This window comes from Notechis scutatus, chromosome 2 (assembly GCF_049901735.1).
Source record: "Notechis scutatus isolate UNSWTSFEM ecotype Mainland chromosome 2, rNotScu1.2, whole genome shotgun sequence".
NCBI classification, from domain to species: domain Eukaryota; kingdom Metazoa; phylum Chordata; class Lepidosauria; order Squamata; family Elapidae; genus Notechis; species Notechis scutatus.
The window spans coordinates 65,340,873-65,485,051 of record NC_142010.1 but is presented as its reverse complement, the minus strand read 5'-3'; the positions used below and the strand labels follow the sequence as shown (position 1 = coordinate 65,485,051).

Genomic DNA, 144,179 nt, shown 5'->3' with positions numbered 1-144,179 from the left:
TTTAGCACCTGATTTTTCTTGATTTTTGTTTCATTTGTTTTATTGCTTCTGTTCTTATAATTGTTGTTAGTCACCCAGAGTTGTATGGCACAAGATGAGTGGCCATATAAATTAACAAAAAGGTTAAATAAGTTAAATCTTTAGCTTTATGCAATCTTGGATATACATGTTTGCTTTCCAAATTTGATGGACCAAAAGAAGTTCTTTATTCATAAATTTTAAAAATAATCCATGCAAAACTGAATTGAGCCTAATAATACAATATGTAAGGCAGACTTGTCTAATCCACCATTTTTGTGTGTCCAATTACACTTGACCAATAAAGAATTCTATTCTATTCTACATTATGCCATATTTTTCCCCTTTAAGACATCACAAGAATCTATGGAGACAATACCTTTATTTTGTAAACTTAGAGCTGACCCCTTAAAAATGTTGGCTTGATATTAATTTTGATTTATTTTTCATAACCAGCCCATCTGCTATTGTTCTAATATGACTTGGAAATAACCAGTTTTATTTTGTTAAATAACCAGTTTAGCTCTGGTGGAAATAAGATCTTTTACAGTAGGAGAGATTCTATTCTCTGAAACTGCACGCTGTATCTCATTTGGATTTACTTTGATACTTCTGGCTTACTAGAGCAGCTTACACTATCACCAGATATACTAATATGGTTGCATAGTCCAGTTCTCATTTCTGTTGCATATCAAGGTATATCACAAAGGCTGAGACTTTTTTACGTTAACTGCTAGATTCTATATTTCAAAAAAATAATGAACAACGACACTTGTTTCTTCTATATCTGTATCCGCTACGATCACTAATATGTATGATTAGAGATTCACAGTTTCTCTTTCTATAGAACTCTATTACGTTAGCCACATTTCCAAGTCTTGCCTTCTTTTATTCTTGCCTGGTGAAGTGTTCTCAACAACTAAAGCATGGAACTCTTTTGTGTAAACTTTCTTTCAGTCTGAGAATGCATTGCCTCAGTACAAATCTAAGATTTTCTTTTTCTTTCTCAGTGCAGGGTGATTTCATCTGTAGCTTTTGTACGCAGTAGTTAGCTCCTCTATCTCAGATCCACAGGGTGCTGTCCATGGTCCTGCTCTTTTTGCCAGGCTCTCTGTACTGTAATGGCAAAACTTCGCAGGGCTTCTCCTACAAGTCCCTTCCAGAACTGAGAAGAAGCTGAAATACATCTCAGAGCACATGAACTGGACAAGCCCCTGTGATCTGTCTCAGAGTTTCTAGAGTTGGGACAACTCACACCCTGGTCAGCACTTCTTTGCTCTCCTACCATTGGGTAGGAGATGTAGAAGCATAGTCAGCCACACCAAGAGGCTGAAGAACAGTTTCTCCCCTTGGGCTGGCAGACTCCTGAATGGAAAATAACTTCATGTCAACATAGTATGATAGACTTGCAGGGCCAGCACATTGTTCATAAAGTCCCATGGTGCAATAAGATTGGGACTGGATTAGGGACTTCTGTCTTCACTGTGAGTTGTGTTGGGTGCATGAAGGGAGGCTCAGCTAATCTCATTGTACACATGTTGTACTCTGACAGTAATTGTTAAATAGAGTGGCATCGGAGTTTGGCAATGGGGTTGGTATGGTGGCTTTCTCATTGTCTGTTGAAATTGATCTTAAATTATCTGCTTCGTTAACTCTAACATGGGTTTCAACCTAAGGATCTTTCTCTTTAGGCTTGAATATTTTGGCACTCCATTCTAAATTCCAAATGCTATGTGAATTGTGGAACCTGCCAGGTCCTGGCTATAGCACAATGCAAGCTGGGAGAGCGAAGAAATTGATGCTCACTTTATTTACCACAAACCAAGAACAAGTGCTGCTCCGCCATGTGCTTGTCTTAAAGCCACAGCTACTGATGGAGAAAAAATTAGCATTGAGTACCATTTCTTGTCAACTAATATCACCTAGATGCTGATTCACTAGTTCTAAGCTCAGGTTTTCTTCCTTCCAGTCAAACTGCATTTGTTTGCATAATTTTGCTTCAGAAGTGGCCAATTTTAAATTTATATTCATTGAAATAAAGGGAAAGATTAACTACTTCTCTGCTCTGAAAAGTGCTACGTATTAAAGAGGAAGAGATTCACAATGAGAGTTAGATTTACATCCATTGCAAAACAGTCTGAGGGATGGAAGGAGAACTATTTCTAAGACTCATACAGATGTCATTCTGTTCCTTGAAACTGTGATGTGCAAAGTTAGCAATTGCACTAGAAAGCAGATGACTCCTCCTTCATTTTGCACAAGACTATTGCACGCAGTTTGACACAGCCTGGCACCCATTTATTCCTTCTCTGCAGTATTAATTCTACTTGTTATTAGGTGGGGGAGGGTAAGGGAGTATAGCAGTACATATGCACTGCTAAAAATGCTATTCAGGGTTGAACGTGAAGTCAGAATTTGAACCTAGTTAAGCCACAAATAACAGTATCATTAAATTAATCGTCTTGGTAGAATTCATGCCCCTGTCCTGAATAATCCTTGCCTCACAACAGCTTAGAGAGCATCTTAAAGAGCTATCTAAATACCTATCATGATAATACGTTCTTCTAAAAAAAAACCTTTAATTGTCTCTCCCAAGCATGACATTTCTAGTGCTGAGGCAGTTAGTTTTATTTCAGCCAAATAGCTAGGAATTCAAATATAGGTCTCCACTAAATCAAGACTATGACTTCTTTGCTTTCTCTTTCTGCCCCCAATCATTGCCTTTTTGTTATTCCTAATAGTCTAGTCTAGACCTTAAATATAAAATGAAGAACATACAGTTTTACCTGCATGGCCAAATGGTTAGAACTCATCCAGGGCTTATTCTTTTTAACGTGTTCCACTTTAGTCTGACTACTTTTGATTCTCTTATTCTGTCCTGTCTCAGGTTTTTCCCAGAAACAGATTTCATCTTTTCTTTTCTGACTCATCGCCCTTCCCTCTTTGACCAGATAGATCCACTCACAGATTCACAGGTAGAAAGCGTCCACTTCACTTGCTTTGATACAATTCAGATCTGCCCACGAAACCATCAAAGGTGACATTCAAAAGTAACTTTGGAAAATGCTGCATCAAAAGAGGAATTAAATAGCTAGATTGAAATACCCAGTAATAAGTGTCGTCAGCTGGTCACACAGCATAGACTTCCAAAATCTAAATGTCTTCTCTAATGTGAATTTCTGGCAAAATGAAAATCTTGCATGCACTGGGCCACCAAATACCACAAGGAGTAGTGAAAGGATACAAAGAATGATGGACAGAAGGAGACCAAGAGTAAAGATTCTAAGAAGAAGACAAGGCTGTAGGCAGAAAGGCTTGTGATATAAAAAAAGAATTGAAAGAAAGATCTATGGTGAATTCCTGCTACATCAGTCTATATATCAAAAATAGAAAAAAGTAATTCAAATATCAGCACAGAATCTGTAGCTAAGCCATTGATTCTGTTCATTCTCGTTCCCCCCCTCTCGTTCCCTCCCTGCCTGCTGCCCCCCACCCCCCATTTTCATTGGGATTCATGAGCTCATGGTTTTTTTTTCTTGCAGTCAATCAAGCCTGGAACATTGGATTCCAAATCACAGTGTTGACCATTTGTATGGACCCAATTCTCTTGTTCCAGTTGTTGAAACAAAAGCTTGCTGGAATTCTTATGTATGAATTATTCTTCATCCAATTCCATGTAACTCAAAATTGCTAATGTACTTTGCTTGATTTTTCTTTTCTTTTCTTTTTTCCCCCTTCATTTCCTTTGTGTCATATCTGGTTAATTGTAAGCCAACAAATCAACTCTGTTTTGTTCCTATTTTGCATCTTATCCAGAAAAATGAAGTCATTTCATAATGATCTGAATTATAAGGGTAATAAGCTTTCCCCCGAGTATTACATTAAGAACTACAAAAATAATATTAAGGTTCTACTTAATCTTTTAATTATTAAAATATCTTACCTGGAGTCTTTCACTGAGCATTTCTACCCAGAAGTAAATCTCACTGAAGTAAACAGTGCTTAGTCCCAAATCAGGTTTTCAGTTTAAAGTCCAAAACACGTCTTTTCACACATATGAATGTTTTCAAAGCTTTTCATCTTGGGCTCTGCAGTTTCTGTTACATCAAACAAAACACACTTTTCGTATTTCTGATTAGACTGAAAACACGACAAATGGAAGTAATCACTGACCATCCTTCATTACTATTCCAAGCCCCCAATTAGAAGCCCGTATTTAAATTAACTCAAGATGGGGAGAAGCTCCATGAAATATGAATTCAGGTTGATTATATTCATCAAATGCTAAGAAGAAAATATATGATCCATTAACATAGTAGCCAAAGTACATCACCCCAAAGTTGAGTGTTATTCAAGCAGCAGCAGTTTCTTCTAATATATGGTTAAATATATTGAGCTAGTTTTAGTTTAAGATAGATAACTTTGAATATATAGCTACAATGTTATTAAACAATTACTACAGCTCCTTCTTAAGTAACTACTCCAGAGGGGGAAAAAGCATTCAGTACAGAAAGGAAACCTATTGGATTATCTATCATACGGACCTCCAAATAAAACCTTCTTCAAATGCTTCTGACAATTCAATCTGTTATGAAGTCAAGGATGAAATTTGGGGGGAGGGGGGAGAAAGGGAAGTAGTCCTAACTATTAATACAGCTACTTCTTCTCCTTCTATGTTGCACAGACATACAGCACTTTGCAATCAATAGAATCCAAGCACATGAAAAGTCATGGGAATTTACTCAACAGAACGGGTAAAACTATTCAATTTTCAGATTATAGTAGTCATTAAAACATTGGCTTCATTTTGCAGAGCATATCCATTTTTGCAAACATGCCCAGTTCATGCAACTCATTTACCTTTCAACTGATTATTGTTTGAATAAAGTCTATCTTGCATAACTTCATTACTGGATATGTGCCTATGCCTGTAGGACATTGAGACAGCATACATAGCTTTTTCTGCTCTGATTTTTCTCTGCAGTAGCAACATCCCTGTGAGGAAAGTTGGGCTGAGAAATAATAACTGTCTAAAGCCACTTAAGCAAGCTTCCAAGTTAAAATGGATCTCCCATTTCTATGCTAGTATCTTAAAAAACTATAATGCATTGGCTATCAGATAAGCTACAGATTGAAATGATAGAGACTGTGAATGCCATCTGCCCATGGACAAACACAGAAGCATCACCCAGGAAAAGTGTAGTTCCCTTCTCTGAAACAAGTAGCTAATAATTTCTGTATCACAGACTACCTCTAGTTAGTATTGTGGTATCCATCCCTAAGTACAAATAACAAAAACAAATTCTCAAGATTATAGGAAACCACCATCCCACCTTCAGAATAATGTAGTAATTAATTATTGGTGGGCTGTCATAGACATTTTTTAACCTGTCTGTATTCCTTTTTTCCCCTTCTCCTTAATGAACTAGAACTTGAACCCATTGCTCTTGAAGTGTTTGTTGTCTTGTTTATTCAGAAATATCACTTTGCTACTGATTGACCTGTTGTACAAGCCCTAATGCAATCTTCCCCAACTCGGTGCTCCCAGATGTATCAGTGCTGCTCCTATCACCTCCAACCAACATGGGGGAAACCATCCTGATGTTTTTGCTAAAACTCAGACTAATAATAAGGCTTCTTCATTTTCTTCTGCCTGCCACAAATATCAGCCCTGCTACCCTGCTACAGTGGACAACTACAATTGTAACATTGAATTATTCCTGGAATGTCAAGAATGTTGTGACTGTATCTGTGGGGTTTTCTGAAATGAGCTGTCTTTTAGAAATACCTAAAAATGTTGAAGTCTATTAAGAGTTAACAGCTTAAGTTAAAAAATGAGCTGCAAGCAGTTAACTCACTGAATTGCTGGCAGCGGATGTGAAACACTGCTGCATTTCTATTAACTCCAAACAGTATCTTTAAATCCAGAAAATGGTGCCCAGATTTTAAGTCAATATTAATTTTACACTTGGCACCACAGGAGTGTGAGAGCAGCTGAGTTCCAAAGGGTCAGTCTAATAAAGAGACAATGGGGGGTTGGGGGGGGGTTGTTTATCCAAGCATTGAAGATCTCATAAGTGAATAGGGGTGAATAAAATAATGGGAAATTCAGCTTTGCAATGAGAGGATTAATAGCCGGATAGAATCTTGAATGAGGTGTCTGATCTATACAGGAAGCAATAATTAAGGCGATGTTAGCAGATTTGACACAGAGTGGAATAGTTTTCATTACAGGATGGAAGATGTCGGAAAAGGATGTTTAAAGCTGGAAGGATGCATAGACAAGTGGTTTGAATTTATCTCCTCTGAAATTCTTCCCCAAATCAAAATGGAAAAAAGTACCTTGGTTATACCTCCTTCAAATGAGCCCTCTTGGAAGAAGAAAAGGGGAGAACAGGAGCTGAGAAAAGAGTCTGTTGAGCCTGGTCCAGCAGTACCACAGCTTGGTCCTGAGATCATAACAAAATCATTTTTCATAATTCCTGGCTCACCAACCCTGGATTCTGATCTCAAGGTAAAGATGGGTCTTTCATGGATATCTTGGAGATTCTCAGTCATCCAGGTCATGGCTGTCCTGACAGTTCAGTTCTTCAGTCAGAACTGACGAAACATCTTGGATGAGAAGCTAAAGGTCTTTAAGGAAGAACAAAGAAAGTCCAGTTGTGTTTTGAAAAAGCACCTTTTTTAAGGAAGCACTTGCATGGATGTTGAGGTCACTGTATGCAAAGTCAATGTTCTGACCCAGCCGGGTTCCCAAAGAGCAAACACAGACAAAGGCAGCAGCCCCCACCTTTTAAGGTTTAATAATGAATTCTGTTCTGAAGGCTGCTTTCCACTAATTAGCTCCAATAAGAAAGAGCCTTGCCAAGTTGTTTGTCAAGGCTGCCAAAAACCCAGAGATAAGAACTAATTTACAAAATTCTCCAAACACGAACTAAGATGTCCACCAGTTGAGCTTAAGAGCTTCTTTGCTTTCTGCAAAGAACATTTTTCCAAACCTGGCTTTTATCCTCTTGAGGGAGGGGCCATTACCCTGCAGCCTTACTCCCAAGTCACCTGTGCTGTTGTAATTGTTCTTTCCTCCGAGTAATCCTTCATGCACGTGCACTTGGCACAGGCTCCTCGGGAACCTCCTTGTCACTGCTGCCAGCCCTCACAATCTCTGAAGGCAGCAGTCCACTCCCTGATGGTCCTGGCCCCTCAATCAGAGTCATCGCTCTCCTCAGCCATCTGCACCTGCTGCCGGCTAACCACCACAGTCAAAGAGATTCAGACAAACAGCCTCTCAGGCAAATGCAGCAAACCACAATCAGGTAAAAAGATGGCATGCATGCAGTGATGTAGTGATACATCCCTGACCATTACATATTTACCTCCCAACATCTAACATAAGATTATGTGTCAAGACACAATGATGTACATGTTTCCGTTTGCCCCTTCCCTTTGCCCCTTCCCTTTGATGCTTATGTTTACAGTACATGCAAGAGCAGATCTCAGAAATAGTAGTATACTGGGAAGTAGGTTGCTCTTTTGAATAGCCCAGTTCCCACAGAAAGCTCTGATCAATACTAGTTGCTATGAATATCCTCAGTACCTTCCAATATTTAAATCTGCCTGAGAGCAGTCATGAAGAAGAAGAATTTCTATGGCAGCATATTAACAGAGGCATTTACATTATGAAGGGAGGATGTCAAAAATCAAGATGGTAGACATAACTCTGTGACAGAAGTCCCACTATTTTTTAATATGTGTAGAGTTTTATTACTTAGTTGCATCTGCCATCTTGCCCTGTGGATGGCCTGGCCTGGGAGTCTCCTTGAAAGCTGCTATAATCTTTTCCAACTCCCAGATTTTTTATTTATTTATTTATTTATTTATTTATTTATTTATTTATTTATTTATTTTTGTCAATTGCTTACAATATAATAGGTATAAGTAAAAACATAGTTATGAATACATATAAGAAAAAATAAATAAGATACATATAAGAAAAAATACATATAAGAAAAAATAAAAAAAAGAAAAGAAACAATAGGACAGGGACGGTAGGCACATTGGTGTGCTTATGCACGCCCCCTACAGACCTCTTAGGAAAGGGGTGACGTCAATAGCAGACAGTCTAAGATTAATGTTTTTGGGGTCTGGGGAAGAAACCACAGAGTCAGGTAGAGTATTCCAGACATTGACCACTCTGTTGCTGAAGTTGTATTTCCTGCAATTAAGTTTGGTGCGATTAACCTTGAGTTTGTATCTATTGTTTGCTCTTGTGTTGTTATGGTTGAAGCTGAAGTATTCATTGACAGGTAGGACATTGCAATGTATGATTTTATATACTATACGTAGATCGGACCGAAGGCGGCATAGGTCTTGAATTTCGAGTCTGGTGGCATAAGGTATTCTGCAACAAGTAGAGGAGTGGAGAACTCTTCTTGTGAAATATTTCTAGACTTTCTCAACTGTGTTAATATCAGGATTTTTTCCGGTTTGTCGGCTTTGTGAGCGGTAGGGATTCGCGAAGCTGCGCGATCCCTGCCGCGCTAGCCGTTTTTGGGGCTCCGATCCGAAAGGGTGCGGAGCAAGGCTGCCCTGCAGGGGCAGCTGAAGGTAGGGGATCCGGGAAAGGGTTTGGGGTGCTGCAGACCCCCTCCCTAGCCGGCAGAACCTCCTTTTACCAAGCAGTGCAGCGGCGGTCCGTAATGGCCGCCACAAAGAAGCCGGCAGCTGGGCAAGTATGCGCTGGAGGAAGAGGAGAAAGTTTTTAAAAGTGAAAGTCTTCTTGGTCGACCCAGGACTCTAAGATATATTTAATTTAATTCCTGAAAATGATGGTTTTTTGGATAATTTTTTCCACAAGAGAAAATAAGCGGCAATTCTGAGGTGCTGAAAGGAAAGTTTACTCTCCCCCCCGACGGAATTAATAAATGGATATTGAGAAACCTGTTTTTTTTTTTCAGGTAAAACTAGCTTTTTGGGATAAGTCGGAAGGGAGAGGACAAAAAATATATTTATCTGGTTGGATTTTGTTGGAGGAGATGCCTTAAGGATTTGAAAACAGAAATAAAATCTTAATAAGGCTTCAAAACACAGATTTGAATTTTCTTTTTTCCTTTGTCTGATACTACCCCTGGAAGAGAAAGGGGAATTTTGGCTTGGCTTGGATTGATTGAGGATTGTGGACTTTGGGGTTGTCTTATTTTTCTTTTGGAATATTTTGGTTGGTGTGAGAAGAAAGAGGGAAAAAGAAAAGAAAAGATCTATAATGGCTTTTTCTTTTGAGGAACTGAGGGATGAATATGAGCAAACAAAAGCAGCCTGTAAAGATGGTATGGAAAAAGCTTTTCTTTTTTTAGAAATGGTGTTGGTTAACTATGAACAGACAATACAGATGGAAGCTGAAGAACAACAAGAAGAAGATGAAGACGCCATCTTCAATGAATCCCAAAATTCATCTAAGAAAGAAGGAAGGAAGAAAGCGAGGAAAATGAAGGATTTAAGATCTAAAAAAACATTTAAGAAAGAGAAAAATATGATGCAAAATAAATACAATGATAGCAAACAAGAGAAAAAGGGAATACAACAGAGAAGGGATGCCGGCAAGACAGAGGTTAGAAGAAGGGGGGGTAGGAGGATTTGGTGGGGGAAGAAAGAAAGGGGAAAGGCGGAGAAAAGCCACAAAGTTTTAAAATTAGATGGGAAAAGAGGAATCTTTTTTAGGGATAATGGGTAAAGCATAATTTTTTTTAAAAAAGATTCTGCAAGGTACACAAGATGGTATTGTAACATTTGTATTAGAAATAGAGGCAATGAGAATGCTATAAGATTTATTATTTAGATTTATTATTTAATTACGTATTTAGGAGGATATTATGTATTTAAACATTTTTGATTTTTTACTCTGTTTTTATTGTTACTAAAAGTAAAAATTAGTAGATAGAATGTACCAAGCAGAATCAAATTGGGTATTAGGTGTTATTTTAAATGTTAATCTAATTAATTTAGGGAGAGGATAGAAAGGCATCATACTCTGATTAGTGATTTCAGGAGAAATTCTTTTTTTTTTTCATTATAAGGAATGAGATAGAGGGATAATAAAGGATGGGCAAAAGATACAAATATAATGATTTAAATTAAGATGGATTGAATAAGATAGAATTATGAAGAGTGAAATGTGTGGAGTTTATATAGAAGATACAGAATGGTAAATAAAATAAGTAATGATCTGTAAGTTGAGCATGAATATAATTAAAGCCCATATAAAGAGAGGTACCTGGGACCAAGTTACTTTACTAAAAGATTTTTTATATGTATGTTTGTGTCTGTTTATGTCTTTGAGAGTATTGGTGAAACCTTGTAGAAACATAGAAAGAGAGTGACGATAATCAAGTCAGAAAGAAATAGATGAAATAATATAGAAATGTATTGTATAAGATAAGATTTTATCTGACTTGTTAAATCTATAATGGAAAAAGGTTCAAATATGTAATGGTTGATGATGATTTGTTTGTTTTTTGAAATTAATAAAACTTGCTTAAAAAAAAAAAACTGTGTTAATATCAGATACGTAATGAGGGTTCCAGACTGATGAGCTGTATTTGAGTATTGGTCTAACAAATGTTTTGTATGCTCTCGTTACTAGTGTGATATTAGCAGAGAAAAAGCTATGTAAGATTAGGTTAACAACTCTTAACGCCTTTTTGGCTATGTAGTTACAGTGGGCTCTAGCACTTAGGTCATTTGAGATGACTACTCTGAGATCCTTGACAGAGTTTGGATCATCAACAAGGTCTTGACTATTCAGCCTGTATTTTATTTTCTGATTATTATTTTTTTGCCAATATGTAAGACAGAGCATTTATTTGTTGAGATTTGAAGTTGCCATTTGTTTGACCATTCTGATACAATGTTAGTAATGTAACCCTAATAGTTGGGTTGGAAAATATATAAACCAGGATAGACATTTTAATACTGTCTCTTTAAGGGAATGCTAAAATTGTAATTGGGTGTGGTTTCTCAAATGGCCATAAGATGAAGCCATAAGCCTGGGTTGTTTAGTCTTGTTCTGTTCTGGAGAGTGTTGCTGTTCCTATTGACTGTTGCTGATCATAGTTGGATTTGATGTAAGTCTGTTACTGAACTGTTTTTGATATTGAACTTTGTTATTGGATTATCCCTGGACTGAAAACTGACTGCTTTAACCGTGAATGACTTGGACTGTTTTGTTGAACTTTGCTTAACCGTTTTACTGGAAATAAAAACCTACAATTTACTATACAGTGTAGCTGTGTGTGTGTTATTCTTCACCACTCTCACTACATCTCCCTGTGTGCGCTCATTCTCCTAACGGGGAATTACTTCAATATACATAGTCAAGGTCTTTTTGAAGGATAGCAGTATTGTCTGTGGTATTGAATAGCTTTATATCATCAGCGAAAAGAATGCAGTTGCTCTTAATATGATCACAGAGGTCATTTATGTAGAGTATGAAGAGAGTTGGTCTTAGAACACTTCCCTGGGGGACACCACTGTTGACAGGTACAGAATTTGATAGCAGGCTCCCAATTTTGACCATTTGTTGTCTGTTTGACAGGAATGCTTCTATCTAGTTATGCAGGTGTCCAGAGATACCATAAGATTTTAGTTTTAGGAGTAGTTTGTCGTGCACCACTGAATCAAAGGGTTTACAGAAGTCTATGTAGATTGCGTCTATTGTTTTGCCCTGATCGAATTTTTCAGATTGAGTTGTGTAGTCCATATTTTTTCAGTGTAAGAGTTGCAGATTGCAGGATAGTTTTTTTCTGAAACAAATTGTTTATTAGAGAGTAGGTTGTTTGTTTCTAAGTGGAGGATGATGGATTGGTTAATAATTGATTCCATGACTTTACAGGTGATTCAGCATAAAGAGATTGGTCTGTAATTTTCAACTAGGCTGGGGTCTCCCTTTTTGAATATGGGGATGACCGTGGCTTGTGACCATAGTTTTGGCAAGGAGCTGGTCCTGAAAGATTTTTCAAAGATTATGCTTAGATTATGATTTCTCTTTTAACAAAATATTGTGAGTTTATAAGAAGACCAGAAGCCAAGTTATTTTCAATTTGTCTACTTTCGTGTGTGTGTGTGCCTTCCAGTCAGTGTTGCCTCATGGTGCCTGCCTGGAAAAATCAATACAATTTTCTTGCAAATTTTTAGAAGTGGTTTCCCATTGACTCCTTTCTAGAGGCTCTGTGTCGAAGTTGGAACTAGAACTCACAGTGTTCCAATTTCTAGGCTGATGCCCTAATGACCATTCTCTCTTTTTAATTTAGGATCAACCAACACTTGTGTACTTTAGTGCAGAGATTTCCTGATTTTTCTCTTTAACAGCATATCTACAATTTAATGCAGGGATTTCAAATTGGATTTCTTCAAGGGCCGGATCAGAACTGTAGTTTTCTGCAGGCTGGCTGGGGATGGGGGGAGGAGATGGGACAAAGGCCTCCTGCAGTACCCGACCGGCCAAAATGGATCTCTTCAAGGGCCAGATCAGCATTGTAGTTTTCTGCGGGCTGTCCAGGGAGGAGGAGATAGGACAAAGACCTCCCTGTAGCACCCTGCCAGCCAAAACATTTTGGCTGGCAGGGTGCTGCCGGCTGAAAATGGGGTCCGGGGGGGCATATGCACACACCCTCTGCACCCCATTTTTGCTAGTAGACAGAGGCACTGTGGGCCGGTCCTTTGCTATTTCCAGGCCAGCCCTGCAGGCCAGATTTAAGCACCCCACGGGTTGGATCTGGCCCATGGGCCTTGAGTTTAACACTCTTGATCTAAAAAAGAAGATTGCATTTTATTATTTATATAGCAGTCTCTCAAAACTTTATAAGCCTGGGAATTAACTATTACATGGCCCAGTCATGTGTCTTGATAGTAAGTGTAGGACAACTTTGTGGAGATTTATGATAGGTCCTGGTAATACTTTTTTACTGATAATAGACTTCGGTTATGTTATTGTCTGCTGATAAATAATTTCTATCACTTTTTTTAAAAAAAATCCTGCCTGGTAGATTTGATTATTTTACTTGCTCTTCTGTGTGAAACCTGTCTTAAGGATATAAGTTAAATATGCATGAATGTTTATTTGGTTAGCAATTGTGTGTCAAACCCAGATTCCTCAGTATTCTGTCATAGATCTGAAGCACTCCATGACAATTACTGATTCTTTAAACTGAAAAACTTTTAATAAGGAATCTCAAAATTGCTTTTTCAAATGTTTTGAAACCGGGTTTTTTGTTCCCTTGAGGAAAAAGACGTTTCGTCTCTCATCCAAGAAGCGTCATCAATTCTGATGAAGCTTCTTGAATGAGAAGCAAAACATCTTCTTCCTCAAGGAAAAAAACATAGTCTAGTGGTCATTTGAAAAAGCACTTTGAGGCAACCATCCATGACCTGGATGACTGAGAATCTCTACAGACATTCTGATAAGGAGCTATTTCTTCCTCTACGGCTGAAATTTTGATACCTTACCAAATTCTTATCCTATTTATAAAATGGCAATTATAACTGAATTGTTACTGAAAAAAAATCAAGAGAAAGGTTCTTCTGAAATGTAAAAGACATAAAGATAGCTGCAGTTGAACTCCTATGCATTATGTCTTCTACCACCAGTACTTCTCTGACCAAGTTTTGTGGAATACGTTCTATGCCACTTAGTTTACATTGCCCAAGTGAGCATTCAATTAGTTGGCTTTATCTTTAAGGTCTCTGAGTCCTGAGAAATGGCAGTTTCCAGATTGCCTCCTATCAAGTTTTATGTCCCATTTATTAAAATCATCATCAATGGCTTTTCCTTTTCCAGGTTCCAAAGCTCAGTGAGTGGCAGTTGGTGAGCGGATACTTTCAGATACAGTGTGCATTTCTTGAATGTATTTTCTGCTGTTTTTAGCTTCTCCCCAAACCTATTCCTCTTTTGTCATTTTAAAAACCCGGTAAAGATTTTCCTTCTTCCTGAAACTTGAATTTGGTTTTCATCTGTTCTGAGTTGTAGCTTTTGTAACTGTAATTTAATTATGATTATTTTATTCGAACAATGTATAATTCGTGCTTCAGACAGGGATATACAAGGTATAAATTGTGATAGATATTGGTTGCTTGGTTTGGGGGATTCATCTAGTAAAAAGACACCCATTCAGAGCAACACTCTGCCTGTCTCTCATTCTCTTTTCATATGATTGCCTCTGAAATAGCTATTTAAGGGTAATTTTATTTAATTGCAACTTTTTATGGCTCTTCTATATTTAACTGCAGTTGTTGCAATAATAACTTTGGCAATTTATTTTAAGACAGTAACCTCAACTTGCGTTTTATGATAACATCAGCACCCATGATTGTCAATTTAGAGCAAACAAAGGCTTCACGACATAGCTAACATTTATCTATCCATGCCTTTACTAAAGTTGCATTTTTCTCCATTTAGTCAATTGTGGGTTGCAGGCCTTGGGGGGAAAATATTCCTGCTCTCCCCCCACTTACCAGAACTCATTGCAAAAAAAGTGAAGGTAAGCTTCTCTCATGTATTTCCTTTGAAGCCAGTCAATCTAAGGAGTTTTCCATAATGCTGATGTCTATCAAACAGGAGATTACAGTCAAAACTTGTCAGGCAAGATCAGGATGCTAATGATAAAAATTTTAAGTTCTAGCCATATCCTCTGAGGTTGTGAGCAAAGACGTTTGGCTTGGTACCAGAAGAAAGTCTATTTCTTCCCTTTGGCAGAAATTCAACTATGGAAAAAAAAATGACAAGCAGGTGTTTTGACAAATATCCATCATCCATACTCTTTGAAATATAAGGGGGATTGGAAACATTACAGATTATAGATCCCATGAATTTTGTCCCTCTGTAACTTTTGTAAAATATATATGCTATAGAGCGCTGCATACCAGAACAACTAGACACAAGAACAGTTTTTCCCTGAAAGCCATCACTCTGCTAAACAAATAATTCCCTCAACACTGTTCAACTATTACAAAGTCTGCACTACTATTACTGTTAATCTTCTCATCACTCCTTATCACCCATCCCCTCCCACTTGTGACTGTATGACTGTAACTTTGTCACTTGTATCCTTATGATTTATATTGACTGTTTCCTAGTATGATTTGATTGCTGATTGTACCCTATGACTATCATTAAGTGTTGTACCTTATGATTCTTGACTAATGTATATTTTCTTTTATGTATACTGAGAGTATTTGCACCAAGACAAATTCCTTGTGTGTCCAACCACACTTGGCCAATAAAGAATTCTATTATATTATATAATATGCAGGATCTATGCTTAAGGTAAAAACCTGTCTGGTTTTTCTGCTGTGCCAGGAAATATCCAGGAAGATGAAATACATACTACCACATGAAATATACCTTTCCACCCAGTGAAAATATACTGGAAGAATATCTCGCATAAAACAGGTTGAAGACATGAGCAGAATATGGACAGTACAGGACAAGTCACGGATACATTGTGTATATACCTGCTGCATATCTGGCACCTGAATATTTAGCAATAGCACTTGGACTTCTATACTGCTTTACAGTGCTTTTACAGCCCTCTCTAAGCGGTTTACAGAGTCAGCATATTGCCCCCCAACAATCTGGGTCCTTATTTTAACCACCTTGGAAGGATGGAAGGCTGAGTCAACCTTGGGTCTGGTGGGATTTGAACTGCCAAATTGCAGGCAGCTGGTAGTCAGCAGAAGTAGCTTGCAGTACTGCACTCTAACCACTGCGCCACTGTGGCTCACATTTATTGCTCTTGATTTCAAAAGGAGGGAGAAATTAAAAAAATAATAGCTGTCAAATACTTTACCCATGCTATCCACAATTATTAGGACATGATGTAGCTCAACAGTCCCCAGAGTAACAAAACTTGGGTGATGTGTGTGTTACTAGGGCTCTCTCCGCCTTTAACTGTTATGATTGCATCAAGTCAACTTTCCTTTTACATTTGCTGGTCATAGCTTAAAGCTGTCCTCAACCATATTGCATCAATACTATTTTTCCCCCAACAGAAAAGAACTATGATTTTCCACACACAGGGTGTATTTCTTAAATACACACACACATACACACACACACACACACACACACACACACACACGTGCACTTTGGCTCTAATCTTTAGTATTGTTGGTCACACAGTGTAGTACTGAATCACTACAATCTAGAGCCCTTATGCTGCAGGCATTTACCAATAATTAAGTATTAATTAATTAATTATACCCCATTAGCTACAAAATCCCTCCCAATCTTGACAAGACATAGCAGCAGCTATTTTTAAGTATTTTTAAGTATTTTATTTTTGGTGAACAGTAATTAAGGAAATGTTATTAAGTAAAATGAATAACATACACCCATGATGTACATGTAATTTAATAAGGTTTTCTTACTAAAGTCAATCAAGCAACGAAAGATTGGTACAGGTGGTCCTCAACTTACAACAACAATTAGGATTGGAATCTTGGTTGTTGAGCGAAACTGTCAAAAAGTAAGATACCTACGTGATTTTTTCACTTAACAACTGCAAACTCGGCTCTCCTAGTTGCAGTCATTAAGCGATCTCCCAGATCACTAAGCAGACAGAGTGAAAGAACTTCCTGTCAAATTCAATTTCCCTCTAGAAGGGAAAGCAGATTGCTGGAATGGAGCTTGAATACTTTTAACATGTTAACAAAGAGCTATTTTTTTTCTTCTTTTGCATTTTCATATATTTTTGTTTACTTCATCTTTAATGATGTCACAAATATCCATCCTGAAGTTTCTGAGGCATTCAAACCCATTAAATATCTTTACTTTCAAGGCATAAACACATTGTTCAGATTGCATCTTGCTGGTGTGATTATTTTCTTTTTTTTTTTCAACAAAAAGACCATAAAGGAGTTTTCAATCATTAATATAATTATTGTCCTTTCTCTAATCAAAAAATCAATTCTGCCAACTCTGCTAATCTGATATCTTCATCAGCATTCTTCCACTCTCAGTATTTCAGAGTCTTCTCAGCTTTGTGAATATAATAATCTTACAACAGTTGTCCTATATAAAAACAGTCTTTCATAACTCTCTTCTAATGATCTATCAATTAGTCCCAACAAGAAGAGTTTCGGTGGTGGGGAAGGAACCTCAACAGTTGAACAGTAAAAATTGTTTTGGTGGATTTTCCTTCATTGACTACTTTCAAGTGGAGTCTAGATTGCCTCATGACCAGGATGCTTTAATTTGGATTCCAATTAAGAGCAGGGCATTGGACTGGTCTATGTTGCCCCTCCCGACTCTGTTTCAGTTACAGCTATCAGCAAATTTCCCCTGATCCATTTTATAAATTGCCCTTTCTTATAAATGAATTCTCCCCTCCCCCACCCAAAAAAAAAAAATTTAGGAAGAAGGCAATGGCCAATAGCTTCCATCTTATTGCTAAGAAAATCACATAAACATAACCACATAGTCATCAGAAATCAGACTTGATTCCAAAGAGATTTGACTTTGTGTCTCCCAGTCTACCTTGCCTTCCTTGGATCACATAAAAATGACCATCACTGAAATGCCTGCCTTCTCTTATCCATGCTCCACCATTACCTTCAGAGGTAATTGCATACATCATAGCAATTGCTTGATTTGGCCATTTAGCTATAGTGACATGATGCATTTGTGGTGAAGCTTTGAGTGATCTGTGCTTTTAATATTCTGGACAAAATTTTGCTGGCTAGGGCAGGCACAGGGGTTGCTTATGGACATGTATTTGTTCCTTGAATATCACCAACCTTTCCCTCTAGTTTTCAAAGTTTACTGATTTTTTTTAATCAGCTGCACTATTTAAATGCCCTAGCCAGCCCAGAAACTATAGAACTAAATAGACCACTAAATAAATGGATTACAAGTTTCTGCAGTTTTCATGAGTGGAATTTAGAAATGTTGCATTTACTCCATCTTTTTATATTTGTCCCAATTTTGTAAAAAAGGGTATGAAAAGATATTTCATGAATAATGGTGGTGGAAGTGCCCCACCATGTGGCTACTAGGAATACATAATCCAGTACTCAATTAATTCCCTAGCTATTTATTCCCAACTGGACGATATATAAAACTCCAAACTATGAGCTGCTCTGCCATTTTGCATCATTGCTTTCTTCTGCACGAAATGGCTATATCAAGGGGAAAAGTGGAAGAGAGAAAATTGTGTCTATCTGCATGATCTATTGAAGCTTACTATTTATTATTTTCTGGGCAAACAAATACCTTTATAGTCAGCTTCATATAAGGGTGTTTTGGTGTTTTTTGGCATTTGGCCTCCATAAACGACCACACTGAATCTGAAATAAAATACTCAAGATGTGAGTAAAGTGAAGACTTTCAGCTTTAATTCAAGGGGTTTGACAAAAGTGTGGCGTTAACCATTGAGGAATTACAACCCACACCATTTTTGGGGGCTGTAATTCCTCAAAGGTTGATGCCAGACTTTGGTTAAATTCCTTGAATTAAAGCTGGAAGACTTAGTTTTGCTCACATCTTGAATGTTTCCTTTTAAATTCAACGTGATGGGATAGAGAGGCCAAATGCCAAAAAATTTATCATTATCCCAATATATACGAACCTGACTAGTGGTGTAAACACTGTTTTACAAATCATATTGGTTTTATTTGGTACATAAAAGGCAATGTAACATAACCATAAAAGGGGTCATAGCTGTGGAGTGGTTTTTATTTTGTTGTCAGTTATTTTACAAAACTGAATATTTCTATAATGGAAAAGCTTACTCACCACAATTTAAAGAGGCAAATGGCACGACAGATATCTCAGAGTTCATGTTTGCTTGTTTGAATGTAGTTATATGCAGTGCAGATGGTAAGGGTAGAATTGCAGAAAACCCTTTTAAATGTAAATCACTTGCATTTTTAATTACCCAAAGAAAATGTATTACCGCTTTCCTGAAGATATTTTTAATTGTGTGCACTGTACAATAGCATGTTGGTAGATTTTATGTATAAATTTTGGAGTTACAGTTTAAGAAAAAAATGGTGTGGAATACAAAATAAATAATACTAAATTTAACCCCTTTTTTTGTTCTTTGGCAGAATTGCTACAAGTTTAAATGAATAAACTATCTAACTTATTTTATAGCACAGGTCAGGTTTAATCTTCCATCCGTGAATATTTATTCTTTCTCCCACTAAGCTGCAAGCATTTATTTGAAACAAAAAATCAATACATTGCAAACAATATAAAATTCTGAAAACATTTAGATTTCATTATTTCCTATTATTCAGATCGGCATTTGGTTATCCTCATGTAATTACTTTCTGCGTCGCGTGAGAAATATGTTCCTTCCCCTGTCCTTATCACTTTCTATAGAGGGATGCTCGAGAGCATCATATCATCATACTGCATTACTGTCTGGTTTGGAAGCATTACTGCTTTGGACAGGAAGGCAGTGTAGAGAGTGGTGAGAATGGCAGAAAGATTATTGGCAGTTCCCTTCCTTCTATCCAGATATACCATATAAAGTGATGCTTGGGCAAGGTCCACAGTATTGTCTGGAATGCTACACTTCCTTTTCATGACCTGTTTTTCCATGTTACCTTCTGGGAGGAGGATTTGTGGTATCTGAAGCAGAACATCTAGATGCAATCACATAAAGTAACCATAGAGTATCAACCTTGTGGACATTCAAGTTTCCTGTTTTTCAAAATGGACAGCGATTATATTTGTATGGGTGTGTGTGTGTGTGTGTGTGTGTGTGTGTAGCATGTGTATATGAATGTTATGCATGTGTATGGATAGATATTCATTTGTCTGAAATGGTATAGGGATTCCTGCCTAAGCAGGGGGCTGGACTAGAAGATCTCCAAGGCCCCTTCCAAATCTGTTATTCTATATATACTTTATATAGCATTTGTAAATGATGGTTTATGACATAATGCATTGAGCAAATGCCCCCACTTGTCATTCAGTCAATGAACAAGTCATGGCTCTATAGGGTGCAAGACCTTATCACCTTCCATTGAAATTTAACACCATTGTTTTTCCTCTACTCTAGTCCAAAGTGGTTTAGCTTCTTGAGGAAGGAACCCTAAACTCCTATCAAGTAGGCCCAAGGAGGCAAGCATAAGATAAGATGATGGAAAACCTGATGTACAAATGAAGAAAAAATGTGAACCTTAGAATAGAAAGTAGTAGTTGCTCCCCTGATGATTGCCACTTTCCGTAAAATTGCATTTCCTCCTCCAACAGATATAATGGATTCATGAAAAATAATTAAATTATAGTGCTAATTTCTCATCCTTCATCCAGTTAAGAGCAGATACAAATCGTGATGCAGTTGTTAAAGAGAAAAAAATCAGTTCTGCTTCTAGCTTCTTACACAGCTCATTAAAACATCTGAAACTTATTTTAAGATGAAGGGAACCCTAAATCCTTATTATAGTTATCTTATCTCTGAAAAATTTGCAACGTTTGTTTTCAGAATATTGATAAAAGAGGACAGCTCCACCACAGGTGGATCAGAAGATATATTTCTTTATCACATTATTAACAAAGGGAGCCAAGAAGAGAATACATCTTAGTCTCCAGGGTTTTGAATGCCAACAGACTTAATCCTAATTTATAGACATCCTGAACTAAATTGATCCACATGAACTTTTTCAAACATCCCAACCATGATTCAATAATATGATCTTGTAGATTCTACCTAAGTCTTGATTTGACAGAGTTTGGAGGGGGAAGAATACTTTTGATTAGAAGAGTTTAAGGAGGCCACTGGGTACTCATGTTTTACTTCAGGGCTTCCCATCAGGGTATGGCTGATTGGATAGGAGAAGAATACTAGGCTACTCAGGTCTTTGGTTAAATCAGTAGGGATGTTCTGAGATGTTTCCATTCATTTTACTTGGTGGATAATATATAGTTCCACGGCTCTGCAAAAATTGCTAACTGTAATATTTTCTCCTTCTACCCTATTAAATGCATGAAAAATAATAATGCCAATTGTTTTTTATTACTTACATTCTCTGCACTTTTCATTACCATTAAATAGAACTCGGGGTTTTGTTTTGCTTTTTTATGACCACGTATACTGCTTTGTGCTGGTCAAGCATCTCTTGACAGGATGACCTCAGACTATTTCTGCCTTTGAATATTACCATTTAACATTTGATACATTGTCCTAACTAAATAAACTGTATGAAACTCAAAAAGTACTTTACTATCTCTATCTTTCATCAACTGACTGAAATGAGCAGTTGACTAATTGCACTAAGCCCATAGACACAACATGAGGAGGTGCAGAATGTATTTATTTTTATTTTATTTTATTTGGTTTGTCAATTGCTTACAAGATAATAGCTATAAGTAAAAACATAGTTATGAATACATGGATACATATAAGAAAAATAAAAGAAACAATAGGACAGGGACGATAGGCACATTGATGTGCTTATGCACACCCCCTACAGACCTATTAGGAAAGGGGTGAGGTCAATAGTAGAAAGTCTAAGGTTAAAGTTTTTGGGGTTTGGGGAAGAAACCACAGACTCAGGTAGAGTATTCCAGACATTGACCAGTCTGTTGCTGAAGTCGTATTTCCTGCAATCAAGTTTGGTGCGATTAACCTTTGAGTTTGTATCTATTGTTTGCTCTTGTATTGTTATGGTTGAAGCTGAAGTATTTATTGACAGGTAGGACATTGCAATGTTTGGTTTTATATACTATACGTAGATCGGACCGAAGGCAGTGTAGTTCTAGGTTTTCTAGGTCTAGAATTTGAAGTCTGGTGGCATAAGGTATTCTACAACGAGTAGAAGAGTGGAGAACTCTTCTTGTGAAATATTTCTGCACTTTCTCAACTGTGTTAATATCAGATACGTAATGTGGGTTCCAGACTGATGAGCTGTATTGGTCTAGCAAATGTTTTGTATGCTCTAGTTATTTGTGTAATATTACCAGAGAAAAAGCTATGTAGGATTAGGTTAACAACTCTTAATGCCTTTTTGGCTATATAGTTACAGTGGGCTCTACCACTTAGATCATCAGAGATGAGAACTCCGAGATCCTTGACAGAGTTTGGATCATCAACAAGGTCTTGACTATTCAGCCTGTATTTTATTTTCTGATTATTATTATTTTGCCAATATGTAAGACAGAGCATTTATTTGTTGAGATTTGAAGTTGCCATTTGTTTGACCATTCTGATACATAGTCGAGGTCTTTTTGGAGGGTAGCAGTATTATCTGTGGTGTTGAACAGCTTTACATCATCAGCAAAGAGAACGCAGTTGCTCTTAATATGACCACAGAGGTCATTTATGTAGAGTATGAAGAGAGTTGTTATTCTTTATTCTTTACCAGCTGACTTAATTCTTTACCAGCTTACCTCTAAGAAAGTGTGTGCGTATAATATCAATATGCAAAATGTCACAGCCAGCATTCTCAACTAAGAAGGCTTTTGGTGCTTCCAGGTTCATATCTATTGGACAGGTGTCAGTCTTGCCAGCATTCTGCATGTCAAATTTCCCTGATTTGGTGCCTTCTGGATGTGATAGCCTTCCACTCTCAAGCCGGCTGGAATTCTAGGAGTTCCAGTCTCAACACAGTGGAGGATGACAGGTCAAGAAAGCTAGCCTGGGGAGACAATTGACCCTAGGAAGTTTCTCTTCCTCTTGTGTTAAGTGTGTCAGTAATTAAAAATTGTCTTCACCTCCATGCCTTCCTTTTCAGTCAGCCTCTACAGATAAATGCATTTACATGTGCCCTTGTTAATCTCCTCTCTGCACCTGGTGTTCTGGGGAAATTCTCCTTGTGTTCCTTATCTGCACAGGTTCAGGGAGCAGTGACTTAAAACCATTTTCCCCTGCAAAAATGCAGTGTGAGGCCATAGATCATTTGCTAGGAGTGAAATCAGGAAGTTGCCATTGTTTCCAGCACAAGCTGTGCGGCATGGAAGTCGTGACACATAAGGCCACAGGGTGTTTTTAGGTTGTTGGGTGTTTTTTTGTTGTTGTTGTTATTATCATTCAGAAATAAAATAGAGACCACATTGAGCTTAGAAGAGCCTATCTAAGAGTCCTAACCTTATCTTTCTCAGAAGATAAATAGTTTCCCATTGGCATTGGTTTGAGTGGCTTTCCCACCACCATGGATGCTTGCTTATTTTCTCCTAATATTAAATGTGTTTATAAGCAGCTGACATTTAAGCAAGACTTTTGCTCTTCCCTAGGGACTCAGTTCCAAGCAGAAAATATTTATGCTTTTGGGAAGAGACATGTCAAAAAGGTTTTAAGATTTTAAGAGACATGGGCTTGTGATGAATTTTGCTTTGCTTTTCTGGACCTTGGACTAATGTTTCTAAGGGCACATTGATTTCTTTTGTTAGATTGTATCACGTATGCTATATCAGGGCTAAACTCTTATAAGTGAATATCAAACTGAAGAAAATAAGATAATTGGACAATATTCATCATTATCCTTCCCTAAGTAAATTGTTCAGAAAGTCTTGAGGTAGAAATGAACTTATCTAGAAGTAAATGCCGGTTTCCAGTAAAAAAATAAGTTGTAGATCATGGTCACGTGACCATGGGATGCTGCTAAATGCCATAAATCCAGGATGGTTGCCAAGCACCCAAAATGAGATCATGTGACCTCAAAGGGGCCCTGCCATCATAACTTCAAACCTGGGTACTAAATGACTGGTTGTAAGTTGATGATTACCTCGATTTGTTAAGACCATCCTGCTCCAAAAACACTCTGAGCAGCTTATAATATATCCATATATTATACATACATTAAATTTAAAAACACAACAAAAACAACATGGTTGCCCAGACTAAAACAGCAATCCCCATCTTTCAGAGAAGTGACATGGGTTGCACCAATACCTTAACCTCAGGTCCAGGAACAACACCAGGTCTTAAGATACTTCTAGAATCATTGGAAAGTGGAGCCATGTGTCGGGCAGGGGCTATGACAGAGGAGTCATGATTCCTCAGTCCCACAAGATAACAACATTTGAGAAACCTGGAGTACATCCCTGAACACACCTGATGGACAGAAAGAACTGGAGACAGGTAGTTCCTCAAATAATCAGCCCCTAAGCCAGGAAGAGCTTTGTAAGTAATAATCAATATCTTGACTTGCTATTGTATTTGAACCAGCTCTAGCTTCTGGATGATCTTCAACTGCAGCACATTGCAATAATCCAATCAGATGACTAGGATGTGAATGGCCATCTGAACGGTCTTATCAAATAGTGGACATTTTTAAAAACTGACTGATGAAACAAACTCATAAAAAGAGCCTGATTCTCTAAATATGTAAATGATCAATAATACATTAAAGAAACCCTTCAGAGTTATTTTTTTAAAAAACAGTTTGAATAAAAATAATATAACATTCATGGCCTCCTAGTTTCTAGCCTAATGCCTTAACCACTAGACCAAATTGTCTGAGTTGAGGCAATGAGCTATATGACACATGTTGCAGGTCCCAGATTATTGAATGAATGAATAATTTAAAGAGAGAATATATTTTTGGAGGGGTTGCTAATGGACTAATCATCAAGGAAGGCGCTATCTTGGCTGTTTGCATACACTTGATCCTCTCAAATAACAGTCAACCATACTCAATAAATTAACATACCTTGTAGGCCTCCTATATGAGTTCCTCTAAAAAGGGAGACTAATGTAGAAGAAAACAGGCAGAGAGATATGCATACTGAGTTGGTGTTTCTTTCCATGGGTATCTTGCCTTATTTTATTGCTAGAATCAATGGTGGGATTTTTTTTACTACCAGTTCTGTGGGCGTGGCTTGTTGGGCATGGCAGGGGAAGGATATCGGCAGGTGGTATTTGCTGGTTCTCTGAACTACTCAAATTTTCCCCTACTGGTTCTCCAGAACCTGCTGAATGCCACCTCTGCTAGAATATATCTTGCATGCTGAAGACCACCAATTAAGTTCTCACAGTACTGATGAGGCAAGATTAGAGGAACCAATGAAACTTGGTTTCTACCCTTTTTTGGGGGGGGGGGAAGAAAAATAACCCTGAGCGAAGACATATAATCTCTCTTGTGTTTTCAGTTGCTTATTGTAGATGCCAAACAAGAAATCCAACTTCTGCCTGGCAGAGCTCTCCTTGAACAAAGCTTACTTTGGACAATTTCATTCATGCCTGTTACCATCAAAGTGTTGTTGTCTGAAGACCTAGAATCACTATACCTCTCCTTAAATGCAGCCGATGTTTCTGTTTCGTTTCTTCAAATGAGAAGGGCACTTTTGAGAAGCAAGGTTCACCCTATCCCTGGTTGGATGCAAGACAATTGTGTGAAACAACACCTTCTCTCCATTGAGCTAATTGTTCACACATGCACATGTATGTGTGTGTGCATGCAAGTGCACACACACAAACAGACACAAATAAATTTTCTCCCTCAAAAAAAAAAAATCCCCTTTTTTTTCTTTATATGATTTGGCTGTTTCTGGATCAGTTGATGGTTTCTGTGTTTGTTCTCCCTTTCTGTCAGTTTACTACCAGACCTCAACTGAGTTAAAAAGTGAACTTCTACAAGTTTCATTTGCTGCCACAAGTCAAGCTAAGAGTGTAGCAGCATTCAATCTGTTTTCATATCACTAACTGGGAGCAAAATTTGGATAGGTACAACAAAGAGCCAAGCTCCTGAAATGAACACATGTAACTTTCAAGTGCTTTCCGCCTCTCCCCAGGGCAGGAAGAGGGTGAGTCATAGAATTGCTCCTTCCTTCTCTCTTCTTTAGAAGGCTGAGGGTGCTGGGGTAGAGTAAGCAGAACTACCTGGGTTCTTGATAGGTAAATTTGCTCTTCCCTTATCACTTATTGAGGCAGTGTTGAAAATGTGCACAGGGGGTGATTGTAGATTGAACAACGGGCAATCCCCTCTGTCTAAAAAATGCCAGGATTTTTAATATATTTTTGGTGCAGTGAGAGGGAGGGGAAAAAGAATGCTACTAATGAGCAGCATTCTTTGTGAGTTTTGCTTTCTAATCTTACAAAGGAGGAAAGGAAGCATGCTTCTCTTGGATGCTTGGCAACTATCCTTGGGTGCAACTACCCGCAAAAGACTTTGATTTTAAAAAAACCTTGACCTGGTTTCCTCTGATTGAGTGCATCTTCCCCACACCCCCAACCACCTTTGGTACATGCCCACCCACCCACACACTGCCACCATTTCCTATCATTTACTGCAAGATCTCACACAGGATTTTCAAGCTGATCCATGCAAGAACATTTACCAATGGCAAGACTTCCTAATGCTGCTTAAGGATGGTAGAAATCATAGTGTGTTGCAGATTGAGTCCCAGATTGAGGGTCAATCAATATTTACAGAACAGCCCAAGAAAGGAGGAAGATAGCTACTTTAAAAAAAAAAATAAGATTCTTTCTGGTGGGATGCTGAAAATTACCAAATCAGCATTCAAGAAGATTAAATAGTTCTTAACCATGTAGTCAGAAAGTTTTTCTTTTAGCCTTCCAGCTCTGCAATAAAAGACAATTGCAAGCAGCCGTGATAACGAAAGGACAAACTTGAGATCCTTCACCCTCCTTTCTATAGAAACTAGAGAAGAAACAGCTCCTTCAAGACTTTGAATTGTCACCATGAGCAACCATGGAAAGCCAATGGCTCCAGCTTCCACCGTCTTGACCGAGCAGCCCAAAAGAAAAAGAGGGAGGCCAAGGAAGCAGCCACAGGTAAGAGTTCATGCTTTAATAGGTTTAGAAAATTCTGTTAAATACTTTGCCTTTCAATTAAGTTAAGATTTATTAACAGTATACCCTCTGACCATAATGAAAATGATATTAGGGGACAAAGGTTGTAATTCTCAAACAATCTCAGCTATTCCAGCCAGCTTTACTTTTTTCAAGGCTAGAGATCTTTTTCTATTTATCAGTGTATGTGTGTCATAATGTATAAGGCTATTTATATGATCAAGCTGAACCGACTGCTCGGTGCTGGAATCTACAAAAGAGCATCTCCAACACATAATTGTCCAGCCACTACATAAATTCATCCAACCAAGGGAAGTTTATTACCTCTGCTGGTAAATGGTTCCATTATCAAACTGTGCTTCTGGTTGGGAAGAACATCCAGCCAGAATCTGCCTTCCTTTCTCTAATTTAAGGCCATTGTTCTGTCCTCTTAGCAATAGAGAATGAGTTTGGGCTAAACTATAGTTACTTTAGAGGATTTGAAGTGCTGTGCTCCATTCTTGAATTACAATGTGCATTCCTACTGCCCAGAGTCACTGGGAATCAGCTGGTATATACATGTAATTATTATTATTATTATGGTTGGTCACAGTCAGCCAAATATTTAGACTGGATTTGGCATTTTTATCCACCTATCCAGTCTTCCTGGGAATCTGGGATAGATAGATGTCATTGTCTGATGGTGTTAAGGATATCGTCTGCAGGATGCAAGCTGTTCCAAGTAAAGCTGCTTTCTGCAGTTGATTGATTTGATTTTGTCAATGCTGATGGTATTGAAGCAATGCTCCAAGTGTTTTGGAATTGCACCCAAGACACTTATCCTTGGTACTATGATTTCCTCCAATTATTTCCCTTCTATTCTGCTGTTTCCAGGTACTGCAACATCCACTAGTCAATTTTTTTTTTGTCTTTTGGACAATTGTTTGGGATGTTATGTGGCAGATGCTTATCTTTCTGAATTCTAAAATCCCAGAGCATTTTAGCATCTTCATTTGTTATTACTTTGTGGTCCCACCATTGTTTGCAGGCAAATGGTATTTCTTGCAGATATTCCAATGCACCATTGATGCTATTCTGGCATGCTGTTGTTTGTAGTCAGTTTGTGCAATCTTCCTGCAGCAGCTAACCAGGTGGTCCACTGTGTCTTTAGCTTCTTTGCAGAGGCAGCACTTGCTATCTGTTGCTATCCTCTCAATTCTGGCTGTGTATGCATTTGTTCTCAAGGCCTGGTCTTGCATAGCCAGAATTAGCTCTTCTTGTCTTCCTTCGACTTTCCTGCTCTTAGCCATTATTACTATTATTACTATTAGTAATAGTAGTGGGGGTGGTAGTAATAGTAGCATAATAGTAGAACTCTGTCAAGGACCTAGGAGTACTCATATCAAATGACCTAAGAGCCAGAGCTCACTGTTAACAGCATTGCCAAAAAGGCATTAAGAGTTGTAAATCTAATCTTACGAAGCTTCTCCTCTGGAAATATTGAATTGCTAACTAGAGCATACAAAACTTTTGCTAGACCAATACTCAAATACAGCTCTGGAATCCACACTTATATCGGACATTAATACAATCAAGTGAATCTAGAAGTATTTCATGAGAAGAGTAATACACTCCTCTGCTCACAACAGAATACCCTATATCACCAGACTTGAAATTTTGGGCTTGGACAATCTTGAACTACGCCGCCTACGGTTGGACTTAAGTGTAGTACACAAAATTATCTGCTACAATGTCCTACCAGTCAATGACTACTTCAGCTTCAACCGCAACACTACAAGAGCACACAACAGATACAAACTCAATGTTAACCACTCCAAACTTGAATGCAGAAAGCACGACTTCAGCAACAGGGTGGTCAATGCCTGCAATGCACTACCTGACTCTGTTGTTACAGCCTCAAACCCCCACTCCTTTAACCTCAAACTATCCACTATTGACCTCACCCCATTCCTAAGTGGTCTGTAAGGGGCGTGCATAAGTGCACCATTGTGCCTCCCGTCCCTGTCCTATTGTCCCCATTTAATTATACCTATTTTCTGTATTCTTACTCATGTTTATACTAATACCTATTATTTTGTAAGTGATTGACAAATCAAATACATACATACATACATACATACATACATACATACATACATACATACATAAAAAATAATAATAATTAGGAAAAGAATGAGATTCCAGTCACATGCAATGTATAAAGGGGAAGGTGAGCACAGTGGCACTTGTATGGTATATTAATTAGTCTATTAATTATGTCAAACCATGTACAAATATTAAGATTATCATGCACAACATTCTTCAGGGTGGTTTAAATATTTACTCAAACATAACATAAATATTTTCTGTACTGATATTCTCTGTTGATAAGTTTTGTTTCCATTGTTGTCTATGTTGTTTTGATCAAATATACTTTTGGTGATACCTACATTCACAGGACTTTCTTGTCTGTGGTTAATTTAAGTACAGATTACCGAATTAATCAACCCTTCTGAGTTTGCCTGACATATTGAACAATAAACTAAATGCAGGACCAAGGTCGGTCCAATATGTCAGGTTAAAATGAGGTCATTGGAAGGTATGTTGTATGAACACAGTTTTTAAATCAATAAAATACTGCAGTAAGGGGTACTTCTATTTTTTTTCTAGTAAAGATTGTTGTAATGTGCTTAAATCTCCCTGTACCTTGATGTTATGTGTTCAGGGTGTCATTTTGGTAGAATTAAAGATTCACAACATGCTTCCTTTACGGGGAGTATTTATTCCAGAAAGTCTAATTTAGGTATATTTCCAGAAAGACATAAAGATTCCAGCAAACCAGATGACTAACCAACCAACAAATGTCCATTTTATCAATAAACCAATAAACTCATTTATTTTCCTGGACATTCTAGCTACATTAGTTGATGCTCCTTACATCTGTCAAAATAGTCACAGCAGTTCTTGGCCTGCTACACAGCTGATGTAGGCTGTCTTTTAGTGTTCTAGTATGCTAAGCATAGCCAAAGCAATATATATTGTGAGGAAGAAAAGAATGATTGCTCTGCAGTAAAATTGCAGATAATTATTTTTCTGGGTTGTTCTCCAAAGAACCACAGACACCCACAGACAAGCAATACTGTTGGTGTCTGGATAGGATATCTCAGCTGTATCCAGTGGATGTCAGTGACAAGTGTTCCTTTTGGCTAATACTGACATGTATCCATTGGAAAAGTAATTAAGAAGAGCCAACAAAAGCCTCAATAACTTTTGCACTCCTTTCTATTCCACATTTAACTTATATTGATTGTTTTCTTCTCTTCTGCTAATATTGGTGTCATAGAAGATCCCTGATTAATCAAATAATCTTCTCATCACATACTCTTTTGATTCCAATTTGCAATTTGGCCTTTCCTGAGAGCTAATATCCATGGTAGACGTCATTTTTTTCATCATGGGTTTGGGCTAAATTGTAGTTACTTTAAAGCAGGGGTGTCCAACCTTGGCAACTTTAAGCCTGGAGGACTTCAACTCCCAGAATTCCCCAGCCAGCTGGCTGGGGAATTCTGGGAGTTGAAGTCCTCCAGGCTTAAAGTTGCCAAGGTTGGACACCCCTGCTTTAAAGGATGTGAACTAGTATGCTCCATTCTTGAATTACAATGTGCATTCCTACTGCCCAGAGTCATTGGGAGTTATCTGGTGTATACATATATACATGTGAATTATTGAGATTACTGCTCAACAATAGGCTACTGTTATCTAATAGTTTCTTGCAGAGTTTTAAATTTTGATCCTTCAGGAAACCTGTTCAGTACCTGCCACCACAATACTCTGGGTTTATGTTCTGGAGGTTATATTCATTTCATCTGGTGTAACACTGGATTTTATCTTGTAATATTCTCTGTAGTTACATACAGAGAAAATAAGACATAGAGGTAGCTGTCCTTCTTGTTCATAATAACCCTCCCCACTTTAACATCCCAAAAGGATCCAACTGGACCTCTGCCCCCAAAGAAACCGCGTGGGCGGCCAAAGGGAAGCAAGAAGAGGAGTGCTGGTTGTGGACAGATGGTAAGAACAACCAGATTGGCTTGCTCTACTCCAATCTTCTGTACTTTCTGATAGATAAAAGGGGCTGATAGGGCTTTGGACCTGGAAACAAAAATCAAATATACAAGTATTTGTATATAAATCATATAATTTAAAAGTTTCCCTTTATTATATGCCAGATTTTCTGTTTGTTTTCTGAGCCTTTGAATCAATTTTTGATTTCTAGCAATTACCTGGACTAGCCTCTATCTCTATGATTTTCTTGACTAGGTTTTTCAGAAGTGTTTTGCGCTTGCCTCCTGCCTAGCACTGAGAGAGAGTGCCTGACCCAAGGCACCCAGCTGGCTTTGCACCAAAGGAAGGATTAGATCTCATGATCTCCCACTTTCTAGCCTAATGCCTCAACCCAGGGGTGTCAAACTCAAGTCATCATGGCGGTGTCACATGATGTATCGGGACTTTTTTTTCCCCTTCACGTGGCCAGTGTGTGATGTACCCAGCCCGTGGGCTGGAAGTTTGACAGCCCTGACGTAACTACTACACCAAACTGCCTCTCATATGACAGTACTACTGCTTTAAATATAACCCACTGGCTGTCTATATATCAGTTATTCTTTGCCCAATTCTTCTAATTATCTAATTATGACCTTTTCTGTCTGATGTCACATATCCTCTTTTGCCATTGAGAATATCACTTTTCAGTTGAACAGTGATTGTTTTTGATTCCAACAGTGATGATGACCGCTACTATCAATTTTGACATCCTCTATTTGTTTTCTTTATCTCCTATTTCTCTTTCATCACATGGAGTTGGCACTGCTACCACTCCTTTAAGTTAGGATTCTTTTCAGACATTGGGAGACCTTTAAAGAGTTACTTGACTAATAAATACATCCAGTAATAATTATTAATATTAATAATTGGTTAAAGTATGCCATATGACTTCCAACAATTCTGGGTGGCTCACAACAATCAAAACAAAGAAATTAGACTATTAACCAATGCAGTAGAATGCAGTACTGCAAGCTACTTCTGTTGACTGCTGGCTGTCAGAAGTTTGGCAGATCAAATCTCACCAGGCTCAAGGTTGACTCAGCCTTCCATCCTTCCCAGGTGGGTAAAATGAGGACCCAGATTGTTGGGGGCAATTATGCTGACTCTGTAAACTGCTTAGAGAGGGCTGTAAAGCACTGTGAAGCGGTATATAGATAGCTATTGCTATTGCTAAGAGAAAAATAAAAGACGGCAAGACCAGGAGACCAGATGGAGTTAAGCGAGGAGTCTGCCTCACTAAAGGCCTGAATGAAGAAGCCAGGTCTTCACAGATGTTTTCAACAAACAGCCAAGTGGGGACCATCCAGATCCTGTAGTATCTAGAACACCACCATCAAGCCAGATAAGTTAGGAATCATTCTGGACATTAAAATATGTTGAAGAATCCTTTCTGAAAATACTCCTGCTTTCACAGGACAACTAATCAGAGAACTTTTCCCTTTACTGTTCCCAATCAATGGAATGTAAATACTGTGTTGTAGTTGTTATTGTTGTTGGCTGCTTACCATCTTTATCTCTGATATTATTTTATTTTTAATACTGAAAAGTGAGATATAAACGTCCACTGGGACCTACTGGCAGAGAAGGACAATTAAGTCATTGTGCTTTTCAAACCTGGATTAGCCCAGCTTTCTTTCACATTCATTCATTTCTCAGCTTCAAGTTGCCAGTACTTTTTGGTAGCGATCTTCCAATTTTTCTTTTAACCCTAATGTGTTGATTTTGGTCACTAGATACAAGTTTTTCTTCTGCTGTCTTTTCAAAATTCCTTTTCCTTTCCTGAATCATTAAAGAATACCTATCAAGACGATGATAAGTAGAGTATAAGGTATTGATTGCAAAGAGTACATATTGCCTAAGGGACATGCTGTTTTTGTTTTTGTTGTTGTTGCTGCTGCTGCTGCTTTCTATTATTGCAGGGGCACATTTCTACTACAAAGAAGCCCAGGGGAAGGCCACGAAAATGGGTGAGTGTACAGAATCAAACTGTGACATGCTTTCTTTTTCTTCTTAATTAGCAACCCCCTCCTTTCAATATAAGGATGCGTCATTTTTTTCTAGGACTGAGAATTGCCTTCTGCCCCTCAATAATGCAATGAAGGTTGCACTTTAGAAAGTCAAGAGTGTAGCCTCAATAAAAACAAAATAGAATTGCAGCTTCAGTTAAAACTAATTAATATGATTATTTTTCAGTTATTTGTTCATGTGTTTTTTTTCTCTCGCAATAAAAATTACATTGTGGTAACTTTTGGCAGTCCCTGGGGTTTGCACCAAGGCTTGGAGGGCCAAGTTACGTTCGAGGGCTTCAGAGTCCAAAAAAACCTTAAACATGATTGTACTAGCCTCTCTCGTTATATTTCTGATTTAAAGTTTGAGGGGGGAGGGGAATCTATCTAGGGAGCAAGCAAGTTGTAAGGCAAATGAACCAAACATACTTTTATTGTGGTTTTTGAGAACATTTCCAATATATTTGTGTTATTAATGTATTCACTAGATTTATAACCTGATTTTTGTCTAGGAAAGTTTTTTAAAAAAAATTAGCACCATACAGATATGTGGACTTCATTTCCCAGCATTCATAGCAATCATAATGCTGGCTGGAGAATTCTGGGATGTGCAGTCCTCACATCCAAAGGGTCTCCAGAGTGGGTAAGTCTGTTCTAGGCATCTAAGACAGAATAAGTACCATTCTCTCCTTCAGTGTTGCCCCACAACAGTAATTTTGTGGTGTAAAATGGGGCTGACAGACTTGCTTATCACCAAGAAGATTTCCAGATTTTCAAGTCATTGCTCATACAAAGGATGAAGAATATTTTCACTACCAACTAGAAAAATGTTCTGATTTCTAAACACAAGCCCCTTTCTTGCTGATGCACAAATTACCTGCTGTGAAAAATCATGTTTTCATCTGTCTAGAGAAAGCATAGGTAACCTGTGACTTATAGGAGGATGCTTCCAGCATCTCAGAACCTTCCAACTGTATATCAGGGATTTACAGTGATTCAATTGTTCCTTCCTTCCATCCTCCATCTTTCCTTTCTTTTCATCCTTTCTTTAAATTTAATGACTTATAAATTCTAAAGAAGATTATTAAGCTTCTGGAAGAAAATCCAAAGGTGCTTTTTCAAGAGGCAACTGGACTTCCTTTGTTTTTCCTTGAAGAAATTTCGCTTCTCATCCAAGAAGCTTCTTCAGTTCTGACAGTCTTTTGAAAAAGCACTTTTGGGACAACCATGACCTGGATGACTAAGAATCTCAATAGACTTTGTGGGGGGGGGGCAGGAAGGACTTAATTATTCCCAAATAAGCTCTTCCTGCAGTCCTGCTCCCCCAGAGAGATTTTATATCACTGCCAGGCCTACCATGGAAGTGGGGTTGTGATTTTCCAATCCACAACCACAAAAACATTGGCCATCCATCTCAGTTTTTATAATTGATAGTTAAATGTAGGTCTTTGGTATGCCAGCAGTGTAAGTGAGCAAGGGGACAACAGGTTTGATCATGACAGAATTTGGAAATATCTGCAGTAGACAGAAAAATCCTCTCCTCACATTTTCTTAAATCCTCTCCATTTTTTCACTGTAACTTATAAAATCAAAGGTAGCGAAGGAACAGCTCTAGATAAAGCAGGATATAGTCACATTGCAATTCACAGCAAGAAATAAGCTCCACTAAAACACAATGAAACTTATTCCCATGTAAACATGTCAAGAATTCTATGTCAAGCAGGACTTTTATCAATTAATATCAATCTTTCATCTCCAATAACTTTTAATCTTTTCTCTTTGGCGCTTTGTGAAAGTCAGTCTATATTTGCATACAAAGACAAGTGATGGTTCCAGAGTGAAGGTTCTGTTATCTTTTTACAGTCAGGCCTTTTTCTATTGCTTTCAAGAGAACTGTTTATAGATTGGTTGATTGCAATAGCTTGCAGGAAGGAGATCGCTTATCAAAGCAGAAACACAATGTCAAAAGACTAAACGTTTCTCTGTTTAAAATATTTCTTTCTAAAGTATTTCTATCATGGATTTTCAGAGTGGTCTCAGTAAAATGTTGTTTAACCTCCTCCTTCAAAAAAAACAACAACAAAGCTGCATAATAAAAGCAGGAGGCTGCATGCTTTTTTTTTTTTTTTTTTACTAAGGATCTCAAGTACTATGTTCAAAACTGTTGCAGTGGCCAACTGTATGACACCTGCTGCCACAGGCTGGCCTGTGGTTAAACTGCCAACATCATAGAGGGGAGCAGAAGTCTCCGTCATGACTCACACCACAAAGCTCTGCTTAGTACATCTGGTGCAGGGCAGGAGAGCATGTGGGATCTGAAGCAGAAGGAATGGTCTGCGATAGCTAAGAGTCCAGCTTTTTTTCCAGTGACCCAGCATCAATTAAGCAGTGCCCCAAGCTGGAGTCTGTTCAGAAAGGAGAAAAGGACAAGGCATAAAGAGAGCTGGATTTGCAGATGTGTCGTCGGCCCCATGCTCAAAGCAAACCCTTTTGTTCAAAAATGACAAAGGCAAGTTGCAGCTCTTAAGCTGTCAAATGGGCATCAGTAATCAATGTCACCTTCAAAGTTGCTATGTGCGGCTCTCCTGCCATGTCCCCAATTAGCTTTGTTGGCTCATCGCCATGGAGGACAAAAGAGACATCTGAATGCATTAATACACAAAAGCCTTTCAACTGTCCTCCCACACTATGGCCATTAGATAAAAGAATGTGTTGGTTTTCAAAGAGTGCATGGTGGTTCAGGGGAGAGATGCAAGAAGCTAAGCTGAAGATAGGATTCTTACGCTTTTACCTACAGCGTATATGTAAATCTCATGAAAATCACTAGGGTTTATTTTCATATGATTGCTCAAGAATAAATTTTGGAGCCCCTAGACCCTAGATGGCATCATCCATCAGAGAACTTGTTCTATAAAGTTATAGAAATTATAGAACTTACCGCGGGTATAGCACAGTTATATTCTAGTTCACGAAAAGTTCTACAACTCCAGATTTCCTTGTCCAGTTCTTCCAGGATAGGAATGAAGATTGCTAAACTATCATGCCAAAGTGCTTCTGTAAACTGCTGATCCCCATATAGACAGGGGGGTTTCCTGGGTGAGTAACTCAGACACAGCAAACATTTTTAAAAAATAAATACCAATATGCAAGAGGGTTCTTTTGCGTTACATTTTGCATATGAAATGATATTGCTTCTGTGCATGTGATAGACAATCAGTGCGCCTTTTGTATGATGTTGACTCAAACTCTCATATTCTTACTCTAATGGGTCCAATCCGTGGCCCATGGGCTGCATGCAACACTGGACAGCTAGTAATGCAGCCCCACAAGAACTTTTAAACTTTTAACCTTTTAATGTGATTTATATACATTACCCACATTACCTATTTTATATGCGGCGCAAGACAATTCCTCTTCACTCAATGTGGCCCTGGCAAGCCAAAAGATTGGACACCCATGCCCTAATCCATGCTGGCTAAAATTGAGAAAATTTGAAATCAAAGCTATCTGGAGGCCATCAGGTGGTTTATGTCTGCCTTTCACCAACAATCAGAGCTTGTTTCTAGCCCAAAGGTGCTTTTTCAATAGGCAACTGGGTTTTCTTGTTTTGTGTTTGTTTGTTTGTTTGTTTGTTTGTTTCTAGCCTTCTTGAAACTCCTCATTATTAGCCTAGGAAGGGGAAAATGCACTTTTTAACTGAGCTCTAAAATCAGATCTGCAAGAGGTGAAATCCAATGCAATCCTTGCTTTTGTTCATATGTATATAATGAGAAGGATCAGTTTCTTATTATATCATGAAAATGTTGTAAAGGTTTAGGGAATGCTAAGCAATAATATGTTTAGCAAGGGAACAAAAGAGCAAAAATGCATAAACAAGTACACAGCATTTTCCCCAAGTGAAAATAAGGAAAGAAACATGAAACTTTGGCTGTGTATAGATGAAAGGTGAGAAAGAAAAATATCGTTTCTATAGGTTATCTAGTCTGAGGATCATTTAAGAAACATTTCATAAAGCCTGTTCAATGGTATCACATTGAAGGAGGATTTTCATGTTGTTTTATACTAGCAAATACTTATAATTCCCTTACAGCTTTTTGTCCCCGAGGAAGAATATCACAAAACTGAAGTCCAAGGAGAAAGCAATCCAGGTTTTAACACATGCCCTGCCACAGAAGGTGTGTAATTCATTTGTTTAATTAATCTTTTTTCTGTTTATTACAGATGTTTTGCATTGCTTCACTCACCAGGATTCTAAGCAATTCACAGTAGCAACATAATCCATGAAACCATGACTACACAATCATAATATTTAATAGACACAATACTCTACTTTATAAAACCATTGACGTACATACATACATACATACATACATACATACATACATAAGCATAGGCATGGGCATATATGAACTTTAAAACCAATAACCAGGTACCTTCATTTACTCTCATGGTACTCACTACCTAGGTTTCCCAACCCTTGAAAGGTAACATGATAAGGAATATTATGTTGTATTTAAGATGGTGGATCTTCTGTGTGAGTGAGTAGGGGGGTTGTGGGTGTTCCAGAATCTGTGCTTTTTGCTATATCCATTCTTTCTCAGCCCAGCTTACATCATCAGATGTACAGAAAAATTATGAACAGAATTTTTCAGAATGCTCATCAATCCACACACATTTATTACATGAAAATAATTTAATAAATACTGCTTTAACTAATAGTACTGCAAATAATAATAAGCACCTTAGGTGCAATCCAAAAATAGCTAGAGCTCTACTTGAACATTATTGGCATTAAGAAAGTAAATCAGTCAATTGCAAAAGGCAGCTTTAGTTAGAACAGCTTACATCCTGTGACAATATCTTTAACACCATCAAACAACATCTGCCTAACCCAAATCCTTGGGAAGGACTTCATAGGTGGAAAAAAATCCAGTCCAAATATCTAGCTGATTGTGTGACCAAACATAATCAACCCCTTGACTAGTCCCATCAACCTTTGCGAATTGGTATTGACCATATTGGGTGACCCAGATATGCACCATCTCAACTTCCCAAAGAAAATATCTACATGTGATAAATAAAATTAAAAATATAAATGGAGACATTGCAGGAAGAAGAACCGGCTCTTGCTTTGAATGGATTTGATGCTGAAATCGAGTTACAGAGCAGCTGATGAAATCTATCTTCATCTTCTTTGTTACCTTAGTCATGTGGAATATACTGATGACTGTCTAGCAGCCAAACATGGCCTTGTGTGTGTGTTGTTGTTTTTTCAACAAGTCAGTGTAGATGCTACCTGATAAATTTGGAGGCGTTTAACCCCCACTTCCTCTCTGACTCCTGCTGTTATTTACTTCTAAGGAGTCTGGTGACATCAGCACAGCCACAGACTTCACTGTTGTGCCTCATATCCTGCCCAGATCTCTGCCAAATCAGTATTTCATGTACATCATTCATGCCACTCAAAACATTAGTAACAACATGTTGTGTTTTTCTCTTCTGTTTAGAAAATCTCCTTTCATGCTCATGTGTTTTTGTGTGCATGTATGAGAACCCAGATTGTTGGGGGCAATATGCTGACTCTCTAGAGAAGGCTGTAAAGCACTGTGAAGTGGTATAGAAGTCTATAGCTGTTGCTGTAGATCAGGGATCTCCAACCTTAGCAACTTTAAGACTAGCGGACTTCAACTCCCAGAGTTCCTCAGCCAGCTTTGCTGGAGACCCCTGCTGTAGATCAACTCCTATCTAGTGCCACCCATTAAACTGAGACTGTGCAATAACTGACATTTCTTCGAAAATGTCTGCCTGATGTGCTATCCTTTAATCCCATTAACAATAATAAAATAAAATAAATTGAAAAATAAATAAATTGAAAAATAAATTGTAGGAAGGAAAAGAGAAAGGGAGTATTGATATATAGGCATGGAATTCTACAAAATATGGAGCCAAGCCCCAGGAAGAATAAGGGTGCAGCTCAAATAGCTTTTTGACTAAGAATTTAAAGACAAGATCGGTGTGCTTTTTTATCCCCACAAAAAGTGTTTGAGGAAAATATTTCAACCAAGGGGACTTGTTGTTTTGAAAACAATCCATAAACCTGGATGTATGTTGAGAAATTTACAGTAGGTTTGGGAATATGCCACCCTTCTCACCTAGAGTTATCGCTGGGTGAGAGGGGTGGCATATAAATTTAATAAGTAAATAAATGTACTTCTCTTTGTTTCAGTTATCTGAATAAGACCAGTTATGTGGGGCTCTGTCTGGTACTCTGACATTTTGACTTTCACAATGATGTTTTGGAAATCCCTGTACTTTTCTAAACATTTATAGATTTCCCTTACTATGTTCTGAAAGAGAGCACCAACTTCCTGTCCCCATAGAGTACTTATAATGCTATGGTCCCGTGACAGCAGATTGGGCAACTCTAGAGTAAATATCGGAATCTCTTTTGTGTACAAGTGTTCTTTATAGACAAAGAGTAAAGATAGAAAGTGTGCTCCAAATCATTCTTCATCTCTTATTCTCTTTAGGGACATCTACAAAAGGCTGTCACATGAAGAAGGGAGCCACAGAATTCAGGAAAACATTGAGTGAACAACAATCTCCTTGTTGATGTGTCACTAGAGCAAAATGAATTGAGTTCTGCTCTGCCATGTGCAAAGGAAAGCCAAGGAAAGCCTCCCCCTCCACCATTTTTCTGTTTTACCTTTACCAATACCTGCCTCTTACAAAGCTCAGTCATTCATATTTGTAACAGCAATGTTAACACCCCTCCCAAAAAAAAGAGGGTTTAGATCTAGTAAGCATTTGCAGGAAAATCGAACCATGTTATGTGTTTTGAAAATCTTTGTTGATTTGAGTCTTGTACCATTGGGAACATTAATTATTTTAGCATGCCAAGAGCCTGGTTTTAAGAAATGGGAAAGATATAATTCCTAACTATACATGCTTACTTAAAAAAAATCCCACTTAGGGCAATACTTTTTAAAAATAAGAGTGCTGAGTTTTGCAGCTTTCAGTTACATTTATGCCAAGTTCACTTGACAAACAGGACAGGTGCAGCACAACACACTCACTTTGGTTACTAGATTAATGTACGTTTTCAGTATATTTAATTTATGGTTGAGCAAGTCATTTATAAATACTGGAGTTGAACAATATGCCAAATATATTTGATTAATAAATAAATATATCAACCATTCCCACTCAACCTCCTCACTAATGTTAATATTAGATAACCTTAGCATGTTGCATGCACATAATAACTAGGTCTCTAACTTCCTTAATGAAGCATGTAATGTTGCAACCAGGATATCATAAACTAAGTTATCTTATTTTGGCCTAGGATGTTGTACATACCCAGTATGTATACTTACATTTCTAGTCCAGCATATTGTATAAACTGGAAAAATGGGTTTGTTGATTAATTTTGTTTCTTTTGTGTATATATATATCCCCAGGGATCTTTCAAACAATGGTGAAATAATACTTAGGGGACAAAGGGAATTGTCTGCCAATCACATTATGTTATGACTATGTGTGGGCAATTGTGCACAACACCCTGTTCCAGTGGTGTTGCATCTGTTGCTGGGTTTTGTTTTGTTTTGTTTTGAAGTTTTTACGGCCTTCACTTCATGCCAAAGGACTGTTGCCTTGCAACGGTCTATACACGCTTTGGGAGGATTCTTGGTTTTCTTGACTTTCCAATTCCTGGAAATCCATTGCAACAGCCTATTGATACGATTATGAAATCAGCCCAAAGGCATAACTGCCAGCAGAAAAGCACTGAGGAGTTAAGACAGCAGTGAAAAGTTGCCACCATGGTGATCACAGAAGCATGGGAAAAGATTAATAACATCAGATCTTCTCTGCAAAGAGAAGAAAAGCAAAGGGCCGGGCAACAGGACAAAGGAAACAGTTAGTTCCTGCTCAGCTAATGAGCAATGACTGGCCAATCGTTCTCTGAATCAGACCTACTTGGTGAAGCCCCAGTGGGGCAAGCACCAAGTAGGTCCAATGCTCCTTCATAAAGTCTAGACAAGCTGGGGGATTCTTTGTAGTCGGGGAATTTGGAGAGTTGAAATCCATACATCCTAAAGTTGCCAAGTTTTTTGGGGGAAACCCGCTCTCCACTAATAAAAGCAGTATTTTTATTGTGTCCTGGCGGGTAAATGGATTGTTAACAGACAAAAGAAAAGCTCTGATTATCTTGGATGATTTTTTTAAATTGGATTCAAAAGAGAAGGGAAACGGAAAGACTGGTTATTTAATAGAATCCTTATGCTTACAAGACCTGAGGCCATATACTGTAAAAAGAATGTTACTGGTAAACAAACACATGTGTGTATCTGTGTGAAAGAGAATGAGACAGTGACTGTGCATCTTTCCTGCTATGGTCTCTGGTCAAAACAGCTGCAGATTTCCACATTATTTTAAGAGCATTCTGGGAAGGTCCACAGTAGGTAGCAGCATGTAACTCATCTTGGATTTCGCTCAGAAACCAAACCAGAGTATATCTCATTTATACTAAGATAGGAGACCAGCAGGAAACCCTAAGCTATAGATCAGATGAGATAGGATTTTTGTTAAATCATCCCGGAAGAAGACAATACAAATCATTCTGCATTGCTGCCAACAAAACTGCATAGACATGTTCATGTAGGAGTTGACTTCAACTCAAGTGAAATTTGGTTTTAAATCCCAGAACTTAAATGACCTTGTACGGTACCTCATTCACTTCTTGCAGAAGGACAACATCTTGAAACTGAAGCTGAAATCCAGGGACGACATACTCCAGCCACTTGGGGCATCATTTACAGATGGGTGGAGGCTGTGGCAGGAACCATTCTTGTGGTTTAAAGGATGTCAGAAATCCCTAGTTCCAGAAGCAACTTCTGAAAGCAATTGAGCTTCAATTCATGTGCAAGTCTGGCTTGTGCACACTGTACATAACTAGATCACTGCCATACTATGCTTGCATTCTGCCTAGTCTGTCTGGATAAACTGGAAGTTCTGAGGCCTTGGACTGCATGCAGCTCTGAGGCATTATCCGTTCCAACCAGTTTCCATGTACAGGTAGTCCTCACAACAGTTTGCTTACTGGCTGTTCGAAGTTACAACGGCCCTGAAAAAAGTGACTTGTGACCATTTTTCATACCTATGACCGTTGCAGCATCCCCATGGTCACGTGACTTATATTTGGATGCTTGACAACTGGCTCATATTTATGACGTTTGCAGCGTCCCAGAGTCAAATGATCTCCTTTTGCAACTTTCTGACAAGCAAAGTCAGTAGGGAAGCCAGATTCCCTTAACAACCCTGGGACTAATTTAACATCTGCAGTAATTCACTTAACAAATGTGGTGAGAAAAATCGTAAAATGGGTAAAAACTCTCTTAACAAATTTCTCACTTAGCAACATCAATTTTGGGTTCAATTGTGGTCATAAGTTCGCAACTACCTGTAATTAACCCAACCTCTTAACTAAAGTGGCCTTTTTTTTTTTTTTTGCTAAACATATACTTTCAGATGTAAAGTGGTGTCCAATTTTATTCTAGATGACAAACAATCGAGATCAGTTATTTGGGAAACGCGGCTTCAATTCATCCCCTGTTTACACATAGTGGAATACTTACTTGCATTTGTATGCTTTGATGACATCTTACTAGTGCAACAGTTGGCCACTTGGTTGTTAAGCGCAAGATGCATAAGGGAATGAAGCTGGAGGTGCTGTCTACATTTCCGAAAAGCGGCTGCAGCCGGGCAGGAACACTTCCTACCCCCAACTTCCTCAAAGTCGGCTCAGCTCATCCATTCTCCCAAGGGGCTGTAAACGTTTACAAGCTTAGCAATTTGAGAGAAGGTGGGATCATTCATTCCAAGTCCTCATGGTTTACTCACAAGCATCCACACCAGCATTCCATGTATCTGGTTAGCTACACCCTGCATGTTTTTAGGAACATGCAGATGTCCATAGGCAGCTTCACCCCACCTAGGTCCTTAGCCTACAAAAGTATGAATGTGTATGCAAGAAAGAGAAGAATATCACAAACAGACAAGGAAGTGTTGTTCTTAGTTGCGAAGTCATGTCTGACCCATCGTGACCCCATGGACAACGTTCCTCCAGGCCTTCCTGTCCTCTACCATCTTCTGGAGTCCATTTAAGCTCATGCCTAGTGCTTCAGTGACTCCATCCAGCCACCTCATTCTCTGTCATCCCCCTTCTTCTATTGCCCTCAATCTTTTGGACAAGGAAGTAGGACGTGACTATTACAGGCAAGCAAGACAGCTATCAGTCAACTGCCAGGAATACAAACTACAGTAAACAGCCTACTGTGGTGTGATTCCTGCCTGGAATTTGGCTTAGAGATTGACGTAGAGCTTGATGGAAATCAAAAGAGGAACAATGACATTGAAGTAGCACCAGTTTCTTTTAAGGGCTGAGTAATAAAGATGCATTGCTGTGATTACATCAATCTGCAAGGCTTAGGAGGATAGAGTTAGCCCAGAGCAACATCCTGTTGCTGGGGAAGGTGTGCCACAATAAAGAGTTTCTGTACAGTTATCTGCTACCCTATGGTGCATCACTTCTTGGAAAAGAAAGAACCTTCACTGTAAGATTGGATCTTCAAGTCTTATAAGGCAGCTTGTTCTCTAGCTACTTTTTTTAATCTTTAGTAAGATTGGAGTGCCAGTGCTCCCTCAAATATTGTACTAATTAGAATTGTATTTGCACAAAACTGGAAAAATGAAGAGTTGAGAATGCGATTGGGAAAATATTAGAGTGTGCAAAAATGAATAGATTAACACTTGCAATTAAGGAGAAAGAACAAACTGAATAGTATACAACATGGGAATTATTCTGTCAATGGTTAAAGAATAAAAATGGAAGTTAGAAATAAAAGGAGATCAATGAAATATAGAAAATATGTTAAGATAGAGATGTAAGCAATATGATTGTTATTATTATGACTATTAGGATTATATTTAATATTAGTAGTATATTCTTATTAGAAGATATGTTGAGAGAGAAATGAATAGGTTTATTATGTTCAATACTACTATTGTAAGATCAGAGAATTAATATCAATGTAATGAATACTGTTGTAAATTTTGATTGTTATTGCACAGAGATAGTTGTACTCAGATGACACACTGTTTAATGGAAGATGGAATGTTTATACTGTATTATAAAAAATAAAAACTTGGGGGGGGGCGAAATATTGTACTAATATTTGCAATTCCTGTAAAAATCTGTCAGCCTGGCTGAGGGTATTAGTCTTCAGGATTTGTTGCTCCCTAGAAGTCCCTAGAAGGCCTCTAAACTTGAGTTCCATCTTCAAGACAGCAGCCATAGACAATATTTTTTTATTATTATTATTATTTTTATTATTATTATTTTGTCAATTGCTTACAAAATAATAGGTATAAGTAAAAACATTGTTATGAATACATGGATACATATAAGAAAAATAAAAAATAAAAATAAAAGAAACAATAGGAGAGGGACGGTAGGCACGTTGGTGCGCTTACAGACCTCTTAGGAAAGGGGTGAGGTCAATAGTAGACAGTCTAAGGTTAAAGTTTTTGGGGTTTGGGGAAGAAACTACAGACTCAGGTAGAGTATTCCAGACATTGACCACTCTGTTGCTGAAGTTGTGTTTCCTGCAATCAAGTTTTGTGCGATCAACCTTGAGTTTGTATCTATTGTTTGCTCTTATGTTGTTATGGTTGAAGCTGAAGTATTCATTGACAGGTAGGACATTGCAATGTATGATTTTATGTACTATACTTAGATCGGACCAAAGGCGGCGTAATTGTAGATTTTCTAGGTCTAGAATTTCGAGTCTGGTGGCATAAGGTATTCTGCAACGAGTAGAGGAGTGGAGAACTCTTCTTGTGAAATATTTCTGGACTTTCTCAACTGTGTTAATATCAGATACGTAATGTGGGTTCCAGACTGATGAGCTGTATTCGAGCATTGATCTAGCAAATGTTTTGTATGCTCTAGTTATTAGTGTAATATTACCAGAGAAAAAGCTACGTAAGGTTAGGTTAACAACTCTTAACTCCATTTTGGCTATGTAGTTACATGTAGTATACAGGAAAAGTAAGTGGTAATGACCAAATCATGAATCAATGGTTTTTATCCAATGTGTGCTATGCAAAGGAATAGTGCTGGAGAACCTTAGATCACCCAATACCTGTATTTATTTATTTATTTGTTTGTTTATTTATTTATTGTTTGTTTGTTTGTTTGTCATTGTGGGCACTGAGTACCAATAGCAAAATAGCAGGAGTAAGTTCAAGAACTTGCCAGGTTTCATTCTTCCAGAGATGTGAAATTACAGCCTATATAGCACTGAGATACTTATTTTCCAGATATTTGTCTTTTCTCCTTTAAAGGTATTGTTTTAATGGCCATTTTCTGGCAGAAGATATTTTTTAAAAAATGTATGTGAAGCACTGCAGTTTAGGATTAGGTATTTAAGAGTTTTGGATTTGGGGGATCAATATTCAACAGTTCCTGTGAGAGAAAAAAAATAGGAATAATGCAATATGCAACAATGTGGGCTCTTACAAGAGAGGCCTGTGAGTCTACTACTAAGAAATGGCACTGGATGACCCTTCACCCCAAGTTTTTGTATAATAAAAAGAAGATAAATTACCTTGATTCCATTTGTATTTTCCCTCTTTGCATCTCTAGGTATCTTATCCAGCCCCAAAATAGAACTTGCCTCTGTAACTAGTTTATAAATTGCACAGAACAAAAGACAACCAAAAATATGAATTTGTTTCTGTAAATGTCTGCACCTGTGAGTGATTTACATGCACCATTTTATGCATCTTGCAGCTGAAGTTAAATAGATTGATGCTTTTATTTTTAAAATGGGAATGCTTTATCAGCATTCACATTCCAAGTTTTTCAGCTCAGCCAGAACTGAAGCCCTAACATCTGAAGAACCCTGGACGGGCTTTTGAAGTTGAACACTTTGAAATACAGGTGGCAGAAAGCAGTTGAGATAAGTGGCTTCATATATTCAAAAGATAACTGACTACAATAATGCAAAAGACACTGAAACCTGTTTCATCTGAGGATTGAAGACGGTTTTTGATAACTGATCCTCATATGTTAAAAAAAGATTATGTCTTGGGAAGTATTCTTTGATTTTATTGTTAATAAACCTGTATCTCCAATAGCACCTTTTGGTTCCCAGTTCTCTTTAACTTTGTACTTTCCCACAAATTGTGATAAACAAGTTAGGAGGCAGACTATTTGCATATAACAGCCAAGCTTTGGCTGATTTAACTATTAAAAGCATCATGTCATAGCATATTCCATCTATCTTTGGCTTTAAACAATCAGACTTCCCAAATGTTTGACGGAACCCAAAGTTCAACAAATGTATACTGTAAGGCAGTAGATGAGGAAGGCTTATAAAATGTGAACGAGACGGGAAACAGCTTTCTGAAACTGACAGGAAGGTTTGCAATTAGTTCTTACCATTTAAAATGCAATTGGGTCACCAAGATAAGGAGGCTGGCAAATGGAATCGCATGTTCTTTGTATATCCATAGCAACCTTCCCCAATGCAATGCCCTCTGGAACTATCCCACCTGGCAGGGCTAATATTTTGCTACCAAAGTGGGCTCATCAAATGGTTCTCGTTTCTCTCTCCCAGGAAGCAATGGAACCAGGAAAAGGTCCCAACTCCTTTTTGCTTGTTGTGGCCTACTGGGATCAGAACATCTTTCTCACTTTTAAGGCGAAAATAAATGTTGTGGCTCATCAGCAGCCAGCAGAGCTGGCAACAGATCAGACAGTGAGGAGGTTGGGGAGGAACATGGGCCAGTCCTGGAGTCTGGGGAAGGCTCTGACGAGTGCTCTGCGTCGGAGGCAGAGATGGGGCCAGGGCTGTCTGACAGTTATCCGCTGCCTTTGGAGTTGGACATCAGTGAGGCAGAAGAACAGCTGGAGCCTGTTCCCAGTGTGCACATGTGCAGAGTTGCCAAACAAAGGGAACAGCTAAAGAACAAGGATTGACTTGAGAGTAAAACCACAGGTGGATGGTGAATGGCCCCTCCCATAAGGAATAAAAGAGGAGCGAAAGGGGAGTGGGGTTTTGCAGGAGACAATTAGTTCATTCCTGCATTCTTGCCAAGTATTGTGGCGTCCAGTGGTGGGATTCAAATAATTTAACAACCGGTTCTCTGCCCTAATGAGTTCTTCCAACAACCAGTTCACCAAACTGCTCAGCAAGTTAACAACTGGTTCTCCCGAAGTGGTGTGAACTGGCTGAATCCCACCACTGGTGGTGTCTGAAAGATATCAGCGTGGCCTCTCTCCAAGCCTGATAAAAGTCTGTAAATTGTGAACTATCTTGAAAGACTGTTGGCCAGGACTTTGCTGGAGAGGAATTCACTGTAAATTAAATAAAAGGGGTTTATCGGGATGAGGACTCGGCTTCGTGCTGTTGGGGAAGCCTAGGTCAGAACAATAAAGCAGCGTATGGACTTTCAGATGCTGTTGCACAACAATCCCCACTGACCATGCTGGTTAGGATTGAGGAGATTAGAACTTCTAGAGAGGTACTTTTTACCCTCTGGTAGGACCACAAAGAAATAGGAGAAAAGGAAGGATGTGCCTTTCTGCTAGCTTTGTGACATTCTGCTGCGTGTTATGGCTTTCAATGTTATGAAAAGACAATTATGCCCCAGACAAAATAATTGTGCCCTCTTCCTGAATGAACGTTTGTAGGATCAATCAAAATGAAGGGAGGGTCCAATGAAATTCTTGATTTCACATAAATATTTTAATAACATCTCAAATACAAGAACATATTGTAACAGTTATCCGAGGACGTGTTAGAAAGGGCTATTGCATTAGAATACTGTGGTAGAAGAACCCTGACAAAATCTCTGCATTCCTCTCTTAGTCATCAGTGATACAACACAATCAGAGAGGCTGCAACACAGAATGAAGTTTGCTGAGCAAAGGGAACAGCCCTTTCTCTATTCATATTCATTCATACAGACTTACTGAATCATACAGAAATAATCCATGGCCCAAAAGTGCAGGTTTATACCAAATACTCAGTAAACGAATCGCTCAGCCTCTATGATTTAAAGTGTCTGAGAACTGAAGGATTTCCATTAATGGCACTTCATCGAACATCTTGCTGCATTTACAAAAACTTATTTTCCAGTTTTATGGGGGGGGTTGCATCTTTTGCATTGCTAATGAGAGCGACTGAAAGAGAGAGACAATGCTGCCACTGAGAAACAGAAATCAGAAGAAAATAAACCTGGTCTTATTTAGCAGTGGCAGCATTGCAAAGCACAGTGCAGCCTTTGGCAACTTGGATCACATCAATTATTTGGGGGGGCAGAAATTTCCACAATTTCCAGGGAGTTGTATTTCCACCATATCTAACAGCTGTAAGTTTAGAGTGGCTGGCAGAGAGCTTGTAGAGAATTGGCATAGCTAAATTATTGCCTGTAAAAGAAACTGGCCAAAAGTTTCATTTGCAACATCAGCAATCAACTAATTGGAATGCAAATCAAAAGGTCTCAAAATAGCAGGATCTAGTGCAGGTATGCATGGTGGATCAGCAACTGCACTGGTCAGTGGAGCAAAATTACTTTACGGCTGCCCAAAATAAGGACTGCTTCTTTGATATACTTTTTTAACTAGCAGCTTCTCTATAATAACAGTGTTGAGGAACCACAAACATTTAGATTCAAATACTCATCAAACATTTAGATTCAAATACTCATCAGCTTAAGCCAGTGGCCAAGGGACAAGGTGAACTGGAATCCACCAATGCCTAGAAGCCCACAATAACCCCAGACATTGTCTGCAGAATTGTACAAAGACTGAGTTCTGGCTTATTGATTTGAGTTGTGGAAACTGAAGTAATGTCAATTGAGAAACGTAGATTCATCTGGGTCCTTTGAAGTCATTTGAATTTCTTTTTAAAGAATGAACAGTAGTGGGACAGAAGAAATTGTTACTTATACCTGTGCGATTACTCTAAAGCAGTGGTCCCCAACCTTTTTTGTACCAGGGACCGGTTTCAAGCAGAAACATTTTTTCAAGGACCGGGGGGGAGAGAGAGAATCCGAGTTTGGTAGTTTGCTTGCAGACGTTTCATTATCTGACTAGGTAACATCTGATGTTGTTACCTAGTCGGGTAATAAAACGTCTGCCAGCAAACCACCAAGTTCAGGGAGCGCCTCGGCCCTGCCTCCCTCAGCCCCATCCCTCAGGTGTCTCCCTCCCTCCCTCAGGTGTCTGCCTCGTTCCTCTCTCAGTCACTCTATCGCTCTTCCAGCAGCCCAGGAAGAAACTGCTTCAAAGAAGCCGGGGAGTGGCTTTTCCTGTCGCCACAGCTTCCCGAAGCGCCCGTTTCACCCCCACCCGCCCGCCCGCCCGCTCGCAGTTCAATCCACAGTGCTCCGTTCTGCCTGCCTGCCTGCCTTCTTCGTTTCGGAGCAGCCCGGCTGATAAAAAGAGGCGAATAGTTATTATTCTCAGCCGAAGCTGCTCCCAAACAACCAGACAGGCAGGCAGGCAGAACGAGCACTGTGGATTGAACCCAGCAGCGGGCGGGCGGTGGGGTGAAAGTGGCGCTTCGGGAAGCTGCGGCAGCGCCACCCACCCCACCCCAGCTTCTTTGAAGCAGTTTCTTCCTGGGCTGGTGGAGGAGCGAGAGAGCGACTGAGAGAGGAACGAGGCGGGAGGAAACCAAGCCGCTGAGCCAGAGAGCAGGACAGGCTTCGGTTGCTTCCTCCCTCCCCTTCTTTCATTTGTGTCCTTGATCCCGATCCCAGCAGCATTCACCGAAGGCGAAGAAAGCCGCCATTTTTTTTTATTTTTTTTCTTTGCGGCCCGGTAAAGAGTGCTCCACGGCCCGGTACCGGTCCGCGGCCCGGTGGTTGGGGACCCCTGCTCTAAAGAACTCGTTTTGGCTAAGGAAGGTTTTATCACACCCTCCTTCTTAGGTGTGATCACTATCTTTCAAGGGCATGAGGCCTGGGGGATGGGGAGGAGCTAACTTAGTTAAGAGGTATATTTTGTGGAGTTAATCACTGTATTAACACAGCCATCCACATGTACAGTACAATAAATGGCTACATAACTGCTCTATGGTTGCAGAGAAAATCACTTCTGTCAAAATGCATGCACAGGAAAAAAAAATTAGGTGACAGGACAGTAATAGCATTGATATATAGAGATACCCGCACCACATATATCATGCTATTAACTCATTGGTGTGACAGCCAAAAGTTATGCATACATCATACAGATCTGGTCCTGTGTGATTTACAGTTTCCCACACAATTCAGGGAAGAACGGGATTGAGAAACATTTCAAAAATGTTCCTTTTGAAAAGAGATGGCAGATAGTTTACTATCTTGAGAACACGAAAAAGAACAGCCAGCAAAACATACAGAGACACACAGACATATTGCATCATCGCATGAAATCCTATTTGTACTTAATCTGCACTTTCTTCTGCCTTGATTAACAGCTGACAAATGTAAGCATTCGGCCAGGGGGTTGTGGTTGGGTTCCAAAATTTGTTGGAAAGGATGTGAGTGCCCACAAACACTCGTCTTCAGACTGTTTTTCATTTACCTCTTGTAGCTGGAACCCATTATTGTGGCCTGTTATCCTTACAGATTCTTCACCAGGTGGTTTCTTTTAGCAACTGCCAAAGCAAGTGGCTTTATATCACGCATATAACCCCTGCCCTGGCTCTGAAAGACAAGATACTCCAAAGCATCTGTGATCCGATTCTTTGCAAGGAGGAGAGAGGGAACGAGCTCCCCCGACTCTCCTTTTCACCAAAACTACAATAGATAAACATGCACAGGTATTTAACATTAGTTTTCACAGCAGGAATGATTAACAGGAAGGGAAGTTGACTTGCTAGATCTGAAATGTTGTATTTTTCTTTGTACACTGAACACATAATTAGGCTGTAACTGTTCATCCAGCCGTCCAATTTTTCATCAGGAATTATTTTCTCCACAGTGATTTCTTGTGTGCCCTAGCTTGCTTTCCCCTTTTATTGATTTGTTGTAGCCCTTTATTGTAGTGGCTCTTTTGTTTGCCTTCCTGGACAAAGCAATAGAAAGACAGGATAGAAATCCAATGTAAACATAAATATTAGAGGCAGGTTCAGAAGCAGGCAGAGTCACCATCATGCCACAAAGCAAAATATAACACAGAGACTGGCTGCTCTTGCAGATTCCTGAGGATCTATGCCATCACTAGGGTTTAGATGAATGTAAATGAAACTTGTTCCCAATTGTTTTCGCTAATCCATAAAAAATGCAAAGCTTTTTTTTAACAAAGGCCTTTGCTTAGCACAGACTTCTTGGCATCTGTTCAATTATCGTTTGCTGGCCTTTCTTCCTTGCCTCCAATTTCCAACTCCCCCTTCTTCCATTTCCAAACTGGAACAAAACAAAATCCAAATTCTGTGCTCAAATCTCTTGTGAATAAATGGTATGCTGCCCAGAATCACCTGTTGAGCTGGACAGCTACTGAACTCAAATAAATAAAATAAATAAATAAATAATCAGTTTTAGTGACGAGAAGAAAATAAATTAGCTTAATAAATAAAGTAACTCAACATTCTACCCAGCTGCAAATCGGATAAGCAAAATAAATGATCTTAACCATAGGGATGGTATCCCAGTTTATCTAATAAACAAATAAGCTAGGTAGGCAGATGCATTTTTCCCTTAAATTGTAAAATAAGTGTGTTATTTCCTCCATTTAGAACTGCTCTTCTTGCCAAGGTTAAAAAGTGTTGAGACTTTCCAATGGACTTCAAATGAGTTATTAGCCCATTCAATATGGAGATGTGGGGATTTCGGATTATTTAATATATGCAAGAACATGCATATGTAACACTATTTTTCCAAATAAGATTTCCTTTCATTTTTTTAAAAAAAAAATTCATTTCAGCCAATGCTGACTGGAGTGAATCATCTCGGGATTTACAAGTTAGTTTCACTGTTCTTATTTCTAAGATTCTTCCCCTATAGCAAGAATTAGTATTAGAAGAGGAGATCCTTATGCCCTGTGAGGTTTACCAGCCTCTATAAGACACAGAGGTTACTATTTAGCAGTGCCTTTATTCCAAGTTATCCCTCCTCAAAAAACCAGCTAGTAGAACACCTTACATTGTAGAAATCTAATGGAAAGACAGCAGCTAACTCTTATGATTATACTGAAGGGCAGCTTTTACTGCACCAGAGAACATGAGATGAGATGACACTGATATATGTTGACAACTTCATATATTCCAGGTTCCTAGGAGTTAAACCAACAGGATCATATTTTGGGTCTACTGCATAGTATGGCCTAGCTGAATCTGCAGTCTCAAACTCTAGATACCTTTGTCAATATCCCAGGGAAGGAAGGCCTTAGGAATTGATGCTATTATTTCCAAAGCCTGTTACTATATTCATTCCAATCATTGTAGCTATAAATAACCTCTCGTCTTCTATCATACATTACTTGATACCTGCAACATTGCCAATCAAACTCTGCAGCAAGGGGCAGTTTCTTGGCAACAGGAGCACAGGCAATCTTGGTTCTTGGCCTCTTTCCCCCAGCGAAAACTGATAGTCACTACCCAGAGTAGCTTGCTAACTGGCTGGTGTCGTCTTCCTGTATCTCGTGTAGAGGAAGAATTCTTCATGCACTGATGGCATTCGCAACATCTGTGAACACAAGACGACTGGGTCTCTGGAGAACGCCTTGATTTGCCTACAACAAGGCAAGCAAAAAATGGGGAGGGAGAGAGGAAAACAGGGTTGCAAGAAATACATGAATATTTCATTTTCATACGATTCTCCCAAGATTGCAAAATATTGTACATTAATAAACATGCCACTACTGGATTGAAAGAAATAAAACATGGGAATAAAAATCCTGTTGACGAAAGTATATGCTATATTTTTATAAAGATGCATTTTAGCATTATGTAAGTACAGATATTTCTCAAGGAAGAGAAGAGAAGAGAAGAGAAGAGAAGAGAAGAGAAGAGAAGAGAAGAGAAGAGAAGAGAAGAGAAGAGAAGAGAAGAGAAGTCTTTATTGGCCAAGTGTGGTTGGACACACAAGGAATTGGTCTTTGGTGCATATGCTCTCAGTATACATAAAGAAAAAATAAAATGCATTCATCAAGAATCATAAGATACAACACTTAGTGATAGTCATAGGTTACTAATAAGCAATCAAATCATACAAGGAAACCAATAAAATGACCATTTGTTCAGTTACAGCAATGCTAAATGAGAAGGACTTACGCAGGTCTGCTCTGTAGCACCTGCCCACAGCATTCACCTATCCACCCACCTGCATTCTGTAGCACCTTCCCACGGCACCCACCCCACAACCCACATGCCTAACTCCTCCCTGCAGCATCCACCTGTCCTATTCACCCTCCCACTTGCTAACTCTCACCTGCTTGTCTGGGATTGCTGCTTCTTCCCACATTGTGGTCATGTGAAGTCCTCGCTTAATGTTCTTCATGGTCCTAGGATTATGCTGGCAACTGGTATGACCAGGATTGTCATCACCAAACAATATGGTCATATGATATGGTCACACTTTACAACCACATCACTTAGATAGTATCCCAATTGCCATTGTAACCCAAGGACCACCTGTAGTAATATAAAACAACTTGCAATTCATCTTTCACTCCCTTAGTAAGAAGGAATCATTCTAACAAATGTTAAGAAGCTAGGTTGCCCACAAATGCTTAACAAAGTCAATTTGAGAACTTAGTTGTGTTATATTGATACAACATGCCCATCTTGGTTAGTTTTAGAGGTATTATGTGGAAAGAGTGTATTGATTACTATTAAATTTCATATATTTATCTGAATCGGTAACTGAGTGTTTTCTGTAAATAAAGCTCTAAATTCATGGTTTTGGAGCTTTACAACAAAGGATAAGGAAGAAAGAGGGAGGGATGGAGGGAGGGGGAGGGAGAGAGAGAGAGAGAGAGAATGTTACATAGAGATTTCCAGAAGAAGATCTATTAAGATTCTAATATGACTCTCCATAGAGGAGGTCTCAGAATCTGGTAAACTGATATCTGTATTATATATTATATATTAATATATTATATATTGTAATAAACTGTTGTTTATTTTCTAATGAGATAGCAGATCTGTCTCTTATCTCCATTCTTCTTTTAGGATACCAATAGGAACAGGACTCAATCCTTTTATATCACAACAGCATTTCACAAGAAATAAGGGGAGGCAGATGTTTTTGACTCCAAGGATACTCAAGGCAACCTTCTGTTCCAAAGTGTAGTCCTCCAATATTTGCTCTTTGGACCTCTCTGGAGGATGGTCCTGCAGATGTTGCAGACCTTCAACTCTTAGTGTCTCATAGCTTGGTCATACCAGAGAGATCTCCTGGAAGTTGGAGTTCAGCAACATCTGGAAGTTCATCATACATGTTCCAATGGAAATTAACTGAGCTTCTGGCTTTCTGTTACTGTCTTTCCATTTCTGTCAGAATTAGGCAGTGAAGCCTCTCATGTTCTGGCCGTGAACAGTTCTAATATACCAAAGCTTCCCAGGATATCCACCTTTCAAAGTATAATTGTTGTGTGTAACGAGTAGGACATTTCCACATTTCTCAGGGGAATAGATCTACTGAATGAAAGAAGTTCCTTCAAACACAAACATTTCAAGGTTTGTAGGTGTGAGATCAATTATTCAGATTAATTTCATATTTTAATTTAGAAAAAGAACTTAATTTTAAAACTGGCAATATGAGAATAGCTATAGCTTCAAATCCAGGGGAGAGAATCTCACCATCATCTAGCCTACAAATATCCTCTCAAACTAATCTTCCAGATGTATAGTTTTTCAACTCTCATAATTTCAGCCTGCTGGGAATGGTTCAGTGCTTATACCGGCAGGGATTTATAAAAGCTGAAAATCAATATATCTGATAAAACAATATTGCACATTTTTTTCAGGCTGAGGGCCATGCTTGCTCTTTAAATAATTCGACAGGGCTGAATTTGAAAAGTGAATGGAAGGAAGGGTCAGGGAAAAAGAATACTAGAATCTAATTTGATTTATATTTTAACAATTGCAATCATAGATATGGCAACTCTCCAGTCACGTGTTTAATAATTTCTATCATATTTCAAAGTATAATTTCATCATAAATAAAACCTTAGTAAGACCACACTGGGAATACAGCATCCAGTTTTGGTCATCCCGTTACAAAAAAGATGGAAAAGAGCAAAGTAGTATGATTAAAGTCCTGACTAAAACATATGAAGAATGGATTCACGAACTGGGTATGTCCAGTAGAGAAAGGACTAGGGGTCACATGTTAGCAGTATTCCAGCATTTCCAGTATTGGAGGGGCTGTCACAAAGAGGGGGCCAACTTATTTTTTTCAAAGCACCAGAAGGCAAGACAAGAAATAATGGATGGAAACTAATCAAGGAGAGAAGCAACCTGGAATTAAAGAGAAACTTCCTAACAGTGAAAACAATTAATCAGTGGAACAGCTCGCCTTCAGAAGTTGACGGCGCTGCATCACTGGAGGTTTTTAAGAAGAAACTGGACAGCCATTTGTCTCAAATTGTACAGGGTCTCTTGAGTGAGCAGGCGGTTGGACTAGAAGACCTCAAAGGTTCCTTCCAGCCAGCAGTGGTATTCAGCAGGTTCTGACCAGTTCTGGAGAACCAGAAGGGGAAATTTTGAGTAGTTCAGAGAACCGGCAAATACCACCTCTGACTGGTCCTGCCCCCATCTATTCTCTGCCTCCCGAGTCCCAGCTGATTGTCTGGGTCTTCTTTTGTTGCCCGCACAGGAGAACAGAGCTGGAAATCAGGTTAGTGGGGTGGGGAGGGAAAGGGGATTTTGAGAATCCTTCCCCACCACACTTACCGAACCAGTAGTAAAAAAATTTGGATCCCACTACTGCTTCCAGCTCTATTCAGTTTTTGGGGCCACACACAAATCCCCCGATTTGAGAGTAGGAGAAATTGATGGGAAGAAAATGTATTACCTTGCTTTGGGCAGCCTGAACAGAAGCAGCATCTCTGCCATGCTCCAGCAGTTCTTGCTCTAGCTCATCTTGTTCTTCTGCAGGATCAAAATTGTACATGGGCATGAGCTGGTGTCGTAACTTTTCCAGTCTATTGAGGAAATGAGAGAGAGAGAGAGAGAGAGAGAGAGAGAGAGAGAGTTCCACTACATGAAGCACCAAACCAAGAGAAAATTTAAACTTTCCAGGTTTTACTCAGTAACTATTTTGGAACCAAATCTCCTGATTTGGTTCCAAAAATCACCCTATATTTGTGATGGCCAACCTATGGCACGCATGCCACAGGTGGCACGCAGACCCATTTGTGCCGACACATGAGCTGCAGGCAAACTTACCTCACTGCGCATGTGCACGCCTCACACTTGATTTTTGGCTGGCTTGAGGCCTTTTTTGGCCTCCCAAAGGCTTGAGAAAGTCTTCTGCAGACTACAAGCTTTGTAGGCCGAAATCTAACCCCGTTTTGTCACTTCCTGTTTTTCCAAAATAAAAAAACCGGAAGTGACAAAACGGGGCTAGATTTCGGCCTTCAAAGCTTTTAGAAGTCTGCAGAAGCCTTTCTCAAGCCTTTGGGAGACCGAAAAAAGTCTCAAACCGGCCGAAAATCAGCTGTGAGGCACAGTGCAGGTAAGGGGGCAGCGGGGTGGGGGGTTGCGTGTGCATGTGTAGGGGATGTGGGGGAGTGAGCATTGCCTTCTGGGTACTGGCACATGAGTGCGCGTGTGCAATTGCGCGCACAAGTTTTGGCACAGGAGCCCAAAAAGGTTAGCCACTACTGCCCTACATCATATGCATATATCAATGCATTGTTACTTTTAAAGTTGGGAAGAGAAAAACAGTCTCTGCTCTTTCAAATATGAAGATTTTAGAGGAAGCTTTCTGCAAAACAAACACTAGCAAAAGATAAAGAAACTGCTTAACTCATATTTACAGAACACTTACCGTTTCCTCTTCCGAATATACAAAACCTAGGGGAGAAAAAAATTAGAAAAACATTATTGTTGTAAGCATTTTTTCAGTGGGAGCCTTTGCACTGAATAATTGTAATGTGTGCTTGAAAAGGAAGAAGTTGTGTAGTTAGTTGTTAAGGGGTTAGACCCAGCTTTGGATCTCACGTGCCCTTAGCCATGGCAGCTCACGGCTTTGAGTCCATCATTGTCTCTCAGCACAATCCACCTCAAAAGGTTGTGTGGGGAAAGTAAGAGGAAGAAGAGCTACGTATGTTGCTTTTTGCTCTTGAACAGAAAGAAAGAATATGAAAGTAAGAAATAAATACATGTGCACAAATCTATGAAAAAAGCAATAAGATTTGGAAAAACATATGAACTGATTTATTAGATTTATATCAGCCTTCCTGTACTACAGCAACTTTGCAAAGTAGGATGGACTGAGAAAGAATGACTGGCCAAAGTCAACCAGTGAGTTTCTGTGATGGACAAGGGACTAGTACTTGGATTTTACCCACATTTAATACAACTGGCTTGCTTTAAAGCAATTAATTTGGGATATAAATATGTATAGTGGACTTGCATGCTGGGAAGAACGCTGCTGTCACCAAGTTCTTATTCTTAATGAGAGTAAAGGAACTATTTGAAATCTTAGGATAAGTGTATTCTACTGAATAACTAAAATCATTTAACATAATTTTACTGCCTTTTGGAATAGGCTTTCTCACAACAGTAACAAGATAAAATGATAACGATCTAAAACAACTGATGAAAACAGCTGTACTGAATCACTGGCACCTACAAATTAAGACTGTAATCACAGCATATCCTTTCTTAAAATGGAGCCACTGCAAGAAAGTCTCTGCCTCTTTTCACAGATTTTATTGACAAGGAAGTGAGTAGGGATCCCCAAGTCAATTCCAAGTAGGAGACTACAGATGAAAGCAAGTCTTTAAATGACCTGTACATCTGTTTACAGCTATATCTATTTATCTAAATCAGGGGTCCCCAACCTACAGCCCACTACTGGGCCATGAGCCATTCAGAATTGGGCCACAGAAGCAGCAGGCGAAAATGCGTGGGCGCGCATGCATCCCCACCTGCACAAGCTGTGGACAAGTGTGTGCACAGGTGCTCCATTTGTGTGAGCAGTGTGCATGCCTGCTGCTCCCCCAGCACTCTCGCTTGCCAGCCACTTTTTTTTACCCTCTCCTCCCCCTGCCAGTCTAACAAAGCCAGAAAGTTTGGGGGAACTGATCTAAATCATGTATTAGTTTAACAATTGTTGCAAAGTGACTACAATTCTTTGTTAAAGCAAGGACCAGATTCCTTTTACAGGAATTTTTGGGCAGCCTTAAACTCAAGCGGTGAAGCTGAATTGGCATATAATCTGGTGGTTACATTCCCAAACATAGCCCCAAGTCTTACCACTGCTACCGCCAACCCGATAACAGTAATGATGCCAAAGGACAACAGCATGGTCTCCATAACTGGGCCATTGCTGACCACATCTGGAATTTTGGTGCTGATAAAGCTGCTGGGTTCAGGTGTCATTGCAACAGTTTCTGATCCAGTCTCATCAACAGTTGTCCCATGGTCTGTCTCAGGCCTGGTGGTGCCACTGAGGTACAGATTGCTCACAGTGGGTGTTCTGTAATTCATCTTGAATCAGAGTGCTTTATTTCTTCTTCGTTTGTTTGTTCGTTCGTTTGAATGATGGTTTCAACCACAGCGTTCTTCTTTTTCAGTTATGAATTCATTGTTTCTCTTCTTCTCTCAAGATGGGAAAGGGTTTTTTCCGCCCCTTATTACCTTTAATGGCTCTTCTGAAAGGAAGTTCTTGTTGACTAATGCCTAGGCATAGAAAGAGAGAGAGAAAAGGGATAATTTGCCTCCCAAATTATCTTGCACTGAACAGTAAACATGTCTGTATCGACACTACAAATGCAAACCTCAGGAGAAGACTCTTTGTCTAAAGTCAAGCATATCTATGCATGACCAAGATGAAAAATCAGCTGGGGACTTCCTAGTTCATAACCTCAACCCTGACAATGTAATTCCATTTTTCTGTTCAAAAGTCCTGCTGCATTAATCTTTTCAATCCTCTTTTCGTGGACTAATGGGTGCTCTTCTCTTTCCAAATAAATTAGGTTTGAGGGTCTAATTTAATGCCAGGATTTGCACTAATTCATGATCTTATGCTCAACCAATAAATACAGAATAGAAGACAGAATAACAGAGTTGGAAGAGTCCTTGGAGGTCTTCTAGTCCAACCCCTTGCTCAGGTAGAAAACCCTATACCAGCGGTGGCTAACCTTTTTGAGCTCCTCTGCCAAAAATTGTGCACGCACTTGCACGCTCGCGTACCAGCACCTAGAAGGCAATGCGCGACTCCCATGCCTCCTATGTATGCGTGCGCAATCCGCACCCCACCCCGCTGCCCCCTTACCTGCACTGCACCTCACAGCTGATTTTCGGCCTCCCAGAGGCTTGAAGAAGGCTTCTGCAGGCTTTGCAGGCCGAAAACTAGGCCCATTTCGTCACTTCCAGTATTTCCGGAAAAACAGGAAGTGATGAAATGGGCCTAGTTTTCGGCCTGGAAAGCCTGCAGAAGCCTTCCTCAAGCCTCTGGGAGGCCGAAAAAGGTCTCAAACTGGCCAAAAATCAGCTGTGAAGTGCATGCATGCACAGTGAGGTAAGTTTGCCTGCAGCTCATGTATCAGCACAAATGGCTCTGCGTGCCACCTGTGGCACAAGTGCCATATGTTTGCCATCACAGCCCTATACCATTTCAAACAGTTGCCCAATCTCTTCCTAAAAACTTCCAGTGTTGGAGTATTCACAACTTCTGGAGGCAAGTCGTTCCACTGATTAATTGTTCTGTCAGGAAATTTCTCCTTAGTTCTAGGTTGCTTCTCTCCTTCATTAGTTTCCACCCATTGCTTCTTGTCCTGCCCTCAGGCACTTTGGAGAATAGCTTGACTCCCTCTTCTTTCTGGCAACCCCTTAGATATTGGAACGCTGCTATGACATTCCCATGTTCCTACTTTATTATTAATTATATTTATATCTCATTCTTCCTCCAAGATGTTTAGGGGAACATAGCATCCGCACTCCTGAATTTTAATTTGACCTCCCTGTGAAGCAAGGCCTGCAAAAAGGAAGAAAACTGCTCTAAGGTCTGCTGGGATTGTTGACGACTGGATATTCCAAGTTTCAAATGATCAAAGGGCTAAAAATCAGAGAAGAGACAGTAAAGAAATAAAGTGATCTATTATTGATATACATCTTTTCTTCTGTAACTGAAAACAGACCAGTTTTTAGGAATAGTATACAGACTGTGAAAATGTCCTTGATGGATAGGAGGCAGAATGAGAACTAGGCAACAGATAGGCAACACATAAGAGGCAGATAAGCCCACAGAAGGAATGCGGATCTGATATCCCTTCTCAGAAGGGATTCTCCTCAGTTTCTTGGATGGTAAAAGCAAGAGGGAAGAGATGTATTTTCAAACTTGCAAGATTCTACTACTGTACCTTATAATAAGGGTAATGTTAATACTCATAGTTGGTGCTTCTTGTCTGGTCTTAGGGCTGACATATGTAATATATTTCTTTGGGTTATAATTAAAGGAAGCTTTAAAGATTTTAATATTTCCATTATGTCCTATGAGTGCATTTACATTTATTCAAACCAAGCCAATCACTCACTGAAGAAGATATTTAACCTCTTAGGATTATCTGTATTTAAAAGGTTGCTAGAGTTTACAGGTTATGACCAGGTTACTGCAATAGTGTCATCTGTGTAGGCTGTGATTAGAGTCAGGGAAAGCGAAACAAAGGACATGTAACTGATTTATTACATTATTTTATTGCCCTATGTAGATTCTGTTTCCTATTTGTTGGGTTTTTAATAGATTTTAATTTTATTTTTATCTATTAATATAGACAAGGATAACAGTCCAGAGACTCCAAATGACCACCAAGAGACCATCTGCTGCAGCCTTTCTTCCTTGGCAAATTTAAATGCTATTTTATTGTCAGGGTGATTAACTCTGTGTGTTTGTGTGTGTGTGTGTGTGTGTGTGTTTATTTATAGTTATATGTTATATATAGTTATATATAGTTATATGCAGGTCTTGGCATGTTCGGATCTTTTCCCGTGGAAGATTGAGAGCATCTTGGCAACGTTTCGACAAGGTCCCACTCGCCATCTTCAGGCTGGTGCTTTCAGCCTCATGCTTGTGCGGCTTCGTGCTTGTGTTATAGTTATATACGTATGTGTGTGTGTGTGTGTGAGCCTGGTGGGATTTGAACTGGCAAATTGTAGGCAGCTGGCTGCAGAAGTAGCTTGCAGTACTGCACTCTAACCACTGCACCACAGAGGCTCTTATAGTTACAGTTAGTTATAGTTATAGATAGATAGTGTGTGTGTGTGTGTGTGAGAGAGAGAGAGAGAGAGAGAGAGAGAGATTAAAATGTATGAATGCATTTTTCATGTAAATATATTTTTAAAAATAAGAAAATGGTACTTGTACAAAGGAGGCCTTTTTAAGGATCAAGACTTGCAAAAGCAAGTAGAACAAGGAAACATGCTGAGTGTGTTTCTTATGTACACAATGCAAAGTTACTTTCCTTTATTTGCTCTATGAGGATCACCTGAAAAACAGTTATAAAACACAGGAGGATGAGAAAGATGCAGTAAGGAGAAAGTAACTGTTAGTGATGCACTTTGTAACTTGATACATGGCTATCTTAAAGGGTGGCCCTTACAAACTTTACAGTTTGACTGATTATTTCTTTATTCAATTTTTATAGCCGCCCATCCCAGTCAATGATTATGTGCCAGCAAGTCATTTTCTAGGAAGATCTGTCCCCAACGAATTGTGTACCTACCCCTCACTGCCATAATTGAGTCTATCCATCTTGATATTGGCATCTTCTTTTTCTCCTAACTTTCACTTTTTCCAGCTTTATAGTCTTCTCAAGAACTAGGTTTTCGCATATTGTGTCCAAAATAGGATAATATATGAGTTTGGTCATTTGAGCCTTAAGCAAGAATTCTAGGTTGATTTATCCAGTGATCCCTTTGTTGTTGTTTTTCTTGGGTGTCTATGGTATTCTCAAGAGTCCTCTCCAAACACCAAAGTCTAACATCCATAGACTCACAGGGAAAACCACTGCCTTCATAATTCTAATCTTTATGGGATAAACAACCTGACCTGGGATGCTCACATTGCAGCACTTGTCAAAAGGGCCCAGCAGAGATTATACTACCTGAGACTTCTCAGAAAACAACTGAATGAAAAACTGCTGGTGACCTTCTACCGCTGCACCATAGACAGTATCTTAACTTACTGCATCTCCATATGGTTTGCTAATTGCACAGTGGCAGATAGGAAAGCACTCCAGAAGGTTAATGTCATTGCCCAAAAAGATCATTGGTTGCCCTCTCCCCTCCTTGGAAGAGCTTTATAGCTCCCACTGCCTTAAGAAAGTTCAAAACATTCTCAAAGATCCATCTCATCCTGGGAACCCTTTTTTTGAACTATTACCATCTGGCAGACGGTACAGAGTAATAAAAACAAGGACAAATAGGCTGAAAAACAGCTTCTATCCCAGGGCAGTAACTCTGTTGAATTTTACTGTATAGTGCAGTGTTGATGTGGTGGTGGTGGTGGGGGGTTCAATTCAATGTGTGGAGTGTGAAAGATGTGTGTTTGTGTTTATTTTCATGGTCATGATGTGCACTGAAGATGGTGTTTGATTTCTTTGTATGAGGTGCAATGACAATAAACTAAACTAAACACGTCATAGCTTGAAATATCTTTTCCAAGGCTACCCTGTGATAATTTCTTGACTGCTTGATTGATTCAATGTTATCTGTTGTTATTAGTTTTTATTTAATCATAGACCCAAGAGACAATCTGTTTCACACTTTCTGTCTGCACTATGGTTTCTTATCTTGTGGATTAATTTCTCATGAGGACAATGAAATGTTCTGGAATTCCCATTTTCCAAAAGACACTCTACAGTTTGGCATGATTGACACAACTGAGGGACTTTCTAGGAACACATGCTACCTTCCCTTTTGTATGTTTTCTTGCATCAGCATTAAGTTTCTTGTTCTTTAGCCTTTTCCAAAACCAGCATCTCCCTTTCCATATAAGATTCTAATGTTTACTGAATGATCTAAGCACTATTTTGCCAGCATGTGATGGTATTGTGGATGATATTGTAGCCTTGGTTACATTTTATATTTATTTCTTCATATTTGTTATCTAAACATTTTCATTCCCGTGTTGTCACTGCAGCTGTCACCCATGTTGACATATTCACAGAACTTTGAACTACGATCGCAACATCTCTCCTCACAGAAGTCAATGCTAGTTCAAACCTTTCAACCACTGTACTGTACAGATATGGTTAGAGTTACTTAGCAATCACTTATAAGCATTGCCTTTGGTGTGCCTTTATTTAAGATCCACAAAACTAACTCAATTTAGGCACTTTAATACTAGGAAAGTGGTAAACTCTAAAACAAAAGAGGTAATTTGGACAATTTGTCTTAACTAGTTTTTCCCAACATGCAAATCCCTCTGTGGCTCAAACAAACATGCCAAGAGCTGATCATGACCAAGTTTATATCTTTCTTTCTCTTGCTAGTCAGATCAGTTTTGCTGCAGGCAGACTGGGTAAGAGTCATTTAAAAGAACAGTCCAGTCTAATCCCTAAAGTGCTGCTGAACACCAGGTGCCTTTGGCTGCTTAGTCAGGCCTCGCTCAGACTTTCCACCCAAGGAAAAGGAATTTTCCTTATTGTAATGCCTGCAGAGGGAAGTAGTCCTGACCTGAACCAAATCTACCATCTCTCTTCTTTCCCAGGGCTGTGATTTGACAGGGCAGGAGGTAAAGAAAGAAACTTGGAGTCGACAGCTTGGGAGGAGGGGGAGGACAGCCCCAGAGCAGAATGCAGGGGATTGTCCTCCCTTTATTGCTCAAGGTGACAGCTTCTCCTGCTCCCTATGGCCTGCTCTGTTCCCACCCATGCCCTCAACTCCTTGCTGGCTTGCCTATCCCCAGCTCAGCCCGGGACATCAGCACCTACTGAGATCATGCCTAGGCGAAGAGGAATTAAGCCCTGTCCTTGTCTCAGGGGTTCACCTTAGATTGAGAAAATATCCCCAGGCCAAGATCGCTGTCACACTGGGAAGAGAGGAACCCTTCTCCCCACAGCCCCCGTGGTTTTTGGAAGCTTCGGAAAGAGAGAGCCTGCCTGAGACTCACTCCCCGCCTATAACTTAAGGAGTGACACCGACTACTGAATCAAGCGAGGAGGATGGGTTGCGGGGATGCGTGTCCCGGGGAGTGGAAGACTCTGGCCGGGCCCTCTTTCACTAAAGCAGGCTTTCAATGGCCGTCCGAAGGGACAGCAATAATCGGATTGTTTTGCTGGAGGCTGGGCTGCCTGGGGGTTTCTACCGCTTTGCTGCAATTCGGATTACCTGCATCGGAGAGGAATGAATAGCTGCCGGGGTGCTGGCACGGCCTGACGGGCCATTGTGCTTTCCAAGATGCTACAAAGCAGCCTCACCCCGTTTCTGCCGCTGCCCCTCTTAATCTCCGGCTTTGATCTCTCCTTTCCCCGGGATTGGCTAACGCAGGACGGCGCTTTGGTTAAGGATTGGGCCGCTCGGCATGTCACTCAGAAAGAGGAGGATGGCTGCTGGCAAGTTCCGAAGTCCGGGAATGCAAAGTGAGATTTATGTGGTCCAGGTTGGTTTCTCAGCCGAAGGAGCGTTGCGGGGCTCGGGCAGGGGAAAGTGGTAGCTTGGGAGGTGCACGGCCTTATTTATTAGGGGTGCTTGTGGGCCACTTCCCGAGGATTCCCTTCCTGTGCCTCCTTTGTTGGAATGAACCCACCATCCTTTATTTATTTATTTATTTGATTTATTTGTCAGAAGCTTGCAATACAACAGAAACAAGAATAACCATAAGTTTAAATACAAGAAATAGGAACTAATAATTGGGGACAATAGGACAGGGACGGTAGGCATGATTGTGCGCTTATGCACGCCCCTTACGAAAAGACGATGATTTTTACAACCTTTGGGAAATCGGGCATCTACATTATGTTCAAGGTGCGGGACATAGATGTACTTAATAAAATCGCTCGCGTGATGGACGTGAGAAATGCATTTCTGCTCCTTTACTGCACCCACCCACCCATCCAATTTTTCGACTGGCAAATTACTTTATAAGAAATCATTACTTCGATGAAGTTCGGCACTATAATGAACGTCATTAGAAAAGGGTTTAAGACAAGGTCGTCCTAGTTCACGGATAAGACTAAACAAGGTTTAAAACATGATATCTGATCAGGATTGAGTCTACTATGCACATTGCCAAGCCATGATTTTGTTCGTTTTATGTTTTGCTAAATAAGACGCCGGATCACATTTATCGATAGCGTGCTTATTAACGATTTACTGGGGGCGGGGAGGATGGGTTTAGTCTGAATCCAGCCAAACAAATTACAGGATAATTTAGGGTGGGAATAAATATATGACTTAGACTTAAAGTAACTTTATTGTACAATTGAAATGTACACTAATCGGTATACATTAAAATGTAATTTTAGGGCCATTTGTGTACTGTATTTCTGCCAAGAAAATCACCGATGAAGCCGACAAGGCTCGAGCTCGATTCAAAGGTGGCGTCCGTTTTTCGTAATCCTGAACTTCTTTAGCAGAATTACCTCCGGCTTCCACGCGGCGTCTCCCTTGCCTCATTCAACGCGCTCCGGAAAAAAAAAGGCATTTTGGAAGGTGGAGCTTTGGCTCCCTAGGAACCTCGCTTCAATGGCGCTGTTGGCAGCCGAGCTGAAGCGTTTGCCGCTCGCACCGGAAGAGTTGTTCCCTCTCGTGCATCTGATCTCCACCATCCGACGCAGACTTGCAATTTTCCCTTTTTACAGGTAAAAGCTGAAAGTCTCTGTCGTGCCCATCCTCGTATCTGAAAGAACCCCCCCCCTTTCGCTTTGGTGTATAGTCTTTCTTTTAATTGCGCATTAAGGAAGGCGTCTGTGTTTGATTTCGCATACTTTGGTCAGTTGTATACTTGCAAATACTGTGCGAAGGCCAGCAATTTTTCAAAATGTGGATGGATTCTTAGTAAAGGTTCAAAAAGTTTATGACGAAAGATTAAGTGGATTCAGATTAATGTTGTATAATTGTAGGTCCCGTTGTAATGTCTGTGGAGATTCTCAGTCATCCAGGTCATGGTTGTCCCAAAGGTGTTTTTTTTCAAGAGCCAAGGGGACTTTCTGGTTTTTTCTTTGAAGACGTTTAGCTTCTGAGAAGCTTCTTGAATGAGAAAGGAAAGGTCTTCAAAGAGAAACCAGAAAGTCCAGTTGCTTCTTGAAAAAGCACCTTTGGGACCTCCCGTTGTAATAAACAATTTATTTAACAGATTTTATAAGTTCCATGCAAATTAATGAGGAAAAAGGATAAGTAATATTTTTTTTAATGGAATAAATGAACTGCCCTTTAAGGTTGAGGAAAATACAAGGGAGAAGCTTCCTTTTTCGTCTGGTCAAACCCTGTTCAGCTAGGAGACTCAATTTTGTTTCAAGTATGATGTGATTTCTTGGATATTATGTGAATATCTGTTATGATTCATAAATAATGCTTAGTGTCTGGCTCTGATTTTTGTTTATGCAGCCGTCTATGATTAAATAAATAACAGTCTTATGTGATTACGGTGAAGATTCGTCACATGCTCAGTTCAGCAGTGTACTTACACACTATATGCAGCATAAAGTATTATGCACAGGGTAGCAAATCTGTTTATCTCATTGGATTCAAAAGAGATGCACTGCCAAGGTTCAAAAGCAATTTGCTAGAGCTGATCATGCTTGATTTTATTTCACCATAATTGATCTTGTAGAATTAAAATATTATGATATTAAAATGGGATGTGTGTGTGTGTGTGAACATTTAGAAGTTATAGTGTACAGGTTAACAACAAAAAAGTTAGCCTAAGTGTATTGAGAAGCAACAATTGACAGTCACTTCATATAATATATAATGTGTCTGTGAGAGTTGTATCTGTGTATGAAATTATTTGAAAAGTGAAGGGGATTTTAATGTGCTGTATTCATTGAAACCAACTTTGCTACCTGAGTGGTGCACACTCAGAAGAACATGGCTAGAGATACAGTTGTAAAAAAAAATCCCATGTTGACATAATATATGATACTGTAATGTTCTATTTTTTCCTATGCAAAGTAAACCTGTTTTGAATTTGAGAAGATTCATTTGTTTATCTCTCCATCTCTTAGTGTACTACTAGGACAAGATGGCATTTGAATCTGACACTGATGTTCTTCTCTACAAAAACACTGAGTTCCGAAGAATATTGTACCTTGGAGATGTATACTGTTACACCAGACTACTGGCAGAGGCCCCGCAATAGACCTGCAAAGGAGAATCAGTGCTTGTACCTAAAAACTGATATTTTCTAAAGCAATGACACCTTTTAGTAGTGTTTTTTACAGGAAGGTTTTATGTCTGTTCTCTTACCATGGATATTTTAGAATGAATCGAATTGAAGATACTCTTCTAAATCCCTGGCACAGACTTCTGAGAAATTCCTCTTATTATAAAAACAATTTGGTCTCAGCTGTTGATGTGGTCAAGTATTGGCAAGGCGTGTTTGAGGCAAACAATATCCCAGAAGCACAGACATCCTCTGAATATATTGTTTCTCATGTCCTGGGATCAAAAACAGTTAAGTGCAATGGGTGAAAGTAGAGCTATAGTACTAGATTTGTAAAGCTACAGATCAATACAATGCAGTGACTGAAATATATATTTTTAATATTTTTTCTGTATCTCTGCTACACTGTGATGGTTGTCCAAATATTTTCAGTCCAGAATTGGATGATCTAATATAATATGTATATGTGTGTGCCGAGCATCAAAATGGATCTCTCAGGATCAATTTTACCTGTGCTTTGGCCCATAACAAATCTCCCTATGAGATAAGCAGCGCTTCTTGCAGGCAAATTGTAGCTTGCAGGCGGGCTTCCAAAGAATTGTGCTGTCAAAGTACATGGAAATGTTCGCTGTTTGCAATGGCATTATATATTTTTCTTGATTATTAAGTACAGCAGATGTATATTGTGTCTTCATTTGCCATAGAATATAATGGCTAACCTCCTACTCCTGCTTCATAACTAGAAATTAGCTTTAATCAGCAGTTAGAAGAACATGAACACTCATCTCACTATTCCCTTTGGGGGGAAGTAATATTCAGAGTGCCGAGAAGAAAAATAAATAGTTACACTGAAGGCATGCAGTAAGAAAAGACAACAGCTGAAGCTAATTTACACCAACATTATTCACTCCTACTTCCCTACTTTTCTGTCTATTCACATCATTGTTTCTATCATTTCCATGTACCGTGTTCCACATTTTTTCCCTACATTTATAGCTTTCTCAGCCAACTGCAGCAATATCATTTTTGGCATTATTAAAGTGTTTATTACTTCCTTTTCTTCTACTTTAGACACTAACTTTTTTTTTGGATACTGACATTTTTAGCATTGTCACCAGCTATAAGTGTTTTGGTAAATAGAGATTTTCATAAAAAGGATTTTCTAGTAATTAGATTTTCTAGCCTTAATCCTACCTGTGTCCCAAGTAGCTTAGCATATGTAAAGTGCAATTTCTTCATAAAATGGTGTTTGGATTAAAAACTACCTTCATATCTTAAGAAACCCACGAAAATAAATAGTCACCTTATAGGGGAAGATGGGCAACATAAATATTTAACAAATAAAAATAAATAACCTGCATACAGTTTTATATAGCTAATAAATTTCATTTCACTGATGTCACTGAATGTGTTCAAGCAGAGACTGAACAGCCGTCTTTTAGAGATGCTTTTAATTTGGATTTCTGCACTGAGCGGGAATTTGGATATGATGGCTTAAAATAATGCTTTCCAACTCTGCGATTTTATCATTTCCCGCTGAATATATTTGTTAATATGGATATTTAGCATTAATTATATTGCTTTGTTTCAGTATGGTATACTAAATAATAAATTTAAGTTGCAAGAAGGTAGATATTGATTTAGATTTTTGGGGAAAATTTGTAAAATATGACCAAAAATATTTCATTTGGAAGAGGATTGATGAAAGACAGACATTGAATTAGGAAACACAGAAGAGTAAAATAATTAAGGTACTTACCTATTTTTCTTACTCTTTATGGTCAAAATACCATCAGTGTTTATAATTAATTTAATGAAAGTTAGCCTTTATGAGTTATTCTGCTTAAAGGAAATGATAGAGCAATTTGTTAGTGGGGCCATTTATGCCAACACTGAATTTCCCTTCATTGGATGCTGGAGAGGCATCTGTCAAATACGCTTTTAATTTAGATTTCTGTATTGAACAGTCAGTTAGACTTGAGCATTGGCAGGCTTGTACAGTAGATGAGAAATTTTATCCTCTGTCAGCCTTCACGTTGCCAGCTTTGAACCTCTTTTTTTGCCAGTGTTTACTTAAAAGGGGAAATTACACTTGTGTACTGCTTATCTACCATACCAATTATTATGAGCCAATCACGTTTAGAAGCAGTATGACCTTGAAAGGAATTTACAGTACTGAAATTGTTGCTATTCTCCTTTGTTGATGTTAGTTCATCCTTCACCACCATCACCCCAAAGGAAAGAAACCATCTGGGCTAAGGTGAAGTTTATGTAATGGTGGCTGAATTCCTTCTTCAAGGCCACCTCCATAATTTCTCTATGGGGAGGAGACACATCAACATATGTAAAAAGTCCAGTGTTTCTGGATGACATCATACCATGGTGACATGTTAGAATGGCATACAACATATTGAATTAGATGAATTTAGTTTTTCCATAGGGTTTTTTTAAATAATGGCCATATATCTATGGTGAATAGAAGACTGTTTTACAAAGAACGTGTAACGTAGTTTAAAATAAAATATTTATTATTCAGTTCCAGAATCTGAATGCCAGCAGCATTTCTTCTCCCCTTTCAGCAAAGCAACAAAAAGAGATCCAACGGCTCTGTGCTAAACGACTACAACGGTAAGCACTCTGGTCTTTCTTTATTCCTCTGGGAGTTCTTGGTAAACATGGAGCAAGTAGAAAATAAAGCAGTCAAATTGCAACATTGGCTAATATGAAGCCTTCGCTGAGGCCTGTGTCCTGAAATAATGGGAAGAAGAGAAAACAAGAAATGTATATAATTCTTTTTAAGAGGGACAGTTTCAAGATAACCCAGAAAAGAGATTTTTTCCCCCTACACTTGAAGCAATAAAAGAGAGTTCAACAATGCAGGTATTAACTATCCCCACTGCCTTTATGGCAAAATTATAGATTTGCATTTACCATTTAATTAATTTGTGAGTAAATCTGTTTGGAATCTATGAAGCCTTACTAAGAAGTGCACCAGCAAAGAGATGTTAGAGCTAGCAGACCTAGTAATATTTACTACTATGTTTTCCCCAAAATAAGGCCTATCCCAAAAATAAGCCCTAGCTTGATTTTTACATGAGCGCCTGATATAAGCCCTACCTACCCCCCAAAATAAGTCCTAGTTAAGACCCTGCCCACTCTGCGGTGCATGGATAAAAATTAAGCTAGGGTGGGGATGGAGGGGTGGAGCTTCCCTACTATTTACCTTCAAACAGTTGCAGCCGGGCCTCACACATTCTGACACCTGCCTTGCCTTGCCAGCCCACTTCTTCTGCAGCCACTTGCTGCCACTTGCATGCATCACCCCTGGCCTCAGTTTCGCTGTCAGAAGTTTTCAGGAAAGGCCTCTGCAGCTAAGAAACAAGGTCCGGATTGACATGTGCGTCGCCCCCAGTCACCATTTTGCCATCAGAAGCCCTCAGGAAAAGCGTCCGCAGCCAATAACGGATCCAGAGCACAACCAGCGACAAGTGGCCGCAGAAGGGGTGGCAGCGGGCTCCTATTGGGCAGGGCAGCCATTGCCACCACTGCAAGGTGAGTTAGTGGAAGACATCCCCCCAAAATGAGACCTGGTGCCTTTTTTGGTGGCAAAAAAAAAATAAGACCAGGTCTTATTTTCGGGGAAACGTGATAGCTTAAACTATCATGAAGGTTTCCCTCGTCCAGTCGTGTTCAGCTGTAGGGGGTAGTGCTCATCTCTGTTTCTTAGCCAAGGGAACCAGCGTTGTCCACAGACATCTCCGTGATCATCTGGTCAGCATGAATATACCCTGAAGTGCACAGAACACTGTTACCTTCCCATCAACATGGTCCCTATTTATCTACTCACATTTGTATTATTTCGAATGGCTAGATGGGCAGAAGCAGGGGCAAATAACAGGAGTCACTCCGTTGCATGGTGCTTGGATCTTAAACTCTGTCAGCTTTCCAACTGAAAAACTCAATGTTTTTAACTGCTGAGCCATCATACCCCTCCTAAATTATCATACAACCATTTAAATAAAGGAGTTATTTTGAGCAAAGCAGGAATCAGATAAGACACTTCACCGATTCTAAACAAAAATATTTACTGGGAGGGTAATTGACTCATTATTACTTTTGGTTTTTTACAAGTTGAAATGAGCACTATTTCTATTTAGAAGTATCAAACAGCTGCACTTTCTACATATCTGAGTTACAATTAATTTTAGCAATTATTTGTTGAAATAGACTACTTTTAAGAAAAGTTGAACTTGACTGAAATTGATTGTTTCAGTAGTTTGAATTTATTTGCTCACTTTCTGTCTGATTATAAATTAACAATAGTTTAAAGTTCATTTTCTTTTTGGAACGAATAAGTTGCACATGGTGTGAAGTGAGGGTTAGCGTGTTCTATGCGTGTTGGTGGGGCACCCTTGGTATTCCCCTGAAGAATCAAATGAATGGTTTTTGGGTGTTCCTGATCCATTTGGGTTACTGGAGTCAGAAGTGGCCTCTGTGACATCATTCAATTTACTCAGCTTAGATTCATTTATCAGCTACAAATTTATTTGGACAGTAATGTTCTTTTGGAAATCCCCCCCCCCACACACACACACTTTGATTAGTGTTTTATATGTGACTAACCTCTATAGATCCAAAGCAGAACTGCTGGGTTATTAACTGAGAATAGCCTGTATCAGAGGTGGTATTCAGCAGGTTCTGACCAGTTCTGGAGAACCGGTGGCGGAAATTTTGAGTAGTTCGGAGAACCGGCAAACACCATCTCTGATGGGAGATTTAACAGCAGGGGTATCCAACCTTGGCAACTTTAAGACTTGTGGACTTCAACTCCCAGAATTCCTCAGCCAGCAAAGCTGGCTGAGGAATTCTGGGAGTTGAAGTCCACAAGTCTTAAAGTTGCCAAGGTTGGACACCCCTGTTTTACAGTATCCTTCCCTTGCCACACCCACCAAGCCACGCCCATAGAACTGGTAGTAAAAGATTTGAATCCCACCACTGGCCTGTATGTTTATTATTGACATTTCAAGAGTTCTCTACAGTTTCCAGTTTGTGGGGTCCTTGGTATACTCTGGGGTTGGTTGTTTTCTTTCAGGTTTCATTAGTTTTTACTAAACTATGTGGTGGGTAATTTGGAGCTAGAAAGGAATAGGAATTGATAACCTTTTTGCTGAATACTGGCATTTACTTTCAGGTTTCAGCAAAACTGGCCCATAGCCTACTTAACAGTAGTTTGCTTAATGACCTGCACAAAAGGTCATTAAATTGAATGGTCTGTTTTATTACTGTCACAGCTTACAACATAATTGGCAGCATCTGTATTAAAAAAAGTAAAACTTATAGACAGAAAAAGAAAATAGAGGGGAAGGAAAAAGGGATAAATATCTGAAAACAGAAGAAAAAGTAATTCCAGCTATGATAGAATTACTTAGTTGATTTCACCCAATGCAAAAACTTAAGGGATGCCTGCAATCAAAATTTATGTATACGTCTTTATGTATAGCTATATAAAAGTATGTATATATGAGATTCACATAAAATAGAGCACTTTAAATGAAACATAACAATCGGAAAAGTATTTGTCATGTAGTAACATGCACAAGCTAGTTACTAAAGTCCTATTTCTACAGTAAAAGAATGTACAGCATCTGGTTATTAGCGTAATCGTACTTTGAAATAAGTTACAATATTATTCTTATGAAGCTTTCAGGATCTATCATACTCCTCTGTTTGATCAGAAGCAGAACTCTGCTAAGAGTAGTCTTAGGTTTTGGGAAGCTTGAATGCTAAACTAGTCTCTAAAAGTGGAGTAAAACCATGTTGTAGGAGGTCTTAATTGAACAATTGGCAGAGAAATGGATAAGCTCTTGTGGAAAATGGGTGATAATATTTTTGCTTCAGAAGTAATAGAGCTTCTTAATGACATCAAGGTACATTTAGAAATTATGTATGATAAAAGTGCTCTCTGGTAGTACTGAATGTTCTTCCTTCTCATTTCATTCATGGAGGAGAGGACTGCCAGTTCAGTTCAGTTTTTAGCAAATGATGTGAAAATAAATGTGATAACAACATCTTGTACAACTTTGGCCAAAAATTACCACACAGTTCACCTTCTATTCCAGGATGCCAGTACAGTATGTTCTTGGTGAATGGGATTTCCAAGATCTGACACTCAAGATGAAGCCTCCAGTTTTCATTCCTCGGCCAGAGACAGAGGCAAGTTATTAGAAAGGAAAAACTGCAGCTGTTTTCTACATGCATATAAGTGCCTGCAACCTTTTGTTTTGAAGGAAGCCAGCTCCAGGGAACCTAATTAGGAACAGGAGGTTCTTCTTCTTCTTCTTCTTTTTTTTTAAATAAAGTTTTATTGAGTTTTAACAAAACAAATAAAACATCTTATTTGAGTACAGCATGGTTCCGGGTTATCACATTTCCATACAGACACAATTTCATATGCATATTCATCTTATGTATTCAACTTCATGTCTTATTACTCTTTTTCCAACTTCTCACTATTTCTCCCTTTACTTCTCTTAATTTTCTTTTATGGTTATCTCATTTTCTTCTTATTCAATTGTATTTCTTTTACCAAAATTTCTATATCTTTTTATTCATTATACTTATACTTTCGTCTGTCTTGTTTACAATATCATTATGTTCTCTTCCAACATTCTTAATAAGCAAAATTCCCTCTATGATTGCCAATCGGAGTGCAACACCTTTAAGTCTTATTGTTATTATCATATAAAATTTCATTAAACATTAAATATATGCATTCTGACATTATAACATTCAAATTTCTAATATCTATTTTATATCATGTAAATCTCATCATTCAGACTCTGCTTGGTACTTCCCCTTAAAAATGTAAAAAGAAAAATTCCAAAAACAGCAAAAACAATATATATATAAAGTGAGCAAAGTAGTTATTCAACTTCATTCTGGTATGAGCCTTGTAAATCTTTCACGTTTCTTTTCAATATTTATCAATCTTTGAGAACAGTTGAAATATTTCCCTCCCTTCTTCATTATTACTTAACTGTTAATAAGCATACCATTGGATAATCATACAGTTTTATCTTATAAGTTATTTACTATTAATAAGCAAAATAATTATTCAAATTCATTCTAGTAACTGGTATAAATTTCCTTATGAATCTTTCACATTTCTTTTCAATATTTTATCAATCTTTAGAAACAATTACGTTTCCCTCTCTTCTTTATTATTGCATTAATTATAAATAAATATACCATTACAGAACAATACAGTTTTATCTCATAGATTATTTACTTATTTCATTTCTAACTCATTACAGTATTCTACTGTCACAACACTATCTTTTGTACCTTTGCAGAATCCTCACTTTTAACTTAATTTAGCCATTGTCTCTGTGTTTTCTAGCTGAGCAAATACCTTTAATCCTAGTACGTTTCCCCTTTTTCTTTATTTCCTGCTTTTGTCCCTCATGAGTTCTTTCCCTTTCTATCTTCCGCCTCTTTTTCTCATCCCGTTTTTTATACCCTTCTCTCTATAATTTTCCCTTCTGTGGTTTTCTTTTCTGCTTCTCCTTGCTGTTATACTTCTTTTTCAGACTATTTTTCTTTTTGGCTGTTCCCTTTAATCACAAACTTTTAACTCCTTTCCCCCTTTTTCCCCTTATTACCACACTTTGCATTATTTGATCATTGAAAATGGCTTCTTCTTTGTCCCGCCCTTCTTCTTGCTCTTGAAGCTTTTCCTTTTGCTTTTCATAGTTCAGGATCTCCATTTCAAGAAATTCAAATACGAAGCCAAAGGATCTTCCTCCCCTTTCTGCATCTTCTTTCTATTTTTTAAGACTCATCTTCAATTCCTCCAGGAGTGATGCCATTTTAAACACTTTTGAACAACCACCCAATTGACTTTAAGTAAAAACAGAAAAAGAAAGAAAAAACCAATGCCAAATGATCCCAGACTGTTCCTTCTTGTTTCTTTCCTTTACTTTTCCTTTCCATGGGTTACTGTATCTTTTAATAAGGTTTCAGTTACAATGTATCCTCGGGGGTCTTTTCAAAGTTTCGCTGTTAATCTTCTTTATTTTTCCAGGTGGCACTCCATTTTTCCATTATTCCAAGTTCCACCCTTTTTCCTCCACTCTTCTTTTTAGGGCTTTAAAATGACCAAGGAAAAAATCTTTATTTTCCTTTTGACAATTAAATTTCAGCTTAAAGTTGCCTATTAGCGTCAAAGTAAATTAATACAGATTTCTTTCCATATCATTTGTAATTGTCAATATAAAGGTTTAAAATAGGGTTTTTAACCTCTTTTTCTCTCTCCTTTGCCGCTTAAAAGTCTTCTTTCAGAAGTATCCCTCTAAGTACTTTTAGATTCAGCGTACCTTGCTTAGATGTTCTCTGTTGTTTAGCCCGGTCTGTCCTGCTTTCCTCTTTGTCTTCCTCCTGCACAATCTTATCCAGTCGGGTTCTTCTTTGAGGTGGCCATTTCTGACCACCGCTGCAACCGCCTTCAGGAAGGGGAGTTTAGACCAGCCAAGGAGGAGAGATGCGGCTCCCCTCTACTCAGCTAGCAATCTCCCCCCTCTTCACCACCTCTACGGGATGGCTTCAGCCCCGAATACAAAGGATCAGGGAGCTCCAGCAGCAAGCACAGATCGAAACCATGCACGATCGTGGATTTCAGTCTGTCGCTGAAGAAACCCAAACCAGAAGAGCCGGAACAGGAGGTTCTTCTTGACTCTGCCTTCTCATAAGCATAGGAATTTTACATTTGTATGTCAGTCCCATTGTCTGATGACTTGAAAGAAACTTCAGAATAAGTTTAATTGCCATTTTCTTATCTCCCATGATGCAATTTCTTTCTCTTGAATATTTCACTTTTTTCACAAACCTGTTGTCCAGATTGTGGATGTTTACCAAAAAGCAACAACTAAAAGTTTCCAGATCCTGAAGGTTTCTAGGTTAGAAAATTACAGTTTAACCATTGGGCAAGGACAATTTCTGCCTTGCTATGGAAGATGATGATGAATTATTTTGTGATCCCTTATAGATCCCAGATTCTAACACAAGATCTGAACCTTACTACATCCCTTAATAATCTGGATGCCAGATCTTCATTTGCAAAAGGAGTTTAAAAGTAATAGCCTAACCCAAAACTGACAATCATAATGTTTCTATTCCAGGCTCTCACTGTTGCAGAGCTACAACCTGCCCACCCAGTTTTTTAAACAAGTATGCTTTATTTTTATTTATTTATATTTATTTGTTAATTGCTTACAAGATAATAGGTATAAGTAAAAACATAGTTATGAATACATGGATACATATAAGAAAAATTAAAAAAATATATAAAAGAAACAATAGGACAGGGACGGTAGGCACATTGGTGCGCTTATGCAAGCCCCCTAGAGACCTCTTAGGAAAGGGGTGAGGTCAATAGTAGACAGTCTAAGGTTAAAGTTTTTGGGGTTTGGGGAAGAAACCACAGACTCAGGTAGAGTATTCCAGACATTGATCACTCTGTTGCTGAAGTCGTATTTCCTGCAATCAAGTTTGGTGCGATTAACCTTGAGTTTATCTATTGTGTGCTGTAGTGTTGTTATGGTTGAAGCTGAAGTATTCATTGACAGGTAGGACATTGCAATGTATGATTTTATATACTATACTTAGATCGGACCGAAGGCGACATAGTTGTAGGTTTTCTAGGTCTAGAATTTCGAGTCTGGTGGCATAAGGTATTTTGTAACGAATAGAGGAGTGGAGAACTCTTCTTGTGAAATATTTCTGGACTTTCTCAACTGTGTTAATATCAGATACATAATATGGGTTCCAGATTGATGTATTGGTCTAGCAAATGTTTTGTATGCTCTAGTTATTAGTGTAATATTACCAGAGAAAAAGCTACGTAGGATTAGGTTAACAACTCTTAATGCCTTTTTGGGTGTGTAGTTACAGTGGGCTCTAGCACTTAGGTCATTTCAGATGAGTACTCCAAGATTTTTGACAGAGTTTGTGATGCAAGCAGTCATAGGGAAAACAATAGTCTCTCTATTTTGAAATCTACCTAGGCCAGCCTGGTTTGTAGTTAAGTACACCATCATGTTCTATCTTTGTCTTTGCCAACAAATCAAATACTGCATGGGGCTAATTTCAAAACAAAACACAGCAGTTGGCTTCTTTTTTCATGCCTTGATTTTAGCTGATCCTCTATCCTTCTCTGTCTCTTTGCTCAAATTCCTGAATGGCCCTGAACTGAATGTGTGGGATTTGGCAGTTTGTTATCAGTTAGTTACACTGTACTGGTTTTTGAATGATCTTCTTACCAATTAAATGTACATTTAATGTAGTGGGTAACAGAGACTGACAGTCTGAAGAACAGAATGTTAGAACCAGATATTTCTTCATTTATCTTCCTGGAATACTACAGCTACTTTAACACTTGAAATTCTCTAAATAAGTCCTATTTTAACATTCTTTTTAAAAATGCTTCCATATTACTGGCTCAGTTTATTTGTGTAGAGCAGGGGTGTCAAACTCAAGGGCCGGGGCTAGGGCCAGCCCATGGGGTGTTTAGATCTGCCGCACCGGGCTGCCCTGGAAATATTGAAGGACCGGCCTGTGGTGCCTCTGCCACTGAAAACGGAGCTCAGGAGGGCTGCGTACTGCCGTCCCAAGCTCCATTTTCACTGGCAGAGGGTTGCAGGAGGCCGTCCCAGCTGAAAACTGAGCTTGGGAGCCCATTTTCACTGGCAGAGCACTCGGGCCACCACAGGGCCCCCCCCAACACAATGCTGGCCATGTCCACCCTGGCCACACTCACCCCAGCCCCCGCTAGGTCAAACACAACCCTGATACGATCCTCAAGAAAATTGAGTTTGACATCCCTGATGTAGAGAAAAACAATTATCTGTGGAGTCCTTGGTTTTCTCTGAGCTGGATTGTTTGGTTGCAGACATTTCATTACCTAATCATCAGTCCTGATGAGTGTGGGTTTGCTCCCTGTTTATATACTTGCCCTGCCAGTGTTGGCAGAAGTGGGGTTTTCTCCCAGTTTTCTCCCTGATCACGGCATTGTTTTCTCTTGATTGATTGCCTGATGTTAATCCCTTCCTATCTGGGTGTGGGCTCTGGAGAGGATTGTTCTGATCTTTTTGCTTCGTTCTTTTTAATTGTCTCTTTTGAATAGACTTTAAAAGTAGTTTTATCTCTATGTATCTATTGAAAGCTGCTTTGTTTGAATGCCACACTTCCAGAAATTCCCTAGCATTTTTAGATCTAGTTTGGTCTAGGATGCTCACAGTTTCCCTGTTCAAATTATGGGTGAGTCTATCTGCATTGTGAAAGTAAGGAGTTTTCATTGTGTCTTCTAACTGCTAGGTGGTGTTCATGGATGCACTCTTTAGTCTTCTTCCCAGTTGTACTACGTTGTGGCTGATACAGTCACGCTGTACATTGTAATGGCTTTTGGTTGTTTTTTTTCCTTTTGGGCTACTGGGGCTTCTGGTTTAAGTTGTTTTGGAGGGCTTTAGTTATTTTATTTACCCCAGAGATGCTGTGAAGTTGTAATAGTCTGTTAGTTGTTTCTAAAATGTTTTTGATGTATGGTACTGTACTATTTTTCACAGCTTGTATTTTGCTTGTGCTATAGTGGGTTGAGGGGTCAGGCACTTATTGATAAAGTTGTGTGGTATCCATTTTGTTGGGAAATATTGTATAGCAGAGATCCCCAACCCCCAGGCTGTGTCCCACTGTCAGGCTGTGGCCTATTTGCAACTGGGCTATGGGCCGGCACACATACGTGCGCAGTTCAACTCATGTGAGCAGCGGGCTAGTGCCCGCATGCACACCAGCCTACCAGTCACACATCCTGGTTTTCTTCTTCCTCCCCCCCAGCTGGACCACCAAGCCGGAAAGGTTGGGAACCACTGTTGCATAGGCAGTCTGTTTACTTTTTTTTGCTGTTCTGTGTTTGCTGCAGTGCATTTGTCTGAATAATGTTCTTGCACAGCTTCTCTTGTGGAAGTTTGGGTTATTATTTTTCAATAGACTTGCATTTCTAAGTTGCTATTGTTTATTTTTCTCTATGAGAATATTCAGGAAGAGTAGTGTGTTATATTTTCTTCTCCCATTGTGAACTTTATTCCTTTGAAGATATTGTTGATTCTTCCATGTGTCTTCACTAGTTCTCCCTTTTTTATTATGACATATCTACATTCCAGATCCTTTTAGTAGAGGATGTATAATGGCTTTTGCTGTGAGGCCTCTGATTTGTTGGTCATATTTGTCCATCAAACTGGAAGTAGGTTCTGAGGCAGAAGTTGATGAGGTCTGTGGTTCTGGGTATTTCTATCTTGGGTTTAGTGTATTTAACTAGGTATGGGTATATTGGTAATCATCATCATCATAGTCAAAAAGAATAGAGAAAAACTGAATGCCCAAGCAGCTTGTAGCAAGAGCTACATGACTGTGGGTCTTCCAAGAATCACCAAAACAGTATTTATATAAATCTTGTTGCACAAGCTGAGTGGCTGACCAGTCTTTTAATCACTCAAAGTTCATAGGCTGTAAAAGGTCACTTTGCTTAGTTCAAAACAACGGGATTTTCCTTGTGGGTCTTTTTCCAGGAATGTCATTTAAGTGGTAGATGATGAAAGAAACTGCAGCTACAAAATGCTTCTCTTTTTCTGTTTACCAGAAGAACATAAATCCAATTTTCTACTCTCTAATCGGCTGGCTGTAACTTTTTTTACACTTGAGAATGTTGAAAAAACTTATGAAATTTACAATAAATCTATCCATTTGCTTGATGAAATTTGCAGTGAGTCTTCCAAATAAAAATGGTTAATAATGTGCTGCTTATGTGCATGGAGGATTTTCCTCATTTATCCCAGTGCTGATTGAAAAGAAAAGAAAGGTTTTTCCTCAGATAAGGAAAGAACAGTAACCCAATAGAGCAGGGGTGTCCAACCTTGGCAACTTTAAGACTTGTGGACTTCAACTCCCAGAATTCCTCAGCCAGCTGGCTGAGGAATTCTGGGAGTTGAAGTCCACAAGTCTTAAAGTTGCCAAGGTTGGACACCCCTGCAATAGAGTTTCCTTTGGGCTTTCTAAAGGACTAAACAGGGTATTGTAGTCCAGTGCTGTGAGTATTTATTGTAAGATTAGCCATTTCCTAGGGATTCATATCATCACAAAGACGAGAGTGTCAGCCTATTCTCCAAAACACCTGAAGGGAGGACAGGAAGCAACGGTTGAAAACCAATCAAGGAGAGAACCAACCTAGAACTGAGAAGAAATTTCCTGACAGTGAGAACAATTAATCAGTGGAACGACAGTGTTGGATGCTCCAACACTGGCCATTTTTAAGAAGAGTTTGGGCAACCGTTTGAATGAATAGGATCTCCTGCTTGAGCAGAAGTTTGGATTAGAAGACTTCCAAGGTCCCTCCCAATTCTGTCCTTCTGTTGTTATGCTATTAAAGTTTTCCAAAATGACCGCCCTTCTCCTTTGCTAGACTTGGAGCCCCATTCCTTTGCTGTTAGAAAGGGAGTGTTGCCCACACCACTGCTCCCCTAATGCTTCCTGGATTCAGCTGGTATTTTTACGAGCCATGTAGTGAAGGTATAGCTCCTTTAAGGAATTCTCGACAGCTATAGCACGGGTGCCCACAACAGGTCCAAGAAGTATTTGCCTGCTTTGGTTCCAAATAGTGAATCATATTAGTATAAACTACATTGCTCAAAAAAATAAAGGGAACACAAAAATAAGACATCCTAGATCTGAATGAATGAAATATTCTTACTTTGTTCATTACCCCTGGAGGTCTAGATTTGGAGTTACACTCAAAATTAAAGTGGAAAAAAACACCTCAGGCTGATCCAACTTTGATGTAATGTCCTTAAAACAAGTCAAAATGAGGCTCAGTAGTGTGTGTGGCCTCCACGTGCCTGTATAACCTCCCTACAACACCTGGGCATCCTCCTGATGAGGTGGCGGATGGTCTCCTGAGGGATCTCCTCCCACACCTGGACTAAAGCATCCCCCAACTCCTGGACAGTCTGGGGTGCAATGTGGCATTGGTGGATGGAGCGAGACATGATGTCCCAGATGTGTTCAATTGGATTCAGGTCTGGGGAACAGGCAGGCCAGTCCATAGCATCAATGCCTTCATCTTGCAGGAACTGCTGACACACTCCAGCCACATGAGGTCTAGCATTGTCGTGCATTAGGAGGAACCCAGGGCCAACCGCACCAGCATATGGTCTCACAAAGGGTCTGAGGATCTCATCTCGGTATCTAATGGCAGTCAGGCTACCTCTGGCAAGCACATGGAGGGCTGTGCAGCCCCTTAAAGAAATGCCACTCCACACCATTACTGACCCACTGCCAAACCGGTCATGCTGGAGGATGTTGCAGGCATCAGAACGTTCTCCACGGCGTCTCCAGACCCTGTCATGTCTGTCACATGTGCTCAGTGTGAACCTGCTTTCATCTGTGAAGAGCACAGGGTGCCAGTGGAGAATTTGCCAATCTTGGTGTTCTCTGGCAAATGCCAAACGTCCTGCATGGTGTTGGGCTGTAAGCACAACCCCCACCTGTGGACGTCGGGCCCTCATACCACCCTCATGGAGTCTGTTTCTGACCGTTTGAGCAGCCACATGCACATTTGTGGCCCGCTGGAGGTCATTTTGCAGGGCTCCTGCAGTGCTCCTCCTGTCCCTCCTTGCACAAAGGCGGAAGTAGTGGTCCTGATGCTGGGTTGTTGCCCTCCTACGGCCTCCTCCACGTCTCCTGATGTACTGGCCTGTCTCCTGGTAGCACCTCCATGCTCTAGACACTACGCTGACAGACACAGAAAACCTTCTTGCCACAGCTCGCATTGATGTGCCTTCCTGGATGAGCTGCACTACCTGAGCCACTTGTGTGGTTTGTACAGTCCGTCTCATGCTACCACTAGAGTGAAAGCACTGCCAGCATTCAAAAGTGACCAAACTATCAGCCAGAAAGCATAGGAACTGAGAAGTGGTCTGTGGTCACCACCTGCAGAACCACTCCTTTATTGGGGATGTCTTGCTAACTGCCAATGCTTTCCACCTGTTGTCTCTTCCATTTGCACAACAGCATGTGAAATTGATTGTCAATCAGTGTTGCTACCTAAGTGGACAGTTTGATTTCACAGCAGTGCTATTGACTTGGAGTTACATTGTGTTGTTTAAATGTTCCCTTTATTTTTTTGAGCAATGTGTGTTTCCTTTTTTGGGTAGATGTAATTCCCTTAATTTATATAGCTTACTGTTTTTTTTTACTACTTATAATATAACATTGCTTTTCCTGAAAAAGAATCAAGTGATGGGCTACATAGAAAAGGGTGCTTTTTCCTATTAGTGCTTATTTCTGTAAAACAAAACAAAAAATGGTCTGGCCACCAGGGGGCAGATTGGTTTTAAATTCAGAGAACAGTTATTTTATTGAGTTGACTTCTAGGAATTATTGCTCTGCTGTTTTAATGAGCTTCCTGGTGTATGTTTCTTCTTCCCTATTGATGCTTCGCTTTTTAGAGAAAAGGAAAGTAAGTTTGGTCAAAGTTTATTTATTTTACAACCTACTTCTTCTAGGAAACATTTGTTCCTGTTCTTTGTTTCTGAGAAATGCAACAGTATGCCTCTAAACCGTTTCTGAACCATTCTAGATACTTTTGTCTTTTTTTACAAAAAGGACTATAGCTTTTCCAACAACAAATGACCAAAATAAGTAGTTTGCCAAGTATGATAGGTGAATTTTGTGTGGTTACAGTGGTAACTTTTTTGACAGGAGGTAGGCTCTGGCTGATACAAAGCAGGTTTCCTTGAAACAGCTTGGAGCAGGTCTTTTTCAGATCTTTAGGGTTTCAGAAGACACAAAACAGAGCTAATCTTAGATTCTTTGTAAATATGGTTACAATTCCAGTCTAAATTCTGCATGAAAGAAACAGTACAGGCAGAAAAATGGAGAGGACAGGATGGCTGGACATGCCTAGAATTAAAACCTCTGGCCTTCTTCATGTAGAACACCCCAAGCAGTGATTTCTATGATATATGTCTTACTTGGTTGTTTTCTGTGACATTGTAATTACCCTTGTCTCTGCATATTTTGTGGATCCCTTATCATTCGATGGTGAAAATAGTTAAAATACTTGAATTCTTTCTTCTTTCAGATATCTGCTCTATCTGTGTACTTGGATTCTATAATATAAAATGTCATGGAACTGTTTGGTTCCTTGGTTCATGGCTAAACCATTTTACTTGACAAGGAGAGGAGGAAAACAAACAGCCACATTTTCTAGTACATTGTCTCCTTCAGTCTGTGTCCCATCTGCATTGCAGTTTCTGTTTACTGCAATGCACTTCTGATATTACAGGTTTTCTGAAAAACATTGGATAGCTGTTGGACTATTTTCGTAAAAACATGTCTTTGAATCTTAGCAAAAATGGCTTTTTTTTTTTTTCAGAAAAAAAGTGATCTTTTTCTCCAAAATATCCAGCTTTTAATGTTGTAAATTCTTAATTATTGACATAAAGAAAAAAAATAACATATTGTGCTGTTCCTAAGAAAAGAATATTTAATATCTTAGGCATTTTTCAATGGGAAAATTATTCTGATCCTTTAAAAACTCAACTAAAATCAATAAAACCAACAGCAGATCAAAATTTGCTCAGAGCAATAGAAAAGGAGAGGTGATTATAATTATACAAGAAACTGGTCTTTTTTACTTTTAGTACTTTATTTTAGTTTTCACAATAGTAATTGGAGAATAGTGGAAAATACAAATACAATGATACATGTACGGGATTCAGTTTCATTGATGATTTAATTAAAAAAAAGTATTTCACTGCTTACAAACTGCTTAGAGTTGATTAGAAAAAAGTTCCCAATGGTTTGCTAGATTGTTCCAGAAGCATCTCTTAGCCTGCCAGACTTTTGCCAATCTTTTATGTTGAAATCTGAGTGGTGTGCATTTATTAACAACTGTCTCCTTATTGGAACTCTAGGATTTACATATAAGAGACAGTTAATACTGGGTTGCAAATAAGTCTTCGCTTAATAACCCTAATTGTGAATGGAGTTTGCATTGCTAACCGAAACATTGTGTGGACACACCACTTAGCAATCGCAGTTTCAGTAGTCCCAGTTGCAGCTGTTCAAGCAAGACCTCACGCTTGTCCTGCCTTGCCAAGCTCACCTCGGTCTCGACTCCCACATACATACACACACACACACACACACACCTATCCCCACCGCCTTCTCTGCCCTTTTGGCCACTCTGGGCTCCGTTGTCCCTGCACTCCGCCACCATCGCTCTAGCCACTTTGTGCTCCACTGCCTAGCCTGCCCCAACTGACCTTGGCAGACTTCTTCCTCCCACTGCTGACGAGGCACATTTTGCCTGACTCTTTGCGAGGCAGCTGCTGGCTGCACAAGACTTTGAGGCCGTGCACAGCCTTTCTGAGGCCTGGCATGGTCTACAAAAGAGCCAGGCCAGGTGCACTTCAGCAGTGGGAGGAAGAAGATGACGAAGATCGACAGGCAACAAACCAAGAGTAAAGGTGGGCAGGGCGGCCAAAAGGGCAGAGTTGGGGTGGGTGGGTGATAGGCACTCCCTTAAATAAGTGTAATAGGGTGTAATTGCACTCTCAAGAACTCATTGGTGCCAGCTGCTTTATTTTATTACCTTTTACAAATTGTGAAATATTTCCACAGCGATCACATGAGTAACCGGGAGAGATGGGAAAATTTTCCTTCTAGGTTTCTGTGGCTTCTGCTGCACTGTGACCTACTTTGCATTGTTTGCTAGCTGGAAGAGGAGGAGGAGGAGGAGGAGGGGTTTGTGAATGCCAGGTATATGAGTATACAGTTTGTTTTTCAAGTCATTCAGCAGCGAATGCAAAAATAAGAAAAAACACCTGCCGTTATAAATATTCATGACTGTTCATTGTTTACAAACTATAGATGGTTGTCAAAGTCAGAGGTGGTATTCAGCAGGTTCTGACCAGTTCTGGAGAACCGGTAGCGGAAATGTTGAGTAGTTCAGAAAACCAGCAAATCCCACCTCTGACTGGAGATTTTACAGTATCCTTCCCCTGCCACGCCCACCAAGCCACGCCCACAGAACCGGTAGTAAAAAAATTTGAATCCCACCACTGGTCAAAGTTAAAGAAAAGCCTTTTCCACTTTATGTTTTCAGAGCTGCAAACATTTGTCCTCTTTATGGATTTTACTGGTGCACAAAGGTTAGATTCAGATTTTAAAAATATACAGAAACATTGAGAAACTGCTTTTTTTTAAACTAGACCTAAGCATTTTTTATTTGTTTGTTTATTCAATTTGTATAGCCAACCATTTGAACCTAATGAACAACCATAAAACAGTTAAAATAATACAAAAAATAAATTAAATACAAACAGCAGCCAAGAGATATTATACCCGTCAGTGTCCCCATAACCAGGAAACAAGCCCCTTCACACACTCAGGATCCCAGGCCCAGGCTCATAATCAGATCTTCAAGGCCTTCCAAAAGAGCAACAGAGTATAAGGCCCATCCTAATCTCTGGAGGGAGAATGTTGCAGAGGGCAGGCGCTATGGCCAAGAAGGCACATCTAGTCCCGCCAGCTGACATTCAATGGTTAATGGGATCCAGAACATACACATCCTGCTGGACCAGATAGAAATAGCTGGGGGAAGGCAGACCCTCGGATAATTCTTGAAGGGCTTTACATGTGACAATCAGCTCATTAAATTGCACCCGGAAGCACCAGTGTAACCCCTGAAGTAGTGGTGCTTCATGAGCTGAACAGCTGATAGCATTTATAACCCTAAAATGATTAAATTATTGAATTTGCTTCCAGAAAGTTAGCATTGATCGTCAGTTTGAAAGGCATTAAAAAGGTAAATAAGTTTATTAACAATCGAGTACTAAACAGCTAGTAGTGAAGCTGATTCTGTGTTACCTCCAGAATCAGGAGCAACAGGACCTAAACATAGTTGGAACTTCCGAATGCTCTTAAGGAAGCCCGTTTGCAATACATTGCAATAGTCCAAACAGGAAATCACAAGGGCATGAGTGACAAAAAGCAGAGCCTATTGGTCCAGGAATGGCTGGACAGATACACAACTCAAAGGAATGCAAATGTCCTCTTCCCATAGCTACCTCCTATTCTTCCAAGATCAGCTGTGAGTTTAAATTCTGTTGGAGGGAGGAAGAGATGTTTATGAAGTAAATGTGATTTTTATTAACAAGGCAGCAATCCTACAAGTCTTTATCAAAGGAAGTGTAGAGCTTCTTCTGAGTAAACCTAAACGCTGCACTACAGTATTACATAGAATTTTTTAATATGAAATTTTGATTATAGTGATCTTACACTTTTCTACCGGTGCCCTTACCTTTTAACACACTGTTTATTTATTTTTAATTCTAGTCTCTCCACCACTTCCCAACAACTTTCAACTGCCGTCTTCTTTCTGCCTTGCACAGCCATTCGGCATTGAAATGCAGAAAGGCTATCCATCTTTCCAAGCTTTGGAACCTATGTGGAATTGGTGTAATAGTTAAGGTTTGGGTATTGGTTGCGGACTGTGGATTTTATATAATTGTGAGTCACCAGAATCTATGATTGTGGCAGCATACAAATTTTAGTAAATAAATAAATAGTTGTATCTTCTAGGAACTGGTTTCTCTCATTCTGGATGAAGAACGCAGGAAAAGATTGACTTCTGCATGCAGCAAGGTCCTTCAGGATTTCCCAGAGTCCCGTGGTCCTGTTATTCTGGAAGTTGGTTGTGGCTCAGGGGCAATTGGTTTAAGTCTTCTGAAAAAACTTCCTTATGTAAGTGACATTTCAGTAGATTTTTTTTTCCTTCCATTCAGTTGTGTCCAATTCTCAGAGGCTACCTGGACATGTCCCTGAATTTTTCTTGGCAAGGTTTTTCAGAAGTGGTTTGCCATTGTCTCCTTCCTACGGTTGAGAGAAAATGACTAACCCAAGGTCACTTAATTGATTTTGTGCCCAAGGCAGGACTAGAATTCAGTCTCCCAGATTCTAGCCTGGTGCCTTAACCCAGGGGTCCCCAACCACCGGACCCCGGAACGGTACCAGTCCGTGGATCATTTTTTACCGGGCCGCAAAGCTTGGGTGCCGCCATCTTGTTTCGACGGCGCTTCCGGGTTTTCGGTTGCTTCCAGGTTTTCGGTTGGAAAGTGCTTCCGGGTTTTCAGTTGGAAAGCGGCGTTTGGGTGCTTGCGCCTTAGTTTTGTCGAAGGGGGGGGGGCTTCGAACGAAGAGCCGTCCCGATGGCGGTGGAGTCTCGCGTTACTCAGGTACCGGTCTGTGGAAGAATAAATAATCGTGAAACCGGTCCCTGGTTCAAAAATGGTTGGGGGCCACTACCTTAACCCATACACCAAATTCTGAATCATGCTAACCTTGTCCTTTTTTTCTTAGAGCAAAAATGAACAAGGAGAACAAAGATGAGCCACTTTGACTTCAACGTCCCATTTCAATTCCTCTTCTTTTACTGATTAAGCTGGCTTTGTGTTATCTCCAAAATGAGGAGCAATTTGGCCTGAACACCAGTTGCTGTATAGTAGGCCTCTTGGCCTATATAAAACTCATGGGCTGCCTTGATTGCTGATTGTGTAAACAGAAACCTGGATCCGTTTTATCTTAACCTGATCCAGTATGGCTCTTCTTATCTTCTTAGAAACAGATTTGTGATCATACCAGAAAGTGGTTTGTTATAGCCTGATACTGTTTAGCGTGATTTGCTTATTTAATAGGTTAGAAAGATGCATGAATCTAGAGTAATTTGGAAACCATGGATTATGGCCTGGCATGTTGCATGTTCCCAACAATCAACATTTATTCTTTTAAGCATGGTTTATACCATTGTACAACTTTGCCAGAAAGCACATGGAAAGCTGTAACCAGATAAAATTTGCTAGTTTGCATTTTAAAAGTATATCCTTCCCTGATATAGATTAATAAAAGCTCATTTCCAAAACATTGCATTTAGCATTGCTCACTTCAAACTACTTTTTCCCAAGGATATTCTACTGTGTTTGACAAATGCTTTCATATTTGCTTTTATTATGCTTTGTCTCTTTTGTTCCTAGAGTCAGCTTATTGCCATCGATAAATTAGAAGCTGCTGTTAATCTCACCAAGGAAAATGCAGAACGGTAAAAATCTTTTATCTTGTATATTACAGTGAACACATTATTTGAGCCAAAACAGCATACTCTGGGGACGAGAAGATTGTTGCCAGAATGTTTGAGAAAACCCAGGTTTTGCAAAAAATAACTGGAGCTTCAGACAAACACTCCATGCTGTTTTGCTCTGTTGGTACAGTTTGTATATTGATCAAATATCCAAAAACACACCGTGGAACTCATGAAACAATGCAGAGAAAAAGCATAAGTTTTACTATTCTTATAAATTTCATTTTATTATTACAATTAGACAAATTTCCAAACATTTGATACATTTGGTATTCCTGACTTGGCAGCAGTAATCCTTCATAATGGAAGAAGTTCTTCCTTGAAAGAGTTAATTGAACATTCTAATGAATGTTGCAATGAAACTATCAAGCAATTTGTTTCCATTTAAAGTTTCAAGAATATAAACTTACACATTAAAAAAAAGGATTTTGAATAAACATTGAAAGCAAGAGGCTAGAAATTTTCGCAATCTTTTGGACACATTTCAAAGAAATACATAGGGAGAAATATTGCATCATGAGCTATTTCTCAACAGTTAAAAGTTACTGAACTTACAGACAACAGATGGATTACCTTTCAAATTTCAGACAGTATAGATGCAGAGGCTTCGTTGTATAAGTACTTTGGTGACCAAGGCATCTAAAATGAGCAGTCATAAAACCAGCCTATAATTTATTTTTAAAAAATTGGGTGCAGCTACGTGATGTTTCACTTTATGACTGCTTAGCAATGCAATTGCCAATTCTTACTGCAGTCAATAAGTTAGAACTACCTACACTGTTTACAGATGACACACACATATATATATGACAGAATGAGGGAAAGGAACAATATTCATCTGACTTGTTTTAATCTCGTTTTAAAATTAATTGGCATTAATTCTTGAAATAAGTAATTGTTTCTCAGTATCAAAATATAAATGTTCAAAAGGACCGTGGTGTTCCGATATCTTCCATAATCTACTGGTTTTTTTGGCTAACTAAGGTGATTGAACACCTCCTCGTACATGTTTCCTTCCATGCTGGTTTTTTTTTTTTTTTTTGAGTTGCTGTTCAGCTTTCGCCTGAAATGCAGTATGCAATATTCTAAATATAGTATGACCAACACGGAATAAAGAGCAATGATAACTCTACACCTATACTTCTGTTAGTGCATTCATATATATTTGAAGTAATGCAACAATGATTGAAAGGCTGTTTCGTAATACTGATGCATAACTATGGGAATAACAGAATTGTAGGATCACATCTCTCTCTGGGAGAACATCAGTTCTGATTTACAAATATAAATAACTTTTCTGTTGCAGGCAAGCAAAATAATTTAAAACTGCCACAGAAAGAAAAGTCTGTTTATTAAAAGTCATAATAATTTAGCAAAGGACTGTTACACAGAAGATTAGAATTTGCAAAAAAATCTATGGAGAGTCTCAGTTATCCAGATCATGATTGTCCCACAGGTGCTTTTCCAGGAGACAACAGGACTTTCTTGTTTTTTCTTTGAAGACATTTCACTTCTCATGCAGGAAGCTTCTTCAACTCTGGCTGGATGGTGGGGAATGGAAGGATTTGTATTCCTTGCAGACAGCTGGCCATTTGTATCCTTTTAGACAGTCGTTGAGGCACTTGGAGGTTTATCTGTGTCCTCAGGGATGCAAATGACCACTGTCTGCAAGGAACATAAATCCTTCCATTCCCCACCATTCAGTCAGAGCTAAAGAAGCTTCTTGGATGAGAAGCAAAAGATCTTCAAAGAAAAACCAGAAAGTCTAATTGCCTCCTGAAAAAGCACCTTTGAGACATTAGAGTTTACAGCGGAACACATGTGTATCCTATAACCTGAGTTTGATTACCAGTCCCCTTACCACAGCTCTGTCTGCTGTTATTTAGTAATCAGCTAAAATGGAGCAGTAAATACAGTATATGTTTTATATGCAGTTGTGGCTATAGCTGAGGAAATATCTGTCTGGAATCTGAATTCAACAATAGTGAACAGGATAATCTAATAATCTGACTTGACATAAGGCAGATACTCATATTTCTTCTTTTTTTTCCATCTAAAAACTTCAAGCATATTCAGAATTGATCTTACATGAGCTCACTGACAATAATGTTGGGCAAATGTATTTGTACCCAAAACTGTCCTCCAGAGTGGTACAAACTCTGCAGAATAAGAGTGAAGATCTCCTGCCTTGACTTGCAAATGCCTTGCCTCCCTTGCCATAAAAAAGGTAACTGTTCAGGAAAGCAGGGCTAACTAAGAACAAGCACAAACACGGATTTTTCCACATATATTTCTGCCCCCTTCATTATAAAGTCACTGAGTTTTCTCATCTATGTAAAAATGCAACATAGTTCTAATTCCAGAAGCACCCCAATTTCAGTGGGGTTCTTTCCACCAATAACCTCAAGCCCTTTCTAGTAGAAATTGAGCTAGAAATTCTTGTCATGCTATGTATGGGAAGCACTATGGAGCTATAACTGTTTCTCTTGTACCATTCTTAACTCTTAACATTGGTAGCCAGAAACCAGTGCATTTGCATTTGTTAATGATGGTGCTTTAATTGTTTTTTTTTTTTTACAGTTTTAAAATATTTTATTTACAAGAAAAATTTTAAAAACAAACACAAACATACAATTATACAAAAATAAAATAAGAAAAAATGTGTAGTTGGAACAATAAACATATTTCTTTCTATTGCATTTGATGGTAGATTGGATATTTCATAATAAACAATAGTAAATAGTAATTGGCAAGTATTCCTTGTCACTTATAGATTTCATAATAGAAGAGAAGCTTGAGATCACTATTATTATGCATTCAATATATACAACTATATACAATGTATTTCTTAGATTCATTTATACTTTAATTGTTAATGGATGTAAATTCTGTAATGTTTATGAGTGTTTTCCTCATCTGCTGACATCTGTAGAAGAGAGTGCAACTGTTTTCCATTCATGGGGGAAACCCCAATTTTGAGGAAGGACACTTCTTGCTGCTTCACTTGTTATTAAAAAGGGCTTTCTCATGCCAGTGGAAATTATTCTTCCACTTATAGACAGAATAACTCCTCCTGTAAACAAAGCTACACACATACAAAGTCCTTTAATAAAAGCACAACAGATATCTTTCCAGGATGATATAATCAGTTTGCACTCAGTTTAATATTCATATACTGTATTGAATGATTAAATCAGACCCTGAAAGGACTTGAAAGAATGTCCCCACCCTTGCTCTCAGCCTAGGTCCTCTTTACTTTGAAGTGTAGGCTGGAAAGGAGCATGCCAAATGACATCTTTCTTATTTTGTATACTTTGCAGTTTTCATCTCAGCATAATTAGCTTGAATTTCCCTGGTGAATAATGCATTGTGCTTTGTTTTATTACTGTTTTTAAGTTATTTTACATCATGTTTTTGCCCTGATTAGAAAAAGTTGATCACTAAGTCATTGATAACGTCAATGGATAAAAACGGAACTATGTTAATATACTAGGTTAGTTTTAGAAGAGGAGATGCCATATTTTTCTTATTTATGCTTCTACTGGTGCTCGAGGTAAAAATCTAAATTTTGGATGTTACAGTTTGTCAAATTATCTTCAGAGCTGCAAACAGCAGAATCTGATAAAGAATTGCTGGTAAAAAAATCAACATGAAACTTAACACATTCACCTTTTTTAATTTCTAGTTATAACTTTGCCAAACTCATTTCCCTGCAGCTGTTTCCCTGAGACCAGCATGTTAAGCCATGTTATCTTCCCATCTAAGACAATTATAGGTTTCTCCTGCCTCTTAAACTGCATGTGAAAATGTCAGCGTGTCCCTGTGGGCAAAGCAAATAAGAGTCATTTTCTGCTAATGGGATGCCCCACCTAAATGTCTCAAAGGCTTGTGGTTACAGAATAAATTTTCTGTTTTGATCCTATTTTCTTAACTATGATCTGCCTTAGACTTAAGAATCTTCGATAGTCATATCTGGGCACAGCTATGGAATTTGACATCTCTTTCTCTAAAGTTCAAGAACTCTGCCTTCACTTATAAATCTATGAAATGGTGTGGAGTCCAGAATGGTGCCCTGGGATACCCCACTTAACACTTTCCTTTAACTTGTATTGGAGCTATTGGGTGCATTCAGTAGGTACAATTGTTTCAAACCATTTCTGTATGGAAGCACAATGCAACCTACATTGTGTTATCTTCTTTACTGGAAATCTCACGGAAGACTTTTTTTTTTTTTTTTTTTTGCTGAATGCTTTGCTGATGGCACACCAGATTATGTCCATCACGTTTCCTTGATTATCTAAATTGGTCAAAAAAAAAAGATAAGGTTGTTTACAAATGATTTATCCTTAATAAGCCCTCACTATTAACAATTAGCAATGCATTTCTTTTTCTACATGATTTATTTAACAGTTACATTATAATGTACTCTAGAATTTTGTATGATATCAACATCAATCTCTAGTTACTCAGAGTTTTTTTTTTTTTTGTATTTCTGAAAAAAAAAAAAAGAATAGTATTTGCCCTACTCTAATCCTTTGACACTATGGCCATTCGTGTTTTTTTTTTAAGTTCACAGAAAGGACTTTGAAATATCTACCAATTCTTTAAAGATTCTCAGTTATAATTGGTGGTGTCCTGAAGATTTCCACTCATTTGTGGTAGCCACATGCTCCTTGACTATTTTTTTTACTAACCTTGCATTTCCATTTCCTGCTTTCATCATTCATTCTGTTTATGTACGTTTGAGGATATAGATAGTCTTTGACTTAGGATCAGTCTCTTAACAACTGTTCAAAGTTACAATGGACCTCCCCAGGGCTACTTACAATCTAATTTTGAAATTCAAAAGCCAACCTCCATGCCTGTGGTCGGGTGATCGCATTTTGGGCAACTGGCCTGCATTTATGGTCTTGTATACATCCCAGTCACATGACACTGATTTGTTGCTAGAAACCGGCATTTAACTTTCCATTTCCAGCAAAAAATGTCCATTGGATATAATGGAATTGCTTAACAATTGTGGGGTTCACTTAACAACCCCAACAAAAAGGGCATAAAATTAGGTGCGGTCAGCCATGATCCGCTTAACAGCAGCAATGGCCTATGACTGTAATTTCAGGTTCAATTATGGCTGTAGGTCAGGGACTTTTAGGATTTTTAGTTCCCCTTTGGAGAAGACCAGAGCAAAGTAGGCATTGAGGAGCACGGCCCTCTGACCATCGCTTGTTATTTTCTTCTAGCTTTGAGTCCGCCTCTTCCTTTTTTTCTTTCAATTTACATAGTTAAAAATGACCTTTTTGTTGTCCCTTGCCAGGTTACGTTCCTTTTGTAGGAGAAATAATATTTCCACAGACATTACCTACTTGCTAGTAGATATCTTTGGTAGTTTGGCAATTACATCTATATTCAAATGCCATGATGCCTCTATATCTACAAATATCTGAATTGTGCAAGCTGAGGTATTTCCTGTGACATTCGATAGAAGTGAAAGTTGAACTTGAAGGAGGAAGAGTATTAACTCTTGATCTTTGATGTTGGAGAAGACCTCTGAGAATACCATGGACATCCAGGAAAACAAGCAAACAGATCATTAAACAAATCAGAGTTCTTACTGAAGACACAAATGACCTAGTATGTAAATGCTGTGCAAAGACATAATTCTCTGGAGAAGGCTCCAATGCTGAGAAAGATGAAAGCAAAAAAATAGTACCGTATTTACCAGACTATAAGCCGCTCCTTTTTTCCCACGCTTTGAACCCTGCGGCTTGTACAACAATGCGGCTTATCTATAGATTTTTCTTCGCTAACTGCTATCAGGGGGCACAAAAACGTGACAAACGCAAGAGGTCAATGCAAAGAAGAAGACGCTACCAGTAGTTTTTGGCGCACTCAACGCAAGCAATACGACACGCACAAACGCAAAATATTTTTCACACCCTCATCATGGAAAGTACATGAAGAAAAGCATATGATGCAGCTTTTAAGTTGAAAGCAATCGATCTGTCTATCCAGGAAGGAAATAGAGCTGCTGCACGTAAGCTTGGCATTAATGAATCAATGGTGAGATGTTGGAGACGTCTGGACGCATGCGAAGAGCATTCTTCTCTTTCTGTGTAAATATCCCATTTCACAACATATATATCTGCGGCTTATAGTCTGGTGCGGCTAATATATGTAAAAATATTTTTTTCTTTAAAAATTTAGTGGGTGTGGCTTATATTCTGATGTGCTCTATAGTCCGGTAAATACGGTAGTAGTTTATTCATTGATTCATCTTAGGCCCACATAAAATAAAATAAAAACAAAAGACAGAATCTAATTCCAGAGTAAAATAAATAGAAGAAAACACAATAATAAAATGCATATGTGATAAATACAAAGAATTCACACTACCTTTGCATGATAACCTGATCTGTTCGGGTTCTGAACTGAAGTGCCTTAACTTTAAATTTAGCATTTGAGCCGAGGAGGAAATAGGATAATCTGCACTTCAGATCCCAGTGGGCTTTTCTTTTAAGTAATGAGGTTAAATAAAGGTAGAGTTAACAGTGTCCAATCATTACTGATTCTAGGGCCGATGCTCATCTCCGTTTCCTAGCTGAGGGAGGCAGCGTTGCCCGAAGACGCTTGTGTGGTCATGTGGTCAGCATGAGGTGCAAGGAATGCTGTTACTTTCCCATCAAAGTGGTATCTATTTATCTACTGGCATTTGCATGCTTTCAAATTGCTAGATGGGCAGGAGCTAGGGCAAGCTCACCCTGTCATGTGGCACTTGGGTCTCAAATTCAGTCTATCAGCTTTCCAGCTGACAAGCTCAGCATCTTTAATTGCTGAGCCATCGCACCCCCTTTAGTGAGGTTAAATAAGCCTAAAGGGGGCATACAGTTACTTGACAGTTGAACAAAACATGATACATCCTCTCCTGATATGGCAGGTGATGGCAGCACTCATATCTGACAATAGAATCTAACAATTCAAATCTTGCTCTAGGACAGGTCCTTGTTAATAATTGTGTCAAATTCATTGCCAGGTATCTTGGAAAATAGTTTTATTATTTGCCAACCAATGGAAGAATCTTAATTTTTTTTTACTAATAATTCCATGCCAGTTTGACATTGATATCTAGGACTCTGTTTAAAAATGTCTCTTGCCTGGGAGGCAGTTGAGAGTAAATACTAGGTGGAAAACCAATGCTGTGAATAAACTTTGGTAAATCAGCTTATCCAGGAATGGAGCGGAACCATCCTTAACTAATCCATTAAACATATTTAATCTATAAAGATCCATAGAATGGATCTTCTGCCAGTGTGTGAAAACTTTAATTATTGAATATGTATGGAATGGATACCTGTTTCTACTCTGACTACAGGGGTTGACATGTTCTTATCAGTTCCCAGTTTGCTTCTTAAAAAACACGAACTTGATCAACAACCCAAAAGTCTGCACCATAAGTCGTCGTTGGGACTATTTGTGGTCTGAATGCGTTCAGGGGCTCAAGATACCTAATCAATTATAATTAAATAGTTTACATTATATTTTAGTGCTTGTCTTGGCCCTTGCTGAATTTATTTTTAAATGATTTACTCACAGCTATGGGTTGGTTAAAGAAAACACTCCTAAATGAGTAAACAAATTAACTTATTCAATAGGCTCCCCATTTAACTGCCATTTATATTCCACGCTTTTTTAAAGTAAATGTTAGATTTTGTTTTATTGATGTTTAAAGGATTAAGAACACAGTAGGTGTTTAGTTTTCACAACAGTCTCCTCAGCCTATTTGAGAATATGTCATTAGAACAATAATGACAGCATGTAAAAGGATATTAATACATTTATCATGGATATTTGGCATATGAGTGTCTGAAGGAATCCTAGAGTATCATTGACATAGAATTTAGAAGCATTGGGACTAGAATACAATCATTCTAACATCATTATGAGTAGATATCCTCTTAGACAATCATTTATCCTGTGAATCTAGAAAATTTAAATCATCCTAAAGCAGGGCTGTCAAACTCGCGGCCCACGGGCCAGATGCGTCATGCGCTGGTCACACTCTTCCCTGGTTTAACAAAAGGGGGGGGAGTCCCAAAACATTACATGACGCCACTGTGACACCGTGGGTTTGACACCCCCGTCCTAAAGCTACTGTAACCTGAGTTTTCTTTTTGAGGTTTTATCATATAAATCAGGGGTCCTCAACCACCGGGCCGCGGACCGGTACCGGGCCGTGGAGCACTCTCTACCGGGCCGCAAAGAATTTTTTTTTAAAAAAAATGGCGGCTTTCTTCACCTTCGGTGAATGCTGCTGGGATCGGGGATCAAGGACACAAATGAAAGAAGGGGAGGGAGGAAGCAACCGAAGCCTGTCCTTCTCTCTGGGTCAGCTTCTCAGTCGCTCTCTCGCTCCTCCACCAGCACAGGAAGAAACTGCTTCAAGAAGAGGCTTTCCTGTCGCCGCAGCTTCCTGAGCGCCGTTTCCCCCACCCCACCCCGTCCGCCCGCCCGCCCGCAGTGCTCCGTTCTGCCTGCCTGCCTGCCTTCGTTAATGGTTGAATCGGAACAGCTTCGGCTGAGTAAAAGAGGCGAATAGTTATTATTCTCAGCCGAAGCTGCTCCCAAACAACCAGAAACTAAGGCAGGCAGGCAGGCAGGCAGAACGGGACACTGTGGATTGAAGCGCGCTGAGGTGGGAGTGGGGTGAAACGCGCTCGGAATAGCTGCGCGACAGGAAAGCCCCCCGCTTCTTTGAAGCAGTTTCTTCCTTGGATGGTGGAGCAGCGAGAGAGCGAAGCCTCCTTTCTTCTCCCCCCCCCCGGTCCTTGAAAAAATTTTCTGCTTGAAACCGGTCCCTGGTACAAAAGGTTGGGGACCACTGATATAAATGACTCAGTCTGGCCCTCTAGAGACATCAAAATAAATAAATAAAAAATAAGGGAAGCTCACAACTGGTCTCCCTGATCTATAAATGTAACCTCCATATTTTCAGAGGTGAAGAAACTGGTATATATCATTTTACATACCAGGCAAGAAATTCTAGCAGTTTAATTTTTTAAGATTATATGTGTGTTACACAAAACAAGAATAAGCTGTTTACAGACATTGAAGTCCATGTGAGGGAGACTAGTGATCATCAACTGACCACAGTTTACTTCAAAGGCATATCTGATATTAGATTATCCATGCCTTGTGGAGAGGCTACTAACTAATCTTGAAGTGAAGCAAAATAGAAGGGTTATATTGGATCATGTTTGAAGGAAAGCAAAGAAAATGACCAGAAACAATGTGGGTAGACTGATTTACAGTGGCAATGAATGCACTGTTGGAAGACCAGGTTACAGAAGAAAATGAAGAAAATCTATCTAAGATTTTATAATAGCCATCACCAACTTGATAGCATGTAATCAAACATCCTATGTACCCACTGAGGGTCTGGATTCTATTTTCTAGCACCCAGATCCAATTTAAATCAGATTTGTCAGGTGCCTTTTGAACATATTCTTCCCAGTTTTTTTCAAGTGTAACCCACATTTGTTAGAAGATCCTCATTTTAGAAAAGTGTCTTTACAAGCAAATTGAAACAATTTCCATTGGCACCAACTGTGTATCCATGTGTTCATTTCCAGTAGTCTCTCTTTTCCTGGGCCATGTTCCTCAATCAAAAAAAGTGAAGAAAACATCATTTGTGTTCCATTTTCTTCAGTGCATTATAGTCCCCTACGGCAGTGGCCCCCAACCTTTTTTGTGCCACGGCCCGGTACCGGCATCACAAAATGATCCGCGGCCCAGTACCGGCATCAGCACGCATGGCAAGGCGAGCCGAGCGACCGGCCAGCCAGCCATCCCCCGCTTCTCCCCGCCACCTTCAACTCTTCCTTTGTATCTTTGTCGATGGGCTTCGGGACGGCTTCAGGACGGTCGCTCGGCTCGCCTTGCCTTGGGTGCTGAAAGAATCCTCGCGTCTTAGTTTTGTTCGAAGCCGCCCCCCACCTTCGATGAAACTAAGGCGCGAGGATTCCTTCAGAACCCAAACGCCGCTTCCCAACCGAAAAAGCTCACCGGAAGCACTTTCTCATCAAAACAAGATGGCGGCACCCAGCAAACCGGCGGCCCGGTAGAAAATGTTCCACGGACCGGTACCGGTCCGGGGCCCAGTGGTTGGGGACCCCTGCCCTACGGTATCTACAAGAGTGTGTCTGGTTATGTCATGCATTCCCATATAGATTTCTAGAAAGGAATATTTGCCTGTGGCCTTAAAACATCTTGGGAGCCTTTCCGTAACCTTCTGAAGGTATGCCACAGAAAGGCAGCATACTTCTTTTGACAGCTTCTGACAAACAGATTGTTGCTTCAGTCTTTCTCAGAAGGGAACTTGTCATTTATGATGACCACCTGTCATTGCTTCCAGTTGAGCAGACAGGTAGGAATCTTCCCTTTGCAGAATCATCTTCCTTAGTCTGCAGCTGCTCTTCATTAACAACAGTAAGGCCCTGCCATTTATTTTTGAGCTTCTGAGTATAGGAATTCTTCTTGTTAGGCTTGAGTCATCATGTCATGTTCCTCTATCTATCTGTCCATGACCTCAGACCTTCAGTCTTTTGGATTGGAAGGGTTCTTGATGCTTCTCTGTCAATGGTCCCTATGTCCTATTCAGGAATGCACAGATAAGCTGGAAAGTGGATCGTTTTGCCACTAGGCCTTTCCCCCCCTTTTTTTAGTCGTGCAGTTAGCTGTGCTTTTAGCCATATAACGATTTTGTTGACTTCATAGAAGTACAGATACACATACAGATAATCAGAGTTGGAAGGGATCTTGTAGGTCATCTAGTCCAACCCCCTGCCCAAGCAGGAGACCCTACACCATTTCTGACAAATGGCAGTCCAATCTCTTCTTGAAAGTCTCAACTGATGGCATAAATAAACATATCACATGCTTTGCAGGCCCCAAGAGCAGTTTTCTCCCTGTTTTTCTGAAGAAGAGTACAATCAATAAAAATCATCTGCCAAACTTGGTTGCTCCCCTGTTTGCTCCCTCAGTGAGCTGAATAGGGTCACAATAACCTTGGGAGAGTGGTAGAATGATCTGAGCTTGCACAACTTTTTGTTTTTTTCAACAATCCAAATCAAACGTATTCTGCAAGTCTGGCATAGGCCTGCACCAGCATCAGTCATACCAATCTTAAGTTTATACCCTGTTTCTCCAACAATATGGCCTCCCCCAATAGGAAGTCCCAGCATGTTTTATAGGCATGAAATGAAATTAAGCCCCTCCCTCCAAATTAAGGCCTATATTAAAACATGCGAAATGGCGGGGGGGATGGTGGGGGAGGCTTGCTGTAAGGAAGTACTTTTGTTGCACACCCGGATATGGTGCTGCCTGGGTTGACCCCGATACGAAGTGCCCCACCACCAAGGTCAACATCCAAGCCATCGCCGCCCACCCGAAGATGCAAGGGGGGAATTAAGTCACCCGAAAAGACGGCCTAGCCATTTTTGGGGGCTCAAAAAAAATAAGACCCGGCCTTATTATATGAGAAACACGGTAGTTACACTGGAGTAATGTTGTACATCGGCTTGGAAGGCAGAAAGATGGTTTGAGACATACTGGGGGGCAACATAGCTCCTATGTGCAATTTCTTAAAGCAGATGTGTCTTTTATCAGGATTAGATGGTTGATATTATTTTAAAAAAATAGTAGGCAGGTTACAAATAGGGAAAAAAATCTCAGGAAAAGTTGAGTTTGATGCTTTGGAATTATAGAATGTGCTCCTGCATAGTGCAGCTATGCAAATTTTCAGGGCGAGTGAATTGAGGACTTCATGGTTCTAAAGCTACAGTAGAATGTTTGAATTGTTTGGAGATGATCAAGAATAAATCTAATTCCTTGTAACATGTAACTATGCAAGAAAATATTGGAGACTGATACAGACATGAGTTGGAGCAAATGGTGGGAGAGCATATTCCATTTAATCCAGAATTATTTCTCTTAGGAATAATGAGAGAAGGTTATAGGAAAGGTATAACTTATTTAATAATACATATATTGACAGTGGAGAGAATGGTATATGCACAATATTGGAAGAATGAAATCATACCACCAGAAAGAGAGATAATAAGGAAAATAATGACTGGTGCAAAATTGGATAGGCTAACCTTAGAATTGAAAAACAAGAGGGAATCAGATTATTATGAAATATGGAATAAGTTTTATCAGTGATTGCACAAAAAAGAAGGGAAGGTCGGAACAAAAATAGCTAGGATATATATGAAATCTAATTCCCTCCATATATGTAGATACACATACCCACGCACGGAACATCCACAACAAAAAGACGCTAGTCTCTAGACTTTTGATTTTTAGTCTTTCTTAATTTTTGTCTGCCAACATAATTGTTGTCTGCCAGCATAATACATTAAATAAAGAAATGAGTATCTGATATTAAGACTACTATCAGAGATATTGCACATAAGAAAGGAATGGAGCAAAAGTGGCTCATGTTTCAAAACAGGGATTGCAGTAATGTGTGCAACATTCATTGCATAATAAAAGTTCATAATTGATGGGTTGCAGCAACCTCAGGTTGTTGTGTTTTGATTCAGTACTATGGAAATCAGTATGAGTTATTATGCAACCAAAATGTTAATTTACTATGATTGAGACCACTGTTAAAACTAATCATAAGGTGATAAGTGAGATGTGTCTAAATCAAAGGTATTATGTCGAATCTTCTCTCTACAGGTTACATCTTCAGGAAAGAATCCATATCTTTCACCATGATATAACTTCATGTAAGTTCTCTTCATATTTTTAATTGTCCATTGTAAATGATTTGAGGGAAGAACACTCTCTTGCAAGAATGTACAAGAAAGCTGGGAAGGCCTTTAATCTACTTAATCACACAATGACTGCAAAATGAAATGACGACTTCTGAATCTCCAAACATTTTTTTATTCCCCAGTATGTGCTCTTAACTTGGTACATGTTTTAAACAATAACTTCTACTATAAGATCAGGCTGCACATTTTTTGTGTGCATTGTACATTGTTAAAGAAAGGAATTAGAGCACGGGAAGTTCTTACATACAATTTAGTAAGTATAAAATGTGCTCAAAAATTGTGGTGGGCTCAGAACAGAAACATTAGGCTGATAAATGAGATTAAGCAATGGAAGTTTATCTTGAAAGTGATGTATAAATGGCTTCTCTGGCTGCTAGTTCATTTCTGAATGCATACCCAAGTGTAAATGCTTGCTACTAGAGATGCACAATCCTTCAATTTCAATTCAGAAGGGACAGCATTGGCATGTGAATGAATACCTTTTGTTTATTTATTTAACTTATAGGCCGCCCATATCACCTACAGGCAAATCTAGGTGGCTAACAATCACTAAAAACAAGATAACACTTAAAACCTTTTAAAAATATTAACATTAAAATTGATGTTAAAATTGATGAAGATGGGAAGAAACAGAACAAGAAGCATGCCAGGAAGAGGTGGGGTCTTTAATGCAACTTCAAATCAGAGATCCAGTTGAACAAAAGTTAGAATGAATCAAACCCTCAAACTGAATCTTAGTCAAATAGATATATTCAATGGAGTGTCTTCAAATCAATGCATCAATATAATCAACTTTTGGACACAAGAACACACTCAACCATTCAAAATAAATCAGTGAATCCACTATTTGAATTGGTTGAGTGATGATTTGCACAATCCTAGCACTTAAATTTAAAGCCCTCCCTAATTTTGGAATGATATGCTTGAGGAATATCATCTGTTACATCAACCTACATATGCATTAAGAAATTTCTGAAATTAATTCATCCTCCCTTTCTTTTTTTCTTTCTTTTTTCTTTCTTTCTTTCCTTCCTTTCTTCTTTCCTTCCTTTTCCATCTATCTATCTATCTATTTATCATCTATGCATGTATGTATATATTTATATTTCATACTTCTTAGCCACCCAACTCCTTCTTCTAAGACAATGGTGCCCAACCTTTGCGGCTTGCGGGGGGAGAGAGGAACTGGGCTGCATGAGCAGTGTGCTTTTGCCCATGTAACATGCACAGCTCAATTGTGTGAGTAGCAGGCAGGCTGCACACACATGTGCTTGTGTGGAACTGTGCCAATAGGTCACGGCCTGGTAGTGGGGCGCAGCCTGGGGGTTAGGGACCCCTGTTCTAAGTCAATAACAGAGGGCCTTTTCAATCCACCTCTAATTTCTAGAAATTCCCATTCTCATTTTACCTGGTGTTACCTTTTGGATGCTTAATGGCTTTAGGCTTTATGAAAGGCATTTTCTGTCCCAGTTGTAAATGTGTCATGTTCTCCTTTTAAATGTTTTTTTTCTTGAGCTTCTTATTGTTATCAGCTACTTTATAGATATCATAGAATCAGTTATGGAGGGAGTGAAGCAGGCTTTCAAGTCTAATTCCAGCTCATTAAAATCTAATCTGTGTTTGAATGCATCCAGTTTTTCTTGAAGATCCTCCTGAAGCACCCGTCTTGTTTAAGAAACTGTTCCAAGTGTTGATGGTGCTATCGCTACTTCATTGTTTTAAAGACCAAATCCAGAAGAGTAGCTTATCAAATTACTTGTACAGTTTATACATTATCATCACTTATACACCATCATCATTATTGTTATTACAGGTAGTCCTCAAGTTATGAATGCCTGCCCATTCCATTTGTACCCCAAGGGTTCGTAGGAGTAAATCTCATACCTTGAATAGGATCACTCCCTCCTAATTGAATGCAAGACTTGTTAAGTGCACATGAGGTATTTCAGGGTGAGGAAGGCCATGGGGGCCTAGTGATGGAACAGGCCACCTGCCTAAGATCACCCAAGGCCTCCTGAACGCACTGAAATACCTCATGCTCTCCAAAATTGCTTCCCCCCACCCAACCTGCCACGCCGGGTCACTTACCTTGTGAAGATCTAGCAAGTGGTCTCCTCTCCAGCCTCTCAGCTGTGTGTGCCCCTCCGGTGCCCCTTTCAGGCCTCTGCAGGCCTCACCTGGCATGTTGCCAGTGGAAGTGGAGCTTCTAAGGGGCAGATCCTCCCCTGCGATGCTCCATTTGGGTGTCTAGAGGCCTCGCCTAACACATTGCTGGCCAAAATGGAGTTTCAGAAGCTCCATTTTGGCCAGCAATGTGCCAGGTGAGATCTCTGGACACCCAAATGGAGCATCGCAGGGGAGGATCTGCCCCTCAGAAGCTCCATTTTTACTGGCAATGTGCCGGACAAATGTTTCAGAGTCTCTGCAGCTGTTCGTAAGGGCGAACAACTACTGTGGTGCTACAAGATTTGTAGTTTTGGGAGTTGTTCATAAACGCTAGGAGTGCTTATCACGGAACTTCCAACATTTATTAAGGGAACATTCATAACCCAGGGATTACCTCTATTTGTAAAATTAATATACCTTCCATATATTCTCTTTTCAATTCAACAACTAGAGCTGTTCCGTTATATTTTGCAATTTTCTTTTGGATAGATATTTCTTTTATTTTCAATATGATCTATTATATGATACGTGAAAATAATCCTGTTACAGTTTTTTCTTATTGGATTCCAGTTCTTGAAATAGACTCTCACTAGGATTATGCTTAGAACCGGATTGCTTAAAATTCAAAAGAATATTAAAAGCTCTTTTTCATGGTCAACTGTGTAGTTTTTAAAATAAAGGAATAAATGCTTGCCTGTTACTTTGAATGTCTAAAAAGCATTTTAATGCTTTCTTCATTGTAGGTTCTTGGGAATGCCTTCAGCCTTGGGGTTTGGTAGATACTATCATCAGTAATCCACCTTACATTTTTCACGAAGATATGAGTGACTTGGCAGCAGAAATTCTCTGGTATACCCATCTTTTCTTTATTTTCCACATTGTGTATTGTTTTTTCTTTGCTGCAGTTTTAAAGCCAAAGACTGTGATTTTGAAAGCCCTGCCATTAATACAATCTCTTATCATTATTAAGGAAATAACAGCAACTGCAATCTCTCCCAAATCTGAATTCAGATATGTTTTCCCTTCCTCTGACAATGCATGGGAGGAAGAATAGATTACATATAGACATTGTAGAAGGATAGTTGTATTAGTCCATTTTAGTCAAAAATCAGAAAGAATCTGAAGCATTTTTTTCAGGCTAGCACATTTATTTTCCTGTCAGAAAATCTCAACAAAAGCTTATGCTTTTTAATAAAATTAGTTCATCTGAAAAAGTGCTACCAGACTCCTCCTGGTTTTAGGTTCCATATAGATAATTGGATTTTTTTTTTTTATACCATGGCAAAGAGGTAAGGAGAAAATTGCCTAGAAAGATTCTTTTTCTTTTAAAAAAAAACCTTCCTTAGATATCACAATTGTAATCCAGGCAGTTTATTTCTGCTTTTAGCCGTTGAAAAACGAAGCAAGGTTTCCTTTATGAGTATCCTTTGTTGTCCTCTTGGCTCTTTCCAAAATCTATTAACATGGAGATTTAGGATTGAAAAAACTATTTCAGATTCTAGGAGACTAAGAATATTTCAGTTAACCATTCAATTATCTATTAGATTAAACAAAGCATTGTAGGATTTTGGGTTCTTTTTGGCTAAAGGGGCTGCGGTTACTGCCACTGTAAATAATTCATCAAGGGACTTTATAACATTTTCTTTGTAATATTATACAAATAATAGATTTCAGCATATCTCTCTTTAATCAGTCCTGTTCTTATTTAGCCCCTGTCATCCTCCAAGATTCTTTCTTCTGCTTGACTCTTTCTGACTGCCATAGAAACAGGGGGAAGGAATAATTGGGCCACATGGGGGGAAGGGTGCTGGAGGTTGAAGTTGTGTGAATTGTAAATTTGGGGTGTTTTCTTGCTTACTGTGCAAATACAACCACTTATCTTTTCTAGGCCAAGGACAACCGTCTTGGCATACCAGATGTCTGACACGCCACCTGAAGATGTACTCACATGACATTATACACACCTCAGATTGAATGTCCAGTTTGAATGGTTGGGGGTGGGGACATGGGATAACTTTCTATATGTAATTTCCGCGCCTTTTGCTTCAGATCTTGCATTTGTCCTGTTGCTACCACTTCAATTTCAGTAAAAGTCCTTTTCTCTATAAAAATGGAGTCTAAGGGTTTCTTTCTTGGATTTTGAATAGAGCCACACCTGACAGTCCCACACCTAGAGCAAAGTACTAAGTTTGGAGAAAAGGTCTCCATGTATGACTTGTTTATCTCTTTTATTGGAAAAATCAGACCAACATTATCAATACTATCTTCAATGTGATTCAAAGATAAGAACAAAGATAAGAATAGGATATGACTTGGTTTTTAGACATGTCTTTGGTTTATAGCTTTGAGGACCTTGGTGCCCTGGATGGAGGAATTGATGGGATGAGCATCATCAAAGAAATTCTGGCAATGGCCTCTTACATCCTCAAGGATTGTGGGTAAGTTCTGATACTGACTGCTTCTTTTGAAATAAGTTCTGGGGGGTTTAAGGAACTGGCGAAGAAAAGTAACCAAAATAGCAAGGAAAGGAGGAAGCAAGGAGATTTGAAAGCACATTTTCAAAGAGCAGCAAAGAAAGACAATGAAGTTTACTGGGACCAGCATTACAAGCAGATAAAAGAGGGTTGCATGAAGAGCCACCCCAGGAATGCATTTGGGTAACTCAAAAAATATATGAACACCATTTACTGCTCATAAAAGCATCATCAAAAACAAGCGCGGGATAGAGCTATCTGATCGACAAGGTGTCAAGAACAGATGGCAAGAGCAACAAAGAGCATAATCCTCAAGATTACGAGGAAAGGAAACAGAAATAGAACCAGCCATCCTTCTGGAAGACCTGGGCAATGAGTCAATTGCCAAATAACAGGGTCTGTCAGTGTTAAATCCATTGTTTTGGACGAAACACTGAGCAACCAGGAGTGAATCTATAAAATGACACCCAAAGATAAGCTGCTAAGAGAATGGCTGAAGGGCCAGCAGCAGACAGGGAAAGAAGATCAAACAAAGAAAGTGTCTTTGCAAGATAAGATCCTGAATGAGATATACCATTGACAGATGGATGAGGTGGCAGGCATTGGGAAATCCTACCAGTGGCTGGAAAGGCTGGACTAAAAAACAGTGCTTAGGTACTGATTATAGCAGTAGAAGTGCAAAAATGATCAGGCTGAGCTTGACATATCATTTTGGAGTTGCTATGTCCCCATAAAAGACCTAAATCTACCCCCAACCCCTTGAAGCCTCTTGATTCTTAACTGGCACCAATTTGTCTTGATCAGATTCTTGTGAATGAAATAAACTTGTAGTGCTTTTGAACTCTAATCTGGCTTCTGGTTTCCTACACCTGATATCAGAGCCATAGAAGTGGGAGTCTACCACACCAGACAGGACCCAAGGGGCAAACTATACAGAAAGGCCTCAGAGACACTCCAACACATTAGTGGTGTAAAATGAGAAGAAGGGACTAGCCAATCAATCAGATATCATGATAATAGACAAGGGCCAGAAGACAATGCTGGTGGTAGATCTAGCGGTGCCAAGAGACAGCAACATCTGGAAAGAGTATGAGAAGCAGGAAATGTACCAGGAGCTAGAGAGGATGTGAGAAGTAAAGGCCAAAGTGACTCCAGTGATGGTAGGAGCAGTTGGGGATGTAACTGTTAAGCTGGGAGAGTAGCTTTAATAGATTCCAGGAACAACATTAGACCTCTCTGTGCAGAAGAGGGCAGTGCTGGAAATAGCTAAGATACTGTGCAGAACCTTCAAACTTCAACATTGAGGAATATGCATCAATGTTTTTTCATAAATGATTATTCTGTTACTGTTCTTGATCACCATGGTAATCATTTTTTGAATGGGTGAGATATGACATCCACTTATGAGGATGCCTCTGACAAGCTTCTGTGGAGTGTTGGAATGGGAAGGTTTTCTAGCACACTTCCATAATTGAAAAGGTTCCCACATGTCCAAGAAATTTGACTTATCTGGATTTTGTTTTCCTATTTAGTAATTTTCAAATCAGAAAGAAGAGAGATAGAGAATGAAACTATTTTTTTTATTCTGAGTAAAATTCTGTCCCCTCCCCTTCATCTTTTGAGTAGGAAAGGAGAAGGGAAAAACATGTTTACTGGCAGATCATATAGAGTCATATATGAGAGCCAGTTTAATGACTAGAAAGCAAGAGATTGTAAGTTTAAGTCCCACCTTAGCCAGGTTATTATTGTTGTAGGAGGAAGGTGTATTATAAATTAAAACATATGTATGTACATACCTACATGCATGCATGCACGCCTACATACATACATACAGGTTGTTATTCCCCTGCCTTCCATTCTTATTTACAAGCATGCATTACCATGTATCTTGGACGAACTAACTATTAAATTATATTCATTGTTTTTGTTCTGAGAAGTATTATTCTGTGCAACCTACATAGTGTGAAAATTATCACCAACAGAATGTGCAACCTACACTGGTTACTGATAGACCTATGAGTGTAATTTAAAGTCTAGTTATTGCCTACATAGGTTAGTTATTTGAGGGACTGTCCCTCTCTCATTGTTTTTGTTTCTGCCCATCCTACAAGATTAAATGGAGTCAGCATGTCCTGGGTCCTGTTCATTAAACAATGTCATCTGATGAGACCCAGGAAACAGGCTTTCCCCCTAGACTTTAGGCTGGGACAAGATTCTTTTTTTGAGGGATTCTTATGTCTGTTCCAGCAGGTTGACCATCTTGCTTTTCTGTTGACTATTGTTCTGTTTCTTTGGTTTTCAATTTGTAGATTGCCTGGAGTTGTTGAGAATTTGGGCAATTTTAAAAATGTGAAATTATAAGAATAAAAAACTTTCTTCTCACATAGCCTTTAACTACCAATAATATTGACTGAAACTGCTGTTTCCAAGAATGCTTCTGGATCTTTGAGATTTAAGAATTATATAATTGAAGAAAATTACAGTGGAAAAGATGGAATTATAAATGAAACATTGAAAGAGGACAAACTATGGGATGGAAGTATTCTATGTTTTTGGACTATGTTCAGAAACAATTATGGCAATTTGCGAGAGCTCCTTTGGGGAAGATAAAGGCTGCTTCTCTGGGTATCATCCTGTGCTTTGGCTTTGGTGTCTCCTTCTGTAATTATGGACACACCTGTTTACCAGAAAACCTTGCTCTGCTGCTCTGTAGAAAACAGGTTGGGAGATAAGAAATTCTAGGTGGTTTCATTGTTTACAAGTAAAACTCTGTTCAAGCCAGCAGGCAAAATGCTTGCTATATTTCAGCCCATTTATAGTATTCTAGTATATGCTATATAAAGAAGAACAGAAGGGAATTTGCAAAAAAAAAAAAAAACACAGAACACAACGCAGAAAATTCTTATCAAGCTTGGAATAAGACTGCAAATTTCAAATAAATTTCCATTGAAGGGAAAAAACAGTGCTTCTTCTAAAGCAGTGGCTCCCAATCTTTTTGGGCATCAGGGACTGGTTCCGTGGAGAAAGGTTTTTTCATGGACCAGAGGAACATGGCTTTGTGTGCTTCTTGCATCCTGCAGATGCGGCTTTGCTTGTTTGCATGGCCCAGTTGTTGGCATGCCGCAGACCGATACCAGTCCATGGACTGGGAGTTTGGGGTGGGGGGGGGGCTGTTCTAAAACAGAGTAAAAGCTGGTTAGAAAATTTTTCCTGCTCTCTTAGAAGACCAGTTTAAAGGAAAGAACTTTGAGAGAACTTTCATTTGTAACCTGAGTCATTAACTATCATTTTCCAAGGTCTTAATTTCTTCAAAAAATGAATTCTTTCTCGTAGTTCTCTTCCTAAGATAGAGAAGTCAGCAACACGGAGAGAAAAAATTTCCTTCTCTCGCTAACGTGAACTTCTTCCATATGTAACTTTAACTGAGCCTGGTTGATTCAATGTTTAGGGTGAAAAACAGGATAATTTTTATGTCGTTTTAGTTTTTTTGTTGTTGTCAGTTTATTTTGCGGACTGCAAAATATTATGAGTAAGCTTAGGCATGAGTTTGGATACAAAATGATTAAGTCATTATCACTGTGCATTTTGTGGTTCCTTTGTCCTTGCTAAAGTATTTTCAAAAATAGCACATAATATACTTTACATATATAAAATGTAAAATTTGAAATTATTTAACACTTGAAATGTTACATGTTTTTATCCAAATGAAAACAATATACTATGTTATGTGTACAATACATACACATCAAAACAATGTTAAAAAGTAACTGAAATAGATAACAATTTCTGTGTACAAGTAAGTTAAAGTTTCATTGTACAGGAAATAAAAAAAATTGCATCCTAAAATCAATCACTTACATTGTGATCTGTATCATCAATTGTACAAAGTTCACATTTCTTTTTCAATTACTAAATCTGTGTGCCATATTACAGGCTTCAATGTGAAAGCTAAGCCAGGTTTCAGTTTAATAGCTAAATCTTTTTCATTATATTTATTTTTGCTACTTACTGTAAGTCTTTCTTATAGCAGAAATTTGTTTTATGAAATTTGTTTTATGAGAATGTTTGAGTAGCTCCAAACCAGATACTGAATTTCTTCATTGCCAAAAATACTATCCTGTTGCAAGATTAATATTTCAAATGCAATCCATTTTACCATCTGGGAAATTTGCCTGCCAGATGGTTCAATACTGTGGCATGTTATCATTATTTATTTTGGTTACCATACTTGCAAAAAAAAAAAAATCACTTCAGGGCTGAAGCGAGCAAAGTATCCCAAATATTGGCTTTCAGCTTTCCTATCTTGGCCTTAGTAAGCTCAAAAATCTCAAATGGCACATGTAGCTCCATTAAAAAACAGACCATTATGGGTTCTGCAATATTGTCAAACAGTACTTGGCTGCAAGTTAATTTCTATCCTCAACTCCCTTTGAGAAATATTGAACTAGTGTTTTGTAATTTTTAATTCATTCTTTCGTTGCAAAATGACTTAACATCCACCTACCTTTGTTGAATGGTCTATATGGGACTACATCATAGGCTGCAACTCAGGCTATTAGTTTCCTATTAGTTTTGATTCCATTCTTAAGTGATTTATTCCACTGCCTTCTGGAATTCTTCATAATTTGCTTGGGGTGCAAAAAGATGGGCTTTTTGACTGAGTATCTACGTATATGGGTGCTCAGTCTGCTATGAATTTCACAGCTTTCCATCAGCAAAATCATAACAAACTTTGACTTCTGCACTTGAAGGCATACCACATCTCCAGTTTCAGTATAAGAAAATATAAGAAAATATTTAGTGAACCAGCTCAGGTAGGTGTTTAAAATGTCCTTAGTTTCAAAAAATTCATTTATGCCAGGAAGCCCTGATAACTTAAAACGTCCTGCCACTTTTCAGTTGTCTTAATATTGTAATAGGCTTGCACCAATCTTTGAACTACATGGTTTGACATTACACCAGGGGTCTACAAACTTGGCAACTTTCAGATTTGTGGACTTCAATTCCCAGAATTCCTCAGCTAGTCATGCTGGCTGGGCAATTCTGGGAGTTGAAGTCCACAAGTCTTAAAGTTGCCAAGTTTGGAGACTCCTGCATTAAACTATTGATCTATTGCAGCGTTGGGTTCAGCTTAAGTCCTAGGCAAGAACTTTATCCTCTTCCTGCTACAGCTGAATCCCTTCTTTGCCTGGAGGTCAACAGAAGGTCTGCATGCTTCCACCCAGTTCCCAAGGGCTGGGCCAAAAGTTTCCCTGTCCTGTTCCTCCCTCTTTCTCTGGGTCTCTCTCTATCTCTCTCCCCTTCCTTTGCTGGTGCATCATCTCAGTGAGCAGGTGACAGATTCTTGTGCAATGGTTGCTTGCTGCCACACAGGTGCACAGCTTGGAGTGGCCATTGGTTCTAAGGCTTGATCTTTGAATTAGAGCAGACATTCTGAAAAGTAAAATTAAATTATTTCCAGGAAAATAATTGCTAACAACAACGTTGCGAGAATTGATGAAATGCCAGCTGAACTTATAGTTGATGCAGTCAATTTTTGTAAGCCGTTTGTAGGCAAATTATAGATAACTCATTACAAGGATGAATTTTATATTCCAATACTAGAAAAACCGGTGCTGAAGGGTGCTTTAACTACAAAGCACTTTCATTTATCTCCTATACTAGTATAATAATAATCATGATTTTCTAACCCATACTTCAACAACACATGGAACAAGAACTTTGCCAGATGTACAAACCAGTTTCAAAAGAGACGGGCACCTGAGAATATATTGGTAGCATTGTGGGGGCGGGAATCAAGAGGATTCCCCCCCCCAAAAAAAACAATAGCTTATGTTTTAAGGCTTTTCACTTTGTAGACTACAAAATTTTGGATAGCCCTCAGAAATAAGAATGTACAGGTAGTCCTCAACTTACGATCACAATTGATCCCAAAATTTATGTTGCTTAGTGAGACATTTGTTAAGTAAATTTAGCCCTATTTTATGACCTTTTTGCAACATTTGTTAAGTGAGTCATGGCAGTTAAGTTAGGAACATGGTTGGTAAGCAAATCTGGCTTCCCCATTGACTTTGCTTTTCAGAAGGTCACAAAGGGGATCACATGACCCCAGTCTCAGCCAGTCCTTCAGTATTAAAGATTTGTCCTGAAATGAATACAAACTCCAGCTCCTTTGTTGTACAATGATGGTTTATTCATTAGATCAGCAAACAACAAATACTCCTATCTGACAAGAAAGGCTAAAGGCCAGGCAAGGTTAGCGTTGGGTTTGAGTTTACTCCCTTTCCTTTTATTACCAATATCATGAAACACACAACACCACACCCAGGCCTATACGCAGTTCTAGTTCTGGCCATGCCTAACCCATTAGCCCTAAATGCTATTAACCCTATAACATGTCTACATCCCTAACCTACTAACCTCCGACCCTCTCTAACTGATCCATACCTGGTGTCACCTTCACCATGTTTTAACCTAAAGCTTAATTACCACCTCTATGTGCCCCAACCCCCTCTAGCAATATGCACCACATCAATACATGAAAGGAGCCATTTCCAGCCCTGCAGTTGTTTCAGAATCCATCCTGCAGCCCCACAGTTGCTTCAGACTCCATCCTGCAGCCCCACAGTTGCTTCAGACTCCATCCTGCAGTCCCGCAGTTGCTTCAGACTCCATCCTGCAGTCCCGCAGTTGCTTCAGACTCCATCCTGCAGCCTTGCAGTTGTTTCAGAATCCATCCTGCAGCCCCACAGTTGCTTCAGACTCCATCCTGCAGCCCTGCAGTTTCAGACTCCATCCTGCAGCCCCTCAGTTGTTTCAGAATCCACCCTGCAGTCCTGCAGTTGCTTCAGACTCTATCCTGCAGTCCCGCAGTTGCTTCAGAATCCATCCTGTAGCTGAAGCTCTGCCGAGTCATTCCAAAGTGACCCTCACACCATCGGCCAGCATGCAAACAGAAATACAGATCCGGTAGCAGCAGAGATAAGGTGACATTCTCCACTGCCAGCTGACTTGCTGCAAGGCGTGTTCGGAGCTGATGGGCTCTGTAGCGAACTCGGAGCCCAACACCCAGGACACTGCAACCATCATAAATAGGAACCAATTGCCAAGCATCCAAATTTTGTTCATATGACCATAGAGATGCTGCAATGGTCTTAAGTGGTGTAAGATAGTCATAAGTCACTTTTTCAATGCCGTTGTAACTTTGAACAGTTACTAAACAAACTGCTGTAAGTCAAGGACTACCTGTACCATTTAAATACAAGTAAGATCCTTTTAGTGGGAATTTATGCTCCAAACAAAAATAAAGCTGCATTTTTCAATGGACTTGAATGAAAATTAATGGGGCTGTCATATGTAAACTGGCGCCTAGTGTGAGACTGGGATTGAGTAGCTTGCCCACAACAAAATAGAGCATCAGTGAAGGGAATTTAAATGGTGCAGCATAAACTACCAAAATTACATTTCAAAATGATGACTAATCTTGAATTAATTAATATATGGAGACATAAAAGTGCTGATTCTAAAGAATATACGTATTTTTCAGAAAGGCATACATCTTTCTCCAGAATAGAATCAAAATTTGGCCACTTGTGTTAATGAAGTTGAAATATTGCCAAAAATGTTCTCTGTCCATAATTTAGTGACTTGAATATACAAGAAGATTTATAGATGGGACTTATAGATGGAGATCAAATGAAATATACTACAATGTAAATTGATAGTGGGAAAATGTAAAAGGAGACTTAATTTTTTTGAGAATAATTTCAATGTGTACTGATGATAAAATAGTATGGGATGTCAGTAAAGCATTCGTGCAGAATAAACTGCTGAACAAAAAGACCTGAGAAGATGCACACGATTCTAAATGATAGAATGATAAAAGGGGATGAGCTAATGAGGTCTCCAGGGAAATCTCTGGTGTCTTACAATCCAAAAATAAATCAATATATGCAACAAGAAAAATAAAAGAAACTGGAAAACTGGAAAAACCAAAAACTGAAAAACTTACAGTGATGTGACTGCATAATCCACGTTCACAAAAGACATTTCTATAAGTGAGGAAATGAATTACAGTAAAAATGCTTGAATTGCTTTGATGGAAGGGAGGAGCTGGCACAAGAAAATGGGGAAGTCGCTTGGGTAAAAGCTACCCCTCTGACGGTCAGACCTCATCAAACTTTGAACTAGTACTATTCTTATAAATATTCATCAGTTTATATAATAAAGGAAATAGAGTTTATTTTCCTCAGATAAAAGAAAGAGATGAATAACAATGGATTTTACTGCATTAAATGGATTTTTTTCTACAAGAATATAGGATCTACTGCATGATGATCTGGGAGATTTCTTTCTCATAACCTAGGGTCTGATCTGTGAGACCTCTACCTAAGGGGCATATGATTGCATCAGCATTTATCCAATTTTTCATTTAACTCATGCGCATAATAAAATCAAAAAGCTGCCAAAAGCAAACCATAAATATAATAATAATAACACTTAGACTTATATGCCGTTTCACAGTGCTTTTACAGCCCTCTCTAAGTGGTTTACAGAGTCAGCATATTGCCCCCAACATTCTGGGCCCTCATTTTACTGACCTTGGAAGAACGGAAGGCTGAGTCAACCTCAAGAATCGAACTGCCGTAGCTTGCAGTACTTGCATTCTAACCACTGAACCACTGGCTCTTGGTTTTTGTTTCTTGTTTTTTATTTTTTTTATTTTTTAGACAAACATACACAAACAAAACATAAAAACATAAAGCCATCTTCCAATTATGTACATACAGTGTGTCGGTTGGTTACAAATTTTTTGTGGTTCCTCTCCATAGTCCTCACTTAAAATTATTTGTATATATTCTCATATTATCAATCAAATATTTCTGAATACATTATTATCATTGTTAATCATTCATTTGACTGTACTATTGTTCCTTCATGTTATGCGAGATATTCCATATTTTTAAATTGATTTGTATTATAACAATTCATATTATCATCCTAAATCCATCTGTCGCAACTACGCAACACACGCGTTTGCATCGAAGCCACAGCGACCTGAAGGATGGCATTCCTCTTCATCAGAATAAACTCTGCATCATAATTATATGTGCGGTCTATGTAAAATGCTGTGAGGTGAAACTCTATGCATTAATCACGATTCATGTGATTCAGTTCATATGAATAATTATGATTAAAAACGGTAATCATGGGTAATAAGGGTAATCAGGGGTAATGAAGGGTAATGAGGGGAAATCATTATAAATATCGAGTCCCAGGAAACTCGGGTTAGATCCAACTTTATTTTGGTTGCTTAGCTATCATCTCGGACTCCTTGCGGAGGAAGGAATAAAAAATAAGCTTTTGTGTTACGAAATACTGAAACGAAGAGTGTCTTATTTTCTCCCTGCATTTGTGCTGAAGAGTAGCTGAGACCATCCAATAATAATACATCTTTATATTATATTATATATAATTCTATTCTCCTTATATTGTGAAATTCTACATATTTCATTACCTTATTTTATTTTCTAGCCATTGATAAAATAGATCCCAAATCTTATAAAATTGTTTATCTTCTTGTTCTCTAATTTCAAATGTCAATTTACTCATTTCAGCACATTCCACCATGGCTCTTGGTTAAATTGGAAGTTTGATGTCTTTGAATTGTTGCAAAAACCACCCCAATATGTTTTTACATTTGTAAAACTCCACATTCATAGCATGCTAATTTGTGTATTTTTCATTAAAGCAAGTTTTAATCAAGATGGTTGTTTTTTTCTTCTTTCAGGAGTGTGTATTTGGAGGTTGACCCCAGGCACCCCAAAATGGTAACCAATTGGCTGTCCAGTCATCCGGATTTGTTCCTCTTTGTATCTGCTACACACAAGGACATCTATGGAAAGTAAGAGTTAGAGGATTCCTAGATTTTTATTTTTCTTCTTTCTTTATGCAGCAAGCTTCTTATAGAACTCATGTACCAAGTTCTATAGGCAACCCACCATAAAGGTAGTCCTCAACTTACAACAGTTTGTTTAGTGGTTGTTCAAAGTTACAGCGGCACTGAAAAATGTGATTTATGACCATTTTTCACACTCACAATTGTTGCAGCATCCCCATGGTCACATGATCAAAATTCACTTGCTTGGCAGCTGACTCATATTTACAACGGTTGCAGTGTCCCAAAATCATGCGATCCCCTTTTGCGACCTTCTGACAAGCAAAGTCAATGGGGACGTCACAGCCACTTAACAACCATGTCACTAATTTAACATCTGCAGTGATTCACTTAGCATAGGAAACTTTGAAAAGAGATGTTGCTTTCTGCATAGAATATGGTGAAATGTGGTGGAACCTGTTTCAGTTTATTTGTATATTATGCAGAAGTTGAGCCAAATATTGTATTTTATTCTTTTCATTGAACACCTGGAGTAGTAAAATGACTCTCGTGAAATTTAAGAAGAGCTTGGAAATGTATTTACAGCATGAAAAAATTAATTAACACCTTTGTCTCCGGATACAAACAATCCTATACTAGCGCATTTAAAATGAACTCTTTGTAACCCACAGCTCTTAGTTAAAAACCACTCTTGCATATTATTAAGGGATCATAAAACTTTCAACATCAAATAAACTCCAAGAAAGCTCATTCTGTAAAATGTGCTAGACTTTTAAACTTTTACAAAGCTCACTTTTTAACTTCTATACTCTTTAGTAAGATTTAATGTTGTGATTTGTCTTATTTCTATCCAGGCCAAGGTTTCTGCATATTCAAAAACGTAGGAAAGAAGATCACCAAGAATCATGACGAGTTCTGTATCCCAACCCTGGGAGTGTTTACAGTGCTTTCTAAGGGTATGTTCTCAGAAAGCCAGATGTCTCTTGATAACATCTGCTAACTTGCATTTTGCTGAGGATGATTTAAGTTTTCAAATTTTCAAGTTATTTTGTGATTATTCCAGTTGTTATGTAAGAGACATAGCATTTATATCCAATGTGTAATTGCTATTGTTCTTTTATTTTATAATCGCTTTATACATTCCTCAATTCAAGAGTTAAAAATAAAATACTATGAATACTGAATAAAATACTTTTACAGAAACATGAGATACTGAAACATTTTTTAATCATAAGGAGAAACCTAGAGATTATTTTTCCTTTCCTTTCCATTGTCCCCTAATCGCTATTTAAGTATTTGCCTATTTAGAGTTTTTGATCTGTAAATCATGTACTAAGAAGCAGGAATTGAATTTGCTGAACAAAAGAACCAATTGTGCATGTATCAGTAATTAGTGCATATCAGAGGGAAGCTTCAAAGTGTATCAGTATTGAATTTTGCTGCTTAGTATTCCTTTTGATAAATACTATTGTAAAATAGCATGTTGCTTTTGTCCAGTGCATTATTTTTAAATGAAAAAAGCACTCTGTTGTATTCAGCTGTTTGCATTATTTAAAAATTTACCCAATAGTTTCATTGCTTATTTAGAGCTGGATCCAAATATAACTTTCCACTGGTACATGCTGCCTGTATCGCTGAACTGCGTTCTTCTGTTTTCTTCATTCTGGTAACATTCATTTCCTCAACCTTGTGCCAATGATCTGCAAAGTGATACCACAAATGCTGACCCTGTCTTAAGGACACAAATGGAATTGCCATTTCTTCTTGCACGAGATGGGGTTCGTTGCCAAAGTGTATTGTTAAAGAACAACCTGTCTTCTTTCATTACAATGTGTACCATAACATCTAATGCACTTTTGGCAAAAGATTACAGATGCCTTTCATAAGATATACCGTATTTGCCGGCGTATAAGACGACTGGGCTTATAAGACGACCCCCAACATTTCCACTCAAAATATAGAGTTTGTTATATACTACTCGTATAAGACTACCCCCTCTTCCGCACACCTTCCACATACCAAATAAAAGGTAAAAGAACATCAGATTTGATTTCAACATGTTAATTTATATTCAAATGCTTATGACATGCAGGAAAACTCACAAGGCTGTGAAAGTATGCCAAATAATAGAACATAAGTAATTTTCCGATTCAGAGCAGGTTATGGTTCATAGTTTTATAAAATGTGTGTGTGTGCCTAAATTTCAAATTACCCATTTACCATGACTTGTCATGGACAGGCAACTTTATTAAAAGAATTCTATTTCAGCTAAGCGGAAAGACACAAATAGGGCCTGCAGAAGCATAATTTTCACTCTGATATTAATTGTGGCAATGTTGCATTTTAAACTAGCCATGATTAATTATATCCAAATTTTCACCCACACTCCCCTTCCTTTAGCTTTCTGAAAACCCCACATTTGCAGATCCCATTTTAGCAATGCATCTAAGATTTGACTTGCCAGCCACTATCATTAAATTATGCTTGCTAAAATATGAACTGAAATATGAACTGAAATATGAACTACCCTGCAAAGCTGCCCATAATGAAGATAAGTTGATCTTGATGTCAATCCTCCTCAGCCTTTCACTTGTCTTTTACTTGATACCGCTGCCAAACCTGCTTTTCCATCGATACCAGAGTAAAAGGTGACATTGCTCCCGCAGCAAGAGAAGACAATGTGGGATGTGAGAAGAGGAGAAATCGCAGTGAAATTAAGGAAATTAGGCGTTTGTGTTTTTCCTTTCCCCCTTCGGGACTGGATCTAGAAAGTTGTCATTTTAACATGATCGCTCCCCTTCTTCTCTTCCCACCCCCAACCTCTGTTTCGTCTTTAAAGAGAAAAAGACACCCATTCTGCTTTATTGTATCTGACATAGTGGGCTTTAGTTCAGAAGCTGATGTCACTCAACAGGCAAGTCCTTCCGGAAAACGCATGGCCCTGCCTGGTCTTACCCAACGCTGCTTGCCAGGGATCTGGCAGGAAGGGTTCCGATCCTTTCTTTCTAGCCTCTCCACCTGCCTTTCCGAGTCCACCCCTCCGGTTGACTGGACTAAGCCCCAGGGGTCCAGTCCCTTAGCTCGCTCACAAGGTGAAAGGACAACAAGCGGAAGAAAGCCGGCAGCGGGTCAGCTCTCCTCTAGCTGAGCCTAGCCGGTGGGCCCATCCCACCTCGCCCCCTCGCGAGGGGCCGGCCGGAGACCCTCCCTGGCGCTAGGTACCGCTCACAACTGAATGCGTCCCCCTGAGACTGCGCAACGAGGAACCCTTTGCCCACTGACCTCAAGGAGAGGGGCGAGCCTCCTCACCAACAGGCGAAATATACCGATTTGCCGGCGTAAAGCGACCCCCCTTGGGCATGTTGGGCAAGGTTCGGCACGGTATTAACATGGCAGCCTATAAGTGGTGACATTCCCAACACCATTGGATGTCCCTTGAGGGGAGTTTCTAACAAGGAAAACCTTAATAGTTTAACTACAACTCTCCAAGACTTAGTATTTGTGTCATAAATTTGCAGGCAGGTAATAATAATGTTTTGTCATTTTATATGACATGTTATTCTCTTGGTACAAGCTGGCACAGATTTCAGTTCCTTTTAGAATTAACAAGGATAAGAAAGTAAATAGTGGTTTTCGACAATAAATCTGCAGAGGTTGGGTTTTGTTTGCCCTGCAGCTGCTAGTAGATGGATTTCTACTATAGCTGTTCAACAGCGTCAGTTTTCTTAGAAATAACATGGGCTTGGTGCCAGGTGGTGTCACAGTGCTTCCAGTGGTAGGTACATAGCTGTAATTATCAAAAGGAGCTTAAGTAGAGCTGGAAAGTTGCTGTGGTTCCTGACTTGGACATGCACTTTGCTTCAAGGGTGCAAATGAAATTCCAGCCTAATCAGAGGCTTAATCTCTAATAAGAGACCATGTAAGGATTATACTTGCTTATCCCCAGAGTTTGGGGATTGGGAGACTTTAACTGCTTCTGTACTGTTTCAGCCTGACTCTCTTCCCTCTTTGAAATATTGGATGACTTAGCAGCAAAGAGGGCAAAGTGAGGGACTGGATATCCTCAGTTCATTTCATCTGATAAGTTTTCCTGGGAATTAAAGTCCATTTGTCTTAAAGTTGCCAGGGTTGAGAAACATCAATCTATACCAAGGCTGTCAATCTTGCAGCCCGTGGGCCAGCCCAGATGCATCACGCGCTGGCCACGCCCACACCTGGTTTAGCGAATGGGGGGGGGGGAATTGTGATATGTCACATGATCTAAACCATAGAATTGAAAGGTAAATTGCATTTTTAGATTAAACCCAAGACTGCAATCCAAGCAAACACGAGTCCAAAAAAATCCCAACGAAAGGGGGCAAGACCAACCGCCCTCGACCCGACGAGAAAACACTACCGGCCGGGCCCGGACCCCTCACAAAAGGATGAAAGAAAAAACTACGAAAAGCTACACGATGGATTGATGGTTGTAGATCAAACAGTCGCGTTTTTCCTTCTCTCCGCCCCTTCTCCCCCCCCCCGAGTCCAAAATGCAATCCAAGTTGCATGTTTAGACTAAATCCAAGACTTTGTAGAGTTATTATATGGTTACTGAATTAACTTTTTTGAGATTCTAGCTACTCTTGAAATGGTCTTCTGTAAAATAAGTTTTGTATCTTCTGCTGCCTGAAATGCTTGATTCAAAGCCAGAGAGCCTGCCCTTGTGATAATGCAATCCTACTTTGTTACATATCCACAAGCACTAATTAACTGGATTTTTTTAAAAAAAAAATTAGCTGAAGGATAAAAAAATATCACACTACAGATAGTCCTCGACTTGCGAGCACAATTGAGCCCAAAATTTCCATTGCTAAGTGAAACAGTTGTTAAGTAAATTTGGCCCCATTTTACGAACTTTCTTGCCATCGTTGTTAAATTGAATCATTGAAGAGCTTAAATTAGCAACATGGTTTTTAGGTGAATCTCGCTTCCCCATTGACTTTACTTGTCAGAAATTCCCAAAAGGTGATCACATGGATCCGGGACACTGCAACTGTCATAAAAATAAAGCAGTTGCCAAGCATCCAAATTTTGATCACATGATTATGGGAATGCCGCAGTGATTGTAAGTGTGAAAAATGGCCATAAGTCACTTTTTTCAATTACGTTGTAACTTCAAACGGTCACTAAATGAACTGTTGTAAGTCAAGGACTACCTGTAATTGATTTTGGCTATTTTCAAGGAAGCACAGCCTGACATCCCCATTTCTTTGTAGCATTTTTTCCCCCACAAAGATCTTAATTCAGTATTGTACTGAAATTCTCTGCCCCACCACAGGTAGTTTGAGCAGCTGCTGATTCATTATGCCAGTTATTGCAAATGTTTAAAGGCACCTGGAGGCAAAATATTGGTTGCATAGATAGGATTCTCCCAGTGAAGATAAAAGAAGGTAGAATGTGGACAGGCCTTTTGTCACAAGTTTTTTGAACAGTGACATGGTTTAGCTACATTGTAAAATGACTGAATTTAGCTAAGTGGTATTGCTTTTTTACTTGGTATATTGTTCAACGAATAAACCTTGAGGGTTTTTTTAGGGAACTAACATGCAATCTGAAAACGTTGGCTTTCTGGTTGAAACTGTAACTTAACAAATGAGAAAACATGATTGGTTTGTAGTTTACTACTCATTTCTAGTCTGCTTTGTGTGTTCCACCCAACCCTCTAAAAATATTATTATAATCTTGATAGTTGTTTTTAAGGTATGGAAATATTTTGTATTGGTTTGCCCAGAGTCATCCAAATTGAAGTAGTCTGTGTGTGTGTGTGTGTGTGTGTGTGTTTGTGTGTGTGTCAGTGGTAGGATTCAAATTTTTTTACTACCGGTTCTGTGGGCATGGCTTGGTGGGCATGGCAGGGGAAGGACACTGTAAAATCTCCAGTCAGAGGTGGTATTTGCCAGTTCTCCGAACTACTCAAAATTTCCACTACCGGTTCTCCAGAACAGGTTAGAACCTGCTGAATATCACCTCTGGTGTGTATGTGTGTGTATGTGTGTATGTACAGCATGTACCAGTATAAATAAAGCTACAAACAAATCTAAATTGGCCAACCCATACTTGCTTTATTTTGGCTTTTTCAGAAGTAAACAACTAGGGGTTGCAGTGATATGTACAAAGGAACACAACTGAAAAAGGAAATCACTACCCACAGTAATAATATTATAGCTACTTCCTTTTTAGATAACAGTTTAGTAGTATATGTATCACTTTTGAGAATATAAAAACCAGGTGCACCAGTTGTCTAATTCTGTCATGTCATGATGCATTTTTCAGAGTTAGACACCAAGTAGAATGTGCATATGGTGTACAAACTGATTAAGAAGAGAAAAGCTACTTGATACCAGGCTTTGATCTATCCTTTAGAATTAGCTGGAGGGGGGGGTGTTTCATTTATTTTCAAATGAACTTTCTGTTTGTTTCCAGTAAGCTGAAGCCTCATGCTCCCCAAGTTTAATTTTCAGACAGTCTTTACATTCTAACAGTGAGATCCTCACCCTTCTATGAAAAGACCTCAAAAGAGGATATGTGTTCCATGGAGCAGTTATGAGGTGTTGGTGGGAGAGAGGAATTGTAGCCTGCGTTTGATAGAAATACAGTCAGGGAATATGTATTGCCCTTGAAGGAATTCACATCTCCAACAGCTTCAGTCTTGCTGATCCAATCCACCTAAGAAAAACTCAGGAATTGGTGACATACCAGATAACTAGAGGATTACAAAGGCTATTCTTCAAAAAGCGAAGTAAGAAGGATCTAGGGATCTACAGAATAAATTAGAAAGTGGTTGATTTGTAAACAACTTGAAAATAATCCAATAATAGCTAGTATCTGTGGTGGATTTGTCAAGAACAGGTCGCGTCAGGCTAATCTTATTACATTTTTCATCAGATAATTTCCGTAGTAGGATCTGGGACTAGTGTAGACATCAGCAAAACATTATACCATATAGCAACGTTTTTATTAACAAAATAATTAAATATTACCTGGATAGCATATAAATTGGATAGATCCATAAGTAGCTTAAAAATCATACTTAAGTTGTTGAAAAGTGGTTTCCCTTTAATCTGGAGTGAGATGACATGGATTTTGGTTCTGAGCCAAGTACTCTTCAACATTTTCTATAAGGATTCAGAGAAAGAGGTGGATTAAAGGCTCATCAGATGGTGCAAAACTGGATGGAACAGCTAATATTCTAAAAACACAAGTAAGATTTAAAATTATAATTGGCTAAATGTAACAATTAAATTTAACAGAGTCAAATGTAATGGGGAAAAATCAAATGCACATTTATAGGAAGAGCAGTACTTGGCTAAAGTAATAAAATGTGTAAAAAAATTGCTAGTAGTAGTTGATTACAAGCTACGTATGGATCAGCAGCAATATGGCTAAAATAGCCAAATGCAATTTTAAGTTGCACTATTGAGGTATAGCTTCCAAAGATAGGAAGAAGTAGTTCTATTTTATTTTATATTGGTCAGACCCCATCCCAGGCACTATGTCCAATTCCAGGTATTACATTTTAAGAAGGATCAGACAAACTACAACATATCTGTTTTCTATTATCCAAAATGCAGGATACAAGGATTTAAGCTGTCTATGCAACAACACATTATTGCACAACATGCCAGTTTATCGCCTTTCCTACTGGAACTGGCTAAGACTACAGAATAACATAGTTGGAAGGTACCTTGGAGGTCTTTTAATCCAATCCCCTGATCAAGCAGGAGACCATGTATCATTCTGAACAAATGACTGTCCAATCTCTTCTTTAACAACCTCCAATGTTGGAGCACACATAGTTTCTGAATTCAGGACATTAATCCTTAGTTCTAGGTTGGATCGCTCTTTGATAAGTCTCCATCTGTTACTTCTTATCTTGCCATCAAGGTACTTTAAATAATAGGTTGTCTCCCTGATCTTTGTGACAGCCTGTCAAATATTGAAAAACTGCTATCATGCCATTCCAAGCCTTCTTTTTGTTAGATTAGACATATCCAGTTCCTGCAATAGTTCATCATATGTTTTAGCCTCCAGCCTCATCTTTGTTGCTCTTCTCAGAACTCTTTCTAGAGTTTCAACATCTTTTTTGTATCATGGTGACCAGAACTGCATGCAGTATTCCAAGTGTGGTATCACCAGGTGGGTATATAGCAGTACTAATACTTCACATGATCTTGATACTATTCCCCTGTTGATGCAACCTAGGACTGCATTGACTTTTTTGGCAGCTGCAGCACAGGGTTGTATGTTCTTCTGCTGAATATTAATAGTTGTGAAGCCATTCAGCATATATGATGATTTAACTTTGATTATTTCCATGTTAATGTTTAAAATTAAACAAGCCTTTCATATTTTATTATTGTTTTAAATAAAGTTTGATTTTATTTATCACTTGTGAGTTTGATCTATCTTCCAAGGTGTTGGAGAAGAAAAAGGTCAATATCCCAATCGCACAGCTCCACACTGTATAGCTAGGAGTGTTACTCCTGCAATTAGCTTATTTTACCTTTACTTTATAATTACCAGGAAAGCAATACAGTTCATGGGAGCCCAGTCTTTCTCACACACCAGTGATACAGGGAAAACAGCAGGAGAGATGCCTCCTTGGAAGAGGAGGTGCCAAGAGTAATCATTAAGCCACTAAACCACAACCACAACAAGAGGCAGAGCAAGATTGATATAGACCCAGGACACTTGAGATCTACCTTTCATGTTACAAATATATCCATGCTAAAATAGACCTCTGCACTGCTTGAGTTTCTGCCCCATCCTTTAGGCTTAGAGATCATAAGTAATTCTGTTCCTTTCTTACTTAACAGACATGAGTCAAAAGTTCCAGAGGCCACGGTAGAGATGATGCAATGCTAATTATATCTTCTCTTCTTTTCCTTAGTAAATTAATATCCTTTCACATCAAAGTAAATTAAGAGAACAGTGGCCTAGTATCAAACAACAGGCAACAACATGAATTCAAGTCTATCAGTTATGTAATCTCCAAATTTCAAAAATCAGTAAATACCTACAAACCTACAGTAAAAAAAAAAAAAAAAGAAACATTTGAAACGGTCTCCTTGGAGTTTAGATAATTACTGTCCTCAGGTAATATACAGGTAGCCTTCAACTTTATGACCATTTTTTCTGTGACCTTTTTAAGTTATGACACTGTCCAGAAAAATGACTTATGATTGGTCCTCACACTTACAACCATTGCAGCATTATCACAATTGCATGAACAAAATGCAAGCACTTAGCAACCAATATTGCCACATACAAATATATAGCTTTGGATAGTTTTTCTCTATTTTTTATGAACAATATAATATTTTTTATTCATTTAATTTTCTTTACCCAGTTTTATTCATGTTCAAGCATCCGCTTAGTCCTAATATACTAAAGGAATTTTTAAAAAGCAATACTGCATACAAGAATGAATAGGCGACTAGTATAGCTGGCATTATCCTTAAGTGAGATGCTCTCCATGCCTAGATAGTGAAATGGGAGACTCCACCCAAAAGGGAGTGCAGCTGCAGCAATCTAATCAGAATATAATTTAAGCATGACTTTTAGGACTCAAAGGATTGCTGTTGATGGATCAGAGTAGGTCAATAAAAACATTCTTCACAATCATTCCTTTCATAGTGCTGAAATAAAAACGTGAAGTGGTTCTTTAAACATCAGTTCTTCTCTTAAAACCACATATATATATAAGCATACGGTGTAAATACCACATATAGTTTACTCCAGTAATCTCACCAGCAGGGATGGGATCCGACCGGTATAACTACCGGTTCTGTTGCTGTGTGTCACGCGCGCATAAGTCGCGCAAGGCACACGAGTGCAATTTACGACCTGCTGAGCTGCCCGGACAGCTCAGCAGCGCTGTGTGCAAGTGCGCAGCGGTTGGAAAAGCCCTTTTTCCCCTGCTTTTTCAACCGTAGCTGTGTTGCGCAAAGCAGCTGCGGTTGAAAAACCAGGAAATAAAGGTCAGGTAAGAGCCCAGGTGGACGGGTGGGCCAAAACAGCAGCAGACATAGAACTGGTTCTATGTATGCTCCGTGTCTGCTGCTCTTCAGAACTACCGGTTCTACAGAGGTGGACAGAACCGGTAGAATCCCACCTCTTCTCACCAGTACCATTTAAAACATGTTTAAAGTAACAAAAATATAGTACTATTAGTAAACATATAATATACACGTTTTTGTAGTGATTATTTATTTATTTATTATTTATTTATTTTTAAAATAAATAAACATGCAATTTTCTTTTATAACTACCGTTAGGTGAGCTATCAGGTTCCAATTTACCATCTGAATATTTTTAATGGTATCTACCAACTTTAAGTCGTGTTTTCAGTGACACCCTAATTGAATTCTTAATCAACCTTTGCATAATTCAGCTTTAATAATATTGTGCATTTTCAGTAATGCTGCCAAGAAATTCTGGGAATTACAATCCTCATCTGTCTAAATAATATTTGGTTGGGAAAGACTGTGTTAACCCATTTGTTTAACTGATCGGTCATTATGATGGGGAAGGCTTTATGGTGTTTGAAATATGAAACATGGGTGTGTGAAACAAGTAGGAGTTTACAGAACTCTAACTAAAAGGGATAACCTACGTACTGATAAATATGTCCAAATAAAACTGCTACTGCTACAACTAATACTATTACTCTCTAATTATCTTAGGATAGGAAAAGGCTGCTATATAAAATGTCCTGATATAAATCCTTCAATGTATATAAGTTTTGTAGATATAAAATGGATATTCATCAAGGAAGCTTATATCTGGTGTTTGTCAGAGAGTGACGTTACCTCCTCTCTCCTTCAAATATAGACAAGTGCAACAACTAACTAGCTTTCAGAGAGTCAGTGCGTCTCCTCTTCCTTTTATCAATTAGCATTGGCTACACAGGAAAACTTTGTCTTTGGTGTTACTACTGTAATATCTTCCAGTATCCACTACATAATAGAAACTTTCATAAAGTAAGTTTGAATTCATATTAAGATAATCACTGGCATGTTGTAAACTTTCAGTTTATTAAAGAATGATCCTCCCAATGTGATGAAACCAGTCCTTTTCATTTTTATTGCATGATCAAAGCTTGCCTTCTTTTAATTAGGCAGTACGTTCTATTTTTTTTTTTTTAACAGGAACTCAACAAAGAAACAGAGCTATATTCTCCAGCTTTGTCTACAAGCGATTCTAAGGCAAAGGACCATGATAATGAGTGTGTGCATGTCATAATTTTTACATAGCTCTTCACACATTGCATGTTTCTTTCCTAGAAAATCACTGAGTCATCCGAACTTAAAGCATTTGGAATCTCTTCAGATCACACTATAATCTAATTTTATAGGTTCAGGTTATAAACCTGTAATATGCACGTACACAATTAAGAATTGCAGCATACACAAACAGAGAAGGATTACTCTTCATGTTTTAACTTCTAATTACAAGGTCAATTCTTAGAATCAGAGAAAGTTATTTCTTCCTAAAATTATAAAATAGATAAGAAAAGAGTCCACATTAGGTATTGGTACAGTGGGAAAGAAACTACGTATATTATTGTAAATAAAATGAATTAAAAGTAACGAACCCAAAAAGTAATTAAAAGAATTATATTTAAGTTATTCTTAACCATAATCTTTCTTCCTAAAACTGCACATATATCAATTTGAAAGAAAAACAAAGCTGTCAACAAGGAAGACTCAATAAATTTATCAAAGCCAGAACTGAGAAGACAGCAACAGACAGCAAATGCCACCCTACAAAGAAACTGAAGAAACAACAGGCCATCTAGTTAGCTGCTGCAAGATGATCACGCAGATTGATTTTCTTCTGTTATTCCTAGTGGATAATGGCATGGTTTAATGTATATGTTAAAGATAAGTAAAATAACATGGCTTCACATTAGAGTGGAGAGTAGTATTTAGTAGAATGCCACAGAGCTGTTCTGGGTCCTGTGATGTTCAATATTTGGATTAATTACATGACGGTTGAGAAGATGTGTATCAAATTTTCAGACAACACAAAACTAGGAGGAGTAACTAACAGTTTAGAAGAGAAAGAGAAGATTCAAACTAAGAATCTTGAGCAATTGTCAAAATCAACAGGCTGACATTTAACAAGGAGAAATGCAGTGTCCTGTTTTTAGGGAGGAAAAATAAAAACACTATATGATCGAGGCAAACTGGCTTGATGTGAAAGAAATCTGGGTATACTTGTGGAAAACTGGGTAAAAGGAGCCAGTTACTAAAAAGGAAAATAGATAAAGTCCCTGGGAAGAAATTATTCCACTCTACCTTGGCCAAGCCCCACTGAAAATACTATGTCATCAAACTATATGTACCAACAACAACTCCCAAAACAAAACAAAAAAGCAGATTACCCATAACAATAAGGAAACTTCAATCCAAAAAGAGATCACTCTGGCGGAAAAACAAATCTGGTCACGTTGCCAATTTCAAAAGCCGATACAAAAATTTATGCCACCAGATAAAGACCGAATGCATCAATTATCACATTAAACAAGAGAAAAAACTTCTAAGCACCAATTCCACCCGTGCTTTTTACAATTTTGTAAACAACAAACTAAAAGACTCAAGGTCTATCCCACCCTTGATAGGACCTGATGGTAAAGACTGCAACGACGACACCATTAAAGCCAACATCTTTAACACATTCTTCGGCTCAGTATTTGTAAACAGCAATGGATCATGCCCAGTATTTCCTAGCCGTACCACAGATAACAACAATGATCTAATACATATCGATTTTACAGAAGACAATGTTGAAAAAGCACTACGCAATCTAAAACCATCTCTATCTACTGGACCGGATGGAATATGTGCCTACTTCTTAAAAAAGCTATCCACTGCCATAGCCAAACCTCTAAGCATAATCTTTGAAAAATCTTTCAGGACCAGCTCCTTGCCTAACCTATGGTCACAAGCCACAGTCATCCCCATCTTCAAAAAGGGAGACCCAAGCCTAGTTGAAAATTACAGACCAATCTCCTTATGCTGCGTCACCTGTAAAGTCATGGAATCAATTATTAACCAATCCATCATCCTCCACTTAGAGACAAACAACCTACTCTCCAATAAACAATTTGGTTTCAGAAAAAAACTATCCTGTAATCTGCAACGCTTACATTGCAAAAACATATGGACGACACAACTCGACCAGGGCAAAGCAATAGACGCAATCTACATAGACTTCTGTAAAGCCTTTGATTCAGTGGTACACGACAAACTACTCCTAAAAATAAAATCCTATGGTATCTCTGGACAACTGAATAACTGGATAGAAGCATTCCTGGCAAACAGACAACAAATGGTCAAAATTGGGAGCGTCCTATCAAATTCTGTACCTGTCAATAGTGGTGTCCCCCAAGGCAGTCTTCTAGGACCAACTCTCTTCATACTCTACATAAATGACCTCTGTGATCATATTAAGAGCAATTGCGTTCTTTTCGCTGATGATGTAAAGCTGTTCAATACCACAGACAATACTGCTACCCTACAAAAAGATCTTGACTATGTATCAGAATGGTCAAACAAATGGCAACTTCAAATCTCAACAAATAAATGCTCTGTCTTACATATTGGTAAAAAAAATCAGAAAATAAAATACAAGCTGAATAGTCAAGATCTTGTTGATGACCCAAGCTCTGTAAAGGACCTTGGAATACTCACCTCTAATGATCTAAGTGCTAGAGCCCACTCCAACTACATAGCCAAAAAGGCATTAAGAGTTGTTAACCTAATCCTACGTAGCTTTTTCTCTGGTAATATCACACTACTAACCAGAGCATACAAAACATTTGCTAGACCAATACTCGAATACAGTTCATCAGTCTGGAACCCACATTACGTATCTGATATTAGCACAATTGAGAAAGTCCAGAAATATTTCACAAGAAGAGTTCTCCACTCCTCTACTCGTTGTAGAATACCTTATCCCACCAGACTTGAAATTCTAGAACTAGAAAACCTTGAATTACGCCATCTTCGGTCTGATTTAAGCATGGTATATAAAACCATACATTGCAATTCACCTGTCAATGAATACTTCAGCTTCAACCATAACAACACAAGAGCACACAATAGATACAAACTCAAAGTTAACCGCACCAAACTTGATTGCAGGAAATACGACTTCAGCAATAGAGTGGTCAATGTCTGGAATACTCTACCCGACTCTGTAGTTTCTTCCCCAAACCCCAAAAACTTTAACCTTAGACTGTCTACTATTGACCTCACCCCTTTCCTAAGAGGTCTGTAGGGGGCGTGCATAAGCGCACCAACGTGCCTACCATCCCTGTCCTATTGTTTCTCTTATTCTTCTTTTATTTTTCTTATATGTACCCATTTCATGTATTCACAACTATGTATACACTTATACTTATTATCTTGTAAACAATTGGCAAATCAAATAAATAAATAAAAAATAAATAAAAATATGTCCATTTCTTGGAACTTCAGTCTAAAAAAGGCATTGACAAACTGCAGCAAATTCAGGGTAATCTAGATTGTGCAGGATATGGAAGCCAAGTTGTAAGAAAAACAATTATGTTTAGCCGGGAAGAAGAAAAGACTAAGCAAATATAGGATTGCAGTCTTCAGATTTCTAAACAGTTGTCATATATATTAGGGACTGAAAATGTTTGTGTGTTGCCCAAGGCAGAAACAGAACCAAATTATAGAGAAATAATTTCAGATTAACTATTATAACTACTTTTCTTTATGACAAGAGCTGTCCATTTGAGGTCTTCAAACAAAAGCTAGCTAGTCATTTTTCTGAAATGCATTAAAAGATCCTGCAAAAGCAGGAGGCTGAATTCAATCTCTCAGATTGTTTCCAACTCCCTGATTTGGTGTATTCAATAACTGGCTTAATGATATGTCGAAAGTTCACATGACCCAGCAGACAACTTTCCAGGAAGCCTAAGAAAATTTTAAAATTCCACTGTCTGGTGTAGTTCTTTATAACAATTCACAAAACTGGTAACTTTTGCACTTTCCATGAAACCTCTTGTGGGAGCTATGAAACCAACTCTTTGAATGCCCTTAATGAGGCAAAAATCTCAATACACATAATAGTGTGTGTGTATATATAGGCATTAATTCATCCTAGCATAAACTGTAATCTTGGAATATTTTGGAATTATTAAGATTTTAGTAGGCCTCCTGTAACCACAGATCTTTTTGGTCACAGTTAAATTGTGTATGGCTTTAAGAAAGTATGCCCAAGTGACTGTAGTTGAAGTACATTACTATCAACTTTCCACCTTCTTTTCTTTCCTGATTTTGTCTTTGATTCCAACAAAGCAATCAATACCTTTCTTTATGTTAAATGCTTACTTGAGGATCTATTTTAATTGCTTCACATAAAATACAGTAAAATAGAGATTAACTAATAGTTATCATCAAATTCTATACAGAAGTGAAATGCATATTCTTGCACCATCTGAGTCCATCTGTCTCTGGTTTCCTAGAAATCAGGGTGTTCTTAAGGTCTTGAGCAATCTTATGTCTTAAGTTAAAAGCTGCAGATATATTATCCTCCCCCCCCACACACACAAAACCCCATATATTTCATCACTTTCTGAATACTCCCTTCTGCCCTCCTCACACCTACATACATACAGAGAAAAAGTATTCCTTATTAGTGAAGCTGTCTCTCTAACTTATTTAAAAAGTTTAACTTTCTTTCATTTTGGAATGAGGCAACTCACCTTGGCCAACTTGCCATGGCCAACTTACTGCTGCCAATTCACCATGGACAAATCACCACAGACAGCTCACCATAGCCAACTCGCTACAGGACAATTCAACAATTTAATTATTTAAAATAATTAATCAGTTATTTTAATTTTTGTCATTCACATTTCATTTTGTCTCTCCTTTTGCATCCTTTTTTAATGATTCTATTTCACAATTTCTTCAATGTTATATAACTTTTGTCCATAGCAAGTTGGCCCATGGCGAGTTGGCCATGGCAAGTTGGCTGCAATGAATTGGCTGTGGCGATTTATCCTAGACCTCTTTCACTTTCTTATCTCCCACTGGCTTCAAAAATAGTCGTTAGTTTTCAGTGGCTTGTGGTTGTGCATGTCAACCTAAATAGATAAGAGCTAATATAATATAGCAGTTGAAGTAGACTAACATGGTGATTTTTGGTCCATAATCTTCAGTTACAGAGGATTGATGTGGACTTATCATCAACAACAATATTATCTTCGTCTATATAGTCTTGAAATTTTTTTTATAAAGAAAACAAAAATGTAACATTTTCCTTCACCTGGTCTAGAATGATCTCAAAATATTGTGTGCTGAGAACCATAGTTTACTAGGAGCCACTTCTGCATAAGCCAAAACAAGAGCTCTGTAAAACCATCATTTTTATCATTCTATTTATGCCCACATGATTGATTCAATTAGTTCAATTTTATCGGATGACATAAGCCATAAACTAATTCCATATATTGAGTCCAAATAACATTAAGTTAAAATATACTTGGCTAGTTTGTAGTTCATTCATTATCAAAGGAAGATCAGACTTTTGTTGCTAGATATTTTATTTTATAATTTGCAGAAAATTTTGAAATTAGGCTAAGGGCCATGGGCCTTAAGATTAGTCCATAATAAGAATATTCAAAGAAATTCATAACATTTGTGAGCAGCAGCTAAACTGGTATGTGCTGAATCCAGGAAAAACAGAAAACAGCCCGTTTTAAAGAAATAGTTATTGAAGGATCTAAGCGTTCTGGTTAAAATAACAAGCTATTTCCAGCTTGAAGGAGTAGGAGGGGAAAGAAAAATAATATTGGGGACAAATAGAAATTGTTTACTTTTTTAAAAAATAAGGTTGTCTGCAGAGAATCTCAGTGTTTATTTGGGTATTAAGCCTCATACCAAACATTATAATCCTGAATTTCCTGGAGGTTTTGTGACAAAATTATAAAATAAAATCAATGAATAGTTTAAAAATGGAGATAAAATATTGATTTTCTAAGATGAAAAACTAAATAGTATGCCTTCAGAAACCATTTATATTCAAGGAATATTTAGCTCCAGTCAATAACATAAATCTGATCTTAAGTAAGGTAATCTACTTGTAATCGTTATAGAACTGATGCAGTGGAGATAGACTCCCACTCAAGATGACAACAGAGTGACATCTCTTTAACGAGCTCCTGGTTTTCTATTCATTTTAGTTCTTTTATCTAGTTTTAATAAAGCACTTTCAGTATTTTTTCTGGGGTTTCTTTCATTTCCTTATTACCCTTTCATTTTTATTTTTAACTCTTTGTAATTAGAAATAAGATTTCCTGGTATCCTATAGTGTTCTGTATAATTTCAAATGTTAACTGAGGATGCAAAATTATATACCAGGAACAAACAAGAACCTGAAAAGAAAGGTCAAAGGGAAGCCGAAGCATGAGATTCAGCAAAGAGGAAATCCCAAATAAGATGCAACTGTGATGATTTCTAGGCAGGAGTGGAATGATACCAATTCTGCCCGGTTCTAAAGAACCAGTAGCTCTAAAGAGCATCAGACACCAAACTAGTTCTGTCTTTGCTGCTATTTTGGCACACCCGGCTCTTACCTGTCCTTTATTTCCTGCTTTTTCAACCTCAGCTGCTTTGCACGGCACCACTGAGGTTGAAAAAGCAGGAAAAAAGAAGCTTTTCAAATGCTGTGCACCCGTGTGCAGTGCTTTTCAGCTATCCGGGTGGCACAGCTGATGTTTTTACACACGCGCACAGCGTGTGTCAGGCACATGTGTCCATGAGGCGCGCATGCGCGCACAAAACATAGTCACCAAACCATAGTAACCCCGGTTGAATCCCACCCCTGTTTCTAGGCAACCAAAAATAGAGGGTTTATTCCTGCTTAAGAACACGGCATGAAAGTTTCCCTCCCCTCTTGTAATCTTCATGAATCATTCTTATTCCTCATAGAGAGGAAGTGGATTATTGCCCTTCCTCAAAAGAAGTGCCTCTGATAGCAGATAGAGGAGAGGGTGCTGCTTAGACTAGGAGTATCTTGAAAGACTTGGATTTGATTGCTAAGAATTGCCTTTCAACAGCTCAAACAGTTGTTTCTATATTCAGTCAACTTCTGGATACCAATAAAAATAGATGAGTTAAAGACAAACTATTAAAACTATTTGATAGAATCAAACCTCAACTGCTATATTTCAGAACTGACCACAATGGACTGTACAAATTCTTCCAGTTAAAGGAGCCACTGAGGAGGAACTAACTGCAGACACACAGGATGTTGCTTTAAGTTGCTGATATTCCTTTGCATGAAGGTAGATGACATAACAGACAGGAATATATGCTTCCTTTCACAAATTTTTGTATTGTAAAATATACTGTGATGAGCTTACAGAAAACTTCTGGCTTCTTACCAGGGCATAGATTTAAAAGGATAATGTTCACTTTCAGACAGTTTCTTTTTCCATGGTTGTTTTTCAAACTTAATAACTTTTTAAGGGGGTTCTGCATTCTGCCAACATGTGTCTTGTTATAGCAGCTGTATGCAGCCCTTGCTAAATTCTGGGAAGAGAGCCAAGTCAGAGAGGGAGAGCGACACAAATCCTAGAGCTTCTAATCACAACCATCCACTATCTGTAAAATGGAAAATTGTTTTCATGTCAGGGTTCGAAAAAGAGAAAGAAATGCCCTAGATTTAATCAAATGAAAGATAGCAGTTTCAACTGATTTTTTTGGAAGATGATTTAACTCAACGATTTGCCATCTTTCCCATAGGAATGACAATTGATCTTAAGCAAGCTTGAAAAAGTTTGACCTATGTTGCAATCAGCCCATGTTGCAACTTGAGTCTTTTTTCTACCTTATTTCTTTCTGACTGCTTTGCTGCTAAGTCCAGTCTCTAAAAATAGAAAATCCCTAATAAATAAAGGCATTCCATTCCAAAATAAAACTAAATAAAAGAAAAGAACATCCAGTAGGTCAACGAATCACCTAATTATTTGGAAGATAAGTCTTTAGTTCCCAAGCTTCAGTCTAAACCAGGGTGTCAAACTCACAGCCCATAAGCTGGATGCGTCATGCGCTGGCCACACCCATGCCTGGTTTAGTGAAGGGGGGAAGTCATGATACGTCACGTGATGACGCCATGACAATGCTAGTTTGACACTTCTGGTCTAAACAATCAAACAGAAATGTTTCCATTAGTTGGCCCTAGAATGGGCCCTAACCCTAATCATATTCCCCAACTTGATGCTCCATCCATATCTAGCCATTCATAATTGCAAGCCAACTCTAGCCACAGCAACCCTGAATTGGGGACTTTTCTGCTGTAAGCCCTCAATCTGATCCTATTTTCCTCAAGCCAAGCAATTAGAAAATGAGAAGAAAGCTAAATTTTATAATAATTGTGTATATTCGGGAAGCACTGCCAATATTATTCCAGCCTCCGAAAGAAATCAACTGTCTGAATATTCATCTTCTACTCACCATCCCAATCCAGAATATTTTGTCTTGGAGAGACCCATATACATTGTAGCTTAGAATGTATAGTTGTCTGGGAAGAATCTGGGGACAGTGATTTGGTGAAATTCCTTTCTGAATCTGAGATAAGATTTATAAGAAACCTAGCTATCAAGAGAGAGTGGCCCAGGACAACTCCCTATCCTTTAATATTTGTATACTCCTGTGCAAAAATTAAAGAAAAAAGGGTGAATCTCAATTCTTATTATAGAAGAATTGCAATGGCAGGTGAGAAATAATGTAACAAGGTTAATCTGCATAATACTGGCAGTAAAATTCAGATATAAAGATTTTGAGCTTATAGTGATAAGTGTTTATATTCCCATAAATACATCCTCTTATTATAGTTCTGACTATTGGATACATTTACAGATTGGAAGAAATCATTATTTGGCATATCCAAGCAATAATTGTTGGTAATTTTAAATGGAATACTTGGCCAATCTTTTCATGTTTTCACTCAATATAGTACTCTACAGAATGAATGTTTTGATAATCATCCACATTGGTTTTCAAGAGATAACAAAAATAAAACTGCTGGTGTATAATTGCTGTCACTGATTTTTAAATGTAAACTTCATATTCTGGAAGGCAAGGATAATAAATATGTGTACCTAGGCAGCTTCCACTGGGACTGTTTGAGATCTTATTTTTTTTGTTTGTATTAGATCTTATTTGTGTATTGAAAAGTAAAACCACTCTTTTCTTAGAGGTCATTGTCTAGCCAACAGGAGAAAACAGTGATTAGCCATTGAGTGTGAAATTTCTAGGCTGTTCAGACTAAAGATCATATAACTTGATGATAGGTGGGCCAGAATAAAATTCTGAATAAAATCAGAGATGGGTCAGAATAAAAGATTATTATAGTCCAAAGTAGATCATGAGGGAACACTGAATAGCCCCAAATACAAGAATGTAGTCAGTTTAGCCCTAACAATCCACCCACAGCTGACTGGCAGTCATTCTCCAATGCATTCACAAAATTGTACCTAATAACTAAACTAATAACTTCAAAAGTTTGCCTACGGATAGACCTCCATGGTTTGACAATGAATGTTTGATGAAAAACAAATTAAAGGCAGCTATAAGACTTGCTCAGAGACATTCCTCCATATATATTCAAGCTAAGATGCTATCTCTAAGAAAAGAATATAGAAAATTCATTAAATCAAAGAAAACTGACATGCTGCTTTAATTTGGTCAGCTGTCAGAAATTTGAGCTGTCAGCAAAAGGTGATCATTCAGATATATTTTGGCACTGTATGGCCTGATTCCTGAAAGAAAAGAGATTTGCATTCAGCATACCTCTCTCTGATGAGGATTGTGGAAACTATTATCTTTGCTTTCTCAGAACCAGCTTGGCAACAGTTCTTAAGTAGTGATTTACCACCTACTGAAGACTCATCCTTCTGGCCATCAGTATCAGAAATCAAGATCAAATCTCTATTAGAAAGGATTTGAAAACTAATAAAGCCCCTGGTATTTTCTACCAGCCAAGCTTCTCAAGAAATACCCCAACTGGTGAGCTCTTCCTTCGGTGGGTTTATTCAAACATATAATTAATATTTGATATATCCCAGTTGAGTATGAAATGGCAATACTAGTTTCTATATATAAAAGGGTGGGAAGATAAAAAGGACTCTAGCAATTACAGCCCAAATAGTCTAATACTATCTAAAATGTAGACGGGATTCCTTTTGAATAGAAGTATGAGTTGGTAGCTGTAAAGGATACTCTTCCCGAATAACAAGCTGGTTTAGGACAGAGTTGATCCACTATCAACAATTGCTTTGTCTTGAAACATTTTATTATCAAATTTATCATTAAATGGGATCAACTTTTTGATACCTTTATAAACTTGAATGCAGCATTTGGCATAGTAAATAAGGAAACATTATGGAGGAAATTGATTGCCCTCAATATGGAACCCAGATTGTTAGCAGTGATCAAAGCCCTTTACACACCTACTTGCTTGAGAGTACAGTTTGGGATTAATGGGGTTATGATAAGTAGGAGAAATATAAAGGAGCAAGTCAAGTACATACTTGCATAACTGCTATTCAGTCTGTACATTCAGTCTGTAAGTAGGAGAAATATAAAGGAGCAAGTCAAGTACATACCTGCATAACTGCTATTCAGTCTGTACATTAAAAACCTACAAGTACTAATGAAGGATCCTGAAGTACGCATGCCTAAGGCATTTAGCAGAAATTGCAACATGTTGCTGCTTTATGCTAACAATATGATTTTAGTATTGTATTTGCAAGTTGGATTGTGTAGCATCTGAGAAGTAACTTGGGTATGTATAAAAAGTCCTCAGCTGCTGCAATTAAAGCCAAATTAGAAATTTATACAATTTATTATTTGTGTAAAATCAGGACATGCAATAATTGGTGAAAAATCAATATTATGAAAACCAGCAGATTCACAAAAGTGTGGCTTTTGGAACAGAAAAAACAGACCTCTTGGATTACACAGGAGCTGTGGTCTCTCTTTTTCTTATCTCCAGAACACAAAAATGCTGCATAGATAATTTTGGATATTGAAGTCACAAAAATATAACCATCCTTGGTAAGGCTGGCACATTGAAATGGATGAGTTGCTATAAATATACCTTCAAATTGCCAAGTATTTAAACAACACAAAAATTCCACAACAAGGAGGTAATTACTTGAGCAAGATTTGAACATCTGGAAACAATGGTTAAATTGTTTCCAGAGTTTTAACCAAGTCCCTTGTAATGAATGTACTTGTATTTGCGGAGCCCCAGAAATAGAAGACACAACACGTATATATTTGAATGTCAATTATATAAAAGAGAGAGAGATTATTATCCTGCACTGTACATTAGATGAACGGCATACTAGGATCCTTATATTAAAACATATATGTGCAATCAAAATAATAAATTACATATAAGCAGAATTTTTCTGAACAAAACAGTACATTGAAAATTGTGTGTGTAGATCTGTTTGGGATAAATTGTAGGAGTGACACAGAAATATGATTGCATTTTCTTTTAATTATTTTAGTCTATTTTTAACATGGCTTTACTGCTTTTCTCTCATATGCATTTTGTATTCTGATACAGCCAAATATATCAATAAAGTATTACTGTAATAGAACCTATTATAAAACTGTTATAGAACCGTCTATTGTGTAAGACTGCTTTATGTAAGACTCCTAAGAGACTCAGGAATTCAACTGTATTTGAGGTTATATAAGATGCTGTGGTTCTCTCTTGATTTCCAGTCTTTGAATTCCCAATTTTTTTAAAAAAAGATTTTAAAATGTCAAGGCAATAATAATATTTACAATTTATAGCCAATTGAAACTCAAAAGCAAGTGCCGCTACTTTCAGTAGAAGTTATTTTCCAATAAAACCACCTAGATTTCCATTCAGGCCTAGCCAACCATTATTTAATATTCCTAGCAAGTCATTTGCATTTGCTCTTTTGTGCCTGTTTCATTTTATTTAAACAATTAAGTTTTTGTTTTTATGTTTTATGTTATTAGAATCTCTGATCTTATAGAAAAAATAAAAGCTAACATGACCATACATTCCCAAAGTGGGAAGCTACTTAAGATGTCATTGTTGATTTTATGAGAATCACTATAATAAGCTTCACATTTTAGTCTCTGTTCATGTATGATATTTTGTATGTTTATTTGATAAAATTAAGCAAAGCTTGTTTTTGCCTAGAGAGTTGCCAACTCACAGACAGAGAGTGGGAAGGGGAAATGTTGTAGCCTTGGCAAGGATTTATTTTTCTGGATTTTCCAGGAACATAATTTGCAGTCTTTAGCCACTCCCTCAGATGCTGCTGGGGAAAACAGAAGAGTTTAACTCTCTGTTCCTGGAAGTCAGTGAGGCTTATTATATCAGGAAACAGACATTCTCAGTAGCTAGAAGCTGCTGAATGGAAAAGATTAGTCTTTCAGCCATCTTTCCTCTATTGTCCTTTCCCCAGTTTTTCAGATGTTTCTCTGTCTGCCCTAGACTTAAAAAGCATGGAAATCGTTTGTTTAATGCTATGTTGTTGATGGAACAAGACTCTCTTTGACATATTTATCGTGAAGCAATGGGTTTTTTTTAAAGAGCAGCTCTGTCAAAGCTCCCTCCAAAATCTCATACGGCAAATAGAATCTTATGGAGTGCTTGGTTGTTGTTTTTTTAAACATGTCCTTCATATTTTTCAGTGAAGAGCTGTAAGTTCTTTTGGCCATTCTTAAATGATGGACATATATAATGCCATTCCTTATATTGTTAAGAATTGGGATTCAAATACATGAGCTTCCCCCTAGAGTTTAAATTCACAGAGCCTAAAATATATTTCCCCTTCAGCTGCTGTTCTTTTTAAAGAAATGTTATGAGTGAATAGCTGTACTTTGGCTGACCAGTCTCAAGAAAATAAATTGGTTGCCTTTTTCTTCAACATAATGGTTTGTCTTTGTCCTTTAAGTCAGGATAAAATATTTTGTTCTTCAGCTGCAATTTCTCTCTCACTTAGACACCAGCCTAGGATATTCCGTGGCCAGGATTCTATTCTAATTGTTAACTTGCAAGCCTGCTAGTTGAATTGATTGATTCTTTCTTGGCACTTTTCTTTTATCATCACTTTTTGTTGCTGAAGCCATTCCTGCTATTTTGAGGTTGACTGAGATCCACAATTCATGGACAATGGCACAGCAAGGTGTATCATGCACATTGGGTTATTATTTTAGATTTTGAAGAAACTTTTGGACTGCTTTTGAGTGCTTCTCACTTCAAAATGGTGGGAAACTAAACCACTGATTTTCAATTTTATGAAAATCATCAATGAGCAATAATGTTCAGAGAGCACTCCTGGTCTTGTTTTAAAATGGAACTGAGAGGCTGCTTATGTCCTCATACCTTTAGTTGCCCACAACTCTTTCATATCTTTTAGTTGGCCCTGGAATTCCAGTTTTTAGCATATATATTGCTATTACATGTTTTCCTTGCCTTGTTGTCCATTTTTTTCTTTCTACCATGAAGGCCTCTTTACTTCAATAATTGCTTTACACAGTTAGTTACAACTGTGTAAAGTTATTACAGAGTTATTACAGAGAGGGTCAGTTACAGCCAAATGGATTCAGGATTGTTTTGGTTTATATAGTTGATTTGCATGTTGCTGGATTCTGATTTGGAAGTTTCATAAATAATAACAATAAAAAAACAATATAGGATCTAGGTGAAATATACAGACAGAACCCAAAAGTAAGAAACACACCTATGGAGCCCCTGCAACAGTGGTGGGATTCAATTTTTTTTACTACCAGTTCTGTGGGCATGGCTTGGTGGGCGTGGCAGGGGAAGTGTTGTATATAGACATTTGCATTCTCGTAATACTGCATTCTGATTGGACCGCCACTGCCACCTATTGATTGGTTGTTTAATAACCGTTACGATTGGTCCGCCGACGGTGGGAAGTTTAAAAGGATGTTATTGGCCGTGAGCCGCGAACAGCCGCTATAAAAGAGGCTGCCGCAGCTCCGGCTGAGTTGAAGTTACTAAGAGTTAATAAAGAGCTGAATTCAACGCTGGTCTCAAGTATGATCTTTTTCCCACGACAGAACAGGAAGTATACTGCAAAATCTCCAGTCAGAAGTGGTTTTTGTCAGTTCTCCAAACTATTCAAAATTTCTGCTACCGGTTCTCCAGAACTGGTCAGAACCTGCTGAATACCACCTCTGCCCTGCAACCTCACTCAAGTCTTGAAGACTAAAATGCCAATAGAGTGGGAGAAACATGGATTTCAGGAGAGATCTCATTCCAAAGGTTAGGTGCCTTAACAAAGAAGGCACACTTCTTTGGCACTGTTTAATTGAAGGGATTCAAAGTGTTCCAGCTCTACTGACACATACCAAGCAAGCAGAAACTATGGCAGATAAGTGATCTTGAATTGCACCCGTAGGCAGACTGGCAGCCCCATGCAGTTCACAAAACATAAACTATGCCAGCTGTATTCTGTACCAGCTGAAGCTTCCAATTCTTTTTCAAGATAGCCCCATGTACAATGTGTTGCAATATGCAAAATAGTAGGGTTTCCTGCCTAAGCAGGGGGTTGGACTAGAACACTTCCAAGGTCCTTTCCAATTCTATTCTATTCTATTCTATTCTATTCTATTCTATTCATAATTGAGCCTTAATTTCACCTAATCAGCCATGTTGTTGAAACAAGAATAAAAATGCTGCTAGCAGAAAAATTAAGTCCTAAGACACAAAAGCAAGATCTCTAGAAATAATGCCTCACTGCTCATTTTGCTTTTCATCCCTTATGAATAGCTAGAGTGGGGTAAGAGGAAGGTGCAACAGGGGAAATGACTGCCATAGCAATGGCTGGGAATTTGCCGTTGTTATATTATATAACTCTTTATATAATTAGATGAGGGCTATTTAGGGGCTGCCATATTTGATATTAGTTCTTGATAGGCACACACCTAGTAGACTCCTTTAAGTTCTTGAAGTAATTCAATCCTTTACTGAGATAATGTATTTCTTGCTTCAACCAACAGGTATATGGAGAGTTATTCAATGTCATGAGTGCTATTACCAATTCTAGTTATTTCATGCCTTTATTTACCTGTCTATTTGTTTGGCTTCAATACACTGATTTGATTAAAACTAAGTAATGGTAGCTTATCCTATTCTGTTAAATATAGACTGATCAGCACCCTGAGTTAGTGCTTTTCAACATCTAGGCTGTGACTAGATTCCTTCTTGTCAGTCACATTTACATTAAACCACCATAGGATGTTGTCACATCTCTCACTGTTTGGAGAGTGGTGCTATTTCCTTATTTTTATTTTCTTAAAAATTAAAACATAATCCCATTAACCAGGGAAATCTTTAGAAAGATCTATTGACTTTGCTCCTTTGTTGCTTTCTCCTTTATCCTTTACATGTCTCCAAGGCAACATAACTTGATTGTTATTTCATCCTTTCAGTCAATACAAATGAATATCTTTAGCCTTTCTAATTTGTACACAACACACAAAGGGAGATTAGCTACAAGGCCTCGGCTGAATCATTTCTGAGCTTGTCATTCATCTGATACTTCTGTGGTTTCTAGTTCTGATATCAGTATGGGCAGGCAGCCAGCACTCAGCTGAAATGTGTTCTTCCAAGAAAATGTGCTCACATACAGTACTGAGTAAGAGCTCTCATACCATGGGAAAATCACCATGTTTAGGATGTACAGTGAGTTGTCTTGGTGAATTACACAATTCTTTATCACCTCCTGCAAAGCCCTTGGAGAAGTAGGCCAACACTACAGTGAATCATACTCCCTCTCAAAGCAGTGTGGCGTTATCTGACTCATGTCCTCCTACTGTTGTTTCATTATACCATAGCAGAACAGACAAGGCAGGTTGGATTCTCAAACCTTGCAAGTTAATCCTGGTCCCCAAATCATGTCATGCATCTCTCGATTTAAAATGATAAATCAGCCCACTCTCCTTTGTGGCGGGCCAGCTGCTGCTCCAATATTAAAATGAGCAAGAAAAGCAGATAACTGGATGGTTTCAGTCAGTGGCTTTGCTGCATGAGTACACTAAAGCTTTCTTTCGTGTGAATTTGGAGATCCTCCTCATCTGAAACAAAAAGTGTTAATGATATCAAATCTGATTATTCTAAAAGGTGAGCAAATTAATAGAGTTTAAAGCTTGAACCAGCACAACAGATATAGGCGGCAATTGTTACTTGACCCAGGAATGGACCATAAATTAAGACTCTAAACTAATGATACAGTTACTTCAGCCTGCATTTATATATGTAGTCCTCGACAAAATTACACAAAGTTACATTTACACAAAAGGACTTACACAAAGGGACTTGTGGCCCGTGCCCAAAGTTACAACTGTTGCAGCAACCCTGTGGTTACATGATCAAAATCCAGGCACTTGGCAATCCACCTGCACATACAACCGCAGGGGCGATGCAACTTCCCCCGCCCACCTAGCTCCCCCTATTTGTTTCCTTTTACCCCCACCCCCTGCCACTCTGCACTCCACCACCCTAGATGACTTTTGCCACTGCCTTCTTGCCCCCACTGCTACAAGATATGTCCTGACCTGGATGCAGGACTTATAGGGCTGGATTCACACAATGAAAAAGTAGCTTAAAGGGGCCGCAGCACTCCCCATTGCACCACATTTCTGGACCATATGGAGCTGGTTTGGCATTGCTTGGATTTCAACATGGAGCTTATTCTGCCAGCTCCCTGAGATGAGAAGACTCCTCTGCACTCGAGGACGAGCAGAAACAACTGCAGGCCCAAATCCAAACTTGGGTATTTTCAATATGAGATGTTTTCAGTCAGGACCAGACTCTAGAGGAGTCTCGTTTCTGGGGGCTTTTACTCAATCAAGGACTTCTCAACTAACTATGGAAGACCCGGGGGGGGGTGTTACCGGTTCTGCCTGGCTCTATAGAACTGGTAGCTCTGAAGAGCAGCAGACACCGAACTGGTTTTGTGTTTGCTGCTGCATGGCCCACCTGCCCGCCCGGACTCTTATCTGTCCTTTATTTCCTGCTTTTTCAGCCTCAGCTGCTTTGC

General features: G+C 38.7%; 3 protein-coding genes across 6 annotated transcripts; 2 read left to right on the top strand and 1 right to left on the bottom strand.

Moving 5' to 3' along the window:
* Nucleotides 1-26,530: 26,530 nt before the first annotated feature.
* LOC148132051 (uncharacterized) lies at nt 26,531-40,270 on the top strand. Its single transcript, XM_087954962.1, has 5 exons — nt 26,531-26,750; nt 30,735-30,818; nt 32,771-32,818; nt 36,948-37,032; nt 39,388-40,270. Exons 1-5 carry the CDS (start codon nt 26,658-26,660, stop codon nt 39,468-39,470), a joined length of 393 nt encoding a protein of 130 aa, XP_087811088.1. The 5' UTR covers nt 26,531-26,657; the 3' UTR covers nt 39,471-40,270.
* Nucleotides 40,271-51,826: 11,556 nt separating this feature from the next.
* Nucleotides 51,827-64,571, bottom strand: C2H3orf18 (chromosome 2 C3orf18 homolog). Of its 2 annotated transcripts, none has more exons than XM_087954961.1 (5): nt 64,420-64,571; nt 58,345-58,770; nt 56,912-56,937; nt 55,934-56,066; nt 51,827-52,646 (listed from the first exon to the last, which is right to left on the bottom strand). In XM_087954961.1, the coding sequence occupies exons 2-5, from the start codon at nt 58,576-58,578 to the stop codon at nt 52,575-52,577; spliced, it is 465 nt and encodes a 154-aa protein (XP_087811087.1). In that variant the 5' UTR covers nt 58,579-58,770; nt 64,420-64,571; the 3' UTR covers nt 51,827-52,574. The 2 variants fall into 2 exon arrangements, with proteins under 2 accessions (XP_087811087.1, XP_026529055.2); XM_026673270.2 differs by having other exon boundaries at nt 55,934-56,063.
* Nucleotides 64,572-65,555: 984 nt separating this feature from the next.
* On the top strand, nt 65,556-117,918 carry HEMK1 (HemK methyltransferase 1, mitochondrial release factors N(5)-glutamine). Of its 3 annotated transcripts, XM_087954959.1 has the most exons (12): nt 65,556-65,891; nt 67,257-67,704; nt 69,951-70,042; nt 73,534-73,627; nt 87,107-87,268; nt 88,555-88,619; nt 101,397-101,446; nt 104,404-104,509; nt 106,003-106,098; nt 115,925-116,038; nt 116,887-116,988; nt 117,620-117,918. In XM_087954959.1, the coding sequence occupies exons 2-11, from the start codon at nt 67,444-67,446 to the stop codon at nt 116,939-116,941; spliced, it is 1,095 nt and encodes a 364-aa protein (XP_087811085.1). In that variant the 5' UTR covers nt 65,556-65,891; nt 67,257-67,443; the 3' UTR covers nt 116,942-116,988; nt 117,620-117,918. The 3 variants fall into 3 exon arrangements, with proteins under 3 accessions (XP_087811085.1, XP_087811084.1, XP_087811086.1); XM_087954958.1 differs by lacking the exon at nt 117,620-117,918 and having other exon boundaries at nt 116,887-117,235; XM_087954960.1 differs by lacking the exons at nt 87,107-87,268; nt 117,620-117,918 and having other exon boundaries at nt 116,887-117,235.
* Nucleotides 117,919-144,179: the final 26,261 nt, after the last annotated feature.

Bases quoted from the DNA above. Each gene is read 5' to 3' on its own strand.
- LOC148132051 (XM_087954962.1), top strand. From the start codon at position 26,658: ATGAGCAACCATGGAAAGCCAATGGCTCCAGCTTCCACCGTCTTGACC. The intron at 26,751-30,734 runs GTAAGAGTTCAT...ACATCCCAAAAG, and splicing joins GGCCAAGGAAGCAGCCACAG to GATCCAACTGGACCTCTGCC. The intron at 37,033-39,387 runs GTGTGTAATTCA...TATTCTCTTTAG, and splicing joins CACATGCCCTGCCACAGAAG to GGACATCTACAAAAGGCTGT.
- C2H3orf18 (XM_087954961.1), bottom strand. From the start codon at position 58,578: ATGAATTACAGAACACCCACTGTGAGCAATCTGTACCTCAGTGGCACC. The intron at 56,938-58,344 runs GTAAGACTTGGG...TTTCTCCCCTAG, and splicing joins TCGGGTTGGCGGTAGCAGTG to GTTTTGTATATTCGGAAGAG. The intron at 56,067-56,911 runs GTAAGTGTTCTG...TCATTTCCTCAA, and splicing joins TATATTCGGAAGAGGAAACG to TAGACTGGAAAAGTTACGAC.
- HEMK1 (XM_087954959.1), top strand. From the start codon at position 67,444: ATGACACCTTTTAGTAGTGTTTTTTACAGGAAGGTTTTATGTCTGTTC. The intron at 67,705-69,950 runs GTTAAGTGCAAT...TTTATTATTCAG, and splicing joins ATGTCCTGGGATCAAAAACA to TTCCAGAATCTGAATGCCAG. The intron at 101,447-104,403 runs GTAAGTTCTCTT...TCTTCATTGTAG, and splicing joins TCACCATGATATAACTTCAT to GTTCTTGGGAATGCCTTCAG.